At 38.1% G+C, this 121,896-nt stretch overlaps 1 protein-coding gene across 4 annotated transcripts; it reads right to left on the bottom strand.

The window, feature by feature from the left end:
* Positions 1-438: 438 nt before the first annotated feature.
* zgc:86598 (STKc_CK2_alpha domain-containing protein) lies at positions 439-66,307 on the bottom strand. Of its 4 annotated transcripts, none has more exons than XM_039736231.1 (14): positions 66,211-66,307; positions 33,178-33,270; positions 24,245-24,373; positions 17,454-17,565; positions 15,941-16,042; positions 11,820-11,870; positions 11,661-11,720; positions 11,096-11,179; positions 10,657-10,767; positions 8,085-8,186; positions 6,790-6,890; positions 4,468-4,616; positions 1,504-1,593; positions 439-1,252 (listed from the first exon to the last, which is right to left on the bottom strand). In XM_039736231.1, the coding sequence occupies exons 3-14, from the start codon at positions 24,343-24,345 to the stop codon at positions 1,137-1,139; spliced, it is 1,179 nt and encodes a 392-aa protein (XP_039592165.1). In that variant the 5' UTR covers positions 24,346-24,373; positions 33,178-33,270; positions 66,211-66,307; the 3' UTR covers positions 439-1,136. The 4 variants fall into 4 exon arrangements, with proteins under 4 accessions (XP_039592165.1, XP_039592166.1, XP_039592167.1 ...); XM_039736232.1 differs by lacking the exon at positions 66,211-66,307 and adding an exon at positions 66,015-66,159; XM_039736233.1 differs by lacking the exon at positions 66,211-66,307 and adding an exon at positions 57,948-58,023.
* Positions 66,308-121,896: the final 55,589 nt, after the last annotated feature.

The following is a 121,896-nucleotide window of genomic DNA, read 5'->3' as shown; positions in this document are numbered from 1 at the left end:
TATATATATATATATATCTATATCATATTTAAGTATCTTTTCCATAAATCAAGTATAGGAAACTACCACTATAAAAAAAAAAAAAAGTCTGAACTCTTCAGCACCAAAGTGTCAAGTCAAAATCTCAGGTTTTCAGCAATGCCTAGTCACACTTGAAGGTTTGTTTTTTTTTTGTTTTTTTTATAGAAAATAAAATAAAGCATCCTCCCAAGATTGCTACCCTACAAGATCTACAATGTGTTTCTGCAGTGAAAATGAATCCCATGCTGTGCACATTTTGCTCTATCCTATGCTGTATGTAATACAGTATTGATGATGACACAAAAAATTAAAATGCTTTCAGCAGCAGCAAGGTCCATTATAAGCAATATTTTAAATAAATGCTACTTTTAAACATGAAACTGGGGCTTTGAAAAACAAAAACACACACACACAAGACCATTTTTACAAAAATGTCATTGAATAAGCTTTGGCAAATACAAATATCCCAAAGAAACAGTTGTAATTCAGTTAAATTTTAATTCTCTAGAGGCAAGAGATAATAAAAAAAATCCTTTACTGACAAGAGAACTATATGACTTGTGACTTTTTCCCCAAGTATGGTGTTAATAAAAAAGTAATCAACATTAAAAGGGATTTGTTTTTTATTGGGAACATCCAAAATTTAGGCCCCCTTTCCCCTACACTTGCAGTAAACAGCTTCCAACAAGGATATATTTAAGGGACATATAAAATAAATTTTATTATCCTTTTCTTTAATTTCTACACCGTAGTTGCATTTCTAAACAGTCATCATGAAAGAAAGCAGCTACACTTCATCCAGACACAGATCCAACGTACATTTTTTGTTGTGTGTCCGCATGAATATATATTTTACGGAGAAGGAAAAAACAAAAAAAAAAACACAAAACAAAAAAAAAATCCTAAATTGCTTGTTTTTTTTCTCTGTTATACATAACATAATAAAAATAAATTCCAGAGAGCACGACACCTTCTGTGTGACAACTCAGGAGTGCCAGTTGCTGGATGGCCCTCAGTCAAACATGAGGGGGGAAAAATAAAAAATATATTTAAAAAAAAAAAAAAAAAATGAGGTGGTTGGCCATGGTGTGCCACATTAATTGGATGTCAAGAGTTCAGGGCTGTGCTCCTGCGGCAGCTGGGACTGGTGTACCCAAAGTATTTGGAGAGGAGATGACAGGAGATCCAGCAAGGTTACCCAAAGGCTGTGACGAGGACATTGATGTAATACCTGAAAAAGTAGCAATATTACTTAATAAATCTATTAACTGCAGCAAAAGATGATTTATATTCAAATACTGTCTCTTTTAACATACATATCCACTTGTGAAACATTGTAAACTGAAACCTTTAAACTTTTCTTTTGCAAATAAACTTGCACTATGTCTACATCACCTTGCAAAACTGATGCAGATTAACAATTTACAGACAAATTATCATTAACAATTTACAGACTAATGTTATATTAGCAATATTGTTTACCTGCCATCATACTGGAGGAACTAACTGGGGTGTTACCAGCAGACATTCCAGACGAAGAACCCATTCTGACCTGGTCTTTTACTATTGGGTCTAAAAAGAGAAGAATCATATGTAGCTCTTGCCAAAACAAAGTCACAGAAAGTGTAAAGAAAGTAGTTTTTTCTTTTAAAATTAGCTTTCTTGGTACTCCAGATCTTGTCTTGACCTCTACAGGTTCCCTTAACATTTCAGACTGTGAAAATTTCAAGCTGGAAGCACTTCTGTATCTTATGTGCATTGTACATCCAGGTAGGTGGCACATTGGTTGGCAGCTCTCATTCATACAGAGCCTGCCTTGATGGCTTAGGACATAATCAACTTAAGGAGGTTGGGTCGAGTTGCAGGGTATGTCAAATTAGATGACTGAAGGTCACAGGAATGTACCACTGACCCAACAAGATTAAATAAAGTGAAGTATCCACAAATCACTAAAGAAGTTGTGTAATGTGACATAACCTTAAGATGACACAAAACACTTGAGTTAAATAGCATTACTTTACAGTCAGAAATACCAAGGTTCCCTCCTAGTATGCATTTTAGGGTTTAGCCCAGAAAGAGTTACTCTTGTTCTCAAACCTGCTGGGCCTTTGCCAGTGCTCCATTTTCCTTTTGATGTTTGAATATGTGTGATGTATTTCATAATGGCCTTTTTTTTATCATACGTCTCCAAAATGGTATAGGGATGGGGATTCATTTGTAGGTGCATGAATCCCCATCCCTATACCATTTTGGAGACGTATGATAAAAAAAAGGCCATTATGAAATACATCACACATTTAGAGCATTTTAACTTTTTTAGGCAATGTTGCATTGATTGTATTTTTAATTCCATTTTGTTTTACATATATGGTGATGTGATCTTTAATTTCAATTTTAAAAATGTGTCATAACACATTTACTGTATATAACATATTACAAATCAGCTGGTTAGTTGAAGGGATTTAATCTGCAGGTAAAAATAATTCAAGAGGTTTAATTTGTAGATAAAAATAATGTGCTCTTCCATATATATAAAAAAAAAAAAAATAGACAACAGAATTTTCTTCTCTTGCCTGATGCTTTCAAATGCTAGGTTTTCTGCATAACTCATGTTAAAACTGGACAAAAATGCAAAGGCAACTTTGTTTAAAAACACACACATACCTGAAAAGCAAAGGGGTATTTAAAAAATACTACAAAAGATGTAAGATTTAATAAGGGAACGCTGTAAAATTTAACATATACTGTATATTTAGAAGTGCATCATAGTTATAATATATTAAACGTGCATATACTGAACAATAATCGGTTAAATGCTTGGATAAACCAATTCATAGAAGGGTTTTACATTAGGTTTACTACAGTAGGGTCCAAAAATTCTACTCAAGGGGTGCACTATTGTGACAGACAAAAATCAAAAATAAAAAAAAAAGTCAAAAATATACTGCAGCTGAAGAACTTTTAACACTGTCTACATCCAGACTTTCTAACCATCTTCTCTACTGACTTCATCTAACCCATCAACTCCTCTCTAGATGTTCCACGGCCTCAATCAAAATATCAAGATGTTCATACTGAATTGTATTTATATACCCAAACCTGAAGGTCAATTTATAAATGACCAAGTAACTTACTTTGTATGTGTTAAGGGATGCTGAAAGAAAACTAAGGGAAGATTTAGGCAGACAGAGAACTGGGCTTAAAAGCTCGGTATTAAGGATAGCGTGACATATACTTTGTACAATATGACTGTATGAAATTTAACTTCATCAGTTAGGAGTGGTTTTGCCTTGATACCATTTTGAAATTGTGCATCCTTGAGATATTAACTTGTAAGTCTATTTTACAGTAGACCAAGCTAGTAACACTTTGAAAGTTTGTTTTTAAATTTCCATATTTAGTAGAGAATAGTATTTGATGGGTTAGCTCCCGCCTCAAGTCCAGTACAAGTGGAACAGTTTTTGGCTCTCTGGAGTCCTACAATAAGATGAAACAAACTGCATGTTGTATGGTATACAACCAAATTGGATTAAAATGGGTTTATGATATATAGTATACAATCATACGTTATTAAACTAGTTTAAATAACGACTGGAGACTGATAATCATCTTTACACAAGCTACTGACAACCTTCAGTGTCTGTAAGTGAACTTCATTTTATACCTTATAAATTAGAAAATGCTTAAACATAAATGCTCACTTGAAGTGTCATTCACATTGACAGCAAACAGCAGAATGAATTAAGGTGACAATAAGACATTACAAACACAGATTAAATTCTTATTTAAAATGAAGCTGAGGGCAATGTCAAGCAAGCTACAAGTTTGCTACAAGTAGCAAAATATGTATTATGTTTTCCAAGAATAAGCCAGATGTGACCAAGACAAATTAAATATTTCTTTACTTAATTACTTTGGTTTAGCAAATTGATCATTCTCACACACACAAAAAAGGTGATGCTGAAACGTTAAATTCACATACAATACAGGAACTTAGATGTAGAGATGAAAATTAATTTCCAATATTGCACAAAGTATGAATTTTAATTTCATACAATTTTAAAAACTGAGATGGATCTAAAAAGCAAAATGCACAGTTAAATCCTAAAAAGGTACTGTAATTTGATTATATGATCACACTCAAAGCATTCCCATTGATACACAAATTTAACCTAAAACAAGAATGACTAAGAAGCAACTCCATTTCCTTCTGAGAATACATTAATATGCACCATTACAAGGGAATAATGTCCAGTGTATTGTATATCTCTAAAAATATTTCTTAAATATTCAATTCACATACTGATTTTAAACAGAAACCCTCAGAGAAAAGATGTTTAATTAAAAAAAAAAAAAAAAAACACCTTTAGGAAAATTAAGGGAAAGGGAAACAAAATTCCAGGCAAAAAGATACCAATGAGAACACGACACTGTAAACAAACTTACAGAAATAAGGATGTTCCATTGCCTCTCTAGCTGTGAGACGGGCTTGATGATCATAACGGAGCAATTTGTCAAGAAAATCAAGAGCTTCATTGCTCACCAAATGCTGGTTTTCACTATGTACAAAACGCTCCCATCTTTTACGGGAATGCCTATGTTTAAATAAAAAAAGAAAAAAGCAAACAAATCACAATAAACTTTTTTCCAACTCTTTTTGTGCATTTATCAACCAGGGAGAAAGAGAGTAATAACAAGTATTAATGTCAAACAATTTATTTGTATTGCACTGAGAAAAGACCTAATAGTTAAAACATTGGTCTGGGGTTGAAAATAATTAAGGTTGTATAATCTTTTTGTTCACATATAAACATTTAATGAAAAGTATGAATTGTCTAAGCGGGAGCCATAATGACAACTATTTCCTGTGTATACCATGATAATCACAAATAAGGGGAAATTTGCAAAAACCAAGTTATAAATGGTAAATAAAACGCAGCAGTTAATGATACAATCACACAATAACATATCAGAATGTTAACAGACAAGTGCTAAGATTTCTTAATAGTATTTGTATGACAAGAAAAAGTGTAATTAATTTGAGTTTTAGTTAATAGACAATTTTACATCTGTTTGCATAAGTTCCCGTGTACTTAATGCAGATCTTTGGGTTGCCTTTAAGTAACTGAAAATCTAATAGCTTGTCTTATTAAAACAAGCCTACTTGAATATTAGTTTCATATAAGTATTGCCGAATAGCTTACTTGACATTTCACTTCCTACAATCCAACTGTAGCCTAAACTAGGAAACAAAAGTTTGTTTTTGCTGATAATTAACCTTATTTTGGCATGAAGATGAACAAAATATTAAAAGGCAAATATAAAAATTTTTACCTGTCAGTGTACATATTATGACATACCTAGATTTCAAGGTTAATTTAGTCATTCCACACCCCTCTGATTTACAATATATTTTGAAAAGGGAGGCAGCCAGCCAAATCCCCCTGCACTTACCCCACTTTATGGTCAGTACAGCCAAAAATTTTCTATGAGAGCTTGTGAGCTCCATTTTGTCGAATAAAAGTAATCATTGCACATCTCTGGTCAGAGAGACTAATTATAAATTTGAAAATTCAGCGGTGCATTTTTCAAGATGCATGAATTATATAATACAGTGGTACCTCGGTATATGCCCTTAATCCGTTCCAGATCCTTGGACTTAAGCCAAACAGGACGTATACCAAATTATTTTTTCCCATAAGAAATAAAGGGAAAATGATTAATCCGTTCCCATTAAAAAATCCTATTGTTATTGGCATATTATATATTGATGGGGTTGTATAAAATCATTTAAACAATGCTTAATACTAAAATACATAAATAAAAAGCAATTAGATGAAATAAATGAAAACTTAAACTCACTTTACGTTTTAATAACATTTTGTTTTTCACAATCGTAGATACCGTCGTTCTTGGCATACGGTACACGCAGCAGCCATCCCGGATACGCATGCCACCTTCATACTTTTCAACAATCAATTAAAATTTACGCGAAAAAATACAAAATCCCTTGAAAATTCAGAGAGTTATAGTTTATTGTTCACTGAATGCTAGCAACTGGCGTACTGATGATGCTTGTGGGCAGTCGTGGCTTTGTCTTGAGAGAGGTAAACAAGGGTAGCGCACGATGTCTTAGCACACAAGTCATATTCCAAACAAAGGTCGTATACACCAAGCAAAATTTTTTGCATCCAAACATGACGTATACCAAGTTGGAATTATTCCAAAGCGGACGTATACCAAGGTACCACTGTACTTTAAAAAAAAAACGAAAGAGAGGGATAACCAAAACTTAGACAGCTCAAGAAGAAAATGATGCCCTAGTAATTATGATTTCACTGAACTGAGACTTCTGTCTTAAAAAAAAAAAAAAATCAGTAATCATTTTATGGTAAACCAAAATATACAATCTGCTGAGCAGCATTTGCGAGTTCAAAAGGAAGAATTTCCATTTACTAAAATAGAAATGCAAGTAAAGCAAGTAGTTTCGCTAAAACTTCACTACCAATAGCAACTTTCCTCAAAGTACTTGTACCCAGTGTGTTGTTATAATTTCCATGTGCACAGTGTGATGAAACAGCAATAACTGCAACAAGGTTCAGGAGATTTTCCAACCGGTGGTCTCTTAATTTCCGACAAACATGAAGGGGTCATACAAATCCACAGTATATCAGTACCATTCTTAAAAACAGCACTTATGTTAAAGATGTGGGAAAGAAGTGATTGGTTAACCACAACAAAAAAATCACATACACATTTTAAACTTACCTTCCCAAAATATCATTAAACCGAGGATCTAGCTCAATGTTGTATTTATCAATATAATCATACAAGTCTTCTGTGCCGAGCACTTTAGCAATTCGTACAAGCTAGAGACAGGGAGACAGCAAGGAAATTAGTTTTTCTCTCTACACCTCCCCCAGTATAAAGAGATACTGATGAATAGTTTAGGGAGAGAAGAATATTGAAATTAGACAAAATCATCCTAACCAATTTAAAATAATTGTAATTATTTTACACTTTATGTTAATTAACAAGGGGACATCACTGCTTCTTATACTCTGACCAAAAAGAGGAAAATGTTACCTATGAATTATTTCTGACGATAAAAAAAACATTCTCTACTTAAGATGCATTGAGCTGGTTATATAGCAAGTTCTTACCACAATTGCTTTATTTACTTCAGTTTCCATTTCAATACAGTTTATTTATATTGCAATCACTGAATGTGCTCAAAGCAGAAAGAATCTTTGCAAAAATTATGATAAATGTGTACACAACGCAAAACCATATGTCAGGATCGATCATAGATAACAGAAAATTATTCCAGCAGCTGATGCTGGTCTATAATAGGCACTTAGGATTTTCACAGAAAGTACGGTGGAAGCAGACCCAATTTCTTGCCAGACATGGCAACTTCCTGTTAGAATCAGAAGCTTTACCATCAGTAAAGAGGATTTTGTACACAGGCAATAGTAAAGCAGTGGTAAAACAGGCACTATATGTTCACTTGCTTAAAAGTTAAAAACTCAAAATTAATTTTAAGTCAATGATAACAACAATTCATAATAAATTCAAATAATTAATTAAATCCGGAATTTGGTAGGGGTAAATACCAGCCAGTAATGATGGATTTAACAGAAAGCTACTTAAACAGGAAAATAAAACTGGAAGGACCTGGGCATATAGTGGGATTACAATTGATATAATGGGAACAATATATCTAAGTTATTTGATAAAAATAGTTTAGACAATTTCTGCCAAACTAAAAGCATTTCATTAATACATGATCAAATGTGTTTTAGACTTCTAAAAATAAACTTATCAAAACCATTTTTTTTTTTAGTTTTTTTTGTTTTTTATATAAACTATCTACATGAAATAAGACTAACATGCCCATTTTACAATCGACAGACAATGTATTTGAAGTGATCTATTTGAATGATCATCCAATCACTGAGAAAAGGTTAGGTTATATTACATGAACCTAAGCATACTACTCAATAAACCTAACATTTTTATTTGGTATTTGGCAATGTAAGTATGAAAGTAATTTTTTTTACCTGGTCATAATTGTCATGTCCATGAAAGAAAGGTTCCTTTCTGAAAATCATGCTGGCCAGCATGCAGCCTAAACTCCACATGTCTAAACTATAGTCATACATCTGGAAAAGTAAAAAAAATTACACAAAAAAAAATCATTTATACCATGAGAGACAGAAAGACCAGTGTCCAACTATTTTGTTATAACACAATTTATAATAAGTGTAAAAATAACTGAAGCAATCTGAGCAATGTTAGAGTAACAATATTACCAAACAATGCACAATACTCAAAGCAAAGGGTCTGGGATAGGAAACAATTTTACTTGTCTTGTTAAGTTTGTAAGAGCATGAACAAAATGTATTAATTCTAGTTGAAATTATACAAGTTTTATAAAAGTTTACATGTAATTTTTTTTGGTGTGAAGGAGGAATGCAAAACAGACAAAATTACATAACGTTCTTTAAATGTTACCACTGTGCTATTAAAAAAAAAGAGGCTAGAGAGTTATATAAATAACTAAAATGGGTTGCCAATCCCCCAGTTATTTCTTAAGAGTTGGTCCCTACACATTATTCAAAAAGTATTTATATAAGCACACTGACACACACACTTCCTCTCTTAGCTGGTTAGGGAAAACCTAGGAGTTCCTCAGAGAGAACTGGAATTTTAGCTGGGCATAGGAAAGACTTTAAAAAAGTTGAAATGACCCAGTATAGCAGATGAAGAAAATATAGTATAGTATTACTGATATTGATATTTGACTGGGGTCACAATTTAAATATTAAATTCTTGCATGATATGTACAAAGTGTTTTAGAAGTACTCAATCAAAATATTGACAAGAGCCTTAAGTGTACTGTTTAAGATATCTAACAATTCTGGAAAAGATAAAGTAGTTCTATGGGAAAATTAAGTTCTCTCTAATAATGGATGCAATAGACTAATACTGAAATGTTTACTAAATTGAAACATTATAAACACACATTTTTAAGCAAGTATCAAATATGAGTTGTCTTCTTTCGAAACAGGACATAAACTGTTCACATGCCTTCTTGTTCACTCCGATTTCTTTTAGAAGCAACAATACCCTCACTAAGTCCAAAGACCTGTAAGTGGACTACTTACTCAAACTTGGTATAATATCTGAGTGTATGTGAATATGCTCTGCCAGGACCTGGCATCATGTAAGGACTCAAACTTCTCATAACATTGTAATAAGGAGTTCAGAAAACAAATTGTAAATAGACTGGGGTGCAGAATTTAAACTGCCGTTTTAAAACGGAAATGACTATTTTTGATGTGATTGCACTTTGACTTACATGGGAACTAAAGAACTCACTAATATCATACAGTAATATAAAAGTCTATAATTATAGCAAGATAATTTGTTTTAATTTTATACCATAATCCATTCATGTTTATAGGGACAGAAGAGCAAAAAAGAAACATCAGTCTCTATAAACAATGAATTTTTCACCTTGTGGTTGGCAAACCTGTCAAAAGGTGAAACTTGCAGAATTCTCTGAATAAGATAATGTTAAGAGAAATGCATCAAACTGAAAATGTTTTGACCTTGCTTGCCAACATGAGTTTTTTTTTATACTGATACTGTACATTTAAACAGCCAAGTGCTTTGCCACTCTCAATCAATTAGAGTAACTAAAGTTTGATGGATCCTGACATAAGATACTAATATCCAAACACACTTAAATGGAAGAGCATTAGATCACTCAGAGAACACTGATTTATCTAAATGATAAATAGTTCTAAAACAAACATGTGTGATCCTTTAGTAATAGTTTGTTGATCAGCCTAAACACAATGCCTGTTTCTTTAATTGGAATGCATTTCCTAAAATTCTTAACACACATTTTTTATAGCTCACTTTGCTCTTGAAACAAAGTACAGAGGGATTCTAAAGGGTGGGGCCCTGAATTATGATGCATTACTGTCTTAATAATGAAGCAGTCCAAACAAAAAGACCATAATATTCCTGCATTAATGTACAAATGAGTGAGGCATGGCGCTGAAAGGAAAAGTGTACAACACCAAGCCTCGTATACAGCGAAACATTGAACAGGAAATTGCTGCCATCACTCATTCAATGCATGCAGACACCTTTGCCAACATGGAGCACCATGTCGACGTGGGTTTGCAAGAAGGCGATGACCATTTCAAACACAGAATGCGATTGAATCGTTCACATATCTATCAAGGTATGCACTGTATTTATTTTGTTTCCATCGCTTCATTATTACATGAGTAAACACATCATAACTTGGGACCACATCCATTAGAATCTCGCTTTATATTTCAGATTTTCTTCTGAAAATTAAAACCATTGCAGTTCAAAAAAAAGAGCTACCATTAAATGTAACTACAGCCAAATTCACAACAATAAATACTCCACTGCATATCTTGTCTGCATCCACATGTCAGAACTTAACTAGATCAAAATCTGTGATATGGGATACCCCAGAAATACTGCAAGTGCATGTCTGCACTTTCTATTTTTAAACGGCATTCTATGCATTTTAAAAACAAGCTGCATTTGCAAGCAAAAACAACCAACCACAAATTAATAATTTACCTGGTAGTCTACCAGTAGCTCCGGTCCCTTAAAGTACCTGGATGCAACTCTGACATTATATTCTTGTCCTGGATGATAAAATTCTGCCAAACCCCAGTCTATGAGTCGGAGCTGTAATAAGTAACAAATACATTGATTTTATTTTTATTTAGCTAATACTGAATATGAGAGAGAAATAATTTAAAATTAGAAAATAACATGCTCTTCATCAAAAAATGTAATCTTTACAATATTTAGCAGAACACTGGGTCAGTGTATTTATTTGGTATAGCCTAATATTCTCCAGATGTAACCAATTATTGGTGGTATAATTAATTTTAGAATTAAGCAAACCAACATGGATATTCAGAAACCTGCAAGACTGCAATAAAAAGTAAAATTGTACTTCAAGATGGAAAGCCTATTGAAAAGTACCAGTTATAAAACTTTCAATAAATACCTTTCTGTGTTCATGATCAATCATGACATTGTGTGGTTTGACATCTCTGTGCATAATTCCCATACTATGACAATAATCCAGAGCCTAAAAGAGTAAACAATTAAATTTGCAATCAGCCCATCACAACAAAAGTAGTTCATGTGCCAATATTTAAAGAAAAACAAAAAAAAGTTATTTACAAAGAACAAACGACGGATGTTAATTTGGAATATTTTTTTGTGCTGGGATCATTACATAAATTAATACTTTTAAACCAACACTATCTAAAATGCATTAGGTAGAGAAGAATCAAAAATACTTGTCAAGGCAAAACCTGAAAAATTTGATATTTGTTTCACCTAAATTTAATTCAGATACTTTTATAAAGCATAAAGCATGTATTGCATTTTGGATGAAATGAAATGACATAACATCGGGGGGTCTAATTGTGTACTTGAATTGTATGTTTAAAGCTCTGTGAAAAGATATTCTGGATTACAACATTACACACAAACAGAAGGACTGCTATAAAACTAGGAACTCTTAAGAAAATTTTATTTGGTTGCAAAAGAGAAAAGTTACCTACCTTTAATATTTCATACATGTAGAATCGAATGTCATAATCTGATAATGTCTGATATAATTGCTATAAAATAAAATTTTAAGCAGTTGAACAAAACAATAAGGAAGTTGAGAAATTTGTTTAGCTCAAAAAGTTTGAGGAAATATTTGATAAATTTCTTACCTTGAAATCTGTGTTGTTCACATGTTCAAAGACCAGTGCTGGTGTTCGAGACTTTCATACATAAAGGGAAAAACAAAGAACATTAAGTTTAGCCATTCAGAGATATATTTATGAAAATGGACATTTAAATATCAGCAATTGTGCAGCTTTATATGGCCACTGAATTAACTGGAAAAAAATGCTCAAAAAGCTAAAGTGCTTTAATAATTTATTTTAGATAAAAAGATAACTATAAGGAAAAGTGAAACCTTCCAAGTACTGGAGTTTTAAAAATGAGTCAGTAAAAACTGCAGATACATTTACAGCCATATTCATTTAAAAAAGCATAAGTAATGGCAACTTAAATGCCAGTTGCAACACTTAAGATGCTAACACGATGCTTTTGCGTTGCTAAAATCATTTAATTATGTGAAGTCATTATTTTTGACACACCTTACATCTAGTTTACATTCTCTCTCTTATCACATAACGTGCAGCACGATGCAAATGTCTGCAGAGTTTTCTTATATGCTAGGTTTCCTGAACATTCTTCTAGGGTCTAGTCAATCATAAAGTCACTGTGAGGTAGTAGTGTGGATTTATTATACAAGGTTGATACAAACTGGAATGCCATGGCAGCTGCTCCATGTGAGTGTGAATTTTCTTTCCATTGTTTCTATTTCAACATCATATTTTTGGTGTTATCCATTTGAAAGTGACAATTTCTAGTGTATCTTCCATAAGTCAATATGATTAGAAGTTGCACTGATGGCTGTTCTTGTCTATTTTTTTTTATCTTTGCAACATGCCTATGCTAGCATCTAGAAAGCATTTGCTTCCTAGCTGAGGCTGATCGATTGTAAGAAATGTTGAAATCCGAAGGTGGCCAAAGTGTCTGGCAAACACGTTCATGCCTATAATCCATTGAAAGATGCTGTCAATTTAATGTCTGCACGAAGGGAACTTTCAATCAAAAAGACAAATTTTCCTCATTAGCTCTGAGTTCAGTCACCTGCATCAATACAAACACAGTATGGAAAATTCTAATAGAAACAAAAAGGAGTGATTAATAAATTATATTTAACCTGTAATCCACTGGAAACACTACAGTACATTAGCTGATAATTAAATTAATACTGTTAAAACATTTTCTTGAATATTACACCCATGTAACATTTTCCTAAAAAGTGTAGAAAGTCTAGTGTTTACCACTGTGTAACATCAACATTTATTTTAACAACACAAGATGGTTTAGTTTAGAAAACAGAACTGTCTAGTTCATCCACTGTTTAGGTGTTGCACAGTTCACCAACAAAAGCGCGATAGCCATATGCGCCCCAACAAAACCGTGACAGACAAATGAGCCTACAAACCCGCTAACTGGTTTTCAACAAATGCACGCCGACAAAATCGCGAGAGGCGCGCCAAGAGAGTGGGACGCGTACATGCGCATTATGTACACATTATGTACTAGGTTATAACTGTTATAACTGCTGATGGCATGCTGCGAACAAATAACTCAGTCGAGGGTTGGCATAACGCATCGTATACAAAGCGGAATTACCAGCAGTCAGGCAGCCAGCAAGTCTAAATACGCTCAACTATCAAGACGTCTTGCTGCAATTCTTCCTACATATGCAGTGTGTGATCTTAAGGACTATCTGCATGCCGTGTCTCATAATATTGGCTTCTAAAATAAACATTATATATGCTTTAAACTAGTAATTCATATTTAATGAAACTTCCGTGATTTTGTCAGCGTGTCTTAATCGGCGAGCATATGTCTATCGTGCAAATGTCGGGTCACAGCGTTGCACCGCTCAACGTAAAAGGACATCATTTCCATATTTGCCGCTTCATAATGTGACCACTCAGAGAATGCACACAGGTAAATCATGTACTGTAACCAGTTGTGTCCATTTGTAAAGTTACATACTTGTAATTCAGGCAAAATGTTGTTTAGCATTGTCCTGCTGGAAAATCCACCTTTGAAAAAAACAGCATTTGCATGTCATGTATAAATTTAGGGGCAACATTTTGATATCTTTTAACAACAATGATGCCTTCACACCTATGCAAGTTAGCCATGCAATTGGCATGGACAAACCACCATACCATGACAGACACTGACTTTGAACATGAAGAAGATAAGAGCTTGGATGAACCTTTTCCTCTTTAGCCCAAGAACACAACAGTCTCCCCCCAAAAAACTATTTAGATTTTTGACACAACACAATTCCACTGTGCTACTTTCCATCTCAGATGAGAAGATGCCAGGGAAGTTAACGTTGCTTCTGGACAGTGTTGAGGTATGTCTTCTGCTTTGCACAATAAAGCCTTAATTTGCATCTGTGTATGCAGCTGTCAATGGTGTTGACTGACAATGGTTTACAGAGATATTCCCAAGCCAATTTCATGATCTCAAAAACCATAATGCATCTGTAATGAAGACTGACATCTGAGGGATAAAATGTTATGCGTATTCAGAAATGGTTTTCACCCTTCAACCACCTAAAACGTTACCAAATTGTCTTTGGGAAACTTTGTTCTCAAAGTGCTACATTATTCCCTGATGCATCTGTTCACAATCTGGTAAGCCTCAACTCATCTATTCTCTCCTTATATAGTATAACATAATTGACTCACCAGTTCAATATCACCCATTTCACATCACCCTGGTATTTCAACTTGTAACATTGTTACTAGTCCTAAACTGCCCAATAATTTCAGAAAAAAACTTGTATCTTCAGAAGGAAATGCAGTTGATTAGGTAAAACATGAAATACCTCGTCTCATACCTTTTTTGTTTGTATATAAGTCAAAGTAAAGATACAAATCAATCCTCTTAAAATTAGTATTTTCCATACTGATCCAACTTTTTAGTATTGGGGTTAAAATATAAAAAGTTAATCGGCAAATGTTACTGTAATCTGACATTAAGTTCAGATTTCCATGTAAATATTTGTAGGTTTCTATTTTTTTTATTGAAAATGCTTGCAAATTTTCTTTGGTTTTAACAAACCTAATAGAATGCATTTTTTGTAAATAAATTTATAAATGTACCACCATTATCAACTTGTTTAAAGCATAAAAAAATCTGGTATTATACCATCCAAACTATGTATGATTTTACTTTGTAACAGCGGTACTAGATATTGTTGAGTAAGCTACTGCGGATGTATCATCTGACATCAAGCCATCCAAGACTTTTGAGATCATATACAACTAAGTAGGGGGTCAAAAATAAGCAAATAGATAAAAAAATAAATGCAGTGCTCACAATTGACAAGTTGACTTTGTTAGCTGGTTGAAGAGCGCTGGATATTTGCAGTTCAAAGTGGTTGTTTTCAAATGTGCCTTTTTGTGTTTGACCTCGAGTCACAACCAAAAACCATTTTTGAAGGCAAGTATTAAATTAAATTTAATAAATATATGTCAGGGCAGAGTACAGTATTACTTTCCTTGAAGCACATAAAGTCTTTACTAACTTGCTAAAATGCAGCATTTTATTGCACTTCAAGTCTTGACTTGATACAAGCAGCTTTTGCCTTTTACAGAATTCACTGCACCATACAAGCAAGGATGCAGAGCTCTCTTTTTGCTACATCGTAAAGACATCCCATCACTGCTGCTGAAGTCATTATGGTGGTCCGAAGGACTCCATGGTGATAAGGCTGCTGGTGAGGATGATATCTGACTTCAGATGTTGAAAGGACTGAACATTTGTGATATGCCAAGAACAGCCTCAGAGTAGTGTTGCTACTGCTCTGGATTAAAAGGAGCTACATGAGATGTCAAAAGGATGCTCTCCTGAGAGGAGACCCACGACAAGCTGAAGGGATTCCTCTCTTAGCTGGCTTGGGAAAACCTAGGAGTTCCTCAGAGAGAACTGGAATTTTTAGCTGGGCATAGGAAAGTCTGGACTGACCTGGTGCTATGACCCTAATTAGGAGAAGCAATTTCAGATGAGCAGCTTATCGCACTCTCAAAGCATGCATGATTCAGGCATTTCCAAAATCATTTCTTCATAAGATAAAACTTTTAAATACTGAATTTCTTTAGATACAGAATATACAGTATACAATAGTAAGTATTACAATTTAAAATCATGCTAAAAGTTTCTGAAACACATAAATACTCACAACTGGATCTTTGACAATATCTAGTAGAGTAATTATATTGGGCCCCCCTCGAAGATTTTCTAGAATCTTGATTTCTCTCTTAATTTTCTTCTTTTTCACTGGCTGGAAAGAATGACAGGTCAATAAATTAAAATCTACACATACAAGAATTGATGCCATCATGGTTAAAACCATAAAAATTGAACCTTAATATTTAACAGATTTTTGAAATGCATTATAATGTATTCAAATAAAACCTGTAAATTAGACACTATTGTTAAGGTTTACAAGTGCTGATAAAAATGATTTTACTACACTGCATTGGGCCACAGTACATTTGTTGTTTTATTATTTTTTGTTTACAACAGAAAAATACTCTGTCAAAGAAAAAACAAATCTTATTCTTCTTAGTAAAGCTGCTCACACAATCTCCATGCAACCTTTTTCCAAGTCCAACCACAAATTCTCAAATGAACGGAGATTTGACCTGATCCAGCCACTCCAGGACTGTAACATTTTTGTATTAAGTCATTCCTGTGTATCTTTGGCTTTAGGCTTGGTTTAGTGTGCTGCTGTAAAACAAAACCAATCTTCTGCAAAGGTGCAAGTTTCCTGCATGCTGCATCAGGTGCTTATCTAGATTTTCCATGCATTTTGGTACACTCATTTTATCCATCACCAGCATGAGCCCACCAGGGCCTGCTTGTAGAGATGCATCCCCACAGCTTGATACTGCCACCATCATGCTTCACTGTGGGGTGGTGCATTTTTGATAATGTTTAAAGTTTGGCTCACAAGCATTTAGACAGATGGCGAAAAAGCTCATTTTTGGTCACAGGCCATAGAACCTTCTTTTAACTGATGTCAATCTCCCATGCATCTTCAAGCAAAATGTCACGTACGTTTTTTCCTCTTTTCCACTCTCCCATAAAGCTGCAACTGGTGTGACACCTATAGAAGAGCGAATGTATGCAGGGTCTCCAATCTCAGGTGCTGTAACATGCAATGCTTGCACACAGTTATCAAGGGCCTCTTAATGGCCTCTGTTAATTTGCGAAATCACTCAGGTTTTGTAGACTGCCTACTCTAGAAAGACTTACAGCTCTCCTATACTCTTTCCATTTCTTAATTACTTCTTTAACTGAACTCCAAAGGACATGACTTAGAATATTTCCTTGTATCAATCTACTGATTTCTGCCACAATACTGACTTCACTACAAATTGGTCCTTCCAGGATCAGGTGCATGTACACTACAATCAATTGAAAACCCTTGACTATAGACAATTGAGTGCCACTGAACTAATTACATAATTCTAAAACCAGTTGGCTACACCAGTGAGGATGTAGGTAATATTTATGTAATTATTTTGTGTTTAATAACATCTGTTTTAAAAAACAAATTATATTTACTTTGATTCAATGTTGTGTAACAATAAAATATGCAAACTACCATGGGTCTAAACACTTAACAGGCACTGTAGTTAGACAAAATGAAGGACTTGTTAAAATAGGTTTAGAACAGATTCGTTTACCTTAAGTATTTTGACAACTACTTTTTCATTATTTGTGATGTTAATGGCTTCAAACACTTCACTGTATTTGCCTCTGCCCAGTTTCCTCACCAGCTGATAGTCATCTTGATTTCTGCAAATATATGCTTTAATTAAGTAACTTACATTTATGATAAAACATAGTTATGTATACAATCAAGCACAAGACTCATTGTACATTGCAAAGTAAAAAAAAAAAAATCAGCAAAACAAACAAAAATCTGAATGTTTCATTGTTCCAGTTACATCTGGAGAAGTTTTACACACGTTAATATTTTATTCAGTACAAATTTTACTATGAAACACACAACAAAAAAAAAATAATTTGACAATAAGTGAAAACAAGATTAAGTACTATAAAATAAAAATGACCAATTACATTATTAGTAATTTAACAATTAACAACTGGCTAGAGACAGCCGAAAATGTCAGTTTGGCAGTAATAAACCTTTTGCATAGGATAAATTGGCTAACAAATGTTTAAAAATCAAAACCATAGTTGAGGATGGAAAAAGCGAAACTATTGTTTAATTACATCAGATACTTGGGGATAAACACCACTTCCACATAAGTGAACCAGAAAACAACATTATTAAAAAGCCACAAGGCAGCTGAATACTGCTAAAAAAGAAAGGCTTTGCCTCCATGTATGAGTATCTAGGCAGTTCAAGGAGTTTAAATGTATTAAGGACAGCAATTCTTCTTCCTTAGCTATTCCCATATTTGTATGGGGCCACTATTCTTGACTAGACTTCAAGTACTAATCAAATATATGATTTATACGGCCAGGTACCCGTCTGATGCCAACCCTTCCCATTTACTCAGGCTTTGAACCGGCATATTGTAAAATTTCCACCTCTTCAGTAGCTGCTGTGGGATATAAAGGAAATGCTAAATTCAGAAATTACTAAAGTAGTAGCAAGGATTAAAAACACTGAAACAAAATGAATTGCCTAGGAACTCACAAATTTTAAGAAAAGCTAAGAAAGCTACTAATTTTACAATAGTATAGTTAAAATGATATTTCAATTTATGATACTGCAAACATCAAGTGTATAAATTTACATTTATCAGCTTAGCTGACAAACATTGAAAGGTGTGACGTTTCACAAGCAGGGCTTGCCCAGAAATCTATACTACAGAACTCCCTTCCTTAGGGATCAGTGCAAAGTCCAAATACCATTTTCTAAGAAAAAGAAAAAAGCTCCCCAAAAACTCTCTTCTGCGCATAGCCAGGAAGATGGCAAAATACACAACATAGCTAACACAAAAGTAAAGGTCTTGAAAGTTAAACATGAGAATGTTTAGGACTGACTGAATTACACATCCCCCTATTTTCCAACTGTATATGTCACATGACTATTTTGGTCAAATCATGATCCAGTGATCATACCTGCTGTAAAGGTATGGCTTGTTCAGAGAGGTCAAGATAGGTAATAACCCTGAGACTGCGGACACCGCTGGCACTTTTAAGTCAGAAGTGTGGAACATTTTGGTTATCCACTGAAGTATAGGGATGGCAGTTGTGTCATAGACAAAACACTTACAACTGGTCATAATTGTTTCAAAAATCTTCCTCAGGCAGCAGGCAACAGTTTAAATAAGGAAGTACCAATCAGAAGACATCATCCCTACACTGATCTCAACGGCACACGAAAGAAATCCCAACAACAGGTAAGTCTTCCCATCATCTTCAAAATGAAACTACAAACAAACTCTGTCAATTAACAAGGCAATCAGGATTTTCAAGGCACAGGATACATGCCCTTTTTCAACTGTAGGAAACAATTGATTCAAGCATTTTCTTAGCGTGCTGGTGTTCAGTCAAAACATGCTTCCCAAACTTCATAATGAGATAAAGGCTATACTGCTAGAGGATTTGAGCAATGCAAAATTCACTGCTTTAACTACAGATGGGTGGACCTCTCGCGCAACAGAAATCTTAATTACAGCACACTACATTACCAACAAATGGGTAATTGCAAACCGCATTTTCCAAACACACACACCTTCAATGGAAGTTATACAAGTGACCACTTATCAAAAATACAACAGGAAGATTTAGCAGAGTGTAAAATTGACAGACCAAACGCCACCATTTACGTGACAACGGACACCAAGAACACTGCAAATGTAGCTGAAGCATAAGGACTATGAGCAGACGTTAGATGCTTTGTTCATATTGTTAACCTGGTATCACATTAGGAGGTAGGCATTAACCAGATATCCCAGCAGAGTGAGAAAAGCAGTTGATTTTCCCCTCGTAACACTACTGCTGCAGCAGTTCTAAAGGAAAAACAAGATGACATGCTTGAGCAGTACCTTGAACAGCAGGATACTGTTTTCACAGCAGTTGCAGACAGAAGTGTTTAGGAGGAACATTAAGAACATTGTTTCTGTTTGATGAAGATGTAAAAACTAGCCGAGGATATGATTCAAGCTCTCAAACCACTGACAACAGTGACAACTCTGATGACACTGAACAACTGCCAACAATTTTAACGATAATGCCACTAAAACACACAATCCTAGCATCCATGAAGCAGAGTGACTAAGATTCATCAGTTGTGAGAGATGTCAAAATATCCTGGATGACTGTCCCCCACCGGCATTTGTTAAATAGTTTTAATCTTTACAGAATTTAATAAAACCAGTTTAATTTAATCAATACAGTTTTTACTTTTAAGCCCCAAATACCCATCTTAGTAATGAAATGAAGCAAAAAGCACTATACAAATCAGTTTAAAATTAATTTTATTTTAGCATTTAACTAGAAATAAATGGACAATAAAAGCTTTAACTACCAGAAATATCTGTTTTTGTAGTTTATTAATGTAATTGTCCTGGATTTGTATGTTTGTCAGATACTTTCATTGTAATAATAACGAATAGTAACATTATGTTGCAACTGTTTTGTGGATGTGACTTTGTTAGGCCAGGCATCATGGGATGAAGAAAGCTGAGCAATCAAAAATGGCACTAAGCAGGAGTGGTGATCGACCATCCAAAACAGCACCAATCACTGAACTGTTTGGAAACTTCTTTCCAGTGGAACAGACACCATCATAAAAGTTTTAGCCTCAAGTGATGGAAGAGGAGGTACGGCGTTACAAGGCTGTGCAGAGCCTTCCAGTGGAGTCAAATCCACATGCACAGCAAAAGGACGATTACTGGTTTCCCCATTTAGCTAAGTCTGCTAAACACCAAACTGGAGTACCAACAACGTCAGTCCCCAGTGAGAGGGTTCTCTCTAGTGCAGGGGACAATGTCGTAGCAAAGAGATCTAAGAACATAGACACGGAGGTCTCGAAGAAAAACTTAAAACTTAAGTGAAACATTTTCACAAAAATGTGCGTTTAACTGAAGGTACCAGCTAGGTCTGTGCCATATCACATTTTCCACGATAACACAGGCATACATTTTTACATGTTGAAAAAGTGTCACCTCACAATATTAAAGAAATATGTTCCTTACACAACGATGCCAAACGGCCAAACATATCTGAGATGAACAGCAGTATGTGAGCCTCCAATGATGACTTAGTACCTAAAAAGGGAGCTACTTCTATAGTGTGGAAGTGATTTGGCTACAAAATGTCAGACTTCCAACAAAGCACAATACTTTGTAAAACAGGCAAGTAATGAGAAGTCAAGCAAAAAAACACCTTATATTGACTAAATAGATTATAATATGAAAGCTTTCGAGGCCCCTTCAGGCAAGATGTAGTATGCAACAAAACCTACCGCTAAAGGTGGAAACATAATGAACCTGATTCACCACTGAAGCAAAAACACAGTGTCCAATACAACCAAGCATTCAAGGAGATACTAACAGCTGGTGATGTGCGGCCAAAATGTAAACAAATGTCTCAACCATACATCGCTGGAGCATTCACTAGTTGCACTCCATATGACAGGGAAGAGCAAATGGTGGATGGAAATGACTGATGTGGCTACATACTACTTGGTCAACGATATGAGGCCAATCTAAACAGTGGACAAGGATGGTTTTAAGCTAAACTAATCTTGAATTATAAAATAAATTTAACACATCTTCTAATTAAGAGAACATAAAAAATGTTAATACAAGGGGTGTTCAATAATTTATCTACCTCAGTAGTAAACAATTTTCAAAAAATGTTTTGTTTTATTTTTCAATATGGCCCCGATAGCTCAATACACTTCATCCACTTTCCCTGCAATGACTTTAACCCCTTTAAAAGAAAGAAAAAAAAGAATCTTCTGTTTGACCTTCAAACCAGGATGTCACAGCTGCCTTGACATCTTCATCACTTGAAAACTGCTGTCCATGGAGCGATTTCATCAAAACTCAGAACAGGAAATAATCCGAGGGAGCCAGGTGAGAACTGTGGGGTGGATGGTTCAGCTGCTGGAACTCTCATTCTCGGATGGCATATGAAATGGCACGGTATCGTGAAGAAGCAGCACACATGCTGTGACGACTTGTGCTTCTACTGCATTAAATCCACTTTGGATGCAGGATCTCTGTGATAGACCGAAGTCTCATCTCCAGTCGCCAAACAACGAAAAAAATTCACTTGGTCTTAATGGATAACCTCCATCTTCTAACAACACTGGGTGGCCTTCTGACATGGCGTCAGCATTCTGAGAACCCATCTTGCACTGACCTTGGACATGCCCAAATTTACATGAATCATTTTTCAAACTGTACCTGCCAGGATACCCATATCTTCAGCTAATCCAGAAACCTTAATTCATTCATTTGACAAAATTAAATCCAATTTTCTTACACATTTCTGTTTAAATTATTTGCATAGGCCGTCCTGTGTGAGGGTCATCTTCAATGGACTCTCTACCCCACTTAAACGGCTTGCTCCAAAAGTTTTCTTTTAAGGATGATGGGGCAGAGTTGGAATGTTAGACTCACACAGAGCCACAACTGTGCATGAGTAACCTTGACACGTGACAACGGGCCCAGACCTATCTCAAAATGCTTGCTACATTCTTTCATACTCAGGTAAATAAATTATTGAACACTCCGGTACAAAACCTGGCTCACACAGTTAATAAGGACAATAAGGAGGGCTAGTTAACTCTTAAAAGTGTTTACTTGTACACTTCCAACACTGACATTCTAACCAGCCTCATTTCATTGTATATCCATTTTAAGTTTACAGTACACAAGAAATTAGAGGCAATGCAACAACAGTTCCAGCACTGATATTCCACCTCATTTAATGATAATCCCAAAAAAAAAAAAGCAACTGCTATTCGAGTTTTGACAGCATTTTTATTATATGTTTATAAGCAGTGGGCGTTTACATTTTGACTGAACGTTTGTTTGGATTGCTGCTGTTTCCTTAAATGTGCTCTTAAAATTTAAGTTTGATTTTATTAGGCGACAATATTGTGCAGACTCCTGAAGAGTTACAAGGTTAAGAAGTAACTTTAGTTATTATAATTGTTAAACTAAAATGTTAAGATATTGTTATATTTAAGATTTCCCAGGAAAACGCTACTTAGGCTACTTTCATGCTTGCATTTGACTTAGGCCGTGTCACACTGTATATAATGCTATGTCACCACTATTGCATGATAATGCTGTAGCTGTTAGCACCTTGAGGCAAAAGATTCACACTTCGAATTAGGTAGTTTGTTATCAATGGCAGAAACTTATTAGAACAAGATGGAAAATGCCCTTCATTTTGTTTGCACTAATAAAATCTACTGCCTACAAGCTGCAATCACTAGTAATAGTTTGCTAAGTGTTTTTTTTTTTCCTATAGAGTCATAAATGAAATTAATCGTAAATTTCTGATAGATAGAAATAGATAGAGATAGATAGATAGAGCCTAAAAGTGCAACAATGTTGTGTGATGTTTTAGGTCACTTTTTTGTCACACTTTAAATCAGGCTTATTTTAAAAAATACATATATAGATATTTGGTATCATTCTTTTCAGAATTTATCGAACTTTAATGTGATGTTGTTAGATTTTCAGATTCTTATTCAATTTTTAAATTCTAAACTAAAAAATTTCAAGAACTCACATCCCACGAGACAAGAATTTGTACCAAGAGATTTAACCACACCCGGGGCCAGAAATAAAGACAGAATAAATGACAAAGACAGATGCTGTACAGGCTTTTAAATGTTCGAAGCGCTGCATGAGATGCAGATCATGCGGCACGTGGGCAGCAAGCCAGCAGTTGATCGAGCAAAAAGGAGTTTTTTTCCTATTTGTTTCCCATTGTACCACTGTTTAAGTGGAGGATATCGGAGGAGCAACCGCATCTACATGGGGTGTGTGTTCAGCCCCCCTCTTCATAATGCGAGCAGCAGACACGTGAAGGGGCTAGAACGTAGCGCAGAAAAGGGTGGTTGGCGAGCGAAGCGAGCACAGGGGTAACCCCCTAGTATTGCAATATAATTTTGAGGCTGCATTGCTCATCCCTAGCACCAGCCACTGTTTATTTCTGAATAGGTGTTTAATTTTTAATTTATGCTTATCTTAGAACTGTTATTTATGATTACATAGTTAATTTATGTGAAGTTAATCTACCATGTTTTTTTAGTGTTTCAAATCTTTGCGATTTAATGAAACCCAGAATTTTCTTCTTTTCTTTTTAATTATATTCTGTATGCTTACTGTGATTTGCTTTAATATTTTGCTCTGTATTGTTTATTAACATTACAGTTTACCAATAAGCATTAAGTAAAATTGAATGTACAGCTGGAAGTATCAATGTAGCTGACAAAGGCAATAAGGGAAAACAAAAAAATAAAACTTACCCCCACTCAACTACATGTGATTCGTAGTCCCAGTACTCTCTAGGTCTTTGTGTGTTTACATCTGGGTAAACTCTAGCTCGACTTGGAACTGGTCCTGACATATTCCGAATGATTATCTTCTGAAATCACCTATTTAAAAAACAGACACAGTTTTACCAACAGCTTATTTAAAAACAGGAATTCCCAATACAAATTTTAGCAAGGAATATAATGTATAGAATGTTCATGAACAGGGGAGGGAGAAAGGATATGATAAAAAGATAAAGAAGATTCTGGCTACATTTTCAACACTATTATCTCACTAACAATGTACCATCTCTTTAAAAATAAATGCATTCATGAAATACATTGAAATCTACTAAGATTTTGCTAGGAATGGAAAGGGTGGTTTAAAACTTGGTAACAATCTGGTTAATTAGCATATTACAGTCATAAATATCAAAATCGAATTTATTTTTCAACCAGAAAACCTGTATTTATGGTGCAAGTTTACTAATGTTACTTATGTCAAAGGGCTTTTTTTTTAACAAATTCTTTGAACGCAGTACAATGATAAACATCCCAATAATAAATGAGAATAGACATAAATATCCATGTAGTTAAAATACCCATTTGTAATCATTTATCTATACCATTTCATATAGAAATGAAAAAAACAAAACCCACACACACTTTAACAATGATGTACATTTTCCCCTCAATAAACCCAAAAGACCACTCCTTCCTCATTGCACAGAAATTAGTGACAATGGCTTGAAGCCACTAATTATTATGACCTACATTAGGCATTAGTAAGAGCTGAGCATATTGAAAATATGGTCTGATTAAAGTGATAAATGTACTGCAAAAAAGATACTTTGTAATGGTGTGCCCAGAGAAAAGTAATTACAAAATAAAAACTCATTCACTATGGACAGGAGAAGGTTCACAGCTCCGCATGTGCAGACTTTCCATGAGATAGGACATGGGAGCAGTGCAAACGGCACTTTCACAATCTACAATGCAGGTGCGACAGCTAAAATAAGATGTGCATCTTTAAAGCTAAACACAAAAATGATAGGAAAATTGAATATATATAAAAAAGGTAGCATGATTTCAAATAAAGACAGCTTATAAGGCTTTCATGTTTTTAGCATATTACTAGTTGTGCTGTAGGACAAAGTGCAAACTGCCTAAAACCTGCTAGGCTTTAAGTGGCACACAAGACAGGTTATGTTAGCAAATTTTACAGGGAGGCAGACATTCAGGCATACCAAACCCCCATTTGTATTCCAAAGCAAGTCACTGAACTGCAGAACAAACCAATCTCAGCCCTGTATTTCTCCTGATAAAGGTTTAAATCAGAGTTAAAATGACAATTGCAGAGGTTCCTTTCAGGCCATCCAAGTCCAAACAAAAAGCTATAATTCAATGAGTGATACCAGTGATCGTCAAAATAACGCATATATGAGCAGGCACTGATTTTGTACCAAGAAGTGACTCATCCAAATGTGAGAGGTTATACCTTCCCTCAAAAAAGAAAAGAAAGCTGCACTTATTTCTTGAAGGGAAAGCTGCGAGAATTCTGAGAAATGACCTGTTGCACTTTCTGAAACCTACTCTCTGAAACCAAAGAGCCGATGAGGCGCTACCTTTTGGGGGACGTTAAAGCTGACCATTTCTTGTTTGTGTGGCCTTTAAAGAGGAGATCCACTCTGCCATGTCATGCCGTGTAACAGTAACAGAGTTCAGTTGAGAAGGGAGGACACAGCAAAATGATAAACTGACAGCTGACCATGAATAAAGGACCACATTGCAAAAAGAAGGAATGCACCCCCAACTAAAAGATGAATCCTCCACATGAACATGGAGAAACAACTCCTCACAACAATGAAGACCATCCTTAAACACTTGGTACTGAAAAACTGTTTGTGCGCCAAGATAAAGTAGAACTCTAAATAGACAGTAAAAGCCAGCCTCTGCGTTACATGCTTGCCGGTTTCATATGTCTTCTTATATGTCTATACATAAAATCTCTCTCTCTCTCTATAGATTATACACCTGCAGAGCAGCTTTCATTATTGTGAAAGTACTGCATCAGAATTAAAACCGGGTTTTGCGTTATCAACAGATTTACACATTTCCAGCATCCATAAACATAATTTGAATACTAAGTTGCACTTCTCTGCACGTGTGCATTTTTCTGTTTGTCGGGGTGTTACTCTGTGGACAGAATAACTCAAATATGAATAAAATTTAGCAAAGTTTCTTACAATGAAAAATTCTAGAAGAGAATTGATATAAAAACCTATATACTCAGTCTGCGATATACTGTATACAAAAAACTGCGGCAAAAAAAAAAAAGGGACGTGTGTGTTTCCCGGCTGAAGGACAGGGACTATGCAGAATCCCCTAAAACAGATTTGGGGTGGAAGAAAATGTTTCCATGAAAATTGTGTGCATTCAAGCATTATGTCCCTCCTTTATGATCAACATCTTATTACTTTTTGGCAACACTGAGCATTCAAATTTAACTTTTCAAGTATTAATCATTTCTGTCAAGGCAGTGCCTTGTTAAAGGATTACATTTCTTGTGCTATTTTTTTTAGTCTTGGCTGACATTATGCAAAACATTTCAGGGACACCATGTTAAATACTACTATTTATTTTTATATACAGTGGTGTGAAAAAGTAATTGCCCCCTGAACCTAATAACTGGTTGGGCCACCCTTAGCAGCAATAACTGCAATCAAGCGCTTGCGTATAACTTGCAATGAGTCTTTTACAGCGCTCTGGAGGAATTGTGGCCCACTCATCTTTGCAGAATTGTTGTAATTCAGCTTTATTTGAGGGTTTTCTAGCATGAACCGCCTTTTTAAGGTCATGCCATAGCATCTCAATTGGATTCAGGTCAGGACTTTGACTAGGCCACTCCAAGGTCTTCATTTTGTTTTTCTTCAGCCATTCAGAGGTGGATTTGCTGGTGTGTTTTGGGTCATTGTCCTGTTGCAGCACCCAAGATCGCTTCAGCTTGAGTTGACGAACAGATGGCCGGACATTCTCCTTCAGGACTTTTTGGTAGACAGTAGAATTCATGGTTCCATCTATCACAGCAAGCCTTCCAGGTCCTGAAGCAGCAAAACAACCCCAGACCATCACACTACCACCACCATATTTTACTGTTGGTATGATGTTCTTTTTCTGAAATGCTGTGTTCCTTTTACGCCAGATGTAACAGGACATTTTCCTTCCAAAAAGTTCAACTTTTGTATCATCAGTCCACAAGGTATTCTCCCAAAAGTCTTGGCAATCATTGAGATGTTTCTTAGCAAAATTGAGACGAGCCCTAATGTTCTTTTTGCTTAACAGTGGTTTGCATCTTGGAAATCTGCCATGAAGGCCGTTTTTGCCCAGTCTCTTTCTTATGGTGGAGTCGTGAACACTGACCTTAATTGAGGCAAGTGAGGCCTGCAGTTCTTTAGACGTTGTCCTGGGGTCTTTTGTGACCTTTCAGATGAGTCGTCTCTGCGCTCTTGGGGTAATTTTGGTCGGCTGGCCACTCCTGGGAAGGTTCACCACTGTTTCATGTTTTTGCCATTTGTGGATAATGGCTCTCACTGTGGTTTGCTGGAGTTCCAAAGCTTTAAAAATGGCTTTATAACCTTTACCAGACTGATAGATCTCAATTGCTTCTGTTCTCATTTGTTCCTGAATTTCTTTGGATCTTGGCATGATGTCTTGCTTTTGAGGTGATTTTGGTCTACTTCTCTGTGTCAGGCAGCTCCTATTTAAGTGATTTCTTGATTGAAACAGGCGTGGCAGTAATCAGGCCTGGGGGTGGCTACGGAAATTAAACTTGTTTATTTTTTAACAAGGGGCAATTACTTTTTCACACAGGGCCATGTAGGTTTGAATTTTTTTTTTCTCCCTAAATAAAAACCATCATTTAAAAACTGCATTTTGTGTTTACTTGTGTTATATTTGACTAATGGTTAAATGTGTTTGATGATCAGAAACATTTTGTGTGACAAACATGCAAAAGAATAAGAAATCAGGAAGGGGGCAAATAGTTTTTCACACCACTGTGTGTGTGTATGTGTGTGTGTATATATATATATATATATAAGTAACAAAGGCGCTATATAGGCACCTGACCCGGCACAGAGGCACGTATAAAAAACACAAATACTTTATTTTTCTTCGGCTGTGGGACACGTCTTCCCCGTGCCACACAGCCCAAACACAGTCCCCAAAACACCAGCACAAAACGGTTCTCTCCCTTTCTTTACCACCACTCCTCCTCAAGCTTCGTCTCCTTCCTCCCAACTCTGGCTCTTCGAGTGGTGGTGGCTGGGCCCTTTTATAGCCCACCAGGAAGCGTTCCAGGTGATTAACCACCTGGTCCTAATTGCACTTCTGGGTGGGGCTGAAGACTCGTCCAGCCGGGCTGTGGGAAGCAGACAGTTTACGATGGTCTACTTTAATGACAAATTACGAGAATAAAGTCAATATGTTGTCACACTATTACACAGTACCCAGGTACATTACACTGTACTGAAAACAAATAAAACAAATACTAGGCTTGCAGTATTATCCAGTAGTATAGAAACAGTATTTACACATCTGATCTTTTAAAACTAAAGTTATCGCCAGGCGACGGACGTGACTCCTTTTTTTCGGCAAAAGTTCTTCTGTTCATCATGTTCAACTTTACTTTTAGTTCAGTTTCAGAATGCTCTCTGTCCATTTTCACCGCGGCATACTATGCTACCGCCCACTATTTGGTGGTGTAGCAGTGAAAAAGAGCCCTAGTGCAACAAATCTGTGTTTAGCAGTGTAGCAGTGAAAAAGGTCCCCACTTGAACAGTTTCCCAAGGCCACATTCAACGCCGCTTAGGCAATTTAAACCGGTGTTGCGGTATAAGAAAAATCCATATCATAAAAAAAATAAACGGTTTTCGGTATGAACCGGTATACCGCCCAGCACTAATGCAGTCTATATCTTTTTTTTTAAAAACACACACCTTTTGCAAGCCTGTAACCAAATGTTACAATATTACTGGACAGAAGGTGTTACACAGTTTTATGCTGGGTTTGGGGTCTAAGGTGAAGGCACCTTATTCAGGTACATCATAATAAATATTTTGTATTAAGGAGAAAGTTATTTCAAGAACAAAATTGTCCATTTTGATCAACCATTGTAAGGACCTGCAGTCTGGTACAAAGTAGTTGCCATATCAAATTATGATGCAGCTAGTCCATGTGAGCTCCAGTATGCATCTACACTTGTACAACTGAAGTAAAATATGATTTAACACTGATAACACAAGATTTAAGGCATGGTCAAATATAAAACACAATTCCTATGCACACACACTAGGGGGCTCTGCCCCATGCTCGTTTTGCTCGCCAACCCCTGTGTTTGGTTTATCGGATATACAATTTTAAAAGCTTTTATTTTTTTCTTTGGAACGGTTTAAATTTCAGTATTTGCACTTTTACTTTGAAGCTTCATTAAAAACAATATTTGGAATTACCTTTTCTTCAAGATCACTTTGCTTTTTGATTCCGTTTTTGGAGATACGTTGTGACAACGCAACATATAACTGCCCGTGAGTGAATATTGTTTCTTTTTCTCTAATAATCCGACTTTTTCTAAAGTTTGTGCCTGCGATTTAATTGTCATAGCAAAAGCTATTCTCACGGGAAACTGTAAACATTTTAGAACAAATGGCATATCAAGATCCCTTTTGGTGTCTAATGTTATTCGCGGAATATATACATTATCTTTCTTGTCACCTGTTAAAATTTGCATCGATTCTCCATGATCATAAATATACACCTGACCGAATTGTGTTTTCTTTGAAATTAAACTTGTCTTTGCTTTAACTGTTGCGGGGCCACAGATTCTCATAGCATATGGTCCATTATTGTGTAAATCTACATTTTGTGCATTGAATGATGCAAAGGCAAAAAGATTATTGTAGACTCGCATATTTTGCCTGTAGTGTTTGTGGATTCTGCGGTGGGCTGACGCCCTGCCCAGGGTTTCTTTCTGACTTGCCCCCTATGCTGGCTGGGATTGGCTCCAGCAGAACCCCATGCCTCCGCCCCCACCTCCATGTTACCCTGTTTTCAGATATAGCGGGTTGGGAAATGATTGACAGAGGATTTCACTTTCCCCAAATATCAAATATTTTAATTCTCTTGAATACGCCTCCTCATTGTGTAGAAACACTACTTTTCCCTGATGGCAACAAGAATTAGACGATCCAAGACTCTGACTTAAAACTTCAAAGCCTTACAATATTTCCATACTTCTGACATATCACCTATGTCCATATATTCAATCTCTATTCGCCTTTCCATTATTTCACCGAGTAATAGTTTCTTTTTTTTAGTGCTAATGCGATCTTTCTTTTTATGATACTTTCAAATTTTTCTGCTTTTAAATTCTGTAACTTGCTATGTATGTATATTGCACCTATGTTTTTTGTGTCTTTTGAAATCCACTGTTTTCATTATCTCTAACCTGCTCTGCATGTGTTTCGCCCTCTTGTTTTTGAACCTCTTTATGACTTTTACTTTGTTTTCTACTCTTTGCCTTTTATTTCTGACCTCGTTTTGTCCTGCTATTTTTTCCCCAATTACACCTGGTCCTGATGATTTATTTCCTTTTGTTTGCACTAATGCGATCTTTACTATTTTTTTTTGATACTGTAGCGACTTCCATGTCCGGCTCGAAAAGAGAAGTCGCAAAAAAACAGATGTAATAATGTCTCAGAAAAGTTTTACTTGAAACAATCGCCGACTTCGTAACCCAAATACAACCTTCTAGCACCTTCTCCAAACTCCCCTCCCTCGGGTCTCAAAAACTGCATCAGTCAATACCTCATTATCAGTCTTCCGTGCTGTACTCTGCCCTCCCTCAATCGGACTCAACAGTCTCTTAAAAAAAATAGAATAAAAGGCTTCAACCTGGCTGGGGCGCTACAATACCTTTGAATTTTACTACTTTCATATCCTTTACCTTTCTCTGCAGGTGTATTGCGCCATTGTTTTTTCGAGCCTTTTGAATTCCACTGTTTTCATAATCTCTTATCTGCCTTTTTTCTCTCCAACGCTTTTTGGTCTCTTTTCTCCACTCTGCTCTTCTTTGCTTAGTCGTTGACGTTTCATCTAGAACGTATTGTCCTTTTACGTTGTTTATGAGCTGAGAGTACAGGATCTGTGTGTGCTACGTGCCTTTACACGACTGAGTGTTTTGCTGCCCGTGCTTATTTGATACTGGCTGTAAGTAGGGCGTGTCTTGCAAGAATCTCATGTTCCACGTCCCCGCAAGACACTCCTGGGACAATCTCTTAGAACCAAGTATCATGTTTATGGTCCCCGCGAAACGCTCCGTGGCCAGTCTCTTTCATCTCGCAGGTCTTTTAAGTGTCTTCCAAGATAATCACGTCTCATCACCCTGGTATGGATGGATATACATACATCTCTCTCTCACACACACACACAAGGGCACATATCAGACTTTTCAGCTAGATGGATAGATCATTTACAGCAAATATTAAAAGTCAAATTTTAGCAAAGATTAGAAGTACAGTAACAAATTACCACCAGGGGGAAGTGTATCATAATACCCAGATACCGAAAACAGAAAAAACTAAAGTATAACCCAAAAAAAAAAAATAAACATAACAAGCTATGAAAATGTAAATATTTGCTTGCTCCGAAACCATTCATTTACTCAAATCATTTTATATCAATCAGTTTTGGAATGCACTAAATTCAATATTTTACATTTGTTTAGGATTGTCTTAATACCAAGATTTCAAACTTAAATCCAGTGCTAATAAAACTTATTAAAAAAATCTGTATGCATTAAAATCTTTGTTGAGAAAATATAGAAATATTTATAAATGCAAATACTTAAAGTAGTGCAATCTCCTGTAAAAGAGTAAAGTCCTGTAAATAAATAGTAAAGATGTTTAAAACCAGTCCACAGTTTTTTTTCCCTTTTTACATTGATGAAAACAAATACTGTTACCGAGGTAGAACAATGAGATAGTACAATGTCATTAAATCCTAACAAAAAATTATTGTAATCTTTTGTATACATGTGCATAAAATTTTAATACAAACTAAACATTCAAGTAAAAAAAAAAACATTAATGTAGTCTTTTGTAAACAACTATTCAGAAAAGTAACACAAGCAAACTACTGACACATTTGAAGATTTTCCATAAAGGCAAACAAAGCACACTGCATTTTTGTATAACTACATTGTCTTAGTAACTTCCAAATATTTTTTGCAAGTTCAGGGGCATATACCCCAGACAACAAGAGGGACTTCCCTGCCGAGAGCCTTTGAGCATCACTATCTTCAAGTGTTTGACTAAATTGATTGTTTTAGCCCCTTTAGTTGGTAATGTGCAGTGATAAATCTTCCATATATGTTTGCTCATTATCTCATGGTTTTCCATCCCCATTTACTACAAAGCCAAAGTAATTCTTGGCACCAATCCGGCTGCCCACTCTGTTAATTAAGCAAACTACTGAAGGCTTCGAGGCCACTGAAGTTGCCATATTAACACATGCGAGGGTGGATATGGGGGTTGCAACTCTAGTCATGGCCAACTGGATTATATTCCCATATAACCAGGTTTCTTATGGAAAATGTATGTGCGTTAACCCAGTTTCTCACATAATATCCTGTTTTTTCTAATTAGAATAAGGGTTAAAACATGGCATTTTTTAAAACAAGTTTCTGTGAATAACCAAGTTATTAATGCACATATAGACACACTCAGTAGGTTTTGTCAAAAAGTCTAGCACATTTTCACTCCCTGATTGTAAATAAACATTCGTCACTAACTGTAAAGAAGCAGTTCTGCAAGATAAAGAAATGCATGCTTGTTACCAGTTAACACTTAAATAAGTCAAATAAATACTACCTCCTATGGTGCCAGTCAGTTACAGCTGTGTATATTATCAAAACCGAGGCAATGGTTTGGCAGGAGTCGTTGGGAAAGCACAAATTGGAAGACCTGCGAAGAAAACAAAATATATACATACAATTAGTTCAAAAGATAGGTACTTATTCTCGACAAGAAAGCGATAAGCGAAACATCTAAACCTACATAATAAACAAAAAAAAAAATGCAACTAATTCGCTGTATCAGTAGTATTCAGTCCTAGTTCTTGAGGGATACAGTGATTGCCAGTTTTCATTTCAACCAGCTTCTCAACTTAAGGTCAATACTTGACATTTACCAAGTTAAATAATTACAGGACTCTGCTATTTGACTGCAATCTCATGAAATTAACTATAGTACAACTTTAACCATTGTTCAAAAATGAGAAAGATATTCACTGCTGTCAAGTTTTTCAAAAAAGTACCATTTTCACCTGTAACTGCCTTCAAAATGGAGTCGTAGAGGAAAAAAAACAAAATATGATGGTAGGTTGTAATACTCTTCTATCCATGGAATACACTGAATAGTTCCCCAAAAACGTAAAATGAACACTGCTAGAAACAGTGACAGGAAGAGAATTTCAATTAAATGGCATAATTTACACTTTAAAATTAGACGCTGGCTATAGTAAAATCCTGATGAACATCCGTGGCATTCTGTGAGCAAAACGGACTTTAAAAAATAAACAAAAAATGTATATTTTACACGTGTGTGTATTTTATATATATCTATACACACACACACAAACGCATTCAGTACATACATACACACACAGACAGACAGTCAAAAGATTTAAAAACTTCAGTTTTTTTCAATTTATATGGATAAGCCTACAGTTTATTGTCTTAATGTTTCAAGAGATCAAGTCACAGAACAAATAATGTCAAGAAGAAAAAAATGTCAAGGAATCATTAAGTGCAGAAAATTTTTTCAAATCTTTCCTTCATCCAAGTAGCCAACTTTTGCAAATAGAACTGCCGGACTGTGGTAACCCTTTATATCCAGAATGCCAGTCACTCCATGCAAGTCACTAACTCTACTCCAGCAAAAGAACCTCAGACCATCACAGTTTATACTTTTTTTTTTTTTAATTAATTGGTTGCTGTCACACACTGAGAAACTATCCTTTCACCAACTCAACGGCACGCAAATTTTGATTCATTGGTCCATAAGACTTTCTTTCAATCTGTAGCAGTGCACAGCCAGTATTTCGTGTCCCTATTTTGTTCTTTAAGGAATGGCTTTCTTACTGCTACTCGACCTACCAAACCTGCAGCACAAAGTCTCCGCTTCAAATTGCTTTATTCGACCACTGTTAAGATGTGCTTGAAGCTGTTGTGTTGTGAATATCCCATTATATAAGCTGGTGACCCTCAGAAACTTGTATTGTGATTGGGTTGTGACTTTGGATCTGCCAAGTCTCTTCCCATCAGAGTTTCTTTCAGTTTCCAATTGTCTTTGGATTGCGTAAGACACCACAGTACTCCAACACAACATAAATGAAAAGCCTTCACGTCAAACAGTAATAATGCTCTGTTTCATTTCATTTGTTAACTAGTTGTATTGCCTTTATCACTGGAATTTACAACATTCTACAGTGGAATATTGTCCAAGTAGTTCTTCAGAGAGTGCAGTAAGACAGTCTGCTCCAACTCTGCTTTAAGACAGAGGGTTTTTAAATAATTAGACATTGGGACACCTGTGCAAACTGTTTGCTTCAACTTGCAAGGCTCACTTTAATTGCTGCAGAACATCTATAGGTTGTAACCTATTCATTATTCTCTGAAGAATGCCCATGTGTGATATTTTGAAAGTTCCTTTTTTTCAGTTTTTGCTAACCTAAACTTAAAATTTAACTCTGGCAGTTTATTGTTTACCTTTTCAACATTTTAGGTCATTCATTGCATTTTAACTGATTAAATCTGAAGAAAAACTGGAAACACGGAGGTGTTATAAAACTTTTCACTGGTTTTGTAGTTACCTTGGTGATCATACCGAGAATAACTCTGGGATGTACAGAGTGTGACATCACCGGAGTAACTGTATACAGGTCAGCGTGTGCATTTCCTGATTGTCTGTGATTAAAGATAAAAACTTGAGTGTTAGTGTGTGAAACCTTGTGTGTTTATGCATGGTTATTTGATCTAATTTTTCGTACAAGACTTTTCATTTGTAATATTCAAATTTTTCCAGTTTCTGCTAGCCTAAACATGAAATTTAAACCTCTAGCAGTTTAGCGCTTATTTTCTCACTATCATTCATTATATTTCAGCTAATTAAATTTCAAGAAAAACTGAGGTGTTCTAAAACGTTTGACAGGTAGAGTCTGAGTGTGTATATATACACAATTCTGTATCTACATCTATCTGGTTCTATACAGAATGTTCTGACTAAAACAAGAATTCATAAATAGCACTAACAAGGACTGAAGTATGAAATTCTGATCACGTTAGATCTAGGAGTGTCGACGGTGTGTAGTTCAAAAATGTATTACCCTGTTTGTACTAGCTTTTAATGTTTAATTTTGCTCTCAATTTCTCACCTCATTGTTACCCTCTAAATCAGAGCCAAAATCTGAAGAGAACTGCAGAGGGGGTGAATACAGAGAAAACAAAATACAAATATCAAAGCAGCAAGAAAGTGCACCTCTTGTGAGGGGTAATAATTTTTAGTCAAAACAAAAATTGCGTGTGCATACTATTTTTTCATATGATAAATAGTGTGTTAATTTTACTGAACTTCGCCCATTTCATGATAGTGGAGATCTGGTTGGGACAGACTAGAAAGGAAACTATTGGGTCATTGTTTGCTCCAGAAATTGTGATGAAAAATAAAAGGGTCACTTTTTTGAGGAGAGAGTAATTTCACACGCACAAGCAGAAAAGTACTTTTAACTTACTTTTTGCAAGGATATTGACTTTAATGATTGGATTTGAGATAACTGCTACCAAAAAAATAGCAAAAGCTAGGTACATTTTATATATACATATACTTGAACACATGTACGGTACTAATGTTGGATCAGTAATAAAATTTTGACTTTGGTAGCAATACCAGCTTTCAGACCTCAGTATTGTTACTGAAACAGTATTGAAGCATATAAACGGATAAATATATGACTACCTGGTGCATCGCACAACTGTACATTTCAACAGATGTATTCACTGCATAATCACACGCTATACTATCTTACTACAAGCTTTGGTTTCCTTTTGAATTTTCCAGTTAGGTGTCTAATGCCCACGAAAGTGGATGTAATGGTTTGGGGGTTTGGCTTGGATTGTCTCACAATGAGGCCATAGTCCACCTCCCTGTCTCGTGCCTGACCAGTCCTGACAAAATTCCATCCCGTCTACTCCCAACCACTTTCTTTCACGACCACCTCCAGTACCTTTTCACTCCTGACCGAATTCCTGCTTCCCCTTTAAAAGGAAATTGAGTCAGGCTCACGGCGTTGTTAGATTAAGGGGGTTTTAGAATCACAGACGCAAGTAAATCTTTTCACTATACTGTACATTCAACATTGATTTATTGATATCACTTTCAAAAAATAATAAATACATCAATGAATAGATGAAAGGTGACCAGACATTGAACTCCTCATCCTGATGACTTCCTCATTTTAGGACTTCAAACTGTGGTCTGGCTGGTATTTTTAAAATTACCAAAACTGTCCGGGATATCAAAAGTAGTCAGTTGACACTTATGTCCTCTGAAGGTGTTTTACAATGGAATGAGCAACAAATGTCTGCTAATACAGACTTGTTTCACTTTCCGTCTGTTTGAGCAATTGGGCAATGCCCTTGGGGAGCACCCCACACATGGTTAATCATAGGCAGGACAAGAAAAGCTCCTTAACAATTTCATTGGAATTTTCTGGCTTTGTACTTCCAAGAAAATTGTGTCACAATTTAAAAGAAAAAAACCCTTGCTTACCTGAAAACTGACCTTGTATATTTCTGTAAAAGCCATTTAAACAACTTTCAGTCTTCTCAACAATAAAGCCATCTTTATAACATTCTAAACATATACTTATGGATATTTTAAAAGAATGAGAGAAAAATTATTAAAAGCAACCTGCCAAGCAGATATTTATTATAAGCCACAACACTTAGGGTGCACTGTTCCATATGCGTCAGTCTTTCTTTGCAGTAAGATGTCAAATAGCTCTGATGAAGTATAAAAATTGTTCACGGTTACACAGTGAGCAGAGCAACTATCAAAATCGGCAACAATGGTACAGCAATGCCGTACCGATTGTATTTCGGATCAAACATTGTCCCTTTCCCTATGTACAGAACCAAATTCCAAATGTATCCCGTTTTAGATTCACAAAGCTCGTAAAGCTTTATGTCAATTCTTGCTCTTTTTGACGCAATGTATTGTATCCATGGACAGTCTGCACTTATAAGCCATGATACTTTCATCAATGCTGATATTGCGGTCTGGAATGTAAACACTACAAAATTTCACTACAATCGCCTCGTATATCTTTCAAATTTACTTCATTTTGGGTGCTGAATATGTATTCCATCAAAGTCTTCACTGTTGGTAAAGTGAAAATGTTTCATAATTAGTAAAAAACCTACACTCAGACAATTTCACTCAGATCTAATTCTAAAGGAGGCTAAAACAAAACTAGAGATTCATTCACCTGACAACTACTTTTTAAATTAGTCTAGCGATTATTTTTTTTAATTTGTTAACCAATCTTCTAATAACTTGTAGCATCTACAAAAACATCTGTAAGGCTGATGGGATTAATTGCATATTATGGAATGGTTATATTATACAAAACTAGGGGACTCTGCCCCCTGCTCGCCTCGTTCGTCTACACCCGGGTTTGGTTTACCAAATATACAATTTAAAAGAGATTGTTATTTTCATGGGAATTACTACATATGCATTAATTACATTTTTACTTTAAAACTTTTGTAAAAGCAATACTGTATTTATCCTTTATTTCCGGATCTGAGTGTGGTTAAATATCTTTCTTGCAGGACGTATAACTCTGCTCGCGTCGTGAATGGGGGTTGGATCATCCTGCTGGCTTGTTGCTGCTGCTTCAAGCTGCATATTCTGCTTGTCGCTCTGCATGTCAATCATTTAAAAGCCTGTACAGCAGCTGTACTTTTGCCACTATGTGTCTCTGCCTTTCGCGTTGTGAAGGGGTTTGGCTGCACGCATGATAAGGAGTAGTAGTCGTATAACCTTCTGGCTTGTTGCTGCTGGCGAGCTGCATGTTCTGCTTGTTGCTTGTCGCTGTTTTAAGAGCCGGGAGCACATGAAGTGTGTCTGCCAAAAGCATTCCAACAATTGCTAAGCTAGATGTCCGTGAACTTGTTTTAAATGTTGTCTCACTGCCTTGTCTTGCGGGACATCAAACTGTCTTCTGAGATGATCACATCTCGTCTCCCTTTCCAATATTTTTTTTTTTAAATAATAGAGTGAATGATATATAGATGAAGGAAGTAAACAGCACACACGTAACACGAGCCATCCTGTGGTTCTGAGTCCTTTAAATAGATTAAAGAGGCACAACATAAAGTTGTCGGCCAATAATTTTGGATTACTCAGTTAAAAATCTAACAATTATCAAAAAGCAAACTTAAAAAAAAAAAAAAAAATTACCATTAGAATGTCAACACTGTATTGTGTAACAAAGTGCAAAAAGCCCTACAAACTCAAACTCTACAGCGCATCTTCAACCTGAGCCTGGAACAGGAGAGAGTCCCAAGGCTTTGGAAAACATCTTGTATCACTCCTGTCCCAAAGGTATCACGTCCTAGTGAGCTGAATGACTTCCGGCCTGTTGCTCCGACGTCACATCTGATGAAGACCATGGAGCGGCTGCTGCTACACCACCTGAGGCCACAGGTCCGTCTCACCCTCGACCCTCTGCAGTTCGCATACCAGGAGAAGGTGGGAGCGGAGGATGCCATCATCTATATGCTACACTGATCCCTCTCCCACCTGGACAGAGGCAGTGGTGCTGTAAGAATTATGTTTTTGGACTTCTCTAGCGCCTTCAACACCATCCAACCTCTGCTCCTTAGGGATAAGCTGACTGAGATGGGAGTAGACTCACACCTGGTGGCATGGATCGTGGACTATCTTACAGACAGACCTCAATATGTGCGTCTTGGGAACTGCAGGTCTGACATTGTGTTCAGCAATACAGGGGCGCCGCAGGGGACTGTACTTTCTCTGGTCCTGTTCAATCTATATACATCAGACTTCCAATATGACTCGGAGTCCTGCCACGTGCAAATGTTCGCTGATGACACTGCTATTGTGGGCTGCATCAGGTGTGGGCAGGAGGAGGAGTACAGAAAGTTAATCAAAGACTTTGTTAAATGGTGCGACTCAAACCACTTACACCTTAAAACCAACAAGACCAAGGAGCTGGTGGTGGATTTTAGGAGGCCTAGGCCCCTCATGGACCTTGTGATCATCAGAGGTGACTGTGTGCAGAGGGTGCAGACCTTTAAATATCTGGGAGTGCAGCTGGATGACAAATTGGACTGGACTACCAATACTGATGCTCTATGTGAGAAAGGTCAGAGCAGACTATACTTTCTGAGAAGGTTGGCATCCTTCAACATCTGCAGTAAGATGCTGCAGATGTTCTACCAGACGGTTGTGGCGAGTGCCCTCTTCTACGCGTGGTGTGCTGGGGTGGCAGCATAAAGATGAAAGACGCCTCAGGCCTGGACAAACTTGTTAAGAAGGCAGGCTCTATTGTAGGAGTAAAGTTGGACAGTTTAACATCTGTGGCAGAGAGACGGGCACTAAGCAAACTCCTGTCAATCATGAATAATCCACTGCATCCACTGAACAGTGTCATCTCCAGGCAGAGGAGTAGCTTCAGTGACAGACTTTTGTCACTGTCCTGCTCCACTGACAGACTGAGGAGATCGCTCCTCCCCACACTATGCGACTCTTCAATTCCACCCGGGGGAGTAAATGCTAACATTAATTTTATTTTTATTTTTTTCATTTTTTTTTTTTCATTTTTATTACTATTTAATTTAATATTGTTTCTTTGTATCAGTATACTGCTGCTGGATAATGTGAATTCCCCCTTGGGATTAATAAAGTATCTATCTATCTTTCCAAATCAAAAATAATTTCAGATCACAAATAAATGTTTGATAACAAAAGTAGTGCAGCTTGAATCAGATGTTACAGATCAAATCTGCATAGAAGTACAACATAAGCGCAAAACACAAGGTCAAGTAACAATGGCGTTTGTCTGAATCACATTTCAATAACATGCAAACAGTCTTTTTAGCAACCCGACATTAGTGCAGAGATCAGTTTAAGTGACACAGCTTATCAAACACTTCAGATTAAGAACTCCTTATTATACACTATTTCTGAAACACCGTACATTAGTTTTAAATAATTTAACCAATTATAAGTGTTCTTTAAAAAAAAAAAGTTACTCAGCGCTAGCACTCAAGAAAATGACTGTAGAATGTTAGAACTTATGATGCTGTCTTAGCGGCGTCTTCATAGAAAACTCTAGAATGCATACATCTTACATGCTCCTGCATAGCTGTAGAGCTGCTATGATACACCATTTCACATTTACAGTGTGCAGAGAACACAGTATTTGGCTTTAGCTTGAAGTATTCCCATACTTCAGATGTTTGTACTCTTTAACATGAAGGACCTGCAGGTGTGAACTAGGCACTGCCAGGTTGATCACTTGAAAGACAGCAAAAACGTGATGCATCAACATGTGATGAATTCAAATAATGGACTACGTCAATTATATTTATGTGCCAAAACAGCACGATGAATGTCAGAAAGATATCCTAATCCATTTATATGTGTGGACAATGGCTAATCATGAGCCACAACCCTGCACTGGTGTCAATACACAAAAGCAGTATTTTCATCAAATAGTGGATTCTACTGCCCAGAAGGGTTATTTCAGGAACCACACACATTTTTCATTTGTACTATTTCTTAGAGGATCTTGCTTTCTGATGCCCCTAAAATTGCATTGTAAGTTGCCTTGCATAATAAATACTAATAAACAGTCCCTTATTTGAAAATATATGGATAAACAAAAACTAAATTTCTGTTGACAAAGTTTTCAGAAATTATCAAATTTTACCCCAAGATATTCTTAAGCTATACAACATGCCTCAGAATTCAACACCACACAGAAACAGATTGAAACATTAGCAAATATCACAATTAGATTTAATACTCTTCACAGAGAACTATAGACACAGTACACTCAATTACCGAGTAGTGCAGTTGACAGCAGTACTCAAGCTTATTATTTTTGGAGAATTTAGGTGAAAAGGATCGAGTTTTTTGAGCAAGGAGTCCGATTCTTGTCAAAACTGCCCTAATGCTGTAAAACAATGACATGAGGGTACTACAATTAAGGGAAGGGGCCATTAGCGTAGCACACTGTATCGAGTCTTCACCAGTAAAACTTTTTTTCCCCAAGTAAATTACCAGTGACAATGAACAGATGTTCTTTTTTAAGGATCCGAGTTTCAGGACACAGTTTAAATTTAAGTGAGAAAGATCTGCTGGTCATGCAAGGCATGAAAAAAAAAATTCCAATTTAGCAATAAAAACACATGATGTGCACATGATGCTCCCCAAACAGCAATACATTGCATTCTTTTTGACATGCACTTTTTCATACTTTAGAAATGATTAAGCGATGGATTGCAGGCTTTTAAACACCATGCATCGCTCTGATAAGAGAACACCACCATCATATTAATCTGCTGAGTGTAATGGGCAAGGCTGAAGATGTCTTTCAATACTTTCACCGAGTTTTTTTTTTCTAATCAGCTACGTAGCCTCAAGTGTTTTTTTTTTTTTTTTTGTTTTTGGTTTTTATTTAGCCTTATGCAATTTCTCGTATTAGGAATTTGTTCGTTTTCGCATACCCCTTGGGGTCAGAGCACAGGGTCAGCCATTGTACAGCTCCCCTGGAGCAATTGAAGGTTAAGGGCCCTTGCTCAAGGACGCAGCAGAGCAAGATCTTTTGGCAGTGACGGGGATTCGAACCTTCGAGATACCAGCGCAGATCCTTAGCCTCAGAGCTACCACTCTGTCCCAGGGTTATGGGGATTACTGGATTTAAGGTAGGGATTGGTCAGGGTGTGACTCCATCACAAGGCGCACATATGCAAATTTATGTATACAAGAGGAATTTGAAATTGTCAATTAACCGAATATCCACATCTGTTTGATAATAGTATAAAACTCTGACGTGAGAAGACTGAGGAGGATCTACACAGGCAGAGACCCTAACAGCTGTAGGAATTATATATAAAAAATAAAAAAATAAATAAAATCATGACATTAACTGAATTAGCCGATTTATTCAGAAATAAACAGAAGAAACCTATAAACTATTTCTTTAACAACTTCCTTGCTGGCCACACGTGGGTCAGCTCAAAAATGACAATCTGAAGCACAAGGAAGACCTCTCCAATTTCAAGGTATCTTGTGTATTTGTGACATCAAAGAATTGCTGAGCTATGCAGTTAGTGGGGCTGACAAAACATACTTCATTGCAAATGAATTATGATACAATGAATTTGTGGAATGCCTAGTGTTTTTGAAAGCAAAGCAGTCAATTTTTACAAATGAAATAATGCAAACATAATGAAACTAAATAAGGCAGCTGAATGACACAGGAGCATACAGGACATAGTCTCTGTTAATGAATAATTACAGTAGTAAAGGCTAGTCCTATTTCATTGGTAAATATTAACAAACACAAGCACAACTAATAAAAAAAAATGTAAAATAGTGCAGTTAGATCAAATATTGCTATTTGAATATAATTCTAATTTAGAAACTCTTACTCAAAGGCAAAAGGTGACATTCGATTGTAAAAGAGTTTAACCTGTGCATATTTTGGTATTGAGTTACTCCAGATGCACTATGCAAAGATACATAATAATAATAATACACTTATATTGCACCTTTCCCATGCTCAAGGCACTTACAGAATATAAGAACGAACGGCAGGGTATATAGCATTGAACAAACCAAATACAGAAGATACGACAGTGAATTCAGAGAAGAAAAAAAAATACATATTTTACTAGTTTATTTTTAGACTTCATGATCAGCTTTTTGGTAATTTTGAATAGCTGGTTAATCATCTTCATTAGTAAAACTTACAGCCAGACCCACTTCATAGCACATTTCACCCCCCTTTCTATCCCACTTCTCTGTTAATGAACATCCTCAAGAGTCTGCCAACAAACCAGTCCTACAGTTGATCTCCAACTTGTGCTTGAAGTCTTGTACCAGACTTGGTTCTCATAACATTATGCATTTAAATCATCAATTTCAAAATCTCTGCTTACAAAGTTAGAATGTGGTGTCTAAACTACAATTATTAACACAGAAAATTATGATTTCATAAAAAGGGAAGGCCATTTGCATTGTTTTAACATGTACTTCAAAAATTCTAAAGTAATTGACTACTTCTGACATGTCAGCATAAAAAAAAAGAAAAAAAAAAAAAAGATGAACTTTGTTTCTGATCAGGATAAAGTGATGGCCAATGGTGGATCAGCAGAATGAATGGAAATGGGTTCCTCTAGAGTCCACTGTCAAAAGTCATCAATGCTGATGGCATGGTCTGGAGAATCATGTAAGATATTGTATGTTGGTTCAAAGGTTATGTGCATATATTGGTCAACTTTGTCATGATTACTTTGTGTGTGGGTTGGGGGACACACGCAATAACTCCCAGTCAACTATCATCATGCATGAACTATCAAGTCCAAAACACAAAACGGATATGGTCAGCCACACTATATATTGTATTTCTACCCAGCTGCATACAGCATATTACTCTCATACCAACATATTACTCTCACACCAAGTCAATGAAGCCTTTTAGTTCATTCTGGATTTAGGATAGACTAGGAGCTACATCCATAGGAGCTACAATTTCATATTGATGCCTTGAAAAGTGTGGGCCCTTTCTCAGATGCACTGACAGCTAAATCCCATTCAAGTGTTTTGAAGATTTTCCACACAGTCTATGCCAAAGAACATGTTCAATTCTAATTCACTGTAACCCCTGATTAATTTGAAAGATTTTTCTACAAGGTGTAATTTTTCTATAAACTGCAAATGCATTCCATGCATTTATTTTCATATCTTTCTGATAAATGTATCATATCCAATGTTGTATTCATTTACATGGCTAATTTACTGGTTATTAGTTTCGTATGTGTTGTCATTTTTCTTATATCTATATATACATTTATTCAGACTTTTGATCTTTTCATCATTTTTGTAGAATAATTTTATTTTTTTCATTTCATTTGTATATCTTGAACCACTGGAAATCATTTATTTATATAAAGTACACTCCTTTTTTGAAAGTAGCAGCTATCCTGTCTCCTAAATATTTTTTGGTATGTTCCTTGAATAGATGCATTTGAATTTTTTTTTCTATCCTTATATTTATTAGTGTTTGTAACAATGATATTAACAAACTGTTGGTGCAGAATTAGTTTTTAAATTATGGTCCTCTTTGAAGATGGAAATATGCCTTTTGCCTAAATTATGACAATTACAATTCACAGAAAAAAATAACAGTTAACATTCACTTAAAATGCAGAAGCATCTTATTGATATCTACAAAATATGGAAATGGGACAAGGGTAAAATTAAGGGTGGGAAAAATGAATACATCCTTGGTTGTACTCCACAAATAGAAATCTTTATAATATTACGTATCTATCAAATTCTTTTCGCGTTTGAAACAGAAATTATGTATGACCACAGAACATATTATAATGCACTCGCGCTTGAAACAGAAATTACGTACGACCACAACAGTCAGGTTACACAGAGAAAGTGAGACAGAAGCAGATGGAGAGAGAAGGCTCGCTACAACAGTCAGGTTATACAGAGAAAGTAAGACAAGGCTCGCTGATCAACGTATATGACAATCACAATTGACGGCCTCACAAACACCCGAACAAGTGTTTATGTATGACCACAGGAGTCAGGTTACACAAAGTGAGACAGAAGCAGCCTGCAACAGTCAGGTTACACAGACCAAGTGAGACAGGAGCAGATCGAGAGAGAAGGCTCGCTGATCAATGTATACGACGATCACAATTGAGGGCCTCACAAACACCCGAACAACGTGCTAAACAGAATCGAATTCGACGGATGCAGTATTCACAGACTACCACGTCACACAGGCGTCTGTATATGGAGGGATTCAATTATAACATTGAAAGAGATTATTGTCTACATCCAAAAGTTACAATAGGAAAAATGGACATCATGTGCTAGTACTGCCAAGCACATAGGGTTAAATTTGAATCACGTGGGATGTGTTGTTCAGATGGCATTAATGCCGTTGCCTCATGAGAGCCACATATTTTTCCCTTCCACTCAGTGAGCGAAGCCACTGGGTAATCTGCTACTGATAATATCATCTATACTACTAAAAGGCAAAGCACTGACTGACTGGACTGATCACTAATTCTAAAACTTCCCGTGTAGGTAGAATTTGGCAGGCACATTCCTAATAGCTTACTTACAAAAGTTAGGCAGGTTTCATTTCGAAATTCTACGCGTAACGGTCATAACTGGAACCTACTTACGTACATATATACAGCCATAGCCCGCAGCTCGGACGCCGTGTGAGGCGGAGTTGCATCCCTTATCACGCCTCCCACATAATTGAGTGCCTGCCCATGTAAGGCCGTCCATCAGCAGCAATCCAATAGACATGCTGCCGCTAAATATTCACGGGTGAAGGACTGTGCTTATGCAAATGAAAGATGAGATAGTCAGGGATAGAATAGTGTTTGGCACAAACTCAGCAAAAGTGCGAGAGAAACTTTTAAGTGCCGGGTCTGAGCTAACGTTAAAGCCATGGACATCGCAAGATCGCATGAGATAGCACAAGCACAGCTGAGAACCTTCAATGCATGTACTCTGAGCGGCTCACGTGAACTGACTTTGCAGGACTGGGAAAGATAAACCCGTGCATGCAGTGTGTGATGTCTCAGATAAAGAGGAAGACGAGGTGCTTATTGATGCAGTAGGAAACGAACAACCCTCTGACGCTGAGCAAGCCTTTGTACACATATTAATAGGAAAGCAAGGTGTAAAGCTCTAGTTTAAATTACGTTCATAAACGTGCTGCCGCTAAATATTCACAGGCAAATCCACAACTTAATACCAGGAATACCTGTTAAACATCTTAGACTCACGAGTACCGATTTGGGTAGTGATCACTTCGAAGAATGAAACCTGCTCAAAAAACACATTACACATTTGAGAAGGCAGCAAAAGAATATGAAGTGAGTGATGCATACAAGCATATTCATAAGTGCAGCTACTACGGAAACAAAGCACGGTGTAAACCTTAAGTTTAAATTAAGTTCATAGACAGGGTGCTGCTGGCGTTTGTCATGCCTATGACGAATACAATATTCGTGAGATACAAGTTTAATGAGAAGACGCAGGGTATAAACGAGACTTTGGATTACTTTGTAACGGAGTTAAAATTGCTGGTGAAGAACTGTGCTTATGCAAACAAATAGGAAAGCAAGGTGTAAAGCTTAACTTTAAATTAGGTTCATAGACACGCTGCCGCTGGTGTTTGTCATGCCTAAGATGAATACGATATTCGCGAGATGCAAGTTTAATGAGAGGACGCAAGGTATAAACGAGACTTAGCACTTTGTCACGGAGTTAATGTTGCTGGTGAAGGGCTTTGCTTATGCAAACGAAGATGAGATGGTCAGGGATAGAATTGTGTTTGGCACAAACTCAGCAAAAGTGCGAGAGAAACTTTTAAGTGCCGGGTCTTAGCTAACATTAAATAAAGCCATGGACATCGCAAGATCGCATGAGATAGCACAAGCACAGCTGAGAAGCTTCGATGCATGTACTCCGAGCGGCTCACGTGAACCGACTTTGCAGGACTGGGAAAGGTAAATCCATGCATGCATTGTGTGATGTCTCAGATAAAGAGGAAGACGAGCAGTTTATTGATGCAGTAAGAAAGGAACAACCTTCTGAATCTGAACAAGCCTTTGTAGACATATCAATAGGAAAGCAAGGTGTAAAGCTTAAGTTTAAATTAAGTTCATAGACACGCTGCTACTAAATATTTGCAGGCAAATCCACAAGTTAATACCGGCAATGCCCGTTAAACATCTTAGATTCACAAGTACCAATTTGGGTAGTGAACACTTCGATGAATGAAACCTGTTATCTTTACAACGGTTGACAAACACGGAATGTAACTTGAACACAACACATCCTCCAAATACGAACCTGATTGAAAGAAATAATGATAATCAAATCCTTGATGACAGCAACACTCATAACACTCACAAAACAATTACATTGACAATCATGTTATGTTATTTTCAAAATGTTTCCTTTTCTTTTTCATAACTTCTTTAACACACTAACTTCTCCGCTGCGAAGTGCGGGTATTTTTCTAGTACTATAATATAATACAGGAGGAAGCCTTAGAAGCATATAGCAATTAACAAGTGGGTTAGTTTTAAGATGATGTTTACGATGTTCCAACTTTAAAGACAAAATAAACTACAAGACTGAAGTTGAATTTTCCACTTTAATCAAGTAATGGACTTTTTTTTTCCCTCCACTGTGTGATTATTTACTTCACCGCATCAAACCATTCAAACACTGAAGCACACATATTGATCCTGTAGGATCTGCAAAGCAGCTTGCTGTCGCATGTTGATAGTAAACAGATATTCTGACATCATGTTCCAACTTGAACAGATTGTGCCCACCGATTTTTTGCTGGTACTGCATCTCGTGCAAGCATTGCTTTAATTTCTGAGGATGTGCTCAGAGGACACGTCAAATGAACGCTGGGAATGTAAGGCAGCCATGGTGGATGCACGTATGTTTTCTGAGCGTGAAGTATAAACTGGCCCCAAGTCTGCAAGTCATTCAATGGGTTAAGTACCCATTGATTACACCTTTTTTAGCATGCTGGCTCAGACTCATTTCTTGATCAGTTACCCTTAAATAGTCTCATAGTAGACATTATCAGTATCTGATAATCCAGTGATGATGACACACGTTTAAACCTTTAAACACCTTAGTACAGCGCTGGGTGATTTTTTTCACTTAAATCCAACTAATATCTCAAATCACAATTGTTTTTGTTTTTTAACAAACGGCACTGTTGAACAGTCAAGTAAACACCTTAGTTTAACCAGCTGGTGCAGGCACAGCGAAGCTAAATCAGTCACCAAGCTAAGTCACGAAGTAAATCAGCAAAAGAGGTGCCGAGGGGCAGGGATTGGAAATAAAAACAGGGCAGTAAGCAGAAATGGCGCATTTTTCCGTTAGGATGTCAATAGTACAAGCTCGGCTGAGTACAGGACTGTGAATTGGTTTGCTGTGCCAGAGCTGAACAGAGACTATAGGACAGTGGCACACAAAGCTCCTATGGACTGCAGTGACTATAACAGTGGGCTAAAAGTGCAAATAAAAAGGAATTGTAAGAACACACAGTAAGTGATGGTATTTCTCATGGCCAGAACAAAAGGGTTATAAATAGTTAGATTGCATTGTTTTGTTGAGTGTTTTTATTAGTAGAAGTAAACCAGTTTGATTTCTGCACAGTGACCGGTCAGTGCAGTTGTGTTCTTTGCGCCAGGGAAAGGGCATTAAAATATGAATGCAATGAATATTACATTTTTCCTCTTATGAACACGCTTGTTCCAAAGAAAGACTAATAAGTTGATTGTGTGGAATTGTTTCAGATAAGAAATATCAGATGAACAAACTACACACAAGGCGCACAACCTGCTGATATCTCATGTCACACAGGGCGATTACATTAGGAGCAAAGTGTGCCTTGATTTGAGCAGGGGGAATACGACGCCAAATCTATCCATCATGCCTTCTTAGCCTGCAGCTGTGACTAGGCTATGATGGGGGCAAGAGTGAGAAGGCTGTCTATAAAGGACAATCTGTGGACAGAGTGCACTTGGAGGAAGGGGCTCTTCTACAGGCCACTCGCTCCAGAATTTATTGCAGAGGAAAGAAGCTGGCTGATGTGCAAGCTAAATTATTTGTTTTAAAGAAAAAGAAATGACAATAATATGGTTTTGTATTTATAGGAAGGATATAGTAGCATTTTCAGTCTGCAGAATAAGTTCAAGCTTACTTAATTGTGGTGTTTGTTCTTCAATAGTAGTTGAAAGTGAATTGTGGGTTTACATTTTAATAGGGGTTTTTTTTTTTTGCTATATTGCTCTACCCCAGTATGTTTCTATCCTCAAAACAAATGCACTTCACTGACAATTTGCGAGTAGAACACTAATACTTTCCAACATTCCTTTTCTTATATTACTAACCATGGCTATACAACTACTTGCTGGTGAAGACGACACAGGCAGCATTTCCAACTTTAACAACCTGATCTAAGACAACACTGGAGGCCAGATGTTTTTATTCAAATCTGAGGTGACTAGACTGGAAATCCAGAGACAAGGTACACCATAAATATCTGCAATATGGCGTAATTATTTCACAAGGCTTTTATCTTTTTCTGAACTTGTTCAATTTATTTAAATAGTTTCCATAAAAAGGCAAAATTTCACCCGTGTACAAATAAAGTTCTGTCTACCTAATTCAGTGATGTGATGCACAATGCATAAATCTACTTCAACAAAAATCATCTAATGTTAAAAACAAGGTCTAAATTGTGAAAAATGTTACCAATAATGCCTATATTATTATTTTGGCCCATTTTTCTCCATATAGTACTCCTCTCTTACCTAAGTTGGTTCTGACCTTTCATTTGATATGGAATCTACAGGTTTGAAGGCAATACTAATGGATTTCTTGTCAGGTCTGTTTCTGACTCACTGAAATGCAATTCATACACTTAGAAGATAAAACCTTACAATAGGTGGATTTCTGGAGATCTTTAGTTTGTTTGATAGTTGGTGTTATGATGCAGAGGTCGTAAAAAAACTACTGAAATAATCAAATTTTATAGAAGTATTCAATTAATGGCCACCATGTTACAGAAATTTAATATTCCAGACCATGAAAGAAAGCAGTACATCATTTCCCATTTGTAATTAGTGTAATATGTTACAAAGAAAATACTTAGTACAAGCACTTTCCAGAATATGCATCTAGATCACCAAAGCCAGAGAGAAAAATGAAAGCCACACTGGGGGAGGGGAAAAATAGATAAAGCAGGTAACAGAATTCTGGAGATTTGTTAGTAAATGCAAGCAAGATAACTGTGAAAGAGAAATTCAGTCTACAAAACCAAAAGGTAAATATTCAAAGTAAACAAATGCCAACTCACAATTGAGGCTATAAATTTTAAACAAAAGTACTCCTTTCCATATTTGCCAACTGCAACACAACAGGCTGAATTCTCCTAACATTAACATTTTAAATCAAAGACAAATTTTCAGTTTTGTATACAACATGGGAGTATCATTTCATAATTGGTTTATTAAGCTTAAATTCATGGTAAACCAGTGACTCAAAGACTTAATCTGTATTCAGACACGAAAAAAACAAATATATTGCCTTACTCAGAAGTTCATAATCCTTCCAAAATCAGTTACTCAAGGACAGTTGAGGAATGGGTGAAATATTATTACATTATCCTAAATTATAAAACTCAATTGGATTTTATTGCAATTGCTGCATACCCTATTCTAAAATTATAAATAAAGAAAAAGGGGTGTTTAACGAATGGACAATCTTATGATATCAAAAGCAAATAGATAATCTCGGAGCGGTGTTTAAACTGTTTTAAAGAGAGAATAGGCAACTTGAATGGTAAATAATGATAGCTGGTGTTATTATTTTGGTTATTTGGGATAACTTAGAACCACAATTGTTGCTTACAAATTAGCTGCTTTACCAATGTCACAGATTTAATGCTATCTATATATATAATTCATTAAGGACACGCAAGACAGTGAGCGCAAGCAAGACAGAGAGCCCCGCCCACCAACTCTAACCCTCCTACCACGTCATGGGATACGCACGACAGAGCCACGTACGCCAACTGTAACCGTTCTCCTGCGTCACTCTTGAGGCCTGTGCACTGCCTGCTCATGTGCCCGCACGCAACAACTCACCCAACACAGCCTCAGTCGCTTTTGTCTGTGCAGAAGTCCACATGCACCTCTGAGCCACGTTGACTTTTCACCGCACGCAAGACAGAGAGTCACGACCGCCAGCTCACAGAGCCCCGCCCATGGGTTGTGCACGAAAGAGCCACGAACAACCACTCTAACCCTCCTCCCTTTCTAAGAAGCTTGCCAACAATTACATCTTCTTAAAGACGACTAGACAAAATGATACGACAGGTTAATCCCTTCGCCAAGTCTTACATGCAAATGCATGACATTATCACTCACAGTAACCCTGTTGCTGCTGTACGAATAGTATTCATGGAAAATTCAAAAATGGATATGAGAGGGTATAACGCCCGTCCTGTCAAACTGATGTTGCTGCTATCTTTGTAGGTGAAGACGAGGAACCTCTTGCACAACGTGACATCTGCATATACCCAAGGGGAGATGCTTGCCCCATCAGATTCTAATTTGCCTTTTACTTTTACACGCAGACAATTTCCTGTTAGATTGGCGTTTTCAATGACTATTAATAAGGCACAAGGACAAACTTTCAAAAAAATATGCCTGTATCTGCCAAAACCTGTTTTCACTCATGGACAATTGTATGTTGCTCTCTCCAGAGTTCCATCTTTTCATTCACTGACAGTTGTATCCTCAAACCCTCCCCATTTGGACTACTGTGTCGTTCAGGAAGTGTTCACTCATCAATAAATAATTATATGCAGCGTATGCTACGCCGCAGGTTGGCTAGTATTATATATTTATTTATATGCTCTGTGTGGATTTAAACCTCATCATTAGCTAGATAAAAGTACTGGATTTCATTGGGTTACTTAGAGCCATACAGAATACCAACAATAAACTAAATTCCAATCCAGTTGCTAGTACAACTGGACTACAAGTCTGATACTTTCACTTCTATCTATACAAAGATGTGAACAACAGATATAATTTGTCTGGCCTAAAAAATAACTGCAGACAACCTCAGCACATATAGTGCTTCTCAGTCTAAAGGGGGTAATAAAATCCTTAGGGAAGCTTTTGGAAATTCAGTTTATCATCAAACATGAAACCAGGTGCAGACATTTATCAAAATCATCTAAGCAGGTAACACGCTACCTCATATATACAGCACACTTTTTTTTTTTTTAAATCTCTACACCTCTCTCTCTGTAAAACTGATCAACTCACTCACTCATGGAGTGGCTATGTATTTTTTAAAAATTTATAGAAAACACTTAACTTGACAACACAATTTTACATTGCAAACGCATATATTGGTCGAATCCTGTTATAGCAAACAGCGAAGTAACAATTTTGGTGGGACAGACAAATGTTCATTCAGCATCTTGTTTAAAGACTTTAGTTTTAATGAAATGTAAAATTTCACTATAACTAATGTTTTTTCAACCTGAAAATGACCACCAAAGATAATAATGCAAAACAAAAATACTTAATGCTGCATCTATATTTTTGACAAATCTCGGGAACCCTGCAACAGGCAGTCTCTTTCTTGTTAGACCAAAAGTGATGGTCTGTTGGGAAATTTCCAATCTCAGGCTGTCTCGACAAGAGTGTAGACAGATCATCATACAGGTATTGCCAAATTACACTTCAGTGCTACACTGAATGTGCACGTAGGCAGTTGTGTTGTGTGCAGATATTATACTGTTCAAGTTTCATAGTGCTTTTCAAAGTTTTTTTTGCGATGAACAAACATTTTTGCAGTTCAAGAAGCGCGCTTTTTTTTTTAGCACAGATATTGTCAAGATTGGGTCACTGAGTTGCATGACAGACAGGAAGGCGAGTCCAGGTTTCCAAGAAAAATAGTTACTTTGTAACTGAATAGAGAAAGCATTTACAGTCTCAAGACTTCATTAATGGTAGAAGTTGTTACTTCAGTACTCAAGTTCACAAGACAGGAGCTGCAACATGGGGGTAATTGGTCAGTTTTAACTCCTGTCTTCAGATTAGAACACTACCACCAGATGCTCAGAATCATTGACGTAGCAGACAAGGAGAGCACAAGGAAATGCAAATCAAAGCCCGTTGTGAATCTAAACATTGTGCAATGAGTACATTATGCTGTAACTTTGATCCTGAAGAGGACAACCAATTGCTTTGGCCTTAATCGAGTCATTTTAATTATTTCATCTTGATTCAGAGAAAGTATTTTTTAATTGAAAATTCCTTTCCGTGGTTATGTATTATGTGCTAATTTTTTTTTATTAGTTTGTGTATTCTTTAATCTTGTTAAAATTAGGAATGATCAATTTTCCGTGGTATTTGCCAATACTAGTATTAAACAAAATACTCAAACACTCATTTAAAAACATATTCACATTAAAACGTTTAAAAAAAAATTAACTCGCCAAAATAATTAAAATGGTCATCTAATCAAAACAGTAAAAATTTTCAAGGGGGACCACCAACCCAAAACCCCCAGACATCTAGGTTACCCCTGCTACAAGATTACATTACACTGGGAAACAAAACACATACATACAGTGGGATGCAAAAGTTTGGGCAACCTTGTTAATAGTCATTATTGTCCTGTATAAATCGTTGGGTTATTACGATAAAAAAATGTCAGTTAAATATATCATATATGAGACACACACACAGTGATATTTGAGAAGTGAAATGAAGTTTATTGGATTTACAGAAAGTGTGCAATAATTGTTCAAACAAACTCAGGCAGGTGCATAAATTTGGGCACCACAAAAAAGAAATTAAATCAATATTTAGTAGATCCGCCTTTTGCAGAAATTACAGCCTCTAAACGCTTCCCGTAGGTTCCAATGAGAGTCTGGATTGTGGTTGAAGGTATTTTGGACCATTCCTCTTTACAAAACATCTCCAGTTCATTCAGGTTTGATGGCTTCCGAGCATGGACAGCTCTCTTTAACTCACACCACAGATTTTCGATTATATTCAGGTCTGGGGACTGAGATAGCCATTCCAGAAGTTGTACTTGTTCCTCTGCATGAATGCCTTAGTGGATTTTGAGCAGTGTTTCGGGTCGTTGTCTTGTTGAAAGATCCAGCCCCGGCACAGCTTCAGCTTTGTCACTGATTCCTGGACATTGGTCTCTAGAATCTGCTGATACTCAGTGGAATCCATGCGTCCCTTAACTTTGAAAAAGATTCCCAGTCCCTGCACTGGCCACACAGCCCCACAGCATGATGGAACCACCACCATATTTTACTGTAGGTAGCAGGTGTTTTTCTTGGAATGCTGTGTTCCTTGCATAACGCCCCTTGTTATGCCCAAATAACTCAATTTTAGTTTCATCAGTCCACAGCACCTTATTCCAAAATGAAGCTGGCTTGTCCAAATGTGCTTGAGCAGACCTCAAGCGGCTCTGTTTGTGCTGTGGGCGGAGAAAAGGCTTCCTCTGCATCACTCTCGCACACAGCATCTCCTTGTGTAAAGTGCGCCAAATGGTTGATGTTGTAGGTCTTTGGTGCTGGTCTGTGGTTTGACTCTGACTGTTCTCACCATTCGTCGCTTCTGTCTATCCGAAATCTTTCTTGGTCTGCCACTTCGAGCCTTAACTTGAACTGAGCCTGTGGTCTTCCATTTCCTCAATATGTTCCTAACTGTGGAAACAGACAGCTTAAATCTCTGGGACAGCTTTCTGTATCCTTCCCCTAAACCATGATGGTGAACAATCTTTGTCTTCAGGTCATTTGAGAGTTGTTTTGTGACCCCCATGTTGCTACTCTTCAGAGAAAATTAAAGGAGGAGGGAAACTTACAATTGACCCCCTTAAATACGCTTTCTCATTATAGGATTCACCTGTGTATGTAGGTCAGGGGTCACTGAGCTTACTAAGCCAATTTGAGTTCCAATAATCAGTTCTAAAAGTTTTTGAATAAATAAAATGACAACGGTGCCCAAATTTATGCACCTGCCTGATTTTGTTTGAACAATTATTGCACACTTTCTGTAAATCCAATAAACTTCATTTCACTTCTCAAATATCACTGTGTGTGTCCCCTATATGATATATTTAACTGACATTTTTTTATTGTAACAACCAACGATTTATACAGGAACATAATGACTATTAACAGGGTTGCCCAAACTTTTGCATCCATCATTTTTTTTTTTTTTTAAATTGGTCAACATGTGATTTGAATTTTCTTTAATGGACTACTCTTGGAAACTGGTGATCTAAACTTTTCTCCATTTTAAGGCATCATCTACCTTGCTGTCGAGGCTTTAATTCCTGTGAAACCTCTTCCCAGACAGATATGGATTAAAATATCTATTGATCAAGACACTATGTATTTACATGGTGAAGACCAAACAGTACTACTTTGTAACCTATATTCAAAGCTAGGCCTTTTAAACTACTACTGAATAATTTGCTATCCCTTATGAATTTAAATTAGTTTATGGATTCAATAAATTCTGTTGTATCATTAGAATCTGTTGCTGCAGACCATTATGCATTTTGTAAACAAAACTGGACAGACTAGTAGTTAAGCAAGATTTCTTAATTATAACATTTTAATATGCACACTGTACTTCCCAAGGAGACTTTAGTCTTTTAACATATGCAACAAACTGCTGAAAGTGTTCTATCCGTCCATAGTAGCCAGTGTGTTCTACATTGTGGTCTTCTGGGGAAACAACTTGGAACTAAAAAGATACACGATGCCTGACCAAACTTATCAGAAATGCCTGATCCATCCAAAAGCAAACCCTGGACATAGTGAAAGCTGTTGGGGAAGAAAGGATGGTAGCAAAATTGAATTCCATCCTGAAAAATCTCCCCCATCCCCTCATGGAGGCGCTATCTTGGAGCACTTTTAGCCACATGCTCATTCCGCCACAGTGTGATAATAAGAGCCTCTAGGGATTATTTCCACCCAATGCTATCAGACAACGTTAAATTAATCTGTTTTAGCAGCCCAAATGAGCTGCTCCACATAAATGTTTGGCCATTGAAAGATAAGAGAAATTTTTTGTTTGAAATGGGTTTCGATTTTTACTAGCTAAATCTGCAGCTGGCACTGCATGGGTGAAGTGTACTACACAGAGCGTAAATATTTACTTTCAGAGAAATGCATGTTAAATTACTGTATACTCTTAAGACAGTATGTGGGACATCAATCCCGAAATTAAATTCAAGCCCTGAGCACGACTAGATTTTGCAATCTTACTTACTTTATGATGCCCTGGTCACTTAGTGTTGTTTACTAATAATCAAATAATTGAAAATTAAAATTTCCAATAGCCTCTGCAGGTATTCTTTAACAATGGCTCCTAAATGAATGTATTTATCTGAGCAAGCTCTAAAGTGAACTATGAAGACTCATTAAAATACAAAAACTACAAATTCCAGTGCCTTTTTGACTTGTAAATGACAACATAAAATATCTAGAAAAAAAACAAACTAAAGTTTAAGAACCACCAGCAAACGTAAAATCAAACAAAGTATTGACAATTAAGTCACAGGTACAGTAGGGAGCCCGAATTTTGACAGTGAGAGCCATTTTAGCCAATGGGTACAACTATGATTTTTGGGATGGTTTGATGTCACAAGGCCATGATATGATCATGTCGCAAATGCCTTATCTTACCATAAATATATACCAAAATTACTTACACATTGTCAAAGGCTACAAAACTATTTATGCTTAAAACAATAACAATCTGCCATGCAAGTTGGAAAATGCTTACAATATTCAAAATATTGCCATATAAAACAACAATTTGCAAAAACTACCATCCATCTATCCCAGCTACTAGAAGTACACAGTGGGAGATGAACCTCACCTGGCTGCTCAATATCCTAGTGAAGTCAGATCAGCATTACAAGGGGACTTGGGCATTAGCAAATCCCTCAACCATCCTGCAAAGTCACTTCTCTCCTTCCAGTTTTTGGCAAAGGGGCGGGACCAGTAGCACTCTCACTACATGATTCACAGAGAAGATTAATTCTGCTAGCTTTCTATACTGTTAAACAAGAACAAGTCAAACTGTTTGAATCACCAAAGCAATAAAAAAAGTTTAATGTAAACCAACCAAAAACTTTCTGTGATGCTTCTTATTTCCTGTCAATATTTTATGAGGATTATTTTTTCCTTTTGGCTACAGAACTTCATGCAACAATTACCTCTGCCTGCTCTACATGCACAAAATATGTTATAGCTCTACTGGTTTTGCATTTGCCCCTTTGCGGGGGAAAAAAGCGCTTCAGTCAACATGACAAAAAAGGACCTTTTGGCCTAAAGCACATACTGTTGGAATAAGAACTTGCCACTCAGATTTCTTCAGCAGCAACTTTACCATTTGTAAAAAGTTATCTATTGGACCCTAACTACTTCACATATACAGATGGTCCTTGGGTTACGACACAGTTCCATTCCCATAAAACAGTGATGTAACCCGTATTTTGGTGTAAGTTGAAACACGCCCTAACCTAAGTCACTTACCTATCCTGACACATTTGCAAAATCATAATCTAAAACATAAACACAACTAAGCCAAAGAGAAAGGAAAAGGACATCAATATACTGTACTATACACTGTACTGTAGTAACAGAAAAAATGACAAAAAAATGTGTAAAAAAAATTCCTTACCTTTATTCCTTCTGATCTCTTTACAATGTCTAAATTCACTTACATCGTGATAGTTTTCTCTTCTTCGAAGCACTACCATCTGAAGACTCTGACTTTCATTTAGGAGCCATGATAAGGGCCACAGAGTCGCCAAACAAAGCCACACAAACGGAACACTTCCTCTGCGCGCAACCAAACTAGTTTGCCAACTCCCTCACTCATACGCTGCGTTATTGCGTATTCTTCCACTGCACACCACTAAAATAGTTCGCCCACGTAGTCTGTAAGTATGATACTAATGGCATAAGTCGAAAAACTCATGTCTCAATTTTGTTTAAGTTTTTCTGGGAGTTAGCATTGTAAAATCAAAATGTTGTATGTCGAGACGTTGTAACCCGAGGACTCCCTGTAAACAGTCGAGAACATTACAATATGTCCTTTGGCTTTCATTAAATAGACAGTTTGGCTGTTAAAGTGCTTACGGGAGTAATTTGTAAACCAAATAATTCTTAAAATTTAAAGAAAAATACAGAATATAAAGGTAATCTAGTCACTTTAGTGATTTTTTACTAGATTCAGGGTTGAACTAGGTTTTAAATACTTTGCTTAGTAAGAAATAAAGCAAGATGAACAAAAGTACCAAAAACATCAGTGAGTATTGACAATAAAAACTGCCCAATGTAGACCGGAGGCAGCATTATCCGTGTACAAGTGTTTAAAAAAAAGTTTGAGGTATTTTTAAATTAACAGATAGTACAAGGATAATTAAACATGTGCTCTTAAACCTGGCTACTTTCTGAAAACTAACAAAAAATCTTGCAAAAAGAAATATAAAATACTGGCTGTGTAAGCCTGTACTGTAAAAAGCCCGGGGTCCTTAAAACTATTGAAGAAAAAAAAAATTGAAATGTAGAGATTTCAGGCAATTGAAAGGAACTACTCTGGGTGTCTCTCTCCTGGGAGGTTTCATTTAGCTGATGTGCTAGCACTGCTTGTGTATTAGCAGCTAAGCAAGTGTCTGTTTTCTCGGAGGTGGAGCACTTACCCCGACTCCACCACTCACTTCTGGGCTGGACAGACAGACGCACACACTTCCACGCGTAGACGTTTATATAGGATATTACATTTGTGAACAAACAATCTGACACATCTTAAAATGAAGATCGGCCTTTAAAAGGTGTCAAATAAAATTACTAATTACTAATCTATTGAAGATGCAGTAAACTAGGATGTTCCCCATAGCTTTTTAATAAACCACACTGAACAAAATATAGCTGCCTACAAACTTTTAGCAACTTGTAATAGGGTTAAAAAGCACAAAATAAGGCCATTCACCAATTTCCCGTTGTGCAACCTTTATACAATGGCTAACTTGCTAGGCTTGTACACATAAAATGAAAAACAAACAACACACAATTGTTGCATTCCATTTACCTTAGAAGTTGGAGCGCATTCCAATAAAAACATTCAGAGAACCAATATGGACTCCTCCAAGAAAACCTTCACTGTGCTTGCTTTTTTGGAATAAACACCAGTTAATAATGCATTATGAAGTACTTTGCACTTCCAAATACTGCAGCATTACATTCATACATAAAACGTTGGACATGTGTGTACAACTGATTTAATTACAAAACCAGAGTAAAAACAGCTGTGGGGGAAAAAATGGTGAACATAAAAATCAAACCTTTCTAAATCAGATTCAAACCACTTTCACATGTGGTACTAAAGCCAAGATGGACATATGCAACTTGAATGTAAATTGCACTTGAAATGGATTACAGTACTGACACAGAAAGCCAATAAATAGAAAACGAAGTGGTGGACTTAATAACCATTTGGGACTTGAAATACAGCCCAAATTCTTGGTGTACTCTGACAGACCATATGCACATTTATCCTTGGAAAGTCTTGTTGATGGACACTGACAAAGGTAGTCTAACTCCCTACGTAACAATCCAAACATGTCAAAACAACTGATTTATATTAAAACACTCCATATCTTTCTCTAACAGCAGTCCCGGCTCCTCTCTAGGGTTGTACTATACTCTTTCAGTACTACAGAAAAGTGCAGAAACACCCACATTTTAAAATGGTACAGTACCAGTATTTCATTAATTTCAGTACCAAACATAAATGCTGGTTTTCAGTGGTTTATTAGCATGATCAAAATTCCAAAGAGACCAACCCCTGCCCGATCTTCAGTGTAATGCATCTATTATATCTGGCTCGAATTACAATGGGAGACCAAACCACCACCCCATGTCTTAGAACATATATACAGTCCTGCACCGACTTACAGCTCCATTTGGAATTGGCCATTTGCCCGTGTTCTGGTCAGAAAGTATACAGGTCATAGAGATCAAGGCCCTGTGTGTATGGTGTGGGGCATCGATATGCATACTTTAACTGGTGGTGTGGAGAATCACAAACTTATCTCTAAGTCTTGATGACCACACATACTATTTCAGAATAAGACAGTGTCTCTCAACCACTGGGTCAAGCTGCCCGTGGATCACATGTTGCCTAAATGATTGACATGTTTCACCATTTCCAAATAAGCTTGTTTCACTAAGTGAGACCAAATCATGTTTGTTTCACCAAAGACACGGCTTGCTATTTCTGCTCGTGGATTCAAATCTGAAAAGTCAATACTGGGTCACGGGACAAAGTTTGAGAACCACTGGATTAAGAAAGGTAGTGCAGGCCAAGGGCCAAAACTTAAAGTGTCCACCAAAACCCAGAAAAAATATGAAACTCTGAAATAGTAGTAATTAAAGATTTACTACCATGGCTGCATTTGGCAATTTCTCGAATATTATGACCCTATTGTTTTCCTATAGTCCATGGCCGCAATTATGAATCACTTCAGCTTGGTTGGACTGTATTTATAAACACAAAGAGTTGCAAGTGCAGCATAATAGGGGAGAACATGTGTTTGCAGACTGGGAGGAACGAAGCAGCTGTGAGACAGGGACAGGAAGAAGTTATCAGTTATTTGCTTTGGTATCATTTTAGTGCCGAGGTCCAAAAGCTGGTATCAATATGGGACAGGGAGAAGTTATCAGTTACTGGCTTTGGTATCATTTTGGTACCGAGGTCCAAAAGTAGGTATCAATATCAGTCAAAAGTCAAACTTTTTGTACCAATCCAACACTATTGCTCACACATCCACAGGCTTCTAAGTACAAATACAGCAGTGATTACTATGCTATATGCAAGTCACAATTTTCATTTTCTATTCATCTTCCTTGACACCATGTCAGACAAATTTACAAAGATTCTGCCCTGAAAACATGATGCTGGTGTTCATGTTTGTCTATTAGGTCATATCTGTCTGATCATTATATATAAACAACTTTGCAACTGCAGGGCTCTAGAGTGCGACCAAATTTCTCAATGGTGCGACTAAAAAAAAAAATCAAAGGTTGCACCGGTGCGACCAGCCGTTCGAGGGGAAAAAAAACGAAACTCCGTGACTCTTAAAAGTCTCCCTGTTGTTCAACAACAGACACACATTAGGCCCATATCGTGGTCTAAACCAATCAGAGATAGTGAAGGGCGGATCCCGCACTCCCGCCCGCCCCCACCCCCAATTGGCCGGGGTCCAGATATTCCTGTACATGTGTGTACGTTTGAAAATGCATGTGATGCAGTCAGACAGAGAGAGGCGAGTAGCCCATCAGGTAAACAGTGAATGTAGCCGCGGATTATGAGAGAAGATGAAAAGAACGATTGACAGCTTTTTCGTTAAGAATGTTAAGTTAGGGCCTGATCCATCCAAAAATCATAACCAATGCTCTGACACGGAGCCATCAACCTCCCAAGTTATAGCAAGCCCTGGTCCGGAGACGGCATTAGATAATGAGCCACATACGATCGAGTCCGAGCCCACTGAAATTAAAAGGGGTAAAGTGTATACATTTCGAAAAGAGTGGCTTGTCCAGTTTCCCTGGCTAAGATACAGTAAAGCCGATAATATAATGCACTGTATTTACTGTAAAGAGTGTGGGAAGACCATGGCCGGCAGTAGTGCATTTGTGACTGGTTCTAATACATTTAGAATTGAAACGCTGAAAAAGCACAATGCATCTATAAAACATATTACATGCCACGATAAATGCACTGCTCAAGTGTCCCCTCTCCCCGCTGCCTTTCAGCGGCAGGCAGCAGCAAACAGATCATCAGACGAGGCCGAGATGATAATTAAGTTTAACGTTGCCTAAAATATTGCAAAAGAAGAACTTCCCTTCACTAAATTCGAACACTAAGTCCGAAATAATTCTTATTAAGAAAAAGGGCTTGAATGTAAACCCGACGTACAGCAATGATGTTGTGTGCACCCAATTTATAGGAGTCATCGCAGATACATTGAAAAAAAAGACGTCTGTGCAAATTGCGAACAGTGCGTACATGGCATTCCTGATCGACGGAGACACAGATATCGCCACAAAGGAATGCGTCATTGTGTACGGTCGTATCTTGCGGAGAGGAAGACCAGTGAATATACTTATTGGACACATTGAGGTCGAGCATGCTCATGCACAAGTCTGGAAGATTTTGATGCTAGAGAGAGTGTGGCCAGCTGGTTTAGTCAAGGCCAAAGATCAAGAAGGCCAAACTACAGGAGTTGGCCATCCGAGGGGCATGTGACTGCAATGGAGGATAGTCCATAAGACATTGAGCCATGAGATGTTCAGTTTGAAGCCCTTAAAACACTTAATTTAGATTTTCTTTTTAGTTAATTTATCTTGAGATTTTTTAAGTTTAAATTTCAGTTCGTTAAAGCACTTTAAGCACCAAAACTTTTTCAGTAAGTTGCCTTTCTTGTAGAATTGTGCTTGCCTTCAAATAAAGAACTTTGTATTGACCAGATTGTTAGTTAATCATTTACAAGCCAATATTGCCTATATGGACAGTGATTAAAAAAAACAACAAATAAAGTGAACTTGTAAAACTGTGGTGTTAAATGTGATGCGGTTGAAAATTTGGGTGCACCTAACTTTTGTGCTGGTGCACCTAAGAAAAAAGTTAGGCGCACCAGTGCAACCAGTGCAAAATGTTAGTCTAGAGCCCTGAACTGCAAGGCACATTCTGGATAAACAGCTGCAATATACTTAAGTTAGATTTAGATCTTTTGAAAAATTAATTTGAACAGCCAACCAAAAAATGCCCAAAAAATCTTAAAAGAAAAAAAAATTTTGAAGAAAAGTTTCTATATCACAAACAGATTTTTAAAAAATATTTCTGATCTCCGAAAGTAACTCATATGACAAGTTTAATCAAAATCATAAATGGTGATGCAAAGGCCTTTTGTTGAATTGGAATAACCAGCAATGCCGTTTTTTTTTTCCTCTTAACTACCAGCTAAAACTAAACTGCTAATTTTATTGCTTTGCCCACATAACACATCCGAACTTCTTAGAATATAAATCTATATTTATATAAAGAATTACAACAGAAATCACTAACAGTATGTGTTTAGTGAAAATTCGGCGCGTTTCATGAAATATACTTTTATAGAACCGTGTGCAGACGTATTTCAGGGCCTGAACAAAGCCAATTATGGAACAGATCTTTATAAGGAAGTAAATCAACATGAAAAGAAATGGATGCTGCTTCTTGCCTGCCAGCCTCCACTGGAGCAGTATTTAAAATTTACAAAACCAATGAAAAAAATACAAAATTAGTATTCATGACAAGAGAAGAGAATTATAACATGAAAAAAGTAATGTAACCAACAATAATAATCAGGCTCTTCATCTACCAAGGAGAATGACAATCAACGGCCAATGAAAAATTAGGGATAACCGAACCATAAAAAGAGCACATACTCCAAGTACCAAGGAACTCCAAAGCTATATTGGCCAGCAAGTTACATACTTCTGTATGATGTTGATTCTGTAAGTAAAGACAAGAATGCCTATGTTATTCGACTAACTCAAAATGTCAAATGCTAACCATTACAGAAATACTTACACCCAATTTATTTTAAATGCACTTAAACACTCCCATTGAGCATGATTCCTGCTTTGGAGGACATAGTGATCATTAGAGGCTTACAGCTGGAAATGCATTTGGTGAAGCACGTCACTGGAATTAAGTCATTATTATTACTTATTTTGGTCCAAGACAACTTACAACATTTGAGATACAAGAGAATACATTTCTGATTTCCAATTACAGCACAGGCAGGCGAAATGACCCGGTTGTGGTCACACAATGTCAGCAGCAAGATCTGATCCCACAACCTAAGGGGTGTAAAGTCCAAAGTCTTAACCAATATGCCACACTTCACACTATCAAAATATAGGAGGAAACAAAAATTAAACCAAAAAAAAAAAGTCAGCTTACCACCTGTTAAAATTCCTGGTTTGCTTATGGTCCCAATTTTATTTCAATATTGTATTTTAAATAACATTTTTCTGTATATCTAATTCACCCAAGTTCCAGGTTATCTATCAAGTCACTATAAAGCGAGGGATTCTTCCCCGTCTCCGCTGAAACTATTTATGATGGAGGTAAATGTGTACAACTAATTTTATATAAATATAAAATGTTGCTATTTTAAAACCCACAAACATTTAGGTGTAACCGGTTATTGATTATCAGAGGAGGTTTTCCAATTAATTTATCTGAATTCCAAACTGCAGTAACACTGCAGGCTAACCAGACTTCTCATCTAATACACATGGTATAGTTTTGCACAAAAGCCACCAAAAACACATTCCGAGTTCAAGTTTAAAATACAAAATAAAAAAAAAAGCTGCACGTGTCAGCAGCTTAACCATACCTCACAAAACATTTTTTTTAATAAATGTATTTATTACAGCAGAGCGCATTATGACCATGTAAAAATACGCATCATTGCCGTAGGATCCGTTATCCGGACACAAGCAGATAATGAACAATTCCAAACGGCACTGTAACGATTAGATTCATATTATAATTGTTTTCCAAGCATAATAAAATTAAAGCTAAAGGATTACACACAAACGTAACTATTACAGCCGTATATCCACCCTCTACTCCACTCCCATCTCTCTATAGATATCAAGGCCACGCCGTGAGCCTCGGCCTTTCCTGAGAGATTTACCGCTTAGAATAACGGGGACGACGCGGGGGGGCGGGGGTAAAAGGTGGGAAGGGAGTTGCGAAATAATGACAAAATAAGCCATTTCAAATGCTTTCTTAAATAATGAGTGGGAGACTATTGTTTAATAATGGGATAAGAAAAGGTTAATGGGCATCGTAGGGCAAGTAATAACCATCGTGAGGCATGAAAGAAAACGTGGAAAAACAACCAAGCAGATCATCGTATGCCATGCGGCAAAGTACACCAGTATTTTCAAGTGCTGCCGGCTTGATGTACGTAGGAAGGACGTACAATTCAATTTTATTTCTCCTATATAACCACACACAGAGATACAATGATGGCAAGGGTGCAATGCCATCCAGTTTAAAGGTGGGCTCGTAAAATGGTGTCTATGCTAGCCCCGGTGATGATGAGGATGATGATGATGGTGGCGGCGGCGGGGGTGTTCCGAGGCATACGGCCTTGCAAGTCTTATATTAGTATCAATCAATTTATAGGACCGTTCCTATAAACAAATACAATCGAAATAGCCACCGGCCCGAGAGCAGATGTCGACGATCCACCGCTACACGATGTTCTACATTTTAGATCCCTGTCATCCCCCACCGCCCCCCCTCCTCCTCATTGGAAGGACTGGGGAGGGGGTGCCAATGCTGCGATTTACTTCAATTTCAGAGAATATCAGCATAATACAAACATATATACATTCATGTGAACAAACTGAGGTCTAAAGGATGTCCAATTTCCAATACCCACGGAAAACAATTCCACAAATAATTGAAGCCAACCGTCGTTTCAATCATATCTAAAAAAAAAAAAAAAACTCAGTTTAATTAACCGGCTTGTCTAACCCTTTCTATTTACTCTGTACACCAAATAAATTCCATTTTCTTGTTTACATTACACGAAGGTTATATTTTTGAGAACAACAAAACCCTCAGCTGATATGTACCAATATTATTTTAATAAAGATAATCGAGAGATGCACAGACCTCACACACCACCCCTCTTTGGATTTCCTAAAACAAAAGCCGTTTCCGCTCTAATTTCTCGCATTCTCGTCCGTATTCCAAAGACGAAAACATAAGACACAGAGATCTGAGGTTGGTGAATCATACGCTGCGTCTAGAAATATTCACATATCCGCATTTCCCCTCCTTATTTTATTTATTTTTTCCTCAGTGTTACCTCTCAGCGTCCCTTGGCTGACAATATGGCGGCTCCTGCAGACACGAAGCTCCGGCAACAGCACAGAGATAAAGAGCGAGCAGCCCTCCCAATCGCTAGGGGGCACCATAGTGGGCAATGGCGGCGGGAGTTGAATCTAAGGCGGGGGAAAAGTGGGCGGAGTGGAGCATACGTGAAAGAGTGGAGACTCTGTCTCTGCACCATCTGCGCGCGGCTTTGGTGGGAAAAAAGGGCCGTTGAAAGGCGCGGACCAAATGTGCATTTACAAAGGGGGGGGTGGGATCTGTAATTGTATTAAAGTGGCCTGTATCTTTTGAATTATTTTGCGTTCATTTTATTTAGTAATAAAATGTAAACATTAGGCGTGAAATAGCATGTACTAATTCGAGTGTTTTTTCATCTGTTATTTTTTTAATATTACACAGACACCCCTTTGTGTGAAGCAGTCACGGTTTCCATTGCTTTAAGCGTGCCTTCTGCGGTTCTCTCGGATTGGGAGAAGGCTTTGGATGCGCATAGGTTTGTATTAAGGTGAATTTCCATTATCAATTAATGGAGTTGAAAAAGAGTTGTGGTATAAGTGTTTAAGGCGACATGTTAATGTATAAAACTAACACTCCAGTGACATTTCAGTTGTCATGTCAACAAAAGAAAAACTCACTCTTTAAGGGCCCTTTCATATTTTTATAATTTTTTTTATGCCAATACCAAAATCAGAGAATTGTTTAAAGTATTGCACGGTATGTTTGCATATCTGCACAGGCAAGTATGGAGGATGTTCTGATCTACTGTACATAATATTTTATTTTTTAAGGCATCTTTGTCATGTTCAAAGCACATAACAGCAATTCTGAAAGAACAATATCGTCCTGAAAGACTAAAAAATAAATGCAGTATATACAAAGCATTAAAATAGAATAAGACAAACCAGAATAAAATACAAAAGTACAGCTACTACAAGAAAACTATGAACAAGTAATGTAATTTGTGATACAAACACAAATCATCCTGAGCATCTGGACAAAATGGGTAAACCGAAAGAAGGGCTAGAAAGTCAGGTTGAGTTAAATGACTGAATTTTAGGTTGTTTCAAAGTCTGAGTGCAGTGGAGTTAAAGGATCTGTCACCCATAGACCGCAGGTTAGTTTCATGCACAACGAGATGGAAAGAATCAATAGACCTGGCAACCCAAGTGAAAAGAATAGCAAGTTTCAGTGGTGCTGATGCAATTGCAAAAGTTTCTGTAATAACGTATTTGGCAATTAAAATGAGTAATTAAGGATAAGGGAAGGGGGTCTTTACTCATACTTTGTCTTTTGCTTTCATTTTTGCCAAAACACCTTGCCATTAAATATGGTTCACACTATGATGTTCCAACCCTTTATGCTTTCACAGGCTGTAAACATAGTCACAAAAGCTTGACCAGAATGTCTATGGACAATTCTGAACCGGGTGTAGTGATAATTCCTATATTAACAGGAAAAATACATTTATAGAAATATCCAATATATTTTGTGTCCTTCATTTCCCCAAGCATATTGACAGAATTGGCTAAAGATTTATAAATTTTGAGCAGAAATAAAAAAACAAGAATTAAAACATCCATCTTCTATTGTAGGTGTGTGTTATAAATCATGTGAGCTCCTAGAAATTTGTTTCCTCCACATTTCTTTTGAACATAAGTTTTGTAATTTGTCCTCAAAGTATATTACACTAAGCATATTAAACTGTATGTCTTATACTGCACTTGCAGTGTGTTTTATTTCATCAGTGTTTTCTCACTGCAGTACAACTGTAATGACGTTGTATGTAGCCAACACCTCCTTTTGTACTCTCCTACGTTTGGACATGAAGCTGGGTCCCAGCACTTACATTAGACACCTTGTAAAGCTGTCAAAGTCCAATCTTTATAGTTAACTCACTCAAGTGACTCCTGTTGAACCCTGATGCACTACTAGCTATTCGCAATCTGTTCAGCACACAATGTCAGTCTAGTCTGAGGAGCACTGAGCAAAAGTAGATTCAAATTTACGAAATCATAAAAGCGCAGGTTATTGTTGGTTAATTGTTGCTACCAAGAACCTGAGTTTGATTCCCAGCCTTTTCCCTGGCTTTTTGGAGTTCACAAATTCTTTTTGTATCCAAATGAATTTTCTTTGGTTATTCAAGTTTCTTTTTCCATCCTAAATGAGTGCACATTATGTCAATTTACTGAAACTAAACTACTTTAGTTTCTATATAGATTATTATTGTTATTTTTGTTGTTCTTTATCTTTTAAAGTTCTTCCCAGTTTCATGTGGGGTTCCTATGTTGAACCAGCATCCTCCATTCTCATCAGTGTATACTTCCTCGCGTGATACTTCTTTCTCCATCAGATCCCCTTTCACACAATGCATTGATTTTCTTTTTTTATTCTCCTCTTCTCCTCCATGCCAACATATCCATAATTCTTTTCCCCACAATGTTTATCTCTCTTCTTATGACAAGCGTGTGGTATTTTAGTCTTCTTTCCTAGGTTTTCTTTGAGATTTTCCCAACTTTAACTGTAGTTAAACTCTCATTCCTGATCTTATTGAACTTTGTTACTCCACTCATACATCTCAACATCCTTATTTCTGTAGAATCCAGCATTCATACACCGTTTTAACTATTCTGATCCATACAACAATGCTGCTCTGACCACTGTTTTATACACTTTTACCCTTCACTCTTTGGTCTCATAACACTCTTGATAACCTTTTCCTATTTTTTTTGGTTATTATTATTTTATTTAAATCAAAATATTGAATCCTTATTTTACAACAGATTTTTCTTTCCTTTTTCCAAAAATCTTTCACAATCAAATAAGTAATTTAATCTCCGACAACCCTGTCCACAGGCCCAATGCAGAGCGACGATGGAAACCATCATCAAGCAAGATGTTAAAAGTATCAGTGGCACAAGAGGCTAAAGCCTAACTTAAACAAACATGATTAATCATCGACAAAATTCAAATGTGCAGAGTGGAACACTCCAAAATGTCTGTGGAAATAAACCATATTCATGGAGAAATTTGATTTGCTTTCTGTTGTAATAAAGACTATACTGAATATTACATTCCATGCGGGATTTACAATAGACAGATGTCTCCCAGTAATCTTCTTAATATTATTAATTGGAAATCTACACATTGTGCACTGTAAGCTTGCTGTGGTGGCCTCGAAATTGAATAAAAAGAAAAAAAAAAGATTATATGGTTGTTTTTCCTCCCCGTATCATTTGCACGAAATGAAGAAAGTTGCTTAAATTTCATCTGTCATCATCAAGCTGAATGCCCTTTTTTTTTGGAGGATGATGAGTATGTTGAATTACTCCACTGTTGTTTGTGTTCCATAAAACTGATTTGTATGTTTCGGATGTAAAATGATATTAATAAACTAAATTAATAAACTAAAGCATTAAATACACTAAGAGGACATTCAGTGAGCATAAAAATTCATTCTTTAATTTTCCAATAATGCTTGTTCCAATCATTCAAAAAATGATTCTTGTGACATTTTGCTGTTACTCAGCTAATTTTAACTTAGCTTACTTAAAGTGGTTTCTTAGGCTTTACATATCCATTTGTAGTACAACCGAAGCAAATTTCTTGGGTATCACAGTAAGAGGCGCAATTTGCATACAAACCATATGAATAGATTTCATTGCCTTAATTAAGGGCACCATTTACAGAAATCATTTTAGGTTGTTTTGCCATTACCTAATTATCTTACTCAAGGTGAATTTTGGTATATAAATTGTCATTATGCAGCTGCTTTAAGTTTGTAGTCTTTTTAGTACAACTGACATAATTTGTTTGGTTGTCATAAGAGCTCGGTTAATTTATGTTTATAAAAACCAAATGAATTTCATTGGAAATCTTTTTAGGATGCAGTTATGCCAAGTCAGTTGATTTTCTTTTTATGTTTTCCAGTTGGGGAAAAAAGCAGATTTCACATACAGCTATTTTTGGGAAGTTTTCCAGAATGTTAGAGCAGTTTGGGGTTATTTTGGATGACAGAAAAAACCTTGTTAGTATAAGCTGAGTTAATCTGCATTGAGTGGCCACCATTTTTATTTTCTCATATACAAAGTATAGGGAAAGTATTGTAATCGTCCAAATATTCGATTTTGAGATTTTCATGGATCTCAATGATTTAGACCTCCCCAAGTCCAAAAATGCCATTTTTGGGATTGTCTCTGTGTATGTGTGTGTATGTAAACATGATAACCTGAGTACAATTTCAGTAAGGTCAACCAAATTTTGCATACAAGTATTAGGTACAAAACATTTCTATCAACTTTTGAGCTATTTTCGATAACTGGCAGTGATACTTTTTTATTCATGCAACTGCAGAATCCAATTTATTCAACGTTACTTTTATAATACTTTTTCAATATATTATTCATTTGATTTGTTGTTGATGGTTCTTTAATGTACATAATATAAAAAATAATCATCGTCTTATGGTTTACTCCTCAAATTTCCGTACTGTATACGAGAAAGTCCAGGGGAGACCACTCCCGATTTTTTGTAAAGATATTGCTGAGTTTTAACAGACTTCATCTATTTGTCTAACATTTGAGAAAGATAAAGACTGACCATTACAGTAATTTAAATTTCAAAGTTTTGTGCAGTTTTGAAGGTGGCTTTGTGCACGTTTGTCCTTGATAGTTTGACAAATCTATTGCACACCTTAGGGTTACATTCACCTAATTCCTTCCACTCTGGTTAAAATAATTAATTTAAACAGAGGGAATTTAAGGTTCCTTCAGCAAATCATTTTGTTTTGAGTGATATGAAGTGGTAGTATCAGGATCCTGGGACTTTTTGTAAATTACTGAGAGGTTATTTTTCAGCTGCATACCATTATAAAGCAATTCGGCACCAAGGAATTTGATAAAATTGTTTGTTTTTTGATTCAATGATTTGAGATATTTTCTGCCACCATTTTGTTTTTTGTTTGTTACTGGGCTAAATTGCCTGGTTTTGTCCAGCAACGAGCAAGGTTTCAGAGGTCATGATAGTGTCAATTATTACAAATCAAATGACTACTCTGACTACTTGGATTCCAAAACCCTCCTTGTGCTTTAAGTTTGTTAATTAGTGTTTGCTCTGTTACTGATTTTCCACTCTGCAATCATTTTTCATCCTTATTCTTGTCTAATGGTTTTTGTTCTCCTGGTTCAGACATTTGCATAAATTTATATATTTTTTTCTATATCTTACTGTCATTCTCATGTTCTCTTGTTCTCTGGGCAGAAGAAATAGTAGTAGTTGAAATTCTGAAAAAGGTTTAGATCAAGTTTGACAAAAGAAATATTGCTGCATAATATCTAAGTTATAGTATTTATTTGGCAAGAAGGGGGAAACTAAAACAGTTGGTTTCAATTCATATTGGTTATCAATAAAATAAGCTTTTAAAAAACTGTGCTAATTCAATCCAGTCAGTCAGTCATTTTCTAACCCACTTAGTCCTGAACAGTGTCACGAGGGTCTGCTGGAGTCAATCCTAGCTAACTGTGCACAAGTCAGGGAGCAATCCCTGGACAAGGCGCCAGTCCATTGTTTTATGGCACTGTTTACTTAAGAGAGGCTCTGAGTTTTTAACACAAACTCACTGGCCACTTTATTAGGTGCCTCTTGCTAGTACCAGGTTGGACCCCCTTTTGCCTTCAGAACTGTAATTTTTTGTGGCATAGATTCAACAAGGTAGTAGAAACATTCCTCTGGGATTTTGGATCATATTGACATGATATCATCACACAGTTGCTACAGATTTGTCATCTGAACATCTATGATGCCAATCTTCCATTCCACCACATCCCAAAATTGCTCTATTGGGTTGAGATCTGGTGACCATGGAGGCCATTTGAGTACAGTGAACTCATTGTCATGTTCAAGAAACCAGTTTGAGATGATTTGAGCTTTGTGACATGGATGCGGGAAGTAGACATCAGAAGAAGGGTTCACTGTGGTCATAAAGGGATGGACATGGGCAGCAACGATACTCAGGTAGGCTGTGGCACTGAAATGATGCTCAGTTGGTACTAAGTGGCCCAAAGTGTGCCAAGAAAATACCCCCATACCATTACACAACCACCACCAGCCTGAAACGGTGATACAAGGCAGGGTGGATCCATACTTTCATGTTGGTGATACCAAATTCTGACCCCACCATCCGAATGTTGCAACAGAAATAGAGACTCTTCAGACCAGGAAACATTTTCTAAATCTTCTGTTGTCCAATTTTGGTGAGCCTGTGTGAATGGTAGCCTCAGTTTCCTGTTCTTAGCTGACAGAAGTGGCATCCTGTTTGGTCTTCTGCTGCTGTAGCCCATCTGCTTCATGGTTCAATGTGTTGCGTGTTAAGAGATGCTCTTCTGAATACCTCGGTTGTAATTATTGCTTATTTGAGCTACTGTTGCCTTTCTATCAGCTTGAACCAGTCTGGCCATTCTCATCTGACCTCTGGCATCAATAAGGCATTTTCAACCAGAGAACTGCCTCTCACTGGATATTTTTCCCTTTTTCAGACCATTCTCTGTAAACCCTAGAGATGGTTGTGCGTGAAAATGCCAGTAGGTCAGCAGTTTCTGAAATACTCAGACCAGCCCATCTGGCACCAACAACCATGCTATGTTCAAAGTCACTTAAATCGCCTTTCTTTCCCATTCTCATGCTTGGTTTGAACTTCAGCAGGCCGTCTTGACAATGTCTACATGCCTTAATGCATTGAGTTGCTGCCATGTGATTGGCTGATCAGATGTTTGTGTTAACAAGCAGTTGAACAGGTGTGCCTAATATAGTGGCCAATTAACAAATATAATAAAGAAAAGTATATAACTATGAAGTAAGAAACATATGTGAAGAAATACAGTAAGACCACATTTATACGTAATTCGTCATGCATGCTTTGTCAGTATTGAAAAGACATTCCAGAAAATTCTTTGCAGATGACACTCCCAAATGTTTTCTGGGCAAGTTTCAAGCCTCTAACAATAAGAAATGGAAAACATTGTCATAGTCAAAGGTCCAGAAGACACATTTTGTTCAACATTTAAAGAGCAATCTATTAAGCTGTCCACTTTGAAGCCTGTTAATGCCAAGAATGGTCATACAAGAGATGAAATAGTTCATGTTTACTGTTTACCTTTATATTATGTTTCTTTATATATTGCAACTTGTGCAAATTTGTTTAAAGGCAGCCATATGTATTTTTCAGGCGGCATACACTATGTGAAAAATAAATTCTAATAGTAAGTTTACATACACACACTTCTAAACAGTCAAAGGACAAAACACTTGAACACCTAAGAATAAAAGCAATTAGCCTAACTTTTAGTTCTATTTTAGACTGCAGGTCTGACATGGTGGTCAGCAACACAGGAGCGCCGCAGGGGACTGTACTTTCTCTGGTCCTGTTCAGCCAACATACATCAGACTTCCAATACGATTTGGAGTCCTGCCACGTGCAAAAGTTCGCTGACGACACTGCTATTGTGGGCTGCAACACGAGTGGGCAGGAGGAGGAGTACAGGAAGCTAATCAAAGACTTTGTTAAATGGTGCGACTCAAACCACCTACAACTGAACACCAGCAAAACCAAGGAGCTGGTGGTGGATTTTAGGAGGCCCAGGCCCCTCATGGACCCCGTGATCATCAGAGGCGACTGTGTGCAGAGAGTGCAGACCTATAAATACCTGGAAGTGCAGCTGAATGATAAATTGGACTGGACTGCCAATACTGATGCTCTGTGTAAGAAAGGTCAGAGCCGACTATACTTCCTTAGAAGGTTGGCATCCTTCAACATCTGCAATAAGATGCTCCAGATGTTCTATCAGACGGTTGTGGCAAATGCCCTATTCTACGCGGTGGCGTGCTGGGGAGGCAACATAAAGAAGAAGGACGCCTCACACCTAGACAAACTGGTGAGGAAGGCAGGCTCTATTGTAGGAATAAAGCTGGACAGTTTAACATCGGTGGTAGAGCGACGGGCGCAGAGCAAACTCCTGTCCATCATGAAGAATCCACTGCATCCACTGTACAGTGTCATCTCCAGGCAGAGGAGTAGCTTCAGTGACAGACTGCTGTCACCATCCTGCTTCCCTGACAGACTGAGGAGATCGCTTCTCCCGCACACTATGCGACTCTTCAATTCCACCCGGGGGAGTAAATGCTAACATTATTCAAAGTTATTGTCTGTTTTTACGTGCATTTTTTATTACTCTTTAATTTAATATTGTTTTTTTGTATCAGTATACTGCTGCTGGATTATGTGAATTTCCCCTTGGGATTAATAAAGTATCTATCTATCTATCTATCTATCTATCTATCTATCTATCTATCTATCTATCTATCTATCTATCTATCTATCTATCTATCTATCTATCTATCTATCTATATCTATTTTAACTTTGCACAGTAAAGTGCAGCTGTAGGATCACAGGGTCAGTACAGTTACATGTGCTAATCTGCTCAATCTGACAAAGCCCTCCGAAAATAATAAATCTGCAATAAAATCAGATGAGGTTTTCACTTGTGGTGATCAATTTTGTAACCCTGTCCTGCAGCACACGTTCCCTAACAGTTGTCCAGACTGATGGTTACTCAATTATGTTAGCCTGTTTTGTAAGGTCCTTTGGATAAAAGCGTCCGCTGAGCAAATTAACGTAAATGTAACAAATTGACGTATCATGGCAAACTGAAAACACCCTATGAGCCATTAAGTCATATCAAGTCAAGTTGGGGAGCATACACTGGTACAGTGCGTTGCCGCACCCACTACACAACGAAACAACTCAGGATCCCAGTTTGCAACCCCCCAGGAACACAGTCCAGTTCCACCCTCCGGAAATGACCCTCTATCTGCCGCAGCCATGTGTTACGTGGGCGACCCCTTGGCCTGGTCCAACCACTCAGGTCCCCAACAATGAGGATCTTACAAGTCGGGTCACTCTCAGGGAAACGCGGCACATGACCGTAGTGCCGTAACTGATGATCCCTCATAATGCAGGTAATGTGCCTTATTCGGGACTCCATGAGCAACTGCTCATTCGACAAAAAGTCAAACCAATGGTACACAAGGATTTTCTGGAGAGATACAGTACCAATGGAGTCCAGTCTTCGTCTCAGGTCGCTGGATAGCGTCCATGTCTCACAACCATATAGCAAGACAGGAAGCACCAGGACTCTAAAGACTTGGACCTTCGTCCATTTGCATAGATATCAGGAGCGCCACACACCCCTTTCCAGCGACCTCATGACCCCCCATGCTCTCCCAATCTGTCTACTGACTTCACAGGAAGAGTCACCAGAGACATGGTAAGGTCGACACCCACTCTGTAGACAGACACACTGCTGATGGCCGTGCCCAAGAGGTCATTAAAGGCCTGGCTCTTGGTTTTTATCCAGGACACTCACAAACCCAGACACTCAGACTCCTCACTCAGTCTCTCGAGACCCCCGATCAGAATCTCCATTGACTCAGCGAAGATCACAGCATCATCAGCAAAGTCAAGATCCATGAATCTTTCTTCACAGCCGCTGGACCCCACGACCTTGCCCAACACCCAGTCCATACAAGCATTGAACAGAGTAGGAACAAAAACACACCCCTGACGTGTGTTATATGAGCCATTAAAATATAAATAAAGTGTTCAGTTACTGACAAGTATTGACTTTCTAATTAAACCTTGTAAGAGATTAGACAGACCACAATAAAGAGTCGGGGTAGCACCCGGTGACCCCATATAATTAAAAAGCATAAAAACAAACACTAATTGCAAAGAATGTCTTTTCAAATGGGAATTTTACAGTGAACAGAACTCAAAATGGTAAAACATCCAGTTATACTTTATATTGTTCCGGCTGGAAAAGACGGGTCCAGGCGGTCGGAGACTGGAAGTGATGTCATAGATGTTACAGCTGTCAATCATCCGGTCTGCACAGGGAGGAAGAGAACGGGCATTAGAACATAGCGTCAACCCCTGGCGCGGTGGGTAATTACAATCACCAGAGCTCTTAAGCTCTCCTCTATGCGCACGTGGGTGACAACCTGCAACCACCACAGAATTCCAGAACTGAGGAACTTGAGGAACCTGGCTACACAGTCATGGAAACTGAAGTCCTCAAACGTACATTTAAACATGCATGTAGTTGTAAAGTGCTGTTAAACTGACTATCATTTGTGCATGTGCCCGAGTTGCCCTCAGCTGTGGCATCTCCTCCTTGAATTTGGCTCATCAATAATCATGACTGGGATAGCCAGGGCAATGAAGACACATAAACAACAAGAACAGGTGCAACAAGTGCTCAGTGTATTTCATTTCAAACATTCAGTGTCCGTTAAATAAAGTACAGTGCAGTCAATTCAAATAGATAAATATTCCATGATAGCAACAAGTGCATCTTCAGTGGGAGTAAAATCAACATCAAATATTCAATAAACAATCCAAAGGAATGTAAAAACCAGAAGAATAAAATTTGGTTGTTTCCTTCTGCGGTGCCCTTCTTTTTCTTCTCTGACCCCCCACTCACCCATCAGGTATACTCAGTGACACCAGCAAGTGTGGTCAGCCTTTAAAACTGGCTTGCACCCCGGCCTCCTCAGCTGGTGATCAACTGGAACAGCCAAACTTGGCTGCATTGTCCCGCCACCACTCTTCGGCATCCACAATGAAAAAAGTAAGGTAATGATTCACACTTAATATTTTCAGTCTGAACCAATATAATATTTTTTAACTTATTGATCCCACAATTTTTAAATTGAAGCAAATCATTTTAGAGTGATTGGGTGCAATTCACTTGTTTTATACTGAAGTTAATCTATTTTTTAAGTTGTTCTTCTTTTTTGGCAGTTGGAAAGCCATCACGCTGGAAAGTTCGACCGAAAGAATATACAAATGGCCCCTCAAACACAGCACACGAGCAACCTAAAATATTAGGTTAACTGAAATAGGATTTTTACATTTATTCCTTCCACCATAACTTACTTTGGTACAAACATTTTTTTTATTTTGATTGAGATCTGAAACCAAATATTTCAAGATGCAACACTAAATGAATATTCTTAAGTTGCTTGAAAGAGAAAATTTACGTTGAATGAACAACATCAATGTTATACTTTTTTCAGTGCAAAGTACAACCCCAAAAGCCCTTCAGCCACTGCTGCTCCCTGAACGCTCAGCACCATTCCCTTCACTCTTTGCAGGACCACCTCCCGTCCATTGCACTGGCTTGTTCACCTATTCATAAGCACTGTTGTCCAACAAGATTCCCATTCTTTGATTTACTTAGTTTCTTTCCTTTCTCCATCATTTTCTTTTCCCCATCTATCCTGCTCAGGCTCTTTTTTATACTCTCGCCGGAGCAGGTTGCTCTGCCTAACGACTCATGAAGAATCAATTTGGCTGAACTGATCGTACACCTGTGTGCAAAAGGGACAAGCTAATTTCTTCATTAACCACCCTAGTGCCAAACAGCTAAGCTACCGCAGGCACTCTCACCCACAGAGCCTGAGCCGCACTGTTTTTATTTTAAAATCCTACAACCTCACGGACCCCCAACACACTTCACCACCTTCTTTCCCCAGGATGTATTTGCAAAACGTATACCCCAAAATAAGCAGAAGAGGTATGGCTCATGTCAGCAATGAAGTCGGCATAATCAGTTTGGCCGAATTTTCTTTATTGAGTGTTTTGACACAAGGCAAGGCTTTGCTTAGACTGGAGAGAAATCTTTCAAGCGGAGTCATCAGGTGTATTCATGTTGAATTATGTGGATATTAGTATTGGTATATTTTTTAAATTCTTTCCATGTCTTGCATAGCTGAGGACTGTAATACTACATTTTTCTTTATGTCACTGTATCTGGACAGTACTGTTATGAGTTTTATTCACATGTGCATGTTAACTGTGGCACACACGGGCTCAGCAGTTAGAATTGCTGACCAAGCATTGGATTAGATAGCCAAAGACAACTGGAGGCTTGTATAGTCAGCTTAAACACAGGTTAGGGTATTTCTGTCCTCTATCAGCACAAACCTTCTTTCCTTCTTGGGAGAATGAGAATCGACATGTAAGCACTATGATATTTCTGTATTTTGTGGGAGAGGAATTCAGCCCTTGTTTGGAGACGGAGAAGACCAGCAAATGAAGCAAGAACCATATAAAAGGTCTGGACAGTGGCCAGACCCTTCGAGGCTGTGCCGACACAAGGTGTTGGAAACCCTCCCAGCGTAGGGACGGAGAAAATGGCTGACTGTGTTGATCCAGATTCCCACCTGGATAAAGTCTGCCCATATGCCTCCCCGTCTGTAACTGCGTAAAACGTCAGTAAATGTAAGCTAAAAGATATTTTGTCTCATGTGATTCTTGTACCGCCGTAATCACTATGGGAGGGATATCGCCTTTTCTGGTATATTATGATATTGTTTAATTATTTAATAAGCCACAATATTAAAAGAACACATTTCCAAGAGAGCTAATGCCTCTGCAGGAAACAAGGACACGGTCAGATATCTGGATACACTTGGTTCTAGTGAAGGGAAATGCTTGTGGAAACCCTTCCTAGAACAACAACAACAACATTTATTTATATAGCACATTTTCATACCAAACGTAGCTCAAAGTGCTTTACATAATGAAGAATAGAAAAATAAAAGACACAATAAGAAAAACAAAATAAGTCAACATTAATTATCATAGACTAAGAGTAAGGTCCAATGGCCAGGGGGGACAGAAAAAACAAAAAACTCCAGACAGCTGGAGAAAAAAATAAAATCTGTAGGGATTCCAGACCATGAGACCGCCCAGTCCCCTCTGGGCAATCTACCTAACATAAATGAAACAGTCCTCTTTGGATTTAGGGTTCTCACGGAAGGACTTGATGATGATGGTCACGTAGACTTCTGGCTTTTGATCCATCCATCATTGTTGGAGCATCAGGAAGCTTTGAGTAGGTGGAGGTGGTGGTGCCGAAACTGGAAAAAGAAACAGAAGAGAGAGTAGGGGTCAGTACAGATTTTAGAGCCACCATGAATAGTTATTATGATGAACTGAACATACAGAGTATCAGGATTAAATTAAAGTGAAGTTAGAAGAAGGCCATGTTAAAGTAATGTGTTTTCAGCAGTGTTATAAAGTGCTCTACTGTGTTAGCCTGGTGAATTCCTATTGGCAGGCTATTCCAGATTTTAGGTGCATAACAGCAGAAGGCCGCCTCACCACTTCTTTTAAGTTTAGCTTTTGGAATTCTAAGGAGACACTCGTTTGAGGATCTGAGGTTACGATTTGGAATATAAGGTGTCAGACATTCCGATATATAAGATGGGACGAGATTATTTAAGGCTTTATAAACCATAAGCAGAATTTTAAAGTTAATCCTGAATGACACAGGCAACCAGTGTAGTGACACTGTAGAAGAGTGACTGTTACAGCTGCCAACTTCAATGCTGCCATTGGCGTTGGAATAGGATGTCCAACAAGCTCATATACTTGCAATTGTCAGGTGTCCACAAACTTTTGGAAATACAGTGTAATACAATTAAATGAATGAACACTAAAACATGACAAACACTAACTGAAAATTGATAAAAATGACAATAAAACAGAAAACAAATGCTAGCTGTAACAAAACAGCTTTTGGATGGAGTCCTCCTTTATTTTGTAACTCCTCCTTTCATGTCACTGCTGCCTAATAAGTGTTACCCAGCAACACAGTGCTATGGGTCAGGCTGGCAACACATGAAGGGATGGGCCAGGGATGGCATCCAGAATAATATCTGACAACATACAATTTAAAACTAAAGAATACTGAATTTGTTGAGCAGACCTGTCACTGCTGCCAGAGATCTTCTACCAAATCCAAGGTCGACACATCAGACTACGTGAACCATACAGTATATTAATGAGTCAGTTGCTGCATTCTTTTTTTCTCTTGGATTTGTTTTTAAAATCTGCTTTGCAAGACAATGTCTTAAATCAAACAAAGTTAAGTAAATTGACTAAGTGTGAGGAATGAAGAGACAGGTAACTCCTCATAGTCCCAGACTGACAAGGTACACTTTGGTATGAATTCAACCCATAATTCAAGTTTCTTTTCAAAGGCTTCCAGAGTATCTACTAGCATGAACATTCATTTCTGACATTTCTCTTTTGTGTGATTTCCTCTTAAGCTAAATACATTAATTAACAAAGCCAGTTCTTTTATGCTTAGACTCTGAAGTCATGCCAAGCCTGTCACAAGGTAAATAATTGAGCTGGATCATCACAGCACCTATAAAGACAAATGTATTTTGCTCAGAGCCAAAGGATTTCAATGTCTCTAAAAAGATGGTGAAAAGGAATTAAGAGAATGGCTGCTTCTGGTAAAGGAAATTAAGTTTTGGATGTTAACAACCTTCAGCAGGACTCACCTGAAGAGGAGAAACTGACTAAGTTATACCCATGGTGGTGGGGAGCAAAGTAAGGAATATAGTGGAAGTCCGGTGTGGGCATGAAATGCAGCATTTCCAATACAGGCTGAGCAAGGTTAAAATGTGTGAAATGTCAGAACCGCCCAGAACTTACACACCCATGGAGGTGGAAGTGTGCACAGCATAGCATATTAGTGCCTGCCTTTCTGATTGGGAAATCTGGGCCACTGGGTAGTGAGAACTCAGGATGAACCGAAAGGAGCAATGGAAAAGGTGAAAAGAAGCATAAGCAGGCTATGGAACAGGCAGAGATCATAAAATGAGGTGGCAGACACAAAAAGCACTGAACAGTGGCAGAGGAAGAGTCTAAAAATAATCGAAACAACTTAACCAGCCAAAACACTACAAGCTCATCTATAATTCAATGTTGTACAAGAATAAAATTAGAACTATACATACATACATACATACACTGCTCAAAACAATTCAGGGAGCACTTGATCACCACAGTCTAACACCAAGTCAGATACACTCATGGATATCAATCTGTCCAGTTAGGAAAGAAAAGCGACTGTGAATCAACTTCACCTGCTTTGGTGCAAATCAAAGTGACATCAAATGCACTGGAGAGACAACAGCAAGACAAACCAAAAAAGGCAATGGTTTTGCAGGTGATGACCACAGACAGTTGGTGTCTCCTTACCCTTCCTGACTGATTCTTTTCCAGTTTTGCATTTTGCTAGTGGCATTGTCACTACTGGTAGGATGAGGTGGTATCTGCAGTCGATTCAGGTTGCACAGGTAGTCCAGCTCCTCTAGGATGGCATATCCATATGTGCTGTCACAAGAAGGTTTGTTGTGTCTCCCAGCACAGTCTCAAGAGCAAAGAGTAGATACCATATAGGACGTTACACGAGGAAGGCTGAACAGGGCCGTAGAAGGGCATCAACCCAACAGCAGGACTGGTGTCTGCTCCTTTGTGTGAGGAGGAACAGGAAGAGCACTGGCAGAGCCCTACAAAATGACTCCCAACTGGCTACTGGTGTGCATGTTTCTGACCAGACTGTCAAAAACAGGCTCTATGAGGGTGGCATGAGGACACTATATCCTCCAGTGGGACCTTTGATCTCAGTCCATCACCATGCAGCTAGATTGGCGTTAACCTGAGAATACACAATTGGCAGCTCTGCCATTGGCAACCAATTCTCATCACAAATAAGAGCAGGTTCACATTGAGCACATGTGAAAGACGTGTCTGGAGATGACATGGTGAACATTATGCAGCCTGCAACATCATCCAGCATGACCAATTTGGCGGTGGGTTAGTGATGGTCTGGGGAAGTATACCTTTGAGGGTCACACAGACCTCCACATACTAGGCTGTGGTACCCTGACTGCTGTTAGGCACCAGGATGAACTCCTCATAGCCATTGACAGATCTTACACTGGTGCAGTGGGTCCTGGGTTCCTCCTGGTGTTGGACAATGTCTGGCCTCATGTGTGTTCCGAGTGTGTAGGCAGTTCCTGGTTGACAAAGGCATTGATTCCATTGACTGACTTGCATGTTCCCCAGACCTGAATCCAATTGAGAATCCTGGCACATTATGTATCTGTGCATCACATCTGACTCAGTCAACTAGGGCCACAGACTGTGCAGGAGCTCACTGATGCCTGATCCAGGTCTGGGAGGAGATCCCCCTGGAAACCATCGAAGTCTCATCAGGAGCAGGCCCAGATGCTGTCGGGAGTGCATACAGGCACGTGAGCCCCATACACTACATTATGAGTTTATGGGATTAAATTCACACAAGTTGGATCAGCCTGTGTTTTCAATTTTTCACTTAGATTTTTGGCGTGATGTTGAATAGAGCCCTTAATGTGTTGGTAATTTTGGTTTCCAATAACTGTTGTTACATCGTTTGTTCTCAAAGAATTACACAGTATTAATCATTAAAGATTTTCCACTTGATTATTTTGTTCATCGAATTTCAATGTGTGATTTAAGTATTCCCTTAATTTATTTTGAGCAATGAATATACTGTACATATATATCTCCAATTGAATGCTTCTCAATAGATGGCACATCACAAATTCCATACCAAATGGCACATAACAGAGACATGCATAGCATGGTGCATGAGGTCAAAGTTGATTATTGAGATTTCAACCTGTCTTAGCCAGGTAGCACAGCTAGTATAAATATCGTGGTCGCCTGAGGGAATGATAGGACAAAAGACAGGATAAATGTTGGGCTGTCAACCTGGCCATACCCATTTACTTCTAAACGGTTAATCAAAAATAGCGTACATTGGTGTAATAACACACAAAAAAGCCACCTTCTAGAATTCTTTACAACAAAGTAACTGCCTCCCAAGGATTATCTGATTACTTTGGTTGGGGCGTGAAAGAGCTCCATTTCTTCGTGCTTCCAGTCAATAAGTGATGCCTCCTTCCAAGGTACTGGGCTTTTATGGACCTGGGACTGGATGGGGTGGAGTCAATTACCCTCACTGGGTGGTTTTTTCGCCACTGAAGATGACATGGTTAATGGCAGCACTCCCTTTCAGCCCACAGTGCAATTATATACATGGGAGGAACCCAGGGGTAACTCTGTGGCACTCACATATGACTATAAATATATATATATATTACTATAGATATATTAGTATATATCTATACTAATAAAAGGCAAAGCCCTCACTGACTCACTGACTCATCACTAATTCTCCAACTTCCCATGTAGGTAGAAAGCTGAAATTTGGCAGGCTCATTCCTTACAGCTTACTTACAAAAGTTAAGCAGGTTTCATTTCGAAATTCTACACGTAACAGTCATAACGGTCGACAACATTCGCCATGTTGAATTTTCTTATTTATGGCCCCATCTTCACGAAATTTGGTAGATGGCTTCCCTGCGCTAACCAAAACCGATGTACGTACTTATTTCGGTGGTATGACGCCACTGTCGGCCGCATATTGAATTTTCCAAACATCACTAATTCTCCAACTTCCTGTGTAGGTAGAAGGCTGAAATTTGGCAGGCTCATTCCTTACAGCTTACTTACAAAAGTTAAGCAGGTTTCATTTCGAAATTCTACGCGTAACGGTCATAACGGTCAACAACGTCCTCCATGTTGAACTTTCTTATTTATGGCTCCATCTTCACGAGATTTGGTAGGCGGCTTCCCTGCGCTAACCAAAACCAATGTGCATACTTATTTCGGTGGTATGACGCCACTGTCAGCCGCCATATTGAATTTTCCAACATCACTAATTCTCCAACTTCCTATATAGGTAGAAGGCTGAAATTTGGCAGGCTCATTCCTTACAGCTTACTTACAAAAGTTAAGCAGGTTTCATTTCGAAATTCTACGTGTAATGGTCATAACGGTTAACAACGTCCGCCATGTTGAACTTTCTTATTTATGGCCCCATCTTCTCGAAATTTGGTAGGCGGCTTCCCTGCACTAACCGAAACCAATGTACGTACTTATTTCGGTGGTATGTTGCCACTGTCGGCCGCCATATTGAACTTTTCAACAGTCTTTTGTTACTTATGGGCCCATCTTCAAGAAATTTGATACGCAGGTTCCCAACGCTAACTGAATCCTACTTACATACATATATACATCCATAGCCTGCCTGCAGCTCAGTCACCTTGTGAGGTGGCGTTGGGTCCCCCATCTCAACGCCTCCCACGTTGTTGGCTGCCTACCTATATAAGGCCGTCCATCGCTCCAGTCTCTACATTCCCTTCCTTGCTTCGCCACAGGATTCACGTCTCCCTGCTGATAACTATAGCCTTTTTACTTAATCCACGGCTTCTCCGCTGTTTTATTGTTCATTTATTACGATTATAGTTATTTTTTAGGTATTTTAGACTTACTTTACATTGTTCAGGTACCCATTTCCTTTATCATTCCAACCGTATCCGCATTAACATGTCTATCGAGGTAATCACCATCGATCATAGAACTGTCACTTACTGAGTGGTTTCCATGCCCAGAGATGGCACCTACCTTTTCCATTCTCTTTGTTACATATTGCACGGCCATATCAGGCTCACTCTTGATATCCGGAGGAACTTTGTGTCTTATATATTGAATGACTGGGATGGGTTCAAGGTGTGGACTGATGACGGTACAGGAGATAATTATACTACACAGGAGCACTAGAAGAGTGAAATGCGTAAGCCCTTCACCTATGGTTCTGCATGTGAGTTGATGGCTGCCGCTGAATTGTTTGGTTGTCGCTTTCAAGTGTACCGAAATGGCCAAATATTTTACACCTTTGGACAACCGCCAATGCCTCTTAAACATCTTAGATTCACAGGTGACGATTTCAGTAGTGGACACTTTGATGATTATGAATGTTTAAACTCTCAAAAGCTGGATGTGAAGTTATTGATGAAACCGGTTGTATGCTTACAACGCTTGACAGATGAATGTCACTTCAACACAACAAGTCCTGCAAATACTGTCATAATTGAAACAAACCATGAAACTCAAACAGATTATGACAGCGGCAATCCAAGCTATGAGATTTGAAACAAGATTACTGCTCACATGGCCAACTGTACGTTGCATGCTTAAGAGTAAGCTCAGCTCACAGCTTGGTCATATTACAACTGGAGGGCCGAACTCACAATGTGGTATACAAAGAGATCCTTAACAAATAATTATTGGTATATTTTCCCTCAGTTTAAAAACATTTAAATTTCTTCTTAATAAAACTTTTAAGGCAGTACTTTGCCGCTGCGAAGCACGGGTATTTTGCTAGTATATATATGTATATATATGTATATATATCTATACTAATAAAAGGCAAAGCCCTCACTCACTCACTCACTCACTCACTGACTCACTCACTCACTGACTCATCACTAATTCTCCAACTTGCCGTGTAGGTAGAAGGCTGAAATTTGGCAGGCTTATTCCTTACAGCTTACTTACAAAAGTTGGGCAGGTTTCATTTCGAAATTCTACGCATAAGGGTCATAACTGGAAGCTATTTTTCCCCATATAATGTAATGGAGTCTTGAGTTGGAGATGGCCGTGGGGGGCGGAGTTTTCGTGTGACATCATCACGCCTCCTACGTAAGTACGTAGAGAACAAGGAAGAACTCCAAGTACAAAACGCCATTTCACAATTGAGAAGGCAGAAAAACATTATGAAGCAAATGATGCATACAAGCATATTCATAAGTACAGCTACTGCGGAAACAAAGCACGGCGTGAACCGTAAGTTTATATTAAATTAAGTTCATAGACAGGCTGCCACTAGCGTTTGTAATTTAGTGCCTGCCCATATAAGGCCGTCCATCAGCGCAATCCAATACAAACACTGCCGGTAAATGTTCACGGGTGAAGGACTGTGCTTATGCAGAGGAAGATGAGATGGTCAGGGTGGTGTTTGGCACAAACTCATTGAAACTGCGAGAGAAACTTTTAAGTGCCGGGTCTTAGCTGACATTGCACGAGATGGCACCAGTACAGCTGGGAACCTCCGATGCAAGAACACCAAGCGGCTCACGTGAACTGACGCAGTGCACAGACAAAAAGCAACAGTTCCAAAGAGTGCTGAACAAAAACCGAATTACACAATTGAGAAGGCAGCAAAAAATATGAAGCGCCTTATACATACAATCATATTCATAAGTGCAGCTACTGCGGAAACAAAGCACACGGTGGAAAAAGTGAATGTCCTGCTAAAGGAAGACAGTGTAAAAAAACCCGTGCATGCAGTTTGTCACATCACAGATAAAAGGAAGACGAGCTGTTTATTGATGCAGTAAGGAACTAATCGATGAATGAAACCTCTTATCTTTACAACGATTGACAAACACGGAATGTAACTTGAACACATCCTACAAATACGAGCCTGATTGAAAGAAATAATGATAATCAAATCCTTGATGACAGCAACATTCAATAACACTCACAAAACAATTACTGTATATTGACAATCATGTTACGCTATTTTTAAAATGTTCCCTTTTCTTTTCATAACTTCTACTTCTCCACTGCGTACACGGGTATATATATAAATGTATATATATACCCGATCTACAATACATACTTTAGCATAGACAAGCCACACGCTGTGGCTAATTGTAGAGTCTTAAGCCTCTAACGCCGACATTCGAGGTTCGATTCCCGAGAGGGATGTACTGACTATGTACGCGCTACCTGATTCATTTTACCTTCGATCTCCTTGGTTTGGGACGTATGAAAAATATTAGGTTAACGCAGAATCATGTTACGTTATTTTTAAAATTTTCCCTTTCTTAGCACAAGCACAGCTGAGAAGCTTCGATGCATGTACTCCATAACGCGCTAAAAATAACGCATTTAATCACACTTTCAATTCCAAGCAAACGGAACTTTTGTCAATGCATGATTTCCTGGTACATCCATTACACTGATGCACACATCACAGCTACAAAAATGTTAGAGTCGGAATAAAGCGTTCCTACGACTGATCATTTCGACTACCCGAAAGTAAGCCTTGATAAAAGCATGGTTTTGTGCACACTGAAAAGCAAGCAAAATTAGATGCATTACAGAGCGGACTTTGTGGCTCTTACTGGGGATCATTGGACTTCCGTGACCGTTAGTAATTCTAAATACATCTAATTACAAAATGTTCAATGATCACACTGTTTTAGCCTAATGTACAAAATAATTTTGGCTAATGTTACTCAGAGTTTAAAGAGTAAGCTGGTCAAATTACCTTTTATGTTTCTGACTTATTTTTTAAGAAGAAAACTGCACTTTATGTTGAAATTTTGGTTATTATTATTTAAAGACAATACTATTCTGAAAATGTACTTAAAGTACTTAAACTACCACTTTATTTTTAAGTCTGCCCAATTTTAACCAGGGATGATATTTTTGTTTCTGTTTTGAATTCAAATGCAGTTTAAAAGCTTTTTTTTCAGAAATTAAAACAGCTTCAGTTTACAATATTCATGTCCATGTCTATTATTTGATTCTGTCGCCCACTAAAACCGTTTTAAATTAAAAAAAAAAACATTTTGCGATTTGGGGCAAATTTGCGTGTGATTACATACGATTAATCAAGATTAATTCTTACACAGCCTCTAATTAATTGGATTAATTTTTTAATCGAGTCCCACCTAATATATATATATGTGATATATATATGTAGATTTGTATATATATGTGTATATACAGTATATATGTAGATATGTATATGTTGTATATACAGTATGTATATATGTGTGTGTGTATATATACAGTATGTGTATATATGTATATGTATATATATGTATGTGTGTATATGTATATATATAACTGTATATATATATGTGTATAGATGTGTATATATATATATTTATATATATGTTTATATATGTGTCTGTGTGTGTATATATATATATATATATGTATATATATATATATATATGCCAGCAACACTCATGACAATGACAAAACAATTACATTGTCAATCATGTTACGTTATTATTAAAATGTTTCCTTTTCTTTTTACTTCTCCGCTGCCAATCGAGGTATTTTGCTATATATATATATATAATATAAATAGATAGATATGACAACAACACTCATATCAATGACAAAACAATTACATTAACAATCATCTTACGTTATTTTTAAAATGTTTGCTTTTCTTTTCATAACTTCTTTAACACACTACTTCTCCGCTGGCCTTGGTATTCTGCTAGTATATATATATATATATATATATATATATATATATATATATATATATATATATATATATATATATATATATATATATATATATATATATATATATAAAGTGGTGATTATTTCTTATAAAAAGTAATGCGTCACAAAAACAAACAAAGTTTTGGGGACCGTCCCCGTATATTGTCGTGCAGACAATAAAGAAAACGTGATTCAAAGTCTTGATAAGCACAATGAACAATTTTACTTAGACAAAATGGCGGATTTATACAAAAGAGTTGATGGGACAGGAAATGGTTGGCAGGAAGTGACACTGCAGCAGGAACCAGAACCAGTGTCATCATGATGTGGTGGAAGTGATGTGATTTGATGGAGCCGGAAGTGACGTCATCAGGGTTGCCCGTAAGTGATGTCATTGTGGCCATTTTGGAAACTGGAATTATTTTTCTTCAGGTTTTCTGTTGATGAAGAAAAGTTTAGGTAAGTACCACGTGATGACCCTTTATCTCGCAATATTTCACTCACCTTTAGGCTCTTTGACTGCCTCCTAATTGCACATGTGTGACAATATATATATATATATATATATATATATATATATATATATATATATATATATATATATATATATATATATATATATATATATATATATATACATATACACACACACATACACATAAAGTTATCGATTTTCCAGTTCTCAATTCTGGGGGCAAATCTTATTGATCTGCTAACTCACTCACATACAGTAATTTCCAATTCTGTTGCTGTTGTTGGGAAGTTTGCATATTCTCTCAGTATGTTTGTCACTTTTCTCCTGGTGCCCTTATCCGAAAATGTTCCTGTTTGGTTGATTAGCCATTCTAAACTGGTATGGTTAAGTATGGAAGTGTACACAAATGTGTCCTGCAATGGAGATGGCTGGTTCAGGGATGATTTTGGCTGCTAGGTTCCTAAAGAATATGTAGGGATGGATGGTTCACAATCTCTACAACGTTCATAAGACTGTAAATAAGTAAGCACTCTGTGAAACCTCAGTGTCACACCACTACTGCATTTAGTGAGTTGTTAATTTTCCTGTTACCATTAAGAGGGAATTACAAAGTTAAAATATGATTCAGTACATAAGAGACTAATGATTATTAATCTTCTCTTTGCTGTTCAGCACATTCCTAACACCATGGATTACAGTCTCATAAATATATAGATCCCTCGCCCTTAACTTATGCCTGCTGGTGGCTTATCGTGTACTGCATTCCTTAGGTGAGGGGAGCTGAGCAGACGGTAAACTTTGCCCTAAATAAATTCTCACCAGGGTCCTGGTGTGAGCTGCTAAGATTTAAACCTTAAGATAGGACCTTAATATTCAAGCTAAGCATAAACTACATTCATTCCTTCAATATCTTATGAAATCCAAACTAAATTTAAGTGTAATAAACTACTCCCCCACCCAATATCTTTGTTTAATATAACTATTATTTTATTCTGTGTATTGCAGTATTCCTCTGTAAATGCTTTAACTTATTTTGCTTACCGGTATGTCTTTTTTCACTCACTACTGATTTTGCACATTCTCCTTGTGGTCCTCTTGCTTTTTCTCTGCATTCCCAGTTTGCTTCCCGTGGCCTAAAAATGAGCATGATAGACTATTTGAACATTTTGTGGGTGTGTGTTTGTACCTCAGTCAGGGCTGTCCCCAAATTAAATTAATTAGAATACAGAAAGCTTGACAAACACGCAGGGGCAGCACAGAAGTGCATTAGTAGTGGTGCTCCCTTGTAACAAGGACACCAGGGTTCACATCCTGCTTGCTTCTTGCATGGAGTTTGATGTTTTCCCTGTATCCACATGGGTTTCCTTTAGGTACTCTGGTTCACTACTACAACCCAAAGACATGTGGGTTAAGTGGATGGTCTGATGTATGTGTGTGTGTGTATTCACCCTGCAACGGGCTGGTGTCATGTCCAGGGAGTGTTCCTTCCTTGCACTGGTGTTTTTTAGAATAAGCTCTTGCAACCCTGCTCTGTATAAGCAGGTTTAGAAAATGGTTGAATGGACAAAAAAGAGACCATTCACTCTTTTAAGCTTTCTCAGTTAGCTAATATTAGTATTTTCTTAATATCTTGTCCCAATCCCTTATACAAGTTGGCAAGGCTTCCACATCAAGGCAGCCTAATTCCTGGGTATATCAAGTTGGTGGGTGGCTATATTTTTGTTTCCTAAACCTTAAGCCTTGCAATCGAGAAAGAGAACACAAAGAGTGGAACTTTTGCTCACTCTGCTACATTAATCATTTATGAATACCTCACACCAGTAACAGGGAAATTCATCCAGTTGCCAGTATGTGATAAAAGGGATCACCTTGGGCAGGATGGCCTGGAATTTGAAAACACATGCTTTACATGGAAATTCCTAGGGAGTACCACATGAAGACAGATGTAACAAAGGTGACAATTTTACTCCCCTCAAGCAACTTGTTTGTAGCAAACGCTTAGTTAAAAAAGCAACTGAAGAATACTTTATTAGACATTAGGACAACAGGAAGCTCAGGAACATTCATGGGTCCTTGGGGTTTTCAGGTGCATTAGGACTGAGAGCTGGCATAACTCTTTTGTTAAATGGGTTTTGAATGACAGGCGCCAGCTGGAGGTCACTGAGCTGTATGATCGCCCTCGCTGATTGATGGTGAAGTCAGATTCATTAGAAGGTGAGTGTGGGGCTGCTATGCCTTGAACATCAGTGTTGTGTTGGGTAAGCGGATGAGCCACCCTAAGACAGGGGCAGAAGCCATTCATTACTAAGAACGCTGAGGCAACAGAAACAGCCCATCGGTGCATTTAATACTTTCCGATCATTGCCTTGGTTTTTTATGTCCCATCCATCCCTAAATCCATCCGTCTATTTTCAAACCCAGATCTCCTTTGCAAAATGAATGCATTTATTTTTCAATGGTTTGAGACTGGTGTCACAATGCACAATGGGATCTAGGTGAAGTTCCTAGATGTATCACTATCCTAACATTTCACCCATTGCTCTTCTGCTTTTCGTCCATTATTCTTCCTACTTTTCCAAAGACATTTGTGTGATGTTCATTAATAACTCCAAACTGGCAGTGTGCCCAGCCCTGGATTGTCTCCTGCCTTGTCCCCTGCACTTCTGGTAAAAGTCCCAGCTCCCCCCATACCTCTGTAAAGAAAACAATCTGGGTATGAAAATGAATAGAGAGTTGATCTCATTTTATTTTAGTAGATGGATTTCTCATGGCTGCGGTGGGCTGGCGTCCTGGCGTTCTGCCCTGGGGTTTGTTTCCTGCATTGCGCCCTGTGTTGGCTGGGACTGGCTCCAGCAGACCCCTGTAGTTGGGATATAGCGGGTTGGATAATGGATGGATGAATGGATGGATGGATTTCTCATGGAGGCACTCCTTTCAGCTAAATGCTACAGGAAAAGTGCCATTTATCAATGTGTGCTTATCCCAAATACCATATCAGCCCTCTCCAATGCAAGAGAACATTTATCATGTTCAGGTTTTGAAGGCCATAGTAGACATCATCCATGCTGTCACCCTAAATAAGCACAACCAACCAGCACTGACAAGGACTATCACCTTTATGAGAGCAGAGGATGACCCAACATCAGCAAATGGGATCCCTGACAACACCTCCATAGGTTTACTGGTCACAGCACTTGACTGAGAACAAAGAGTTGACATCTCAACGAGTTGACAACTCAAGTTCCCAGAAGAAGTTGCAGCAACATCACTGAGACCAGACACTTTCTTGCTCTCCAAATCCTCCAAGCAGGTCATACATTATGGAGCTTACTGTTCCATAGGAGGATTGGATCCCAGAGAACAGTGAAAGCAATGGAGCAAGATATACAGAGTTGGAGGAATAGTGCAGGGAGAATTGGTGGTGGGCGGCACGGTGGCGCAGTGGTAGCGCTGCTGCCTCGCAGTTGGAGACCCGGGTTCACTTCCCAGGTCCTCCCTGCGTGGAGTTTGCATGTTCTCCCCGTGTCTGTGTGGGTTTTCTCCCACAGTCCAAAGACATGCAGTTTAGACACGTTGTCAATCCTGAAATAGTGTGTGTTTGGTGCATGGGTGTGAGTGCTGGCACCCTGCCCAGGATTTGTTCCCGCCTTGCGCCTTGTGCTGGCTGGGATTGGCCCTGTGTTAGGATATAGCGGGTTGGACAATGACTGACTGACTAAGACTGGGTGGTGGGTGAGGTGCAAGTCAGTTGAAGTTGGCAGCAGAGCGTTCCCTGGCCAGTCGTTCTGTAAAACGTTTACCATCCTTGGCATGTATGGGGCCAACAAGGGAATGGTCGTAAAGATAGTCATGGAGGTGGCCTCTATGTGGCTGTGGATAAGTAGAGCAGAGGCCATGGGGAGAAAGTAACCTGGACACATGTCAGGGCTTGATCAATCCTGACTGGTTTACCTCGGTGAGGGAATCTGATGTTGAAACTCCCAATGACCCCCGGAACATCATTTAAGATGAGTTTACGTTTGTATTGCAAGATGTGTCGAGGAAAGTCCTCCTACAGTCTTGTCACAGATATACACTGTCAGTTGGTTGTGAACTGTAAATGGGTGCAATATGACCAAGTGAACCCTGCAATGTGTTAGTGATGTCCCAACCAAAGACATTACTTACTCCTGTGGTTAAAATAATTGGCTGTAGCTCCTCACAACCCGACACAGAATTAAACAAGTTCAGAAAATGAATGGTTAGAAAAAAAATTTCAGTTATGACTTATTTTATCACCATCCACTTTTAATGAAAATCAATTCTGTTAACTCTCCTAAATAGGGGAAAAGTGGCAAAGTGAGCTTTTCACCATTGGAAACTGTGGGAAACCACACCAGGAGCTACTTGCTCGATGACCTATGATAACATCAATAGGCTGGGAATTTTTTGCAATAAAGCAGTTTGCCAGTTCAGTTTCATTAATTGCTAATACTTGGTGTGTTATATTAAGAGGTCTTCTACAATTACCCGGGACTCTCGGCACTCTAATAAATCCTGTCTGGTATGCCATGGTCATGTGGTATAATTTTTCATGTTAATGAAGGATAATAAAAAATTCTTTAAATGATAATGAGATATTTTTGCAAGTCTGCCTGAATTCTCTGTGAGCCTGGAGGCCTCTGAGACATAAAATGCTGCCATTTGCTCATTATCCATGGACAGCCAGCCTTTCTCATGATGTTGTTTCTCTGCTTTGGTAGGCACTGTGCAATTTTCTTTTTTATTAACTACTGAGTAATTTAAAATGCACCCAAACTGACTAGGTTAGAAACTTGATGGGCATTATAGACATTTAGATTTTTTATTAGTGCAGTTTATTGGGCTGGATGTGTATACATTATACTGCCACCAGCTCTGCGGTTTCTAACTTCATGGCAGTTTATTCCATCGTGCGAAATAAAATTCAAGTTCTGGATGTTTTCCCAACTAAAAGTGTTTCTATGCTAAAGCCTATGGTTTTCTGGACACTCTGGGCATAAACCATTGCTCTGTTCCTAACTGTTTCTACAGACCTGACGTTGAAGTTGAGATCGGTGAACAGACTGTTTGCAGTAATGGGTGGTGGGAAGCAGTTGTTTGCGTTTGATGCCCTGTACCCTCAGCCCCAGCACATTTCTAACCTTGGGCAGCTTGTAGGTCATGACTGAAGTCACAGGGACAGACAGAGAGATACAGTCCAAACACTTTCCTTTAGAGTGCAAAATAAAATGTATTATTATTACAATAACTGCCTTGACACGTCTGCAGATATTCAAATTGTGCACTCATTAAATTAATTCCACAACAGTGTCAGCTCACACACAAAAAACAATCAAAATACTTTTAAAAGTCTAGATGGATATTGCTCTGTATATTAAAATGAGACCATAAAACTAATTTTCTCACATCCACTCCACTTGGCCCACTAAACTGGAAGCCCAAAAAACGCAGCACCCGGTCCTTCATCCCGACTCCATTGTTTAATTCCATGCCCCATTCCTTAAGGACACCCAGAGGCCCCTGCCACTAAGCGCTGTTCATTGTCTTTACTTCATAATACTTTCCTCTGTTCAAGTGCTTTGCCCATGACTAATTCCACACCTTCATTTTTTCAGCTCACTCAAAGGCCTAGTCCCAAAGCACTTGCCTTTTTGCCTGATTCGCAGATCATTTGCACACTGCTGGATCCCCATTCATTATAATCGGGCCTCAGTCCACAAATCTCTCCTTCTTCCTCTTCCTCCAATATTTTAATTAGGACAGATCTCAATCTGCAAAACTCAAGAACAGTATAAACTCCAAATAATCGGGCAGACACTGACTCCTTCTCTCTATGGTGTCACTTGCAGACATTAAATAGCAGAATGCCCAACTGTCCACAGATTTTCTGGTTTGTCTTCTCCTTTAGCAGCACTCCAGTATGGCAGCTATACCATGTGCTCCCCACCTGTTCCCCTATCATTAGTACTGCCATTGCTCTCTCTGTGCAAGCATATGTAATACCATGGATCGCTGTCATACTTCAAATTCCCAGCAATTACTTGATGCCACCTCTCCACTGAAAAACCCCAGCCTTCGGGAAGCCACTCACGGCACAACCTGGACAATCCCTCTCTCGCTGGATTGTGCCAACATCTGATGTCCCTGTGACATGGCCAATCACAATGGGACCCAAAGCAGGAATCAGCTTAGGATGGGACTCCAGTCCATCACGGGACACACTTACCTACCCACCTGCACTCATTCAAGGAAGGGCAAACATACATTTGTTTTGGAGTATGGAAGGAGACTTGATTTCTTGATGGAAATCTACACAGAGACAAATTCCACAGATCCTGGATTTCACCTATGACCTTTAATACTGCAAAGCAGTAGCCAGTGTTGTGCATGAACTAGTTCAAAAGAGCACATTCACTGAACAAGCTCATTTTTCTAAGAATGGTGAACTTAACGTAACGTATTTGCAAGTGAAGAACTTGAACATGAGCTAGTTCAGTTTTATATGACATTCTGGATTTGGTTTAGGTCCTGATTAAACTTTTTGCCTTACTCTGTAATGTAGGGGTGGAGCTGAATATGAATACGGTATTCGGATAAGCACAAATAGTGGATTAGTGTTTTAGGAATATTTATTTTGTATGATTTTTTTGCCATTTATTTGTATTTGGGAAAAATAACATAAAATCAAATGGACACTGTCTGTGTCTGCCTGCTTGTGTTTAAGGTGCACCTCCGCGGACATGAGCACACTTTTAGGAAAACGTTGTACTTCACAAGGCCACTTTATATTTTTCCCCGTTGGACATGCAATATGTGACGTGAATGTTGACAGGCAGTGTAATACGTTGCTTCACCTACAGTACATACTGGTTCCACAGTCACCATTTTTGTCACACGGTTGGAAATAGAGTGGTAATGTATATGTATACTTGCATCTAATTAATTTCATTTTTGAGCGGGAGGATATTAGCATACAGTATATGGTTACATGTGTTTGTTGCTAGGTAAAACTCAATAAAGTGTCTCTCTATTATAATAAAAAAATCCTTGGACGAGATGAGACTTTTTCAGAAAGATACTTTCACATCCCGCGAGGCGAGACTTTGTGCCAAGAGATTTAACCAAACCCAGGACCGGAAATAAAAGACAAAGAGTAGATGACAAAGTAGAATGTCGTAAGGAATTCAAAAACGTTGGCGTGATACACATGCAGAGCACGTTAGAGATAATGAAAATACTAAAATTCGAAAGTTTCAAAAAAATGATAGTAATAATCGCATTAGCACAAACAAACGGAAATTATTTCTCGGTGAAATAACAGAACAGCAAAAAGAGATCGAATATATTGTCCGGATTTAAACTTTAAGTCCAAGACTTGTAGATCATGTAATTCGTGCTGCCATCAGGGAAAAGTAGTGTTTTTTCCCAATGAAGTGGCATATCTGCTAGAATTAAAAGATTTGTTGTTTGGTGAAAGTGAAATCCACATACGCGAGTGGCAGAGACGTGAATTGAATTGGCTGGCGCGTAGCACAGGCCAAGGGGTGGGGTTGGCGAGCAAAGTGAGCAGGGGGCAAAGCCTTGTAGTATTTAAATAAAAAGTCTTCATAATTATTGTATTTTATTCATGAACACTGTAATAGCCTAGTATAAGGCAAGAAAAATTGAAAAAAGTAAACTCCTGGGTCATGTATTCTCACGCCTTAAAAAATACAAAATGACCTGAACTGAACTGTTCAAAATTGAAATGGTGAACTATGAATGTGAGTTTATTCATTTTAATTTGTGTGAACTGAACTTTGAGCTAGTTCTTATAAGATGTGAACTTGCACAACACTGGCAGTAGCAGTAACTACTGTACCATGGTGCTGTCCATTAGTACAACAGATCAGTATAAACAGAACTTATTGGACATTCAGACTCAGAGTTTTGCAGCCAAGAGGCACATGTCTGAGAACTTCAAGTCAATGCGGCACAGTCAGGTGATGATTTACATGGCCACATTTTATACAGTGTCATAAGACTCATATAAACTCATCCTGAGGGCAATTTAGAGCCAACAATTATCTCAACACGTCTTTAAATCCTTCCATCCACGTGTCCCCCTATTTCATGCACCTGTTTTGACCAGTTCTGGGTCACTAGGCAGAGCCAGTTCAGCCAGAAATCAATCCTAGACAAAGTGTAGTAAGACAGATGACCCTGAGCTGGAAAAAGCACTTTCAGAAAATAAATGAATTAATGTCACTGTATTGAGGTTATGTTTCAGCTATGACCTGTGACCCTGTGATGGTTATTATGAATCTGGCAACACACCAGAGCAAGAATGGGTAAAGCCTTCAAGAAGACCCTGTGAAAGCCTGTATCTTCTCACAACATGGCACTACCTTGAATCCTGACTATCCTGTAGCTTATTACCAGGATTGATCAGTGATAGAGTGACTGTGACAAAGACAAGAAAGGTAAATGTGACAAAAACAGTATGTCTTTATTTATATGTTCCAACAAAAAGTATTTACAAAAATGAAAAAAACAAATCCTTATTTGGCTCTCTCATTCAGTTTTCTTTGCTTGCTTCTCTTTCCGGAGGTTGTTTATCATCCTCTCTCAGTTAGCACAAGACAACTCCTCAGTGTTTTTAAATCATCACGAGGCAAGCTCATCCATTCCCCCATTGCTGTCTACTCCGTTCCACCAATTGGTGAGCATGCAGTGCCACTGGCTGCACACATGTTCTCCTTTGCCTTCATTTAAATACAACTAATCTCACACACACATCTGCCCACAAATGATTCCCTTCCTGTTCCACTGTCTGGTAAGCAATATGGCAAGACCTGTTTACAGTACCCAGGGCCCTTTCTTACACTTACAGCACTCTTAATAAAAGATTAATTTCTCCATAGCTGCCATCTTCCTCCTGCCCTGAGGTGCACATGGTCCATATAATGCTGTATGACCCCATCTCACATGTCTCTTGGGCATATGTATCCAAACAGCTGTAATCCTATCCACTTACTGGAGCCTTTCAATACCTCATCTGTCTAGGTAAGTGTTTCTTTTGACGTGACCTGCCACAGGCCTACAAAATAGGCCAGAAAACTCACCAGTCTGACTCAATATACATTACGCCTCACCCAGGTGAGCCTGGCCCTAGGTGACGGGGATGTTTCAGGCCTGACTAGGCCCAAAACGTGGGAAGTTTATAAAGGTCAAAATTTAAGAAAAGTCTCAAGAATATCAAAATGCCCCACAAAAGGATATAACAAAAATGCTCAAAAGAAGTAAAAAGGAGTTGCCTAAAAGGCAACCCAAGTAAAACCAGCCTCAAAACACAATCCAGAAGAAGAATCAAGCAAACATCCAAAAGACAGCAAAACCAGTAAATTCAATAAACAAAACAATACTCACAATTAGCTCCCAAAGCTCCCTCAAATAACCACAAGAAACTTAAATTCCAACATGGGCCTGGGGTGGTCGCTAATAGGGATTCAGAGGGTGTTTGCATCTTGTTCGGTTCCACCCACAAAACACCAAAAGTATGGAATCCAAATAATACATAAAAAAACCAAAAATGACATAAAAATGTGAAAAATAATTCAAAAACAACCGAAACAATAATAAAATACAGAATACACATAAACCAGGGATGAAACATAACAATGGCAAGCATAAGTTCACTAAATGGGTAGATGGAGTGATGCAGATTGCATTGTCTATTTTAGGAGTTTGAAGTTTAATCCCTTCACCAAGTAGCTATCAGCGTGGAGTGTTACATTTTCAGCCTGATCTTTATTCCATGTCCTGTATGATGGTTTTCCTTATGGACGTGTATGTTAGGTGGACTGCCAATTTTACTTTGTCCCATTTGAGTCTGAGTGTGAGTGTATGTGTGAGCGGACCTTCTGATTGTCTCACATCCTATCCAGGGCTTTATCCCCACCTTGTGCTCAACAGACCAAGGATAGACCCTGTGACTCTAAATAGAATTAAGCGGGTTTGAGAATATTATGCTATGTTATTTTCTTTTTGATTACCACTACTCTTATCGTATTTTCTGAATTGCAATTAAATTGTGCTTACTGTGTCAAAATAATTGTATTCTGCATTAAGAACTGCATAAATGGACTGAAAGACAGAAGGTTGGCATAGTGGTTGGTGCTGCTACTTCACAGCCTTAGGGCCCTGAGTTCAAAGATTATCCTTGGCATGAGCATTGTCCATGTGGAGTCTCCCCACCATCTCTTATAGGAAAACGGACATGACATCTGTGCTGATTGTGAGCTCACAGTATGGGGTTTACTTTGAAGGATAACCGAGACAAAATATGTTTGTATATTTTGGAAAGTAAATGAGAATAATTAATTATTTTACAACACATTTCAGTATACTGCATGGTTTCTCTATTATAAAAAAAATCCTGGAAAGGAAAAGCAGGGCGACAAGACGTGATCTTCTCGGAAGTTCTCAGAAGACATTTAAAAGACCCGTGAGACAAAAGAGACTGGCCACGGAGCGTCTCGCGGGGACCTTAAACATGAGACTTGGTGCCAAGAGATTGTCCCAGGGCCGTCTCGCAGGGATGTGGAACATGAGATTCTTGCAAGACACGCCCTACTTACAAAAGATATCATATAAGAGCAGACGCATCAAAAACACTCAGTTGTGTAACGGCACGTAGCACGCACACATCCTGTGCTCTCAGCACATATAAAAAGTATGAGGACAATACGGAGAATAGAGACCCAAAGGCATTGGAGAGAAAAAAAGGCAGATAAGAGATTATGAAAGCAGTGGAATTCGAAAGGCTCAAACAAACGATGGCGCGATACACATGCAGAGAAATGTACAGAATATGAAAGCAGTAAAATTCGAAAGTATTGTAACGTCCCAGCCAGGTTGAGGCCTTTCTGGTTTTAAGTGACTGTTCGGTTTGATTGAGGGAGGGCGGAGTACAGCACGGAAGACTAATAGCAGGGTATTGATTGATGTGGTAAGGAGGGCAAGACCTGGGGGAGGAAGGGTTGGAGAAGGTGCTAGAAGGTTGTGTTTAAGGTTACGAAGTCAGTGATTGTTCAAGTAAAACTTTTGTGACACTTTATCACGTCAGTCACTACAGTATCAAAAAAAAAGATAGTAAAGATCGCTTTACCGCAAACAAAAGATGATTAATCATCAGGACCAGGTAGAATTGAAAAAATAGCAGGACAAATCGAGGTCAGAAATAAAAGGCAAAGAGCAGAAAACAAAGTCTTTTCACATTCGCATCATTCAATACACAAAATGTGGATTTACACAATAATGGACCATACGCTATGAGAATCTGTGGTCCTGCAACAGTTAAAGCAACGACAAGTTTAATTTCAAAGAATACACAATTCGGTCAGGTGTATATTTATGATCACGGAGAATCGATGCAAATTTTAACAAGCGACAAGAAAGGTAATGTAGTATATATTCTGCGAATAAACATTAGACACCAAAGGAGATCTTGATATGCCATTCGTATTAAAATGGTTACAGTTTCCTGTGAGAATAGCTTTTGCTATGACAATCAATAAATCACAGGGACAAACATTAGAAAACGTAATTTATTTATTTGAGAAACATAAACAATATTCATTCAGGGGCAGTTACACGTTGCGTTATCACAATGTGCCTCCAAAAATATTGTTTTTAATGAGGCTTTAAAGGAAAAGTGCAAATAATGAAATTGACACAATTTCAAAGAGAAAAAAAATTTAAAATTGTATATCCAATTAACCAAACACAGGGGTTGGCGACCGAAGCGAGCAGGGGGCAGAGCCCCTTAGTATTGTAATATATTTATCCTTGAAGAATTCATCCATCCATCCGCCAACCCGCTATATCCTGACTACAAGGTCACGGGGGTCTGTTGGAGCCAATCCCAGCTAACACAGGGCGCAAGGCAGGAAACAAACTCCAGGCAGGGCGCCAGCCCACCACAGGGCACACACCCACACACCAAGCACACACTAGGGCCAATTTGGAATCGCCAATCCATCTAACCTGCATGTATTTGGACTGTGGGAGGAAACCGGAGTACCTGGAGGAAACTCACGCAGACACGGGGAGAACATGCAAACTCCACTCAGGGAGGACCCGTGAAGTGAACCCGGGCCCTTGAAGAATTTTATAAAGTAATTTTAAAATGTATTTCTAGAGGTATTAATTTTATATGTATTTGATTTTTTAAAGAGTATACCTAAAAATAACAGTCTTATAAAAAATCCCAATGAAAAGGTTAAGACACAGTATAATCAGTCCACTAAAGCCGATGTTGTGGTGTATGTCAGATTTACTGACCACACTCACTGATCTCGTTGCTGGACAACGTTAATTTAAACAACTGAAAATTGCTACCTATGTTGTGTTTAGTGGTCGTCCATCACTGTTATCGCCATCCCTTTTTATGATAGCCAATAGCATGCTGCCTCAGTATACTGCAGCGAGTTCAGCACCAATCTCCATTCTATTCTTGTTCAGTCTGTAAAATGTGAGATAGCAGAAAGATGAGCCTCTCTTCTCTTTGCAAGGTTCAGAACACGTGTGTTCCTTGTTCCTGTTGTGAACGATAGGGGGCGCTCTCGCTCCCTTGAACCCCTGTCCACGACTCCAGACACCAGGTAAATGTCCAAATGTTGACTTTATTTCTCTTCCACAGTGCACAAAGCACACTCTCTACCACAATACTCATATAATAAATCTCAAATACAATAAACCAATCCTCCAGCTCCCAGACGCGTTGCCACCCTTCCACCCAGCTCAGCTCGCCGTCTGGGAGCTCCCACAGTCCTTTTATATCTCCTGACCCGGAAGTGTTTCTGCCCAATAGTCCACAAGTCCTTATTCCTTCCGGGTCAGGGTAAATAGTCCTTTTTTTCAACCAGGAAGTCCGTCGCTCTTCCTGTGACGAACCTCCGGTCACAGGGCACCTAAGAAGCCCTCGTCCTCCCTGCAGCTCCCTCCTGTGGCCCCACGGCATCCAGCAGGGCTTTGCATAAAAACTCCAATGTCCATGATGCCCTGCTGGTCTTCTGGGGACCTCCACGCTGCAAGGAGGGCTCCACCTGGCGGCTTGGGGGTATTGGCCGGGATAAATGGCCAGCCATCCTTCACACTGTGTTATATACATTGTATGTACTTGCAGATGAACTTTCAGTAGTTGTCAGCTTTACTGTGTACACAGCCTGCCCCTCTGATTAAAGACAAAATCAAACCTGTTTGATTTTATTGTAGCAGCTAGTTGGTCTCAGTCTTTGGGCATGTTACATTAGGCCATCGACTTTATAGGAGCACACCATCAACTGCCAAAAAGAATACTAAAAATCACTGGAAGAGTCCTAAAGGAGTTACACATAAAAACAAGAGAAAAAAGATCTTAAAAATGCTTGCCATTAGTTTAACTTCTATAGTGCCCTACATACTGGAATATGTTAGGCTTGGCATGTCAAGCAGTAGTACAGAAAATTAAAAATAAAATATCATTAGGCTTTTTGCCTCTAAAAAACAGAAAACATTATCAGAATGATGATAGAAAAGTAGTTCATTTATTAAAAACAGACTCCCCTTCAGATGCTGCTCTTTTTGCCCATGATTCATTTCGTTTTTTGGTACAAATCACGAGAAACTATTTTATGATTAAAAGTGTCAAATAAAAGAGACTTTTGTTTCAGTACAGAGAGAGAGAAGTAAAAAAAAATGAATCAGATAACCAATGCTGGACTTAATTTGGTAATCCAAACATTAATATTTACAACAGAAGTTTATCACATTTTTTGCATTTTTTTAGAAAATGAAAAGCTCTGTTGAAGATGTGTTAAAAATACTTATGTAGACCATTTTGTATAAGGTAACGAAATGGGGATGGCACTGTGTCACTGTGGTAGCGCTGCTGCCCCGCAGTAAGGAGACAAGGCTTCACCTCCCAGAATCTCCTTGCATGTTTCCTCCATGTCTGTGTGGATTTCCTCCACAATCTAAAGACATGCAGGATCGGGAGATTGGTGACACTAAATTGACCCGTGTGTGTGTGTGTGTGTGCGTGTGTGTGTTTTACTCTGCCCTGGCCCTGATTGTTCCCACATTGCACCCTAGAGCTTGCTGGGATAGGCTCCAGTCCTCCTGTGACCCTGCTCAGGATTAAGCAGGCTTGGAAAATGGTATGGTATGGTAATGAAATGGGGGAATTTGTAGGAGCTCATCAAATCCTTTCTGAAAATCAACATCATTTCATTTGTGTCACTCTCAGTTCCTGTATTTTGTTTATTTTTTCGAGTCACTGAATTTAATTTCCACATCCATTTGTGGATTTTGATAGTTAATCATTTTTCTGGACTGTTTCATCTGCCCATCGACATGGCACACATGCTGGTTGTTAGGGGCGTGTCCTCTGAGGTTGCGACCTTTGATAACGACATGATGAGTTAAAAGGTCTCCCATGAGAACCACTTATTCATCCAAATTCAAAATTCTAGTTTTTCCTTTTTCACAAAATATATTCAGTCTTTTATTTTATAAATGTGTCTTTGGTTCATGACTGTTGCTCTTGTTTTATTGGAAATTGATTTTTGTTTCTTGTTTTTGCTTTGATGCTCGTGCTTCTGGTCTCCTGGTTCTGATCTTTTTTTACGGTTTATGTTCATCTCCAGGTACACTCTCAAACTCTTGAGACATAGCAAAACACCAAAGCGAGTTGAAAGTCGACGATTAGAACCAAAGAGTCATTAATTAGAAGCAATGTAAACATCAAAAGTCATTTACAGAATCTGCAGTCTCTGAAAACTAGGATGGACGATTATACCATCGCTCCTGTGACGTCACACATTTCGGCCATCTGGGAATAGCAACACTAAGGCAACTGTATACAAGCAGCTCCTCAAAACAGCATCACTATAACATGCCAAATAATGATAACGTCAAGAAGAATACTCTAGCAGGGTAAGTAAAGGTTTGACTTAAGATCTCAAATGAACAAAACCCCTGCATTAATTAAAAATCCAACACAAAGGTTGACAGAGATGACAGATTATAACAGCTACCATGATATTCACAAAGTACTAATTATTTGGAAACTGACATGTGTTGTGCTTTGAGTGTGGCCATGTTGTGTACTGATAGCAGCATATGTCTGGCTTTGTTATGTGTCATGTGTCCGTGATGTCCTAGTTTATGGATATTTCATCATAAAACAAACTCAATTTACACTAATTTCTTTAATTTAGGTCTCCTAATTGTTTATGATCTGCTGGCTTTAATTTTTGATTTTTAATTAAATTTCTTCTTTGTTTGCCTCCTGACAAAGCCTCTGCTTTTACCCCAGATGTGAACCATGTATTACCATTTTAATTTTCTCACAAGATGTTTCTGCATTTTTTTCTAAGCTTATTTCTTGTGTACTGGACCCCATCCCCAGCACACTTCTTAAATCCTGCTTTCATGCCATAATCCCAACTGTTACAACAATAATCAATACATCCCTCGCCACTGGGTTTGTGCCAGCCACTTTTAAAATCGCTTCTGTAACCCCCATATTAAAAATGTCTGGTCTTGATGCTGACAATCGTAATAATTTCCGGCCTATTTCCCACTTACCTTTCCTGTCACAAGCTCTTGAGCGTGTTGTAGCTTCCCAACTCACCAATTACTTAACCTCTAATAATTTGATGGAACCCTTTCAGTCTGGTTTCAGGGCACAGCACAGCTATGAAACTGCTCTGCTATGGGTAACCAATGATTTGCTTATTACAACAGACTCTGGACAAACCAGCATATTAATTCTATTAGACCTCAGTGCAGCATTTGACACTCAGGTCAGATCTGATATTCTACTGCCCAGAATGGAGAACATGCTGGGTATCTCTGGCACTGCCCTCCACTGGTTCAAGTCCTATCTGACTGATAGGCAAGAGTTTGTTAGTCTTGGCAAGAGCAGATCCAGCTCAGCACCAGTCACACAAAGAGATCCTCAGGGCTCTGTCCTCGGCCCTCTTCTCTTCTGTATTTATATGCTTCCCCTTGGCCATATTATTCATAGCTATGGACTGTGTTATCATTTTTTATGCAGACGATACTCAACTCTATTTCAATGTTAAAAGTGGAGCTTCATCAGAGTTTTCTCTGCTCACAACATGCCTCAGTGAAATTAATACCTGGATGGAGCAAAACTCTTTAAAATTAAATTGCAACAAAACTTAACTCCTGCAAATTGGCACTAAAGCGCTGCTTAAGAAAATGAGCTCCTTCTCAGTGATTCCTGACGATGATGATCTCATCAGACCTTCTTCTGATGCAAGGAATCTTGGTGTCATTTTTGATTCCTCCCTTTCTTATTACGCTCACATACACTTCATTAAGAAACTTTCTTACTTTCACCTCCGTAACATCTCCCATGTCCGCTCATTCCTCTCATTTTCTAATGCTGAGAAACCTCCCCACGCTTTTATCACAAACCACATCGATTATTGTAACTCGCTGCTGGCAGGTGCCCCTTCTTATCTTATATCTCAGCTCCAGCTTATTCAAAACTCAGCTGCAAGAGTCCTTACTCGAACCAGCAACAGTGAGCGCATCACAGCCATCCTACTTTGTCTTCACTGGCTCCCTGTGTCTTACAGGATTGAATATAAAATTCTATTAATAACCTACAAAGCTTTAAATGGCCTTGCACCAAACTACATCAGTGACCTTCTAAATCACTCTGCTCCTGTTCGCCTACTAAAGTCCTCTGATTCTGGTAATCTTGTTGTGCCCTCTATGGGTGACAGGGGCTTCAGCTCCATAGCATCCAGACTTTGGAATGACATCCCGAAATTAATTAGATCAGCTGACTCCATTCATTCTTTTAAATAACAACTTAAAACTCATCTATTTCGGAAGACTTTTAACTTAACATTCTGCCCTTTCTTTCAATTTACCTCTCTGTTCAGGTGCTCAGGATAATTTGTGTGTCTGTTATATCACACATTAGGTCATTTGTTATGTTTTTCTTATAGTATTGAATTTAGTATTTTACTCTGGTTTATTGTCCTTTATTCTATTTAATGATTTGTTATCTGTTTCATTGTTCTATTCAGGAAAACATTTGTATCCAATGTTACATATACCCTGCTGTTTTTTTTCTAAGACTCTGTGAAGCACTATATAAATAAAATGTATTATTATTTACATTATTATTATTTCTGAATATGACTCATTGTAAACAATATATCACTCTATTATATAAAAAAAATCTTGGGATGCGACAAGATGTTTTCAGAGGAGACAAGAGGTGCCAAAATATGAATTGAAAACCTAACGGTTCCAAGCAGGGGAGGAAATAAAAGACAAAAAGTAGAAGAAGAAAAGAGAAAGAGTAAAAGACGAAGGCCCTAAGGTCGGCTGGCACCCTTCTCGGGGTTTGTTTCCTGCCTTGCGCCCTGTGTTGCCTGGGATTGGCTCCGGCAGACCCCCGTGACCCTGTAGTTTGGATATAGTGGGTTGGATAATGGATGGAGGATAGAAGACAAAGTAGAACGTCGTAAAGAGGTTCAAAAACGTTGGCGTGATGTACATGCAGAGCAGGTTAGAGATTATGAAAGTACTAAAATCGAAAGTCTCAAAAAACTGATAGTAAGGATCGCATTGGCGCAAACGGAAATTATTGCTCGGTGAAATACCGGAACAGCGAAAAGAGATTGAATATATGAACATAGGTGATGTGACAGAAGTATAAAGATATTGTTCGCCTTTTAAGTTTAAGTAGGAGACTTGTAGATCATCTAATTCGTGTTGCCATCATGAAAATGTAGTGTTGACACCCAATGAAGAGGCGTACCCACAAGAATTAAAAAGATTTGTTATTTGGTGAAAGTGAAATCCACAAACACCACAGGCAAAATATCCGAATCTACAATAATCTGTTCGCATTCGTATCATTTGATGCTCAAAACATAGATTTACATGATTCAGGACCATATGAGAATCTGTGGTCCCGCAACAATTAAAGTCACTACAAGTTTAATTTCAAAGGAACCACAATTCGATCAGGTTTATATTTATGATCACGGAGAAGCGATGCAACATAGAGTCGAAAGAGTTGATCGATCAGACGTATTAGAAATTCTACAGCCAATAATGGATACAAATCCATACGTCCAAAAGTATTGCACTTTACATGAAATTTATCTGAAAAACACAGAGAAAGAAGTTAACTTGGATTTCTATATGAATCCAAAAGATCACGCTTGCATATATAATAAACCAACATGTGACGAATTGTCGGCAATAATAGTTCTGATTTGATTTGAAGTTGTCTCTTTGATTTAGTAAATAGGCCGAAATGAAAAATGTCCCAACAATTAACAAAATTTCCAAACATACCTAAATGTTCTCATACTTATAAATTTTCTAACTTGTTCATATTTGTAACTCCTGTATTTAAGATTAGTGATGTACCACATAATGTTCAGTACTAAAAACCCATACAATAGTTCTAGCTGGTCTGGACTTCATTTATTTTTAATTCAAATCTGATACCTCTGAACTACATGGCACCCTAGTGGAACAGTAGTTCAAGCTTTAACCCTCAAAGATGCCGTTGCCTGGCTTTGATTCTCAGTCACAGATCAATCCATTAGGAGATATAGGCAGCCACCTAGGGTGTCACCATCTGAGGAGTGCCATTTATGAAAGGAAAGAGGCGCACGCTGCAGACACCAAGCCCCCTTTCCTGGTCATGGAACTCTGATGGTACTGATTTGGTGCTGTTACCTGCTGGGTGCTGTTTATGAAAGTAGACACGCGCACACCCCGTTCACCAAGGGGTGTGTGCTCCTTAAAGTCCACGTTTGTGCTTCTGAAGGGGTGTGCGCTCCAGACACCAAGGGGGAAAACACAGGTCATTGAAGTCTAATAATACTGACTATCTGCTATGGACAACGAGGGGTAACATTTGTCCAGCACTCCCACGGCTTCAAATGAGGTTTGATTGGCTCTTCCCAGCCATTTCTATTGTTTGAAAAGCTTTCACATTTGCCCCTGTCATCCTGAATTGGATTAAGTGATTTTGTGAATGTGTTGTTATGTTTCTCCAGTTTCCATCGAAAAACTTTGTATGTTCAGTACATTTCTGACTGTAAATTGTATTGCTATGAGTGGACGTGTTTATACATAAGCGTAAGCTGTAATCAGTTTTAAAAGCTGCAGTTTTAGTTCCATATTTGCATCAGTTTTGAGTGATGCAGTACATTGTTTACAGTTGACTTCACTGTCCTTGTGTAGTGTTTTTTTATTATTATTTTTATTAATTTTATTGCATTTCATACAAATCAATCAAGTTTTACATAAAGAAAATTTGAGTTAAGAACAGATCGATCCCCACCCTGAGAGAGAGAGCAAGCCAAACGCATGAAATTTAAGGCTTGTAAACATACCTAAATTAATAGATTCTCTGTGCTTTATGTGCTTATTTTAAAATATTACTGATTAGATCCTGCCATGTTTTGAAAAAGTCTGTAGATCCTCTAACTGAGTATTTGATTTTTCCAATTTCAAATAATATAACACATCGGTTTTTAAAAGAGGAGAGTTTGGGTTCTTCCAGTTTATCAGAATGAGTCTGCGTGCCAACAGTGTAGTGAATGCAATCACAATTTGTTTGTCTTTATCCACTTTAAGACCCTCTGGAAGAACCCCAAACACAGCTGTTAATGGGTTAGGAGGGATTGTGAGTCCAAGGCTGTCTGAAGGTAATTAAAATTTTTGTCCAGAATAATGTTAATTTGGTGCAGGCCCAGAACATGTGACCCAGTGAGGCTGGGACTTGGTTGCAACGTTCGCAGGTTGGATCATGCCCTGGAAACATTTTGAGAGTTTTAGTCGAGACAGATGTGCTCGATATATAATTTTGAGTTGTATAATTGTATGCTTTGCGCATATGGAGCTTGAGTGAATTCTCTGCATTGCTACTTTCCACTCCTTTTCTGATATATTAATTGAGAGATCTTTTCCCAGTGTCCTCTTGGATCTTTGAAAGGAGGGATTGTAAAATGATTTTATATATTGTAGAGATGGAGTCTAAGTCCTTGAGATTGAGCAATATTTTTCCAGCATGGATGAGGGTGCAAGATGAGGAAAATCTGGAAGGTTCTGTTTAACAAAGTTCCTGATTTGAAGATAGTGAAAGAAATGTGTAGCTGGAATGTTAAATTTGGAATGTAATTGTTCATAGGATGCAAAGATGTTGTCTATATAAAGATCTCTAAGCAAGTTAATTCCAAATTTTTCCAGATATTAAAACTGCATATGTTTGTGAAGGTTGAAAGAGGTGGTTCTCTTGCAGAGGTGCCACAGATAGAAGCTTCTCCGTCTTAAAATGCTTTCTACATTGGTTCCAGATTCTAAGTGAGTGGAGCACAATTGGGTTATTAGTGTATTGCCGATAACGTGTGTTTATTGGAGCACAGAGCAAGGAATACAAAGAAGTACTGCAGGATTTTACTTCTATTCGGTCCAAGCCTGTGTATGTTCTTCTATTTGTGTCCAGGTTCTTATCGCCTGTATATTTGCTGCCCAGTAATAAAACTGGAAGTTAGGTAGAGCCATGCCGCCTTCTGCCTTTTGTCTTTGTAGGGTCGCTCTTTGATGCGTGGATGTTTTGAATTCCAAATAAATGAGGTTATTGTTGAATCTAATTGCTTAAAGAATGATTTATTAATGTATATTGGATTTTTTGAAATAAAAAAGGAGCTTAGGAAGAATATTCATCTTAACAGTGTTAATTCTTCCAGCTAGTGTGAGATGAAGGGTTGACCATCTATGCAAGTCTTGTTTAATTTTTTCCATGCAGACGCGAAAATTTTGTTGATAAAGAGCTTTATGTTTACTTGTGATGTTTACCCAGTATTTAAACTGTTCTGCAATGATAAAAGGTAGGGTATCTAATCTAATATTATATGCTTGAGAATTCACTGGAAAGAGTACACTTTTATTCAGATTAATTCTGAGACCAGAGATCTTTTGAAATTCTGTGAGTGCTGCTAAGACTGCAGGCACAGAATTTTCTGGGTCCGATATATACAGTACCATATCATCTGCATATAATGAGATTTTCTGTTCCAGTCCTTCTCTGCTAATCCCCTTTATCTGATCAGTATTTCGACAATGTATTGCCAGTGGTTCAATGGCAATTGCAAACAACAGCGGTGACAAGGGCATCCTTGTCTAGTGCCACGCTCTAGTTTAAAGTAGTCTTAGCAAATGTTGTTGATGCAAACTGAAGCTTCTGGGTTAGTATACAGTAATTTAATCCATGCACAAATGTTCGGGCCAAACCCAAACTTCTCCAATGTAGTAAAAGGTATTTCCATTCAATCATGTCGAATGCTTTTTCTGCATCCAATGATAATAATATTTCTGGGGTGTTTGATTTAGTTGGTGAGTATATTACATTAAACAGGCGTGAAGATTTGAAGATAAGTGTCGCCCCCTAATAAATCCAGTTTGGTCTTGTGATATTACGAGGGAGCACTTTCTCCATCCTTCTAGCTATGATTTTAGAGAGTATTTTAACGTGTTATTCAGAAGTGAAATTGGTCTGTATGATGCACATTGTAATAAGTCCTTATTTTGTTTTGGAAAGACAGTGATTAGTGCTTGGCGAAAGGTTTGTGGAAGAGATTGGTTATCTCTGGCTTCTGTAAATGTTGCTAATAGGAGGGGAGCTAGCTGAGCGGAGAATTTCTTGTAAAATTCTGCAGGGTAGCCATCAGGGCCTGCTGCTTTCCCGCCTTGGAGTGACTTTATAGCATCTAGTAATTCTGATAACGCCAGAGGTTTCTCAAGTTCCTCCTTGTGTAGTGTTGATCAGCAAAATTTGTCACAGCATTTTTCACAGCCAATTTGCTGGGTTCACCAGTGACGTTGTTCACCAGATTTTTCCTAAACATTTTCCTCTGCAAATTTGCTTTCCGAGCCAGTGTGATATCACAGAGCTGTAGCAGTCAATGCTGGATAAGCCGCCCCTGTGCAGTCCTAACCAGCAGGCTCAATGACCCAGTGAGTCACAAGGTGGCAGTAAAAGCAGTCACCGCCAGTTGATGTACCAAGTGGTGAGTGCCTAGGTGGGCTGCATTGGTGCAGATGAGTCTATGTGCACTGATAACCCCAGGGAGTTCTGGGTCATAAGACTGGATTTATTTGGTGTAAGCTGCAAGCTTGCTCAGTATGTGCTTGATTACTGTGTTGTCCTGTTTCCAGCTTACTGTCTGAGTGGGCTCTCTGTGCTGCAGGTGGGGTCAATCAATCCACAGATTCTGTGATCTGAGTGGCGGTGATGAAAATGAATACATCCTTGATCAGTGGGGATTTCCAGCACTCTATGGCTGATTTCAGGGACTTCTCTGTCCTCTTCTACTGCACTCCTTTTGGTTTTCTGTAACTCTTATTCAGGGCTTACAGAGTAAAAGCACTTATCTTTATTTTCATCAGTTGGCTGTTGGTAGAATTTGGTGCATACCAGAAGTGTCTGTGAGCTTACTGGCATGTGTCGCTCGAAACTCTGAAGGAAACATGCTTTCTCTTTGATTGCAATGTCTGAAACACTGAAAGGGGTACACCACCCTTTTTTAAACAAAACTAAGTGGTGCAGTGGGTAGCGCTGCTGCCTCGCAGTTAAATGACCTGGGTTCGTTTCCAGGTCCTCCCTGCGTGTGGTTTGCATGTTCTCCCCGTATCTGCGAGGGTTTCCTCCCACAGTCCAAAGACATGCAGGTTAGGTGCATTGGCGATTCTAAATTTGTGGGGGTGTGTGTGTGCCCTGTGGTGGGCTGGTGCCCTGCCTGGGGTTTGTTTCTGCCTTGTGCCCTGTGTTGGCTGGGATTGGCTCCAGCAGACCCCCATGACCCTGTAGTTAGGATAGCGGGTTGGATAATGGATGGATGGATGGATGGAAGTTAAACCGTGAGTACCAGTACTTATATCTACTTTGGGCACTGCTCTTATGTGCACTGGGCTTGTAGGGATGATGCCTCAGTAAGTTCATGCTTTCTGTTGCTGTTTATTATAATAAGTTGTGTAAGCCCATACTGTAAAAGGCATGGAGTCCTAGAAACTATTGAAATTGTCAGAAAAAAAGATGTCAGGTAATTGAAAGGAACTACTCTGGGCATCTCTCTCCTAGGAGGATTCGTTTTGCCGATGAACTTGCATCACTTACATTAGCGGCGGGAGGAAAAGTAAAAGGGATACCGTTTTGCCGATGTTAGCAGCTAAGCGACTTTGTCTTTCTTTGGAGATTTTGTTTTGCTGACATGCTGGCCTCGCTTATGTTATTAGCGGCTAAGCAAGTTTTCTGTTTCCTCGGAGGTAGAGCCCTTACCCCAAATGCACCTCTCACTTCCGGGTCGGACAGACACACACACTCACACTTCCACGTGTAGACATTTACATATAAGAAATGTTACTACTCTGATATTAAATCCTATCACTATTATCCCAGATAAACCTGTGGAAGTCAAGCCTCATTGAATTCATGCTTCTTGCTCCCTTGTCACTGCGTGCAACAAATTTGACCATCCTATTATTTAATTAAATTAATTGTATATCTAGAAAGTTCAGTGGTTAGCTCTTCTGCATTATAGCTCAGGTCACATTTTTGGGCACAATAATCAGTCCAGCATAGATGGCAACGCCTTCCCTAACCCCCAGGGACATGACTAGTTCTGTTTCTCCTTGCCCAATGACTTCAATTCATTTCACCAAATCTGTTCCTGAGCCTTTCTGTGGTTTTGCCAAACTCATGATGAAGTAAAATTCTGTGGGGTTTGCTCATTACTATTCTTGAGTAATGTGATTTTTAGTGAAATGCCAAAATATCTTATACTTATATCACAAATTGGGAAACAGGCATTGTATTGTAGTAATGTGTTATGGGGTGGCACGGTGGCGCAGTGGGTAGCGCTGCTGCCTGGCAATTAGGAGACACGGGTTCGCTTTCCGGGTCCTCCCTGCTTGGAGTTTGCATGTTCTCCCTGTGTCTGTGTGGGTTTCTTCCCACAGTCCAAAGACATGCAGGTTAGTGCATTGGTGAATCTAAATTGTCCCTAGTGTGTGTGTGTGTGTGCCCTGCGGTGGGCTGGTGCCCTGACCAGGGTTTGTTTCCTGCCTTTTGCCCTGCGTTGGCTGGGATTGGCTCCAGCAGACCCCTGTGACCCTGTAGTTAGGATATAGTGGGTTGGATAATGGATGGATATTGTGTTATGATGCAAAATAATCTATTTTCAGTGCCATAGTAGGTCATGACTGAATCAAACACAAATATACTCAGAGTGTGATATACAGTTCATTTTTAACGTGCGCATTTTGAAATCCAATGTAATTTAATAGTGCCGTCTGCAGTCCAATACCAATCCTAGGCACGATTCATTTTGAATACTGAGCTGGTCTCATCACACAATTTGCTGTTCCACTATACACTAAATGAGTTCATGATTACTAAGTGAATGGATTTCAAAGAATTTACAAAAGTACTTGGACATAACGTCTATGCTGGAGGCACCAGCTTTATTGTGGTATCTTCAGTTGTACAGACTTCTGAGATTAATTGGATAAAGGGTGCCTTATGATTTATGCAAAGACCCTGAAGGGATCCTTTGCTTGTGGTATTATGATGGCTTTCAAATAGTAGGTGGTTTGAGGAATCGTGTCTGAAGCATTTACACAATATATGTCAGAACCTGTACACCAAAAGATAAAACAATGTTTGAAAAATAAAAAGGACACTGGGGGCCTTCAGTAAGCCACAACAACCATGCTTTTAGTCTCCATCCCTGAGTTTTAGGACAAATTTATTCCTAGCAGGTAAACATAAACAAATACATTTCACCGACAGATCTTTGGTCTGTAAGTGTGTGTTGGGTTTGTTTAAAATATACATGTACATTTAAATGGTAGATTCAAGAAAACCAATAATGTTTTGCAAATACTGGCGAGCAGGATACCCTAAGTGAGACGGTTAGGGTCCCTCTGTTGCCTTAATGAAAAAATGAAGTAAACTAACTCTTTCAGGGCTCAGCCCTCTTTTGTATTGTACTGGAGGCCCATAACCAGAAGTGGAGCCCATCTTGTCACAGACTCTCAGCAGCATGGCAGACTCCCTGGCACCTACGGTGGGCTTGTCCTTCTTTAAAGGGTTGCGATTCTTTCTGTAGAAGAGAGAAGAATATGCTTTCAGGCATCCGTATTTCATTATATTTTTCTCACCTGGCTTTCCATCTGGTGGGCGGCACGGTGGCACAGTGGTAGCGCTGCTGCCTTGCAGTTAGGAGACCTAGGTTCGCTTCCCGGGTCCTCCCTGCGTGGAGTTTGCATGTTCTCCCCGTGTCTGCGTGCGTTTCCTCCGGGTACTCCGGCTTCCTCCCACAGTCCAAAGACATGCAGGTTAGGTGGATTGGCCATTCTAAACTGGCCCTAGTGTGTGCTTGGTGTTTGTGTGTGTCCTGCAGTGGGTTGGCACCCTTCCCAGGATTGGTTCCTGCCTTGTGCCCTGTGTTGGCTGGGATTGGCTCCAGCAGACCCCCGTGACCCAGTGTTCGGATTCAGCGGGTTGGAAAATGGATGGATGGCTTTCCATCTGCTTCAGACTCATTCCTCAGTGAACTATGATAATATTTATATATATATATAACAACAAAAAAAAAACTATCCCATTTGTTCGCTGATTTTGGATTCTTTCCTTTCAAATAGAAATAATTTAGCACTGGTTGTTAGAATATGCATATGTCTAATTCCTGAGTTGGTCAAAATCTGACAATAATGATACTGGAGAGTCATTTATAAGCTGCAGGGGCCAAAACAAGTAGGCAAGGAAGCAGGGCTTGGCTCAGATCACTGCTTACCCAGTTGGTCAAGTTCTTCTTGTCTAGGGTGGAAGTAAAAGACTTTTATGGTGTATCCCTAAAAAGACAGGTTCTGCTGTCTCACGTGGCATTATAAAAATCAAACAATGAAACTCACTGACTTTCTGTTCTCCCACAAATATAATTCTATAAAATGTAGAGGCTAAAGTTAGAGCTGGGTTAAAGTTTACACATAAAATTCTAATATTTCTTTTAATATTTCAGTAATATGGTCTCATTTCGTAAAATCCTTCGCCTGCTTTCTTTGAACGATTCAAGACAAAGACAATGACTGAGACGAATAGTGCTAGGACCTGTGATTATTATTATTTTTTGAACATTTTATCACTAAATTAACAATCTACTTACTGCATATGGAGTTTTGAATATCAAGGATTCTGAATTTGAAGTCTGTTATGGTATATCTTGCTTCTATCTGAATTTCAGTTTTCCGCAGTGTCATTTTGTTTTTCAATGGGCTCCAACATCTTAAGCGATTGACTGAATTAGCCCTTCAGTCTCCGAGCTTGATGGATATACCTCTTCATTGCTTTGTAAAAAGATTTATTTTAAGTTTCTCTCAGCACTTTGAAATTTTGATCACTGTCTTATTTTGGTGAAATATCAGTTTTGACTTTTGGTATAGATCTTGGCCTGTCACCCACCTCTACATCTTCTAGTCATATTCATTTTCTGTTACTCTCTGGCTCTTCTGAGTCAGAACAGAATAGGATACAAAGGAGAGAATTACCTTAATGAGGAAATCAGTCATTTCCAGGTTGATGGCTATATACATTTTGGATGCTAATAACAAGTGTGACATTCTATGCATCCACTGTCTTTCAGATTATTTGATAATAGCACTAGGTGATGGTTGGTATTGCTGGAGCCACAAGGTGATTTCTATGGGCATCAGTAGCACCATAGCCCAGACCGCCTGCATCTAGTAGGGCAGGACATCACCTTCAACAAATCAGAATGGAAGCCCTACACTAAATTTATAGTAATAGTAGTTGGTCTGCTTAGAGCAGGCTCTGACTGGCAGATGATGGTGGATCTGGAGATGCAGATCTGTGTTTCCATGCTATTTGGACATGGGCAAGAAACTGATCACTCCAGGCTGTGCGAGGATGTCTAATGATAAAAGAACGGAAACACCAGAGAACCTCAGGTACTGTCACTGATGACATGTCCAAGTACATCACTTCACGTATGTTATAAATGCAACTTCAGTCTCATGGTGAGTTCACAGACTCATTGGCCTCCTCCCACACACTCAACAATAATAAAAGAGAAGACTGGACATGGTGGAGCAAACTAAAAATCAAGGGGAGATTATTGATAAAAGCTTCACTTTTGATCTTAACACAGAACAAATTTGCAAGGAGGGGTGGACACGGCTATTCTGTCTTATGCAATGCAATTGCTTTAAAGTAGACAAAACCATAACTACACTTTTTTTATACGTCTTTTACTCAATATGTTCTTACATTTATATGTTGGTCATGGTAGTGACCGAAAGAACGAGATCGCGAATACAAGCGGCTGAAATGAGTTTCCTCCGCAGGGTGTCTGTGCTTTCCCTTAAATATAAGGTGAGAAGCTCAGTCATCCGAGAGGGGCTCAGAGTAGAGCCGCTGCTCCTCCGCATCGAGAGGAGTCAGATGAGGTGGCTCGGGCATCTGATCAGGATGCCTCCTGGACGCCTCCCTGGTGAGGTGTTCTGGGTACGTCCAACCGGGAGGAGGCCCCGGGGAAGACTCAGGACATGCTGGTGGGACTATGTCTATGACTATGAACGCCTTGGGATTCTCCCTGAAGAGCTAGAAGAAGTGGCCAGAGAGGGGAAGTCTGGGCCTCTCTGCTCAAGCTGCTGCCCCCGCGACCCGACCCAGGATAAGCGGAAGAGAATGGATGGATGGATGTTGGTCATTAAGAATATAAACCATCTTAACAGCATTGTAATAATTATCCGTAATAGCAGACCTCCGTCACCGAGCTGTATCACAAACAGGTTAGACAGAAAGCCGACTTTACTCTGCCAAGCAGTAGCCACCCTCTTTTTCTTAAATTTCACCTGTTGCCATCAGGTTGCAGATTTAGGTTCTCAGGGGTAAAACAGTAACAGATTTAAGAACTCTTTTCTTCCTTGAGCTATAAGTATTTTGAATTCTTGTAGAAATGCTGCTAAATGCTAAATTCTGAATTATGATTTTGTGTACCGCTAATGGTAATTATTCCGCTTATACTAATCTTGAGTGTGTATACTTATGATAACACTGGTTGCCAGTTATTGTGCCTCACTTATTTTCTTCTATCAGTGTAATGAGGCCTTAGGTTTGTACTTTCCTGCTGCAAAGAAATTTCCCCTCTGGGATAATAAACTCTACCTAACCTAACCTAAAGAAAGAAAAACTAAGATGCTGCATGGCCTGTGTGGCAAATCAGCTTACCTGATGTAATCACATTTATATGTTGTGAAAAATTTACAAAATTTGGTTTTATTGTTAGGCCTACACTTAATGGACTGCAACTTCAATAACGCCATTCTTTCTTAGGAATGTGGATGATCACAACATTTGATTTGTCATACACTCATTTACAATCAGACATCAGTATTTATTCAGCAGCGGTGTGTATTTCTATGGCTGTTGACAGCATTCCTTGCATGACCTGAGCACAAGTGACCCTTAAGAAAGGAATCAAAACTTGCTTTGAATAGACCTTTTAAACTTGACAGAGTTTCTGAGTTCAAGTGGACTATAAACGTTAGTTAGAAGGAGCCATTGTTCATAGCTTTTAATCAATGAAGAGAAGCTCAAAGTTCAGGTTCAAAGTTGCCTTTTCATCCAAAAACTTGAACAGTGAAGAATGTGCAGGTGAGTCATCAAAATTAATTTTAAAATGGGTTTGTGTTTTATGTGCATGATGATCAAAGTCTTAACTCATAGTGTCTAATCTCATTGCCCTTTTACAGATTTAAAAATAAGCAACAAGAGCAGGATCATGAGCAATTCCAGAAAGCCTGATGCCAAGAGTGCAGCAGAGCTTATATTAAAGGTTACAGTCGCACACTCAATGACAAGCTCAAAAAATGTTCCTTTTTCATTATGATACATTATGGTCAACATATAATTATGTCAGGCATAAACGCTCATACTTCACATTCTAAATATTATTTCAATGGAATCTATTTTACCTTTTACGAATACACCTACGGTGAAAAGGTAGAATAGCTTACTGTTGATTCTATAGACTTAGATATTCATAAATGGATAGGATTCTTCCCAGGCTGGGGCTCATATTCATGTTTTTTGTCTCTTTTGTTAATTTGTGATGTTTTGATTTACATTGATCATGTTCATGTTACTTCTGTTGGTTATGTGTGTTGTTCTTTCTCTTTGATTTTGTTTAGATATGTAAGCTGCCTGTGTCGTATTCCATGTGTTTTGTAGGTCATCCACCAAGAGGTGGGGCCACCTGCTGATAGCTGCCAGGAACTGCCCTCCACTCTATAAATCTAGAGGGTCTCCGACAGTTTGGGTGGTGCAGAGCTAGTGCTGCTGCCTGGCCTTACAGAACCCTGGGTTCGAGGACTTTATCTTCATTCTGTGCTCTCAATTCTGCCAAATTTCCACCTGGGGACAAATAAAGTTCCATCTATCTATCAGTTCCTGGCGGTTAATTTCTAACATGTCTAGGAGTCGTGAGCTTACTTGTGTTTACCGATTTATTGGATTTCTAGATTTTCAAAATGTCTGCTCTCTATTGTGACGCTTCTTTGAATATCTACCTGTATATCAAGACTTGTTTGCTTTAGACTGCCTTTGGTGTAGCAAGAAAATCCTTTTTTGAGCTACTATGGAGCACCATTACTGTTACAAGCAGTTTTGGAAAGAATAAATCTTTTGTTTTTAAAGACTCTGTGTTTGCCCTATTACTAGCCGGGGTCTGAGGGAGAGATCCCCCTCTATTGCACATATTTGGAGGTGTATTTTTAAGGTACATTCTTTGGCATTCCTAAACTACGACAGATAGGAATCTTACCTCATGTCCAAAATAAATGTCAATGAGTCCAAAAGGTATAAACCTGGCGTGTTTATTATGGAAACACACATTGAAAGTTTTACACAAAACTATTAAACGCATTCTTGTTTAGTTCTCTTTTTCTCAGACGTGGCCTCTTTTTCCATTGCCTCAATTCACCTCTAGATTTTTGAGTAAACTGCAGACAAGCGAACAGAAAAGATGTCTTACCTCAACAAAAATAATATCAAGAATGTGTCATAAAATATATTGCTTCTACTTTCCTTTTGTTATCATAAACATGCCTCACAGATGCAAATGTAATAACTTGTGTAGGTTTTTTTAATAAAATGTTTGTTTCATGTTTACTGTTTTTACCAAACACTCCTAAGCACATTTAAAATAAACTGCCAAGAACTGTAGAAGACCCTCTGGATTTATAGGGCAGGGGGAAGTTTCTGGCAGTGATTGGCAGGTAGCCCCGCCTCTTGGTGGACCGCCCACAAGTCACATGGAACATCACAAAGGCAGCTTACATACAAAGACATGCCAATCAAAAATAAAGAATGATGCATATAATCAACATAATTAAAAGAATCAAGAAATAACAAAAGCAGTGGTAACTACAAGAGCTCGGAATTTCCAGGGATCAATATTATTTTGGTATCTGGGTCACGATATACCAGTAATATTGTACGTTTTGTTTGATAAAATTCAAAGTAATGCAATTCAATAATGCAACATATTAACTGTTTTGTTTTTATTTGGCTGAACATAAAGTTAAAGGAAAACCCACAGAGGTAAAAATGTACCATTCGGTCACAACTTAAAAAAAGTTAATTCAACCTCCCTTTTTACTGTTGAAATATAAAAAAAACTGATTTGTCTGAATATATATTTAAATTCAGCACAAAAAATACTCTAACATTCAGCTTTATTAGCTCATGTGACAAAAAAAGTTATATTTTGTTAACATGTTGTTAAACTTTCATGCACAAGCTAAACTTATTGAACACTATTCAATTTTTGAATACTGATACAAGCTGATTAATCATTCCTTAAAAAGTTTTGTTCCAGTAAATTGTGATGAGCAATTTCAGCTTAGGCTTCTGCAGTTTTGTGAACCCAAATTCCCTTTGGAATAAACGTGGAGAAGGTTTTTGGTGAAGCCTAACATCTGCACTACTCCATCTACTGGGATGTAGAAGGATTACATTTTCTAATGCAAATACCAATAACTTGTATTGCTTATACATTCACACAGATGTTGTGCTGCCAGTAGCAGCTCTACCGGATTGATTCTTATACCTGTATATGATGCAGTAAAGGCAAAACAATAAATAAAAGAATATGAATAAATATCTTCAGGTTACTTGTCTGCAGTGTATTGGTGATATGTTATGAGTAAAGTATTACAATATTCTGCAGCATTGATTTCCTCCAGCTTTTCGAATTACATTAGTACTTTGTTGCTGAGTGTACGTTCTAGTTGCCTTATTCGTGAATGATTCCAAAAGTTTTTCTAAGAATTCTGGATACCAAATATATTTGTATACTTGTCATTGCATTATTTAAAATGTACTATAGGAAAAAAAATCCCCTAATCGGGCTGTTGTCAGTCATTTGTCATTTAAATGCACAGATGATCTCTGTTATTGATCTGTAAATGTACAGCTTGGGTGGGATACATTAGAAGAAATTTTATGCTAGGGACAGGGGACTCTTACATCTGCACTGAAAAAAGTCAGGTAATGATTCACACTTAATATTTTCAATCTGAACCGATATAATTCTTTTTAACTTATTGATCCCACAATTTTTAAGTTGAGGCAAATCATTTTAGAGTGATTGGATGCAATTCACTTGTTTTATACTGAAGTTAATCTATTTTTTAAGTTGTTCTTCTTTTTTGGCAGTTGGAAAGCCATCACGCTGGAAAGTTCGACTGAAAGAACATACAAACGGCCCCTCAAACACAGCACACGAACAACCTAAAATATTAGGTTAACTGAAATAGGATTTTTACGTTTATTCCCTCCACTATAACTTACTTTGATACAAACATTTTTTTTTTACTTTGATTGAGATCTGAAACCAAATATTTCAAGCTACAACACTAAATGAATATTCTTAAGTTGCTTGAAAGAGAAAATTTACGTTGAATGAACAACATCAATGTTATACGTTTTTCAGTGTGAAATGGAAATTTGAGGATACTTTAGGTTCATCTTGCTGGCCCTATGCTGCATGTTTCAAAGATTGTTTCTTAAGGTTACAGTTAGAACTATACAGTACATTTCATAAATAGTCCACACACATTATTAGCTTTTTATTTCAAATGGAGCAGAAGTGAAAGGACTCATTCCACAGAGTTAATCATTTTCAATTGTAAAATCCTCATTTTTTGTTAGAACTATAGACTATAAATCTCTGCTGACCTCCATCCAACACTGACATTTCAATGCCTGTGAAAAGACCAGTCAGCAGTTTTCCTTTTCAGTCTTGTTGCTCAATGGAGCTCCTGTCTTACCCAATCATCACTACCCCTTAATGGCTAAAACCACATTTTCTGACTCCGTTTCTATTTTTCTTCAGAATCGGCAGGCATTCCCATCAAGCTGCGTGATTATATTTCGATGTTCAAAGGCCGCTATCATCAAGCGAGACTATTAGAGCGGCTCAGACTATGACCTCGTTACCTGGCAGAGGCTTTCACTCTGCTAAGCTACTGTACTAAGAAACCATCCATGAACTTTGAAGAACTGCCGCTTTGCTCTCTCACACTGGAAAAAGAAAGGGATGTTTAGGGAGGAAAAGCTTATAATGTGAGAAATGCTGCAGGTAACAAAAGGGTTTCTGTGAAGTTTGGCGGAGCCTCGGGGGATAAGCTGGCTTCCATTTACAAGAGCTACGTAGGAGAGACAAGAATCCTTTACATTAAAGATACAATTAATTGTAACACAAGATGGGGTTTTGAATCAGCTGGACCTCAGAGGTAGGACAGCCCCTTCTCAGTTTATGGGGCTTGAAAGCATATAAAAGATCAAGCCTCGAGCTCGGTGCTGAAGACTGGAAGGCAGATCCACTGTAGAGATCAACTGACCATCGAACGCTGTCTCTACCTG

The sequence above is a fragment of the Polypterus senegalus genome, chromosome 15 (assembly GCF_016835505.1).
Source record: "Polypterus senegalus isolate Bchr_013 chromosome 15, ASM1683550v1, whole genome shotgun sequence".
Lineage (NCBI taxonomy): Eukaryota > Metazoa > Chordata > Cladistia > Polypteriformes > Polypteridae > Polypterus > Polypterus senegalus.
This window is presented reverse-complemented; position numbering and strand designations above follow the sequence as displayed.

What these genes read in the sequence shown, in the direction of transcription:
- zgc:86598 (XM_039736231.1), bottom strand. Translation starts at nt 24,345, where the DNA reads ATGTCAGGACCAGTTCCAAGTCGAGCTAGAGTTTACCCAGATGTAAAC. An exon ending in TAGTTGTCAAAATACTTAAG is followed by an intron (nt 16,043 to 17,453) that starts GTAAACGAATCT and finishes CATTCTTTCCAG; the next exon opens with CCAGTGAAAAAGAAGAAAAT. An exon ending in TTTAATGATATTTTGGGAAG is followed by an intron (nt 4,617 to 6,789) that starts GTAAGTTTAAAA and finishes ATTTAAACATAG; the next exon opens with GCATTCCCGTAAAAGATGGG.